Source organism: Gouania willdenowi, chromosome 4 (assembly GCF_900634775.1).
Source record: "Gouania willdenowi chromosome 4, fGouWil2.1, whole genome shotgun sequence".
NCBI lineage: Eukaryota > Metazoa > Chordata > Actinopteri > Blenniiformes > Gobiesocidae > Gouania > Gouania willdenowi.
This window is the reverse complement of record NC_041047.1, coordinates 23593630-23704123: the sequence shown is the minus strand read 5'-3', so window position 1 is coordinate 23704123 and position 110494 is coordinate 23593630. Positions and strand designations below refer to the sequence as shown.

General features: G+C 37.5%; 11 protein-coding genes across 16 annotated transcripts; 5 read left to right on the top strand and 6 right to left on the bottom strand.

The window, feature by feature from the left end:
- The first annotated feature begins 21122 nt into the window (after positions 1 to 21122).
- dhcr24 (24-dehydrocholesterol reductase) lies at positions 21123 to 36535 on the top strand. Of its 2 annotated transcripts, none has more exons than XM_028445690.1 (9): positions 21123 to 21455; positions 23718 to 23873; positions 24884 to 24989; positions 25658 to 25776; positions 30929 to 31192; positions 31287 to 31430; positions 33069 to 33266; positions 34719 to 34897; positions 34980 to 36535. In XM_028445690.1, the coding sequence occupies exons 1-9, from the start codon at positions 21225 to 21227 to the stop codon at positions 35131 to 35133; spliced, it is 1551 nt and encodes a 516-aa protein (XP_028301491.1). In that variant the 5' UTR covers positions 21123 to 21224; the 3' UTR covers positions 35134 to 36535. The 2 variants fall into 2 exon arrangements, with proteins under 2 accessions (XP_028301491.1, XP_028301492.1); XM_028445691.1 differs by lacking the exon at positions 21123 to 21455 and adding an exon at positions 22468 to 22571.
- A 1566-nt stretch (positions 36536 to 38101) lies between these two features.
- Positions 38102 to 48961, top strand: LOC114462570 (transmembrane protein 205). The gene is made up of 4 exons (XM_028445501.1): positions 38102 to 38197; positions 43503 to 43647; positions 44392 to 44555; positions 45374 to 48961. The coding sequence occupies exons 2-4, from the start codon at positions 43548 to 43550 to the stop codon at positions 45674 to 45676; spliced, it is 567 nt and encodes a 188-aa protein (XP_028301302.1). The 5' UTR covers positions 38102 to 38197; positions 43503 to 43547; the 3' UTR covers positions 45677 to 48961.
- A 310-nt stretch (positions 48962 to 49271) lies between these two features.
- On the bottom strand, positions 49272 to 59748 carry slc35d1a (solute carrier family 35 member D1a). The gene is made up of 12 exons (XM_028444807.1): positions 59070 to 59748; positions 58922 to 58955; positions 57400 to 57486; positions 55921 to 55988; positions 55758 to 55829; positions 55594 to 55662; positions 55312 to 55414; positions 54336 to 54428; positions 52477 to 52544; positions 52196 to 52274; positions 52028 to 52110; positions 49272 to 50155 (listed from the first exon to the last, which is right to left on the bottom strand). The coding sequence occupies exons 1-12, from the start codon at positions 59210 to 59212 to the stop codon at positions 50050 to 50052; spliced, it is 1005 nt and encodes a 334-aa protein (XP_028300608.1). The 5' UTR covers positions 59213 to 59748; the 3' UTR covers positions 49272 to 50049.
- On the top strand, positions 59195 to 62397 carry aqp12 (aquaporin 12). Its single transcript, XM_028444808.1, has 5 exons — positions 59195 to 59319; positions 61170 to 61262; positions 61354 to 61985; positions 62066 to 62182; positions 62258 to 62397. The coding sequence occupies exons 3-5, from the start codon at positions 61391 to 61393 to the stop codon at positions 62383 to 62385; spliced, it is 840 nt and encodes a 279-aa protein (XP_028300609.1). The 5' UTR covers positions 59195 to 59319; positions 61170 to 61262; positions 61354 to 61390; the 3' UTR covers positions 62386 to 62397.
- Positions 62398 to 64201: 1804 nt separating this feature from the next.
- Positions 64202 to 67438, bottom strand: rpp21 (ribonuclease P subunit p21). The gene is made up of 5 exons (XM_028445018.1): positions 67285 to 67438; positions 67096 to 67196; positions 64871 to 64953; positions 64633 to 64767; positions 64202 to 64528 (listed from the first exon to the last, which is right to left on the bottom strand). Exons 1-5 carry the CDS (start codon positions 67339 to 67341, stop codon positions 64431 to 64433), a joined length of 474 nt encoding a protein of 157 aa, XP_028300819.1. The 5' UTR covers positions 67342 to 67438; the 3' UTR covers positions 64202 to 64430.
- Positions 67439 to 68640: 1202 nt separating this feature from the next.
- Positions 68641 to 81399, bottom strand: pak2b (p21 protein (Cdc42/Rac)-activated kinase 2b). 3 transcript variants are annotated; one of them, XM_028445040.1, is made up of 15 exons: positions 81279 to 81399; positions 77276 to 77627; positions 77063 to 77169; positions 76847 to 76997; positions 75216 to 75247; positions 75006 to 75125; positions 74738 to 74870; positions 74578 to 74641; positions 74103 to 74151; positions 72145 to 72257; positions 71939 to 72056; positions 71737 to 71836; positions 71463 to 71659; positions 69951 to 70088; positions 68641 to 69842 (listed from the first exon to the last, which is right to left on the bottom strand). In XM_028445040.1, the coding sequence occupies exons 2-15, from the start codon at positions 77463 to 77465 to the stop codon at positions 69756 to 69758; spliced, it is 1599 nt and encodes a 532-aa protein (XP_028300841.1). In that variant the 5' UTR covers positions 77466 to 77627; positions 81279 to 81399; the 3' UTR covers positions 68641 to 69755. The 3 variants fall into 3 exon arrangements, with proteins under 3 accessions (XP_028300841.1, XP_028300839.1, XP_028300842.1); XM_028445038.1 differs by lacking the exon at positions 81279 to 81399 and adding an exon at positions 80725 to 81054; XM_028445041.1 differs by lacking the exon at positions 81279 to 81399 and adding an exon at positions 80725 to 81031 and having other exon boundaries at positions 75012 to 75125.
- A 688-nt stretch (positions 81400 to 82087) lies between these two features.
- On the bottom strand, positions 82088 to 84929 carry pigx (phosphatidylinositol glycan anchor biosynthesis, class X). 2 transcript variants are annotated; one of them, XM_028445110.1, is made up of 6 exons: positions 84799 to 84929; positions 83725 to 83812; positions 83210 to 83345; positions 82861 to 83074; positions 82378 to 82478; positions 82088 to 82292 (listed from the first exon to the last, which is right to left on the bottom strand). In XM_028445110.1, the coding sequence occupies exons 1-6, from the start codon at positions 84857 to 84859 to the stop codon at positions 82149 to 82151; spliced, it is 744 nt and encodes a 247-aa protein (XP_028300911.1). In that variant the 5' UTR covers positions 84860 to 84929; the 3' UTR covers positions 82088 to 82148. The 2 variants fall into 2 exon arrangements, with proteins under 2 accessions (XP_028300911.1, XP_028300912.1); XM_028445111.1 differs by having other exon boundaries at positions 83210 to 83276.
- A 229-nt stretch (positions 84930 to 85158) lies between these two features.
- On the top strand, positions 85159 to 86524 carry cep19 (centrosomal protein 19). Its single transcript, XM_028443479.1, has 2 exons — positions 85159 to 85429; positions 85990 to 86524. The coding sequence occupies exons 1-2, from the start codon at positions 85300 to 85302 to the stop codon at positions 86334 to 86336; spliced, it is 477 nt and encodes a 158-aa protein (XP_028299280.1). The 5' UTR covers positions 85159 to 85299; the 3' UTR covers positions 86337 to 86524.
- Positions 86525 to 86863: 339 nt separating this feature from the next.
- On the bottom strand, positions 86864 to 92931 carry ing5a (inhibitor of growth family, member 5a). The gene is made up of 8 exons (XM_028443476.1): positions 92779 to 92931; positions 91530 to 91601; positions 91130 to 91296; positions 90876 to 90987; positions 90705 to 90804; positions 90471 to 90606; positions 88792 to 88853; positions 86864 to 88700 (listed from the first exon to the last, which is right to left on the bottom strand). Exons 1-8 carry the CDS (start codon positions 92813 to 92815, stop codon positions 88661 to 88663), a joined length of 726 nt encoding a protein of 241 aa, XP_028299277.1. The 5' UTR covers positions 92816 to 92931; the 3' UTR covers positions 86864 to 88660.
- Positions 92932 to 94162: 1231 nt separating this feature from the next.
- Positions 94163 to 99837, top strand: plekhb2 (pleckstrin homology domain containing, family B (evectins) member 2). Of its 2 annotated transcripts, none has more exons than XM_028443478.1 (8): positions 94163 to 94267; positions 95695 to 95732; positions 96709 to 96861; positions 96971 to 97073; positions 97174 to 97213; positions 97420 to 97503; positions 98518 to 98632; positions 98721 to 99837. In XM_028443478.1, the coding sequence occupies exons 2-8, from the start codon at positions 95696 to 95698 to the stop codon at positions 98855 to 98857; spliced, it is 669 nt and encodes a 222-aa protein (XP_028299279.1). In that variant the 5' UTR covers positions 94163 to 94267; position 95695; the 3' UTR covers positions 98858 to 99837. The 2 variants fall into 2 exon arrangements, with proteins under 2 accessions (XP_028299279.1, XP_028299278.1); XM_028443477.1 differs by having other exon boundaries at positions 98515 to 98632.
- A 377-nt stretch (positions 99838 to 100214) lies between these two features.
- LOC114461425 (vacuolar protein sorting-associated protein 4B-like) lies at positions 100215 to 110150 on the bottom strand. The gene is made up of 11 exons (XM_028443475.1): positions 109959 to 110150; positions 106759 to 106870; positions 106496 to 106646; positions 105024 to 105082; positions 104813 to 104932; positions 104570 to 104726; positions 104341 to 104489; positions 104043 to 104124; positions 102273 to 102492; positions 101008 to 101148; positions 100215 to 100930 (listed from the first exon to the last, which is right to left on the bottom strand). Exons 1-11 carry the CDS (start codon positions 109977 to 109979, stop codon positions 100829 to 100831), a joined length of 1314 nt encoding a protein of 437 aa, XP_028299276.1. The 5' UTR covers positions 109980 to 110150; the 3' UTR covers positions 100215 to 100828.
- Between the last annotated feature and the right edge of the window lie 344 nt (positions 110151 to 110494).

Here is a 110494-nt window from a genome sequence, read left to right as displayed (position 1 = left end):
AGGGACGCCAGTCTTTTCACCCATTTTAGCATGGAGGAGAAAATAATCATGGCGGTGTGTGACTACACGGAGCTCTACAACATGACCAGTTTTTTTACCAGGACCGGACCAGGAAGGATTTGGCGCAGCTCCGCTGGTTAACCTGGTGAATCCCGGCTCTTCAGCTTCCACAGAAGGTAAAGAGCAGCGATTTTACTGGGGTCCTCCATAGTCGATAGCGAAAATAAGGGGAGTCTGGTTGGACCCTTTTTTATATTTGGTTCAAACACGCATTTATGAAGCCAATATGGGTAAAACGTTTTTCGATCCGGCGGAAGTATTCGCGCAGGGCCCACGTCACAAAAACTTGCGTCGCGTCCAGTGTGAACGCAGCATTAACGTTAGGGTTAAGGTTAGGCTAACAAACGACACATGACAGCCTTCATGACACCTTATTCTAATGACAGGTGTCATGTCACAATGACAACGTAATGTCAGCCTTATGTATAAAACTTTAAGTAAAGTGTTACCATTCTTTCTTTAATACAGACCATCCACTGCTTACGATTCACGAAAACACGTCCTCAACTGCTCAAATTGAGTTTACAATAACCTTTTGAAACACTGAATAATCTGTAAATGTAAGGACCAACAACACTGCCATGCTATTAATGGTTAAGGCACTGGATTAAGGCAAAGAGAGAAAGGTAAATGTCCGAAGAGGAGCACAAACATTTTAGCAGGCAGGTCTGAGACTCACTCACAACATTTACAGTAAGCCACAGAGTGTTTAGTTTACATAAAGTCTATAACAGGGTATAGCCTGAACAAACATCACAGTTTACTCTGTAGAAATGTTTCCTTTGGCTTGTGGCAGAATCAACGTGGCTGCTTTAAGGCAAAGACAAGGCCCGTCACAGTGACATCACTGATAAGCACCGACTGTTCTCAAATCAACTAGAATCAAAAGGCACCGTCAGGAATGCCTTCAAAAAGTTAAAGAACCTCGAGCTGTTCCTGGTTCTTCATTACAGTGTCGTAGGATGGAGGGGGCTCCATGGTCCATGGTGGAGGGGTGGACGGCAGTGAGATGGGCGGCGGTGGCAGGGCTTCAATCTCAGGCTCTCTGGTGACTGAGTCTGCGGACATTTCCCGCCGTATTCGATCCAATCTCCTGAAAGTCGGGAGAGAAAATGGAGAGTGAAGCAGAAGGACTAAAGTTTAAGAGCAAACAAGCTCTTTTGTATACATAATAATTCCTTTGCATACCCCTGCATTTCCAACAGTCAGATTTAAAAAATATATATTCAGAATTTTATGGAGTCTACTCGAAAGGTTTTTTCAATCTATCTGTGTGTTTTTTAAAGAGTAAGTAAAGTCTAAAACCACTTTTTCCTGCTGAAAGCAAATGTATTTGGTATAAAGTGTTGGTGATTGATTCTTGTGCAACTCTTGACATTTTTGTCAAAGTATTTCAATTTGGTTGTAAAAATGTAAGAGTGACTGCCCTCTATGGTTAAAACCCAGCTATTACAATCAAAGAATGGTGCTTTGTGACGTTTTGGTGGCTTCTTACATCATGAACCACCACAGTTGGCCCCGCCCCTCTTAAAAAACTAGCACTGTTGGTTTGAGAGAATTGTGAATAGAGAGGTATGGTCAGTATTGAGTAGGTAGTTAGCATAGCATAGCATAGCATAGCATAGCATAGCATAGCATAGCATTTCCAGCCTAGAGCATGTCAGCCAAAACTAGGGGTTTAGTTACTCTTTAAAGTGGAAGTACACCCCCTGGTTTTTGCTGAGCTGCCACTATAACTACAGACCATACGCAGTCTGCATGGAGCTGTCAATCAATGCTCATGGAAGACTGAGGGAGGAGGAAACACAAGTCCCTCCTACCAGGTTTTATATGCGGAGGGGCGTGATCAACGGTGAATAGCGACGTCACAGAGAAAAAGGAACGTCACCGAACCCTTTCTCAGCCAACAGCAAAAATCAATTGTAATAGCAGGCGTTCAACTGGTCATTCTGACATTTTACGTCTAAAAACGCTAAATTTAAACACCTGGACTAAAATGTGACAAGTGGCACTAGGATCAATAAACTACATTACTTCATACCTAATAACATGTGTATTCTGGCTTTGGGGTGTACAGTACTTACATTAAGTAAACCTTGAAATTATTGAAATTTCTAATATTTTTTTAATGCATAGCTTTTATGTTGTTTTAGAGATTTGTCAAGGACAGATTATTTTATGCATAGTACTGTAAAAGGAGGGTTGACTTGAATAAGATCTGATTTTGGGTTTGTTTACCTTTGGTTATAGAGAAAGTGTTTCATTAAAAGCAGATTTGTCAAACCTTACAAAGGACAGTTACTTACTTAACCACTGTATGTTTTATTAACTTTTTAAATATAGTGAGGTGTCCTTTTTTTTAGGGAATCAAATTATGTTAAACCTATTATAGACAAATAAAAAGGTATAGGGATAAAAAGTTACTGAAACTTTAGTTGATGAAACCAATATGTTAACATGTTTAAAGTTTGGTCGGAAAAGAAATTAGAGATGAAAAGGTTGAAAGTAACTGAAAATGCTACTAGTAAACAAATGAAGCGAAGGCTTTGTTTCATACAACCTTTTTCTTTCCATGCGTAATACATTTCATCTCTCGCCATCCCTCTTCTTGTTGTAAAATGGACTTTGGGAATCTTGCTGGTAGACAAACCGATGCTAAAAACTGAGCACCTGGCCCTGCTGTTCCAGGCTGCTGGACATTAAGCAGACTAAATCTTGTTTACATTCTCATAGTTGAATAGTTCACTATGACAATGCCCAGAGCAGCCAGTCCATGATATGAACGTGTCCACTGCTCTCTCCATAACCCAATACCATGAATAACTTATAACCACAGAGACTTCACATCATCACACATCTTGTTTCTCCAAAAGTTCAACTGTTTCTGTCTGGTTCCTCTTTTTTCACTGACATCCCTTCAACAAACAGAACATGGTATCGTGTGATCTGGTGTTCGTCAGAAAGTCTGCTGATGTGTGGAATATCTGAAGCACTTTACACTTTAATCCATCGACTGAAAAATGACTTTTCAACACCCATCTTTCTCCTCGTGGAGAGATTCCCTATCTTTTGGATCCGGCTTTGAACCATCTAAAGTTAACTGTAACAGGCACGCATGCTCTCTGCAAGAGGAATACTTCAGCCAATGGTTGTATATATATATACTGTATATATGTATATGTTTCATTCATCACCAGTCTTATCATCAGAGTGATTTTTAATTTTCCCATTCGCTGCTTCACTGAGCTCCCACCATTCTGATCCCAATCCTAATAGTGTGGAACGCTAACTAGCAGATTGTTGCATGCTATCATTGTAATTTAAGATGATGAACATGTTCCTCATCGCTGCTGACGACCAGCACAGCACACAGAGAGGGCTGACATTAGCACTGTTTGCAGCCTTTCTGGGATGTATGGCTGTTTAAAGTTACTCCTGGACATTAGATTTTATTATAGGAACAATGAAAATGGCATTGACATTTTAAGAAGTTTATGCCAAACAATAGTCTCTTCATAAAAATCCAATACGGCCATTCCACCAAACCCAAATGATCTAAATGTGCAGGGAGTTTAAACTTAATGATTCATTACAGGATATATCATGACTTACTTGTTGTAAATTTAACCTTTATACACAAAGAGACGAGTTATTTCCTAAATCATTTTTTTTTACCCCTAATGTTTCAAAAAAGCCTCCTGTCTCACTCACAAATGTCCAGAATGGCAAACATCCCTGGGCTGTATGTGTTGCCTTGAATGTTGAAAATAAAATACACAGACGAGACATGTTTGCATATAAAGTTTGAGAGTTAGAGTACTATGGGAGGATGACCTGAATACCTTCTGTGGACTGTAGAACAAAGCTCAACATTAAATCTGTCATTGGGTTAAGTCGGTGTCACAGTATTGTCAGATTTGGTGGCTTTCCCTAGCTTAGAAACATTTTTTACCAAAAAGTGATTAAAACTGTTGACAGAATGCTTACATTTATTTAGTTTAAAATCATAGTTAGTTATGGGGTGGATTTGTGGCTTTTGAACAGTTTTGTGATGGGAAAGCATTATTATAACTCTGGTCAGGGAGAATTTTATGCTTTTTTTTTTTTTTTTTATCTCCGTCCTCAAGTCATTAGTGCTTTTTGTTGCTACACATTAGCTTCTGTGACTTTCGCATTATTCTGCAGAATAAAGTTACAAAGTACTACTTTACATTGTTGGTGCTTGCAGAACTTTACCTCAAGCTCATGGTCAGCCATGTTTGACTAAAGGTTGGACACATTGGTAGAGAGATAACGCTGTGAGTTCACTCTCAAGTACCATTCATGTTTTTTTTGTCACACCGATGCCGTAGCTACGCGTAGCCCTACGCATCGCAAGCACAAGGATTTATTCTGTCAGCACACGTTTCACCAAGATCTTTTCAGATCTTCTGGACTTAATCCGACTGTACTTGATTACATTATAAAGATCAATACAGTATGTGGATGGACCAGGAAAAACCCGACCTGGAGAAGGAGACGCTGAGAGAGAGCGTTCACTGTGATAAAGCAGAGAAGCTGCTCTTCATCAAAAACTTAAATGCACTTTGTTTTTATGAGAGAATAAATTTATAAATCTATCTTTCAGCAGCACAGTCAGTTATAGGCCTGTACATTATTATTTAATGCACATAAGCGGGGTCCAGTTCAACATTTTATTTAGCATTTTAATTTCTATTGTGCATTGTTGGAATGTCAGTGCTGAATAAACATTTCCATATATTTTCCATTGATTTGTTCCATAAAGCATTAATATAAATTTATTCTGGTTCAGTTTTCGGCCAAGAATTTTCATTTTGCTGAATCCCAAGTATTTATTTTCCATGCATTTAATTTTGAAAGATTCCTACGCTCATCTCTCCTGTGCATCACTAACAGCCTTTAATGCACGCATACACACACACGCACAGTCGAATGTGCGCCAGCTACACGTGCACGCCGAAACGCCCAATAAATAAAGCACTTGGGCTCCTAAGTAAAAATGTGGCAGTTAGGGCCTCAATCAATCTAACACACTTTACTTTAGTAAATGAAAAACCTTCACAGATGCACAAAAAGCACTGGAAGGAAAGGCCAAGATATTCCTGTTTTTTTTAAAGGCAACATTGCTAACCACTATTCCAGCAATTAGCATCTATACACCTACTCATATCTACAGAGCTGACATTTAGGTATCTCTGTAACTGATCCAATGATCACCATGGTGACAAAGCCCATATCTGTTCCAGTTTTATATTTAAATAACAACAACAATAATAATAATAATAATTTGTTATGCAAAGTTCATGCACAGATTACTTTTTTAAGGATAACATAATGATGACATGATTTGCCTTTAATTTTACACTGGCATTAAGGGCCTATAATACGAAGCTAGATTACCTCTTATCGCGCTAATATCCGGGATTTCATCAGTGTGTGCTGTCCTACGAAGCTCGTTAACATCTTAAGGGGCAAAATCACCATGGTAACTTAGGCTGAACGACTAACCTGGTCGGGACCAGTTCTGTAATAAAGTTTACCTGATGAAAGCGCTGTCTGTTTATCATCCAATGGATTAATATCATAAATAATCTCACGCTTTTACGTATTGAACAGTGTCAGCAGCTTTCTGTCTGTGTTCTTTCATTCCTGCCTTTCCTGCAACAACAGTGTTGTTTTTGGTCTAAATTATGGATTTTAATTATTCAGAATTATAAACTTAAGCTGAACACCTAAACCTGTTCGAGACCAGGTAATGAAGTGGATCAGATCTAAGTGAGTATAAAAGCTCCACCTACGAACCAATCGCTCCTGGTGCGCGCTGCACTAACACTGTTGCTCTTCGCTGTCATCATGGTTTTGAATTCATTATATTTGTTCAAGATCATTAGCTGTTCCTCCATTGCAAAAAAAAAAAAAAAACCAAGGTCGCTCTGCCAGGTTTCTCCATTGCAGTGATTTGGCCAGACGCTGCAATCTCCACCCCTTTTATGGGAACGTGCATGTAGGCAGGCTGAAATCACTTGGCTTAAATTAGTTTGTTGTTATCAACCTTTGTAGGACAACTTCTCTCTGACAGGGAATGTTTGGTTAGGTGAAGCCCGCTCACTAAAAGATATCCCAGATATACTAATCTAGCTTCGTAGTATAGGCCCGAATTGTCAGGCTTTTTTGCGTTCTATTTGCAGAGGGACATTTTTTGCACTTTAAAGGTGCAGTCCGCAACTCTCAGATGTAAAGCTGTCCTTACATAGAGACAGCTTTAGTAAATATGACAAAAAGTCACTTTTATAAGAGTTGCAGACTGCTCCGTTCAATAGGGAAAATTGGTCTTATTTGTGTTATTGTTGATTTTATATTTTATATTCACTTGAGTTGAAAAGGTTGTAACCAAGTTGGTCAACTAAAAGCAAGAAAGTGTGGCTATTTTTCAACTGCATTATATTATTATTATTATAAAATATTGTCTTGTCTCATGAACTTTGTTCATCGTCCCACCTCTATTGTATCCACACTGCACTAAACAGCCTAACCCCATATTTAGGAAGTAGCACTGTCAGGAATAAGGTGGTGGGATACAACCACTGAGATGAACAGTGGCTTGTTAAAATGCATGTAAATCTGATATCTACATGCTGTTGGATACCTTTGTATGGAAAGTGCCTGCTGGGGGCTGAAGCGTGTCCCTGTGCGGGGATGCAGGAGGAAATGTCCAGGCACTGACACATCCAGATTCCTCATAGCCTTGCAGAGACCACTGACCAGTAAACCGATGCCTCCCAGTCCAATCGGCAGACCCAGGATACTCCCTGCGACAGAGTGGAACTGCAGTCCGACCAACAAAGCGACGATTCCTCCAGCAGTGGTCAGTAAGCCCAGACACAGCAGCGTGCTCTGGTGGACGGGCATCTCCACAGCTGCAGAGACTGGACATGGAGGAGGAAACACGGCCGTGGTTTCAACTGGGAACAACAACAACAACCACCACACACTGATGCGCAACATGTTAAAGCAACTCTGTAGAAAACATGGATCCTCCTTTTCTCACCAGATGTTCAGCATGAAGCTCCACCATCCCTCTGGTGTGTCCGGTGTCCCGCACCGTGTCTCCGCTTTGCTCCGTGGACTAACCGAGTCCTCTGCGCCCCTGGCATGATGCGCTCCGTAGCGGTGCCTCCGCCGTCTTTAGTTGTGCGTGTTTGTGATCACGACACGGAGAACGTGTTGAATATCAGTGGATGTGGCCTGTGAGCTGATCGCTGTGTGGATGTCATCTGTCCAGGGAAGTAAAGTGAGCCAAAGTGTCTTTGTGTGTGAACAGGGAAGGGTTGGATGACGAGGAAAGCAGGGCAGGGCGTGCGTCATTTGGCCTTAGTTCAAACACAAGCTTTGCACACGAAGAAGCAGCAATGCGCCATACACTTTGCGTAAAAACGAAACCACTGAAACTTTGGGAGAGGAACGATCCCATCTAATCTCAGTCAGAGGTGAAAGTAAAGGATTACAAGTACTTACTGTACGTTACTGTAATTGAATTGCTTTTATGGGTACTTTTACTTTTTTGAGTATATTTCTAATCCAGTAATTTTAGAAGAAGTAAAGTAATTCCTTACATTTCTACACCCAACCATTACTGAGTAAATTATTATTATTTTTTGTTTTAAAATGAAAAAAATTAAATGACCAGACAACAATCAAATGCATTGCACCATAGCCGACCAACCAGATTAAACTGAGTTTTTTTCTCAGTTCATTAATAACCTTAACCCTAACCCAGGTTTTTTTTAATTATTATATTGAATTGAATTCAATTGGTGTTATTTTATTTAAAATATAATTTTACATTTTGACAAACCTTTTATTTTAGGCAGTGGCTATCCATACGGTTGCCATATCAATATACCGACATTCTATCCTTACGCAGCACCCCTCATTGGCCAGTTTAAGACTAAACCTAGCCGTAAACCTACCCCTAATCCTAAAGATTCTTGCGATATAGGGTTATAAGCTAACCCTAACCCTAAAACGCTAATAACGTTTACTTCGGTAAACGTACCAATAGCACCGAGGGTTGTCCTTTTTAAGTTTATACATGAGATGTTTACTGTATGCAAGGTAACGGTGGCAAGATTTATTACCAAAAATAAACCTGCGGGTGGAAAGTAACTAGTAACTTTTACTTTGAGTATCATTTAACTGAGCTACTTTATACTTGTACTTGAGTATTTTATGTAAGCCTTACTTGTACTTGTACTTGAGTATAATTTCAGTCAAGTAACAGTTCTTCTACTTTAGCAGGACATATCGGTACACCTCTGATCTTAGTAATGTCATCCAACCTAAAAATAACTTTAAAACTACTTGGAAAGGCTGCACTGGTTCAAAGTTTTTGTCATAATATTTGTTTTTGTTTTGGGTGTTTGTGTGTTTATTTGTTTGTTTGTCACATAAGCAAGTTGTCGTTTAATACAATGTAAAGATTTTAGTTCACTGCAGCTGTCACGTTATCCCCTTAGACAGTGGTTCCAAAACTTTTTCTGGTGTGACCCCCTGCCTGCCCGCACTTTGAAGAATAAAACAATTTCACATAATATGTAAAACATTTAACCTTTATTATTATTATTATTATTATTATTATTATTATTATTATTATTATTATTATTATTATTATTTATTTTTCATTTTATTTTTATTTTATTTTTTTAAAATGTAGAAATTGTGACTTCTTCTTCTTTAAAACACATAAAAAATCTTTTTTTTTTTTTTAGTTTCCATGGAATGTTGTGGACGTTTGATATCAAGGATCCATATTAAATACTCACTCAGCTTTATTACTCAGCACATTACTCTGCCTCATCTACACACCCTGGCCCCAATGAAGCCATTTTTGAAAATGGCTGCCACAGTTATTAGAATAAAAAAAAATGCAATGACCCAATATCCAGATTTCTTCAACAGGTATTCAGCATTGACTGTGCCAAATTTGGTGCTTTTATCACAAAATGAACAATAGTTTAGCTATGTTGTCTCACTACAATACAATTTTATCAGACTAAAGAAGGTTTCTATTATCAGTTCTTTCCCAGTTCAAAAATAAACCCTATAGGGAAAGAGGAACAAACTCAATGAGTATTTCCAACAGTGTAATCTTGTGACCAGTTTTACTTCCATCAGTGAAGAGTCATACTGTGGATGGAGCAATTGTTTGATTGTTATTTCATCAAAACAACCAGAGGTTTATTTCTAAGAAACACATGTTTTTCTCATAAGTGAAAGAATAAAGTACTGTGACTTTTCATAGGAAATAGAAAATTGCTTCAAAGGTCAAAAAACAGGTTGGATTTTCTTTTCAATAGCTATGGAAAGTTTAAAAAAAGGGAAAAATTGTTCTTTCACCTAAAAGCAAAAATTTTCTTTTGTAAATTGTAAAAAACAACAACAACAAGAAGAAACATTGTAATGTAGCTCTACTTGAATTGGTGACTGGATAAAATGTCAACATTTTATTAGAGAAATGTACAAATTCTTAATCCGATACATATTTAAAATCACTCAAAAGCAATGCATGGGCCAGTATTTGTCACTCAGGGTTCTGTAGACCACATACAGTAGAGGTCAACAGGTAGGTCAGTGTGTGAAAAAGTCTTGGGTTGCAGACAGGCTGTTAAATTCAACGCACATTTTTTGGGGGTAAAAGGGCGAGTAAAAGAAAACATATTCAAAATAATTAAATTTTTAAAATATATCAATAAATTAAAAAAAAAAAAAAAACTCATAAGGGAATAAACATGCACCTTTATGGATTTGTTTAAAAATGACTCCAGGACCCAACCCAGATGAAAAGAGAGCCCATCTGGAGATTCTTATGCTGAAATATAAATAAAACCAATTAAAATTGATCAAAAATTTGTACTATTAGTGTAGGGGGTGGGGGAGAGGTTTAGTGTGGGGTTAGAGGAAGGATTGGGGTTAGGGACGGTTGAAAGTAGGGGTGAAGTTTTGGTTATAGTTAGGTTAGGGGTAAAAGTTGGCCATTAAATAAATAGAGTAAAAAATGAAAACTGGGATTTTATTCGTGATAAAATGAGTGCTTGAGACTTTGTCATGGGTTCACTTGAGCACAGAGCACAAGTCACGACTGCTTTGACTGCAGACAAATCCACAACTGTAAGCTAAAATATTACTTCATTCTATAAAATATATTTTGTTGTTACCCCGACAAGTAGGTACAATTTTTAGTGCCAATTATTTCTTTGTTCATTTTCTCTTAGAGCAGGATTACATCTAAAGTACTTCATGGATTTTGACAAAATTTTGACCAAAGATAGAGGAAAATATTTGAGGTCGTGGACTTTATTTACATTGCATCAATTTCAACAATAAGTCATCTCATAGCACTTACAAAAATGGAAAAATTCCTACCTCTCATTATTGGTGCAATTTTAATTCAGGATTGATTATATCTTTCTGAAATTGAACTCAGTTATTATATGTTAGGTTGGTTATTCCACCGAGTTTCATTCAGGTTGGATTTGGATTGCGCATTGCAATGGTGGCTATACATTTGGATCTACTGTATGGTTATTCAGTGGGACAGACATTTTTTCTAAGCCTTTAAACTGTGAATGATCAGGATCACTGATCCAGATACGAGCCAATGTCTGGTGAAAACAATATATGGCGCTTGGCGTGTGTTTTACGCTCTCTGAGTTCTCTGGTTTTCAAAGAAACAGCCAAACATTTGGTAGTATGTCAACCATTTGTGTTTTAATTACCAAAGTTGAACAAGATTCAAGATAATTCTGTTTGTCACTGGTGGCATTCAGAGAGATTCTGGGATCAAAGGGAATGCTGCATAGATAGTATGACAGAGACAAGTAAACAATGAAAGCAACTCCTCATTTAATTGAAATGCAGATACAACATTACAACTCAATAACTGTGTAACATATCCAGATTAAAAGCATAAATGTACAAAACATGCCATATGGAACATTTTTCAACACTGCTGTCATCTCCTCTCACTGCATTTTATGATTCTACAGCAGTTTTCTTTCTAAAATGAAGGCATAAATCACACAAACATGCATCATCTTCAATTCAACAACGTTAGAGTGGAGTCAAAGTCATCTGTTGTGCTTGTTTAAACCTTTATCACGATTGTCCCATTAATCACATTCAACATCAATGATCGATGAGCTTCATACTTGTTAAACACCTCATTCTCATTAGCAGTAATGGGATTAATGGTTGTTAATTATTAACCACAGCTCATTTTACTTTTGTAACATGGACCAGGTGGAAGATTTGAGGCACTTTAAAAAAAACAAATGTTTATGAGTGAATGAAGGAAGGTTGCTCCCAGTTTGCAGTGGTCAGTCACTTTTCAAATCAGATCATGGAGATAAAAACAGCCAATTGTTGAGCATTAGGTGACCAATGCTCACTAATGCATGTTGAGAGAGAATGCTTGCCTGAGTAACCCAGCCCAAACCTTTAGATAGAAGATAAAAACTATATTATATAATAAAATAGTAGTTTATTGCACCTAAATGTCAGCCAGAGAGATAATTATAAAAACTGATGTGGTATCAGGTGACTTTTATTGTTTGTCTGGTTTTAAGGTTGCAAGGTGAGGAAAATGTTTCAGCGCTGCAGGTTTCTATTGGTAAGACAACATCCATTCATCGTATATTCCCACTTTATCCTGTACAGCAGTGAATGTATATTGCCATTATATATCTACTATCTGTCCCACAGATTCAATCATTACCCAGATTTCTAAAGAGGTGAAAAATGTTCATTCAGTGGATAAGGATATACAAAATGAAATTATAATAGTTATAGCTAGCCTAAGTTCGAGACGATAATCTTTTTTTACCAGACAAAGACAAAGTGTGGCCTCATAGATCAATAAATCAATGAACATTTGCTCGATAAAGGTATAAATAGTTGAAGTTGCAGCTCAAAGGTTGGTTTTGATCTCCAGTGTAAACATTCGCCAACACTGACTTTGGTGAAAAGTTTTTCGCATTGTTTGTATGATTTCTTGTATTTTCCCCCTGTAACGTTGTCATAGTGACTTCCAAATACATTCATGGTGTTTACACAGAATGAAAGTTGCTGCTAAATAACGTTGGATGTTTATTTTGGGGTTTACATGGAATGATCCAAATCTGGCCAATATTGAATGTCTCACAGGTTGAGGTGATATCACGGGGAATACCTGGAACAAACTAGAACAAAAATGCAGTCAAGTGAATCACTGTCCTCCTTGTCTGGTGAAAAAAACACAATAAGTTACTCTAAGAATGAAGTAAAAACACTTCTATGGATTTGTTTCCTGGACTCCATATCCCACAATACAATGTGCAAATGTATTCCAACAACATCAATAAACAGAGTGTTTACAGTGGAGATCAAAACCAACTTTTGAGTGGCAATTTCACCCTTTTAGAGCTTTTTTCTTGCCAATGATTTTTGATTTATTGATCTATGAGGCCTACGCTATGTCGTTATCTGTTTCCAGCAGCTTTAACTGCCTCATGATGGTTTGTTCCCTCTGTGGTATGGAGATGCTTTCACTCAATAGGACAGACTATATGGGGCCTGTACTACGAAGCTGGATTTCCTCTTATCGCACTAACTTCTGGGACGTGTACTGTACTACGAAGCTGTTTAACTTCTTACCAGGATAAATCACCATTGTAACTTAAACTGAATGACTAACGTGGTCGGGACCAGGTCATGATGTGGATCAAATCTGAGCATGTATGAAAGCCCCGCCTCCTGGCCAATCAGTGCTCTTGGAAAATGACTTACCCAAGAATAGGTGGGTGATTCTCTGGACACGTTGCTGCGTGGAAATGATCTGACGCTGACAGGAGAGAAAGAATATTTAGGCATTGATGCAATCCTTTCATTTACCCGATGACATCCTATAGGAACATTACATTACATTTTTATCTGATGGACTGACCTACATTAGTCAGCTGATAAAGCCTGCATGAGTCAGGCACTTTCTGACCAATAACTTCATTAATTCATTCACGTATTCTGTGGAAACGCTGAGAGTTCCAGTCCTGTCAGACACTACAGGCTGTATAAAACACAAACATTGTCCATCGTATGATGTAGAAGCTAAGCTGCATGAACGCAGCATCAGAGCCACAGATGTGGTCTGTGCCTTAATAAAGTGAAACTAATCAAAGTGTCCATTTATTCTTCAATTAATTTTGTATAATCTCACAAATTCCTGATTTTGCTGCAGCAACAGTGCTGTTTCCTTCATGTTTCTAAGTAATTATTCCTCATTTGTGATGTAATTTGCTCTGCATGGTTTCTCTGTGTTTGTGATTGGTCAGACGCTGTAATGACCTGGGTTTAGTGAACGTGTTGATATCCTGCTTTGTAGTACAGCTGCTCTCTGACGGACATTGTTTGGTGAATCCCGCTAACGGAGAGATATCCTAGATATACTTATCCAACTTCATAGTACAGGCTCTATATGATGGGAAAATGGGCTTCAGTGGCAAACAGGAGCTTTTTAACAACGTGGGGAATGTTGGACACCTTGAGCAGGACACTCGTGCAGGATTGACCGTCAGACAGAAAACGTACAGATTAGAGACTTCCAGATTCTGCAAGACATGTTTTTGTTTTTGGACAAAAGCATTAAACTCCTGCCCACTCAGAGAGAACATGCATACCCCTGCACAGGAGATCGGGTACAGAATGGCTTGAACACAGTGGTGCCACTAAGCTGCCTATCATTTGCCATCACCAGGAGAAATCAATATTTGGGTTTTTATTTTCTTACTGGTTATAAAACACTGAATAAAATATTAAACGTAGTTTTAAACTATCCACTCTTAATAGAAGGATCCTTAGTCAAACTCATGCAGGAAAGACAATATTGTCCAATTTTAGTATGTCAGTATAATTTGTTGATGTTGCATCAATGTGGGTATAAAGAACTGTTTGCCATTAAAATACAGAGATGATCTTCAAAGCAGCCACACTCATCATAAATATGTTTTTCTGTGATCAGACAGTTTCCACCACAGATTTGAGTATACATAACCTGGCAGAAAAGGGAAAACATGCCAGGACAATGAGAAAGCATGCTTCACGTTCAAGTTGGTTTGTATCAAAAGACTCCTACTTTTGACAGAACAAACAAACACATGTATTGTCTTTGTGCAATGTGTGTGAAGGAAGCGCATCAGGGATAATGTCACACTTCAAAGCTGATCTCTCTCGACCGTCCGAACAGTGGCTCTGTTGCCAGGTGAGTATCTGAGTACGCACGCCTCAGTTGTGTGGAACTGCATGTGGTCTTGATGGCAACTTCATACGGGGGAGGGGGTCCCAGCCATGGTGGAGGGTGAGGCGTCGGACTGAACCCTCCAGAGTCCATGGGTGGGTAGTCAAAGTCCTCACCACGAGCGCCGTGCCTGTGGCGTTCCACTGTTCTGTGCTCGAGAAAATGAAGAGTTAGGTGGAAACACAAGTGGACTTGCACAAAACAGCTCTGATGTGTGATTAGTTGTAGAGACGGAGTCATGCATTCCTGTGTGGAATGTTTGATATCATATAAAGCAGGGGGTCAGGACCCCATTTGGGGTCACAAGACACTGGGAGGAGTTTGCCATACGTCTTCAAGAAAATAAGAATATTTTTTGAACAATTTGAGGCCATTTTTGTTTATTTTTACCCTTTTTCTGCAGCTACATTAAACTTGCCATATTTGAACTTTTGTTTATAAAATGTTCTTGCCATAATTTTTGCTACTTTTAATTTTGCGACATTACTCCCATTTCTGCCAATTATAAACCCTTTCCACCACTTTTCCCACCTCATGTCGCATATGTTGACCCATTATTGTTACTTTGAACTTTTTTTTCACCATATTTCATGCCTTTTTTTTTTTTTGCCAATTTAACCACATTCATGATTGTGATGCCCATTATTTGCCAATTTAAACTAATTAATCCTACGTTTTTCTGCCACTCTTAAGCCAATATTGACACTTTGAGCCCTTTTTACAACTTTTTCTGTCCATTTTTGGCCACTAATTTAAACTTTTAACCAACTCCTGTGGTTTTTTTCAATCCCATTTTAGCATTTTTTCCTCCACATGACTGTTCTTTAATGTTCATGTCTGTGTTTGTTCCATCTTCATGTACAGTGGAGGTCCCCGGTGTCTGGCACCTTTATTTTAGGGGTCGCGGGCTGAAAAGGTTGAGAACCACTGATATAAAGAACAGGGAATAGTGTCTTGTGCTTAATGTTAATTTTGTGGATGAAGTATTTAGGTACAGTTGTTCTCATTAAGAATCAATAGTGCATTTGTAAATGTCATCAACTAAACTATGACTAAAAATGATTTCATTGACTAAATTAAGACTGGAATGTGTTTTTAAAAACATAATAAAAGTTAATGAAAAATCAAATAAATTGGCAATGGGCACTAACACTATTAATACAATTTTATATTTTTTTTTTATCAGTTAAAGACTATAGACATAGGCCTCATAGATCAATAAATCTAAGATCATTCACTCGAATAAAAGATGTTTGCCCCAAAAGTGACTTCTTAACATATTTCTGGGGTTTTCACAGACTGAAAGTTGTTGCAAAACAAGCGGCTGTTTATTTTCAGGCTTACACAGAAAGATTGGAATCTGTCCGAAATTGAATGTGTCAGAGAGATGATGTCACTGGGAATAAATGGAACAAACTAAAACTAATGTTCTGTCAAGCAAATCCTCTTTGTCTGGTGAATAAACACAAGAAATCGAGGTAAGAAGAAAGTAAAAACACTTCTATGCACTTGTCTGCAGGACTCCACATCTCTCAAAACTTTTTTTTTTTTCAAAAAAGTCAATAAACCTGTTTACAGTTAAAATCAAAACAAACTTTTGAGCAGCAATTTCAAAAAAATCTTTTTGTGCAAATGACTTTCGATTTATTGATTAATGACACCTCTACTATAGATTTATGTGATTAAAAAGGCTGTTGCAGTTGATGAATCCCTTGACTAACGATACATTTTGTCCAAATTTGGTTAATCTCAATGGCACTTTGCAGTCTCCTCTATTTGTGGCCCTATGCCATAAAGGATTAATGAAAATGATTAATAAAACAGCTATTAAAAACTGGTTAGAATTGGGGAAAAGTCTGCCGTTTTTGGATCTGTAAGAATATTTTATTCTTGCGTCTTAGTTTAAGGTCATTTGGTGATAATCGAGCAGTAATTGCATGGTTTGTAGCGGTTGGAACCTCTGGGTACCTCACGATACAATACGTTGCGCAATACAAAGCTCACTATAACGATTATCTCACGATATGACGGTACTGCGATTATCGATATATTGGTCAGAAATCAATCTCCAATAATCTATGACATAAGGAAAAAAAGATTAAGTGAAAGAATACAATTTTTATTTTCTATCTGAAAGACAACAAATTGAAAAAGTGTCCTATGAACAGTGACACTATTTTAGTGCAACATTTCTGTAAATAAGTGTCAACATACCAATGTAAATGAATAAGAAACTCCAATAGTGCTTTCTGTAAAAAAAAAATATGGTCTTTCTTACCAGTGACACCATTATAGTGCAATATTTCAGTCAACAATATATTGGTTCCGTCAACAAACAGTGACAAAATTTATGTGAAGACCTACCTGCACATTTTAGTGAAAAAGCAGAAAAGGTTTTGAAAAATAAAAAAATTGATACTTAGCGGGAGCATATCGATCGTGCAGAAAAATAATGCGATATATCGTCGTATTGAGATATCGTCACACGCCTAATGGTTTGTATCATTTTAATCTAATCTAATCTGAGAGACTTGTCAGCAGTGGTAGTATTTAAATGAAACATTCATCCTGATGGGTTGTGCGGATGTTGTGGTCAGTGTTTAGGCCTCTCAAACATTCATATGAGGGAATGGACAGCTCAGTCCCTCATGGATTCTGATGATTGCAACATGAAACTTTATGAAAAGCACTCCACAGGACAGACTACATAACAAAGCGGATCGTCCTTGGATAAATGTCGGTAATACATTTTGTGATGCTACATATATTTGGAGGCAGATCATTGAGTTATTTCTCAAAGTGCAGGATCAATATCTGGATGACTATTTTAGGATTCCTACAGCGAGTAAATACATAAATAACAAGGATTCACACACTCTAACCATGAACACCCAAACTAAGATTATGATTACCTGGGCAGGAACACTGACTGGGACTCTGGGAAGCGGTTTCCTGGAGGAGTGAAGAGGGCATGATTGGGATAGTTGGTGTAATCATTGTATGGATAATGTGGACAGTCTGGGTCGAAATCCCGGTGGTTGTAGTTCACTACTGTTCTGCTGTTGAGTGCCCAAAAAAGCCCCAGGATGAGCATGACCACCCCCAGTACCACGCAGCAGAGGGAGAACGCCTGAAGGCGGCTCTGGTACGAGGCCAGGAAAGCTGTGGAGCCCCCAGTCACAATGAGGAAGGCTCCGATGAAGATTGCTCCATGATGTAGGGAAGGCATCCTGATACCAGAAGCTGTCAGCTGTCTCCAATGGGTAGTGTCACTCACATATAAACAAATCCACAGTGTGATATTCCCATAAAGATAGTAACCACACGTCCAAGTGATTTACTCCACAGTCGACCTATCTGAAGCTTACTTTTGTCTTTCCAATAGTTCCATCGTCATCCTGTGTAAAAAAAAAAAAAAAAAAAAAATCCAACGCTTTTCTCAGTAGAAGTCCAGACCTGGTACCAAATTATTCAAAGTTGTGATTTTGCTTGAAATGATAAGAAATAGGAACAAGTAGGGTTTGTTTCGCCTCAGGGAGATGTAGACCTTATTGTCAAGGCAGATGGAGAAGAGGACACGAGAAGAGCCCATTAAGAAATCTTTACTGGTGCCCCACCCTCCCTCTGTCTAATGTGTCTGAAGGGTACCACTTTAGCCCTGTGTGTGTGTGTGTGTGTGCGTGTGTGTGTGCGTGTGCGTGTGTGTGTGTGTGTGTGTGTGTGTGTGTGTGTGTGTGTGTGTGTGTCTGTGTGTGTGTGTGTGTGTGTGTGTGAGAGAGAGAGAGAGAGAGGACCAACTGTTCCAGTCTCTGCTTTACAAATCACTGTAACCAATATAAAACAAAACAAAAACAAAAACAGTGACTAAAGGCCATTGATTATCTCTAACCGTGGTATTATGAACAATTAGCGTGATCTGCTTCTATTTCTCTTTTGGTCTCAATGAAAGCCATGACCAACCAGATCACATATTCTTTCTTTAACTGATCATAAATTCTTCATGGAATGCAAGAAGAACAATCTCATTCATCAAAAGATCCATTCAAACAGCAAAGGCTTAAAAAAAAAAAAAAGATAGTCATGATTAATGCAGAAATTTATTCCAAATCCCTTCTGTGACAGTTTAAAGGGTATCGGCTGCTGTAGTATATCAAAGAAATCAGGTCAGGGACCTAATGTAAACACTGCACCGGAATCAACACCTTGGCATCACATCTGACCGAAAATGCTGCTCCCCATGGATTGTATTTTCAGTTATAAATCATTCAAAAAAGTATGTTGTGTGTGTTTGTTTTTTTTTTTTTAAAAAAAGGTGTACATGTTTTGATTATTGGTAATCCATTAAACCCATTTAATGTTACATACATTTTCCACTACAGGAGGAGACACCATAAAGTCCTATCCTCCGTAAATTCACCATCCGTGGGAATAAAACTTTCAAAACTGACTGCAGAACTGCTAAACACTACGCAGTAGATCATTTTGATTCTGAAACATACCCTTTAAACTAAAAATACAACGCATGTCTATAGTTAATGGACTACAGAGTGTTGCTTCTTATTTGTTTGAAGAAAAAAAAGCTAAACAATTCTACCTTTTTAATCTGTTTTTATAAACTTTTTGATTATTGTTATTTTCTGTTGTACATTGTTTTGTTTTGGATTTTTTTTTTGTGTGTGTGCAAAGTGTACAAAGACATGCTTTCCTCTAAAACACATAATTTTCTCATCTGCACACATGACAAGAATAGAAGTGTTTTTCACTGATTGTGGTTTATTTAAAACTGCATTCAAACAAGGCGTATTAGTAGCCCAAAAAAACATAAACATAAAAACAGAAGCAAAATATGAAAAACCCTTCCCATAACAAATGTAGCTTTGCTAAATAACGGTTTGCTCCTGGTATGATGTGTATTCTTTATCCACATTTTAGGTTTAATAAAGCAGATATTTAATCCAAAAAAAAATTTGCTTTGAATTTGACTAAATCTGTCTGCTTGAAGCTGATATCCGGAGTTTCTGAGAAACGTCTCGATGTCCCGCCCTAAACAGCTCCACTTCCTCCCACTGCCTCTGCCAATCTACCAGAAGCCACGCCTCTACTTTTCTGCATGCGCATCGCTGAACACAACAAGGTCTCATCGGGTCGCATTGATATAGGTCTATGGGTCAGGTAAGAACCAATATCATTGGCCTTGTTTCCGTGCACAGTTCCGCATTCACTTTGATTGACAGTCTCAAAAACAGGAAGTCGAAGCCTATTGGCTGGACGCACTCGCTGATTGTTTCCACGTGTATAGGGGTCTATAGGATGAAGGAGGGTCTTATATACATCAATGTATATGAATGACCACCGGCAGTAGACCATAGGAAAAGACTAGTTAGGTATTTTTTAGCATTTCAAAAGAATAATTTTATTTATTTATTACTAGTTCTCACATTACTGTAATTGAGTTGCTTTTATGGCTACTTGTACTTTTTTTGAGTATATTTCTAAATCAGTAATTTTGCTTGTACTTAAGTACGTTTTCAAATAAGTAAAGTCATTCATTACATTTTCACAGAAAACAGTGAGTTAATTATAATTGTTTTGTTTTAAAATGTTAAATGAACAATGTAAAAATACAAAAAAATTAAATGACTAGACATCAAATGCGTCACATCATAGCCGACCAATCAGATTAAACGTTATGGACAGCGCCAAAACAGCAAAGAATGCCTGCTACTTTCTCGATTTTTTGTTATTATATGTAGCTATATTTTAGAATCTGAATTTTAATTTTTTTATTTTAATTAAATTCATCTGTTTTGTTTTATTTTAAAAATAATTGTAGATTTTGACAAACCTTTTTATTTAATACAGATGCCTTTGTGGAAAATAAATAAATTAATCAATTATTGTGCAAGATTTGTTTTCTTCCCTTTTAAGTTTATACATGAGATGTTTACTGTATGTAAGGAAACCATGACAAGATTTATTACCAAAAATAAACATGGGGGGTGAAAGTAACTAATAGCTTTTACTTTGAGTACTATTCAATTGAGCTACTTTTTACTTGTACTTGAGTATTTTATGTATGATTTACGTTTACTTGTACTTGACTATAATTTCCATCAAGTGACAGTACTTCTACTTCATTGGGATATATCCAGGGCCGGCTTTCCAGACAGGCAACACAGGCGGCTGCCAAATTGCACCCCACCATTTTTTATTTATTTATTTTTATATTAATTTAAAAAGGTATAATCACTCTACATGTTTTCTCTTAATTGAATAATAATATTAAAAATCTCTAACTATACCTGCTAATCTTCTGCCTATATATATTTTTATTTTTATTCTTGTTCTATTTTAAATAATTCTATTGTGTTTGCACATTGTGTCCTTTGTTTTGAAGATTTGTGTTACTGACTAGTAAAACCAAACAGGAAAGTAGAAATGTCCTTGTACTGAAACTTTTATATCTTATTTTCTCTGTTGGTTTGACTTGTTGAAGCTCTGTTACATACATCTCAGATCCATGCAGAGCGTGGTGTGACAGGCCGTACACTCTATGATTGGTTAGAGTGCTGAGAGGCTACAAGCCATTAGTCTCTATTTACACCAATAAGATTGCAGATCGGATAGTCTGTCCCGCCCATTTTGAAATATCGACCAATTGGCGTCGAGCATAGGCGGGTCATTCAACATCCTTTTCTTCTTCACCTATCCTGGTGAAGGCGTGATCAGGACTGTTTGGTTTGGGGGTAAAAAAAACTAAACTCAGTCCGTAAACCCAGCGCCGCAGACTGTGTTCTAGACCCGGCCTAGCATCGTCATGGATCTGCTGCTGTGTTTAGGAGCTCTGGCTGTTGTGTTTCTGCTGTGGATCAAATGTAAAGGTGTTGAATACGTGATCGTGCACCAGAGGTGGATCTTTGTGTGTTTGTTCCTGCTGCCGCTCTCTGTCCTATATGACGTGTATTATTACGTCAGAGCGTGGCTCATTTTCAAGCTGTGCTCTGCGCCCAAGCTGCACGACCAGCGCGTGCGGGACATCCAGCGACAGGTGAGCCAATTAACGTCATTACGTCACAGCACGTGCTGTACTGCGAAGAAGCAGCGGTGTCAAATTCTTCATTCAATCGGTTTCAGGGCTCAAATGAATAATTACTTAAAGCGCAGGATTAATAGTATTCAGTTTCATTATAAATGTATTATTGTGTACTTTGAACAAAAGAAAAACTAAGGTGATGTGATTGAAACTGTTCCTCTTAATCTTTTACATGATATGATACATTTTTGCATACACAAGTGTAAAGTCAACAAATCTTTCTTTCCTTTTGTGTAAGCTTTCTGTGTGAATTTAAATAATATATTAAGACTTTGTCCCTCATTCATACACAAAAGCATCAAAACTGTGACAATATACAACAGTTTTATTTATTTTAAATTATGTATGTTTGATTCTTGCTTGCTTGTCCCTTTTCTGTATCATTATATACACTTCTGACTTGTTGTAAATTTGTATTTTTCAAATAAAATTAAAAAAAAAAAAAAAAATCCATAAAAAAAGCATGCGATAGAAAAAAAAAAAAAAAAAAAAAATCAGTTTAGTTCAGGGGCCAAATACGGAGCAGTTTATCATAAGTGGACCGCAGATTTTAGGTGAGAAAATTCGTAATTTAATCGTTATTTATAATAAATTGTGAAATACATACGGCACTGATAATATCAAAGCAATAAGTGACACATATCTGGACACATATCTGGATCTTTACTTTCAATTAGTTTGATTTTATGTAATTTAGGAACATTTTTTGGATTGACTTGGGAAAAATGTAGTTCTTTTAACAATTTCAGATTAAAAAACACTGCCACCATGTGATACGGTATAAGCATGGGGAAAATGTGAGCCCTGCTAATATTGTGGAATTTAATTCAATTTGTGTATTTTTTTTTGGAGATATCTACAACTGAATTAGTTGGTAATTCACACAATAATTTATGGTTTCCTTGACTTGTTTTTTGCTTTCTGCTGCGGGCCGAATTGGATGCTCTAAAGGGCCGGATTTGGTCCCCGGGCCTTGAGTTTGACACGTGGTGGCGACAGATGTGGCTCTGAGTCTGCATCCCTTTAATCGTGTGTATTTTGCAACAAAGCAATGCTGTTATGCAATGAATGGTGAGGTTGCTATTCATATTTCACTAGTTAATTATTCATCAGTGATAAGTGACACACATGTAGGACATGTTATCAAATCCAAGGACAGGTCACCTTAGTGCACGCACCTGCGATTAAAAGATAAGAATGGAAAAAATGTTTAGTTTGGATAGGGTTTCGAGCTTGTGAGTTTTATCTAGGAGTTACAGTTTCAGGAAGTTTCACATTTTGGACAGTTGAATGCTCCTGATTTTGTGGGAACAAGAACTGGGTTGATCTATCCTGTTCCAGATGTTTAGTGTAGGGAAAGTTTGACAATCTAAATCCTATTGCACTCCAATCCCATCGTCCATGAGCCAAGTCCCGCCCTCCAAATCTTCTCTTTCCGGACAGCTTCGCTTAAACTCAAACATCACTCCAGGAGTGTGAAACTCATTCAAGATTCAGATTCAACTCAGTTTGATTTTCATTGAACCTAAAATATACACAGATACAATTAGAACAGTATTGAACATTACTTTGTCATTTATAGATGTGAAAAACTGTTTACAGATTAAAGTGAATCTGCCAAAAAAAAAGTAAAGCATTAACTAAAGCGTTTTCCCAGTAATATGACATTTAGTTTATTATCTGTGCATTATTCATACGTGTATATATAAGCACTATATTGCTCAGTTCAGATATCTTAAACTATAACTTGATTTATTTACAATTGTTTATGAATGGAAGTGCTAGACCTATAGCAGAAATTGTTAAAATTCAAATATTTTGGTTAAACAAAATGCCAGGATTTCTCCAGTTTGGCTCACTTAAGATTAAAATGGGACGTATGTGGCCCTGAAATGAAATTAGTTTGACACCCTGTACCAACACTAAGTCCTGAGATCAGAAATGTGCTACTGACTCAGAATCCGAATCAGCACAAGGAATTTAACTTGGCAGTTGGTGTGAAGAACATGCGCACCGACACACCGAGGCAGCCATCTGCGGCGCCACTGTGGTGTACAAGACTAAGAAAGGAAACGCATAAATACAATAAGTTATACAAATGTATGTATTACACTAGGTTACAATTATTTTTGGCCACATTGTTTTAAGTTGTCATTGTTAGAAGAAATTTCAATAAAAGAAACACAGAGTTATAGTCAACTTCTACCTTCTTTTCAGGTGCGTGAGTGGAGAAATAATGGCGGCAAGACGTACATGTGCACAGGTCGTCCTGGCTGGCTCACTGTCTCTTTAAGAGTTGGAAAATACAAGAAAACCCATAAGAACATCATGATCAACCTGATGGACATTCTGGAGGTGGACACATCAAGGCAGGTGAGGACAAACCTCAACACACACACACATCATGTTGTGTTACAACAGTTTACATGCCTGACGACGAAAACAACAGCCTATTGAATATCAAATACATTTAGCACAAAAACTTAAGTCACAATAGTCAACAATCAGTCCCATTTATTTACCCTGAGCCACCTTATTCCTGGAGCCGCTACTGTAGAGCCCAAATGATTATGAGCACTGTATGATAAATGAATAGTGACAAAGGTTCTTCATAACTTTATTTTTAGATACTGATACATAGAATTTTATAAATCATTGTGTTTGTCGCATTATCTTATTGATATTTCTTTACAAGTTTCAACATTAGGAAGAAATACACTGAAGTTTCAATCTTAGTGATTGGTAATTCATTGATTTCCTTAAATATTAAAATACTGTTTTCACCTGCTGAATACACTTTACTAATTTCCCAAATGTTGGAAAACCTCACATTCTTTTCATGGATAGTGACACAAACAGAGATGGAGACTTTAGCTGTTAAACACACTGAAAGATTTTACAAAAATCATTGTGGATCACAAAATTATTGTTATCTGTAAGGGTTATTTATAGCTATTTTAGATAAATAAATAAAAGTATATATACATGTGTAAAATGTATATATACACTTTTATTTATTTGTATTCATTATCATTATTTTTTAATATTTTTGCACCTTATTTTTCATTGCACATTTTCTTTGTGTAGTCTTGTGTATAATAATAATAATAATAATAATAATTATTATTAATGTTGTTTCTTAATATGCCGTTCTTTGTCGTTCTAATTACCCCTCAGGCATTAAAACAGTTTTTTCTGATTCCTTTTAACAGATCTTTAGTCATTTATTTGCCATTATTGTGTTCTTATATAGGATTGGCTTGATTTTTGATTATGGTTTTTATTGTGTGGCTATGTGAGAATGTGCAACTTTGATGTAAGTCACTCTTGTAAAAGTGAGTCCAGCTTACTTTTGAGATGCTGACTCATTGTTTGTTGTTCAGGTGGTGAGAGTTGAGCCACTGGCCAACATGGGGCAAGTGACGGCTCTCCTTAACTCCATTGGTTGGACGCTGCCTGTGCTGCCGGAGCTGGATGATCTTACTGTAGGTGTGTCTTACGTTAAAAACATCCTCTGTATACATATAATATGTGATATTTTGGTCACAATGATTTATTATTATTATTATTATTATTATCATATGTCTGGATTGTTGAATGAAACCTAGTGAAGATTTAAGCAGAAACACTGCATGAAAAGATATCAGCACAGCTGCTTCAGACTGAGTTAATAGTGTTTTTATATATATATATATATACTGTATATAGTCTTAGTTGTGCTGATTGGGTTCATCTGTGTCCCGCTGGATGCCATAAATAGAGATATGAATTGGTCATTTCCACAGGTTGTTGTTCAGTGATGTAGATCGTGCCTTTCCTCCATCAGTCACTGCATCCTGTTTGGAGCCTCTGCGACTTTGCTAATCCTGTTAGAGGACTGATGTTGTAGCTCAAACGATGGAACTGGGAGGAAATGGCTGCAGCACTGGAAGCACCCCTGGATCAGGTTTCATAATGGATTTCCTGATGCCATAAACTAGGCATCAACTATCTAATGTTTTCCCATCAGGCTGTGGAACATCCATTCATCCTGATGTCTACACGGGCATGGATGCACTACATTTTTAGCTGCATGCTCACTGTTTGTGTGGTGTTGTTTTCACCTGATCAAGAATCAAATCACTCACACAGTGTTGTGTGTTTCTCTCCTCTCTCAGGTGGGTTAGTGATGGGCACAGGCATTGAGTCATCCTCTCATATTTATGGGCTGTTCCAGCACATCTGTGTTGCGTTTGAGCTGGTTCTAGCTGATGGCAGTTTAGTGCGCTGCTCAGAGGTGAGTGTATGTGTGTGTATCCCTGGTGTGTAAGTGGTGTCTCGACCAGTGGTTCCCAAACGGTGTGCCGCGGCGCACTGGTGTACCGTGAGGCAAGTCCAGGTATGCCGGGGGATTTTTGCAACAACTATACTGTTGTGGTGATCTGCCTGCTACGTTCACACCGGATGTGTCATGAAATGTCCGTACGTCCAGATTACATACAAAGTCAATGGATAGATGCGTCCCAGATGTGGAATCTTTCCTGTACGGCGTTGTGGTCCGATCCGCACGTAAAGAGCGTTGGCCATGCGAGCGCACTCCCGATTTTACGCATATCCGCACATCCGCAAAAGTGGAAAATATTGAACTAATGCGACTGTTTCACATGACAAAAGCCAATCAGAGTCCTTGTTGACGATAATGTCAGGCCGTCAACATGGACACTGGTCTGTTCAGCCATTAAACCATGGAGTAGAAGCTGTGTGTGACCACCTGGAGCTGTATGACACGGCCTTTATAACCAGGACCGGACTAGGAAGGATTTGGCGTGGAGGAGAATCAGCGAGGAGGTGGTAGTAGCAGATAAAAGTTCTCTGTTTATTTTTCATCTTTGAAAGTCGGCACTGAGATAGGATAGCATTAGCCGCTAATCACACCGACTTTTTTCACTACTGGTTTATGTTTGAGAGGAGAAAAAGGAGCGCAGCTGCTCGCTTCAACAGGTAGTGAAACTCACTGAGTTTGATGTGTCGCTGGTGGGCGGTGCTTCGCTTCAAACATGCATATGAAGCAAATGGGGACATTTTTTTTGATCCTGCGACACATGCGGAACGTTTTGTGCAGCAGATGCGTCCGGTGTCGCTGAAGACCCGTTCGGTGTGAACGCAGCATGAGTGCTCCGAGCGCGGGGTGCGCGATGACGTAATTTTTGGCGCGTGCACCTCGCAACGTCCCACGCCCGTCAAGCATAAACCTGCTGGGTGCATGTGCCACTCCAAGCGCATGCCGGCGCATGCTCATACTGCTCCGTGTGCAGGCATGATTCTCTGCGGCGCACCTCAACAGGTGAGCGCAATCGCACTGATGAGTAAGTCATCTTATAAACGGCCTATGGCTGTGCACAACAGAGCTGAGAACAGCAGAAACGTGCACTGCACAATACGAATACGCATGGGAAAAGGACTGAAACCAGTTGAAGGGCTACTGGTGAGCTCGTAATGACTGGACTGTTAAAATGTGAAATCATCATTGTATAATTAATTTGCTCAATGCGTTTGCTGAGTTATTTAAGTTGTTTATATGAGAAGAGGAAAATAGTTAAACATTTGCTTAAAACTTTGTGTATTTAAATTCTAAAATAAGTTAGTATTTAAAATATAGCAAATTTCAATTTATTAAAATTCAGAGTGAAAATATTTAATTTATGTATGAAAATAGTGTAATATAAAAGTATTTCTGTTGAGAAATTGTTAAATTAAAATTGAAATTATAATATCTATAATTGATATAAACATAAGGATAATGGTTTCAGGTTATGAAAGTAGACCTAGTTTTCTGTTTGGTTAATGTCTACTTTTACACATTACTTACCTGAATTGATTTAATAAAAAAAAAGTTTAAAATATACTTTATGAATTATGAACTTATTTGCATTGTGTTTCGTGTTCAAAGGTTTTTCACCTTTCTTGTCACTGGAAAGAATAAAAGTAGAACGAGTGAAATCCTGAGTCTGGTTCAGTCCTTCCTTTTTCAAGTGTGGGAAGCAATGACGGTATGAAAACACTTGGCACATACATTATTATTGCAATATACAACTACACAAAAATTATTATATTTTCATTTACTACTTTGTATGCACTCATTTCATAATACAGAGGAAAACTCTATACTAAAAACAATTCTTGAAGAAAAAAAAAAAGAGAGTGAACACAATATTTCGCCGTTCCCACTATTGCGCAGGCGGGATTTATAAGACTGTGTCAAAGGCTGTAGCACAACATTAAAACAGAGAAACAGCGAGAGGGAAAATGGAGCGCTTTATTCTACGGTCGCCTGTGATATTGAACATGATGAGTGATAACGTGTTATAAAGGCTATTTTGCACAGTGTGCCTTCAGATTTTGACTAGTCCTTTGGTGTACGTTAGGCGCAACAAGTTTGGGAACCACTGGTCTTTGACATTGATGGCAAAGTTTTTCGGAAATAGTGCTAAAGAAATGTTTACTATAAAGTTGGATGTTTTTGAGTACAAATTTTCTTTTAATTGATGTTCAAATCTATAGAAATTAATGTAAGGCAAATTTATTCGAACAACATTTCATACACAAGATAATTTATCTACTTTAAATGTTTGAAAAGTGTAATATGAAGATTGAAATCAACAGTAAAAACCTTAAAGCAATGATTAGAAATCTCCCTCTCAATCTGTTGATTGAAAAATCACATGTAGTACGAAATACTGATTAAGATTTATTCAATGATACTGATGATACTGATTGAAAAATGAATATACTGATTGAAATTACTTATGAGGAAAAATCTGATTTTTAAAATCACAAATAATGCAAGAATATACTAATTGTAACCTACTGCTCTCAATTTATACACCTGACTGAAGTCGGTGTTGGCGTAGTTGTAACAGCAAATCGTGGGAGGTTGACAATGACAGGAAGGTTGTGGGAGGAGAGTCAGCGTGTTGACATGTTCGGATAGTGGGAGTTGCGAGTTTCAGCTGTCAGTCTTCTCACAGAGAAGCCACCCATCATGTACTGTACACAATTACTCTAAAGCAGAGATGGGAAACTAGTGACCATGCGGCTGTCAGTTTAATTCTGTACGGCCCTCAAAAACGAATACACAAAATGACTTCAGAAACAGATCAAAGTTATGGAAAAATACAAAAAAAAAGTCAACAGAAATACACAAACTTAATCCAAAGACACAAAACTGTACAAAATCACACTAAAAACAAACAAAACTGCAACAAAAATATAAAAAACCACGACTAACCATTTTTGGCTTTGGTTTTCCAGCATTACTTTAATGATTCAGTAAATGTTTTAAAATGACAGTCTGGAAAGGAAAAATGAGTGCACCATGTTGCCCTTAAGATTCATTGAATTATCATCATTATACTAATTTATAGGGATGTGAATTGTTGGGTGTCTCATGATTCGATGCCGATGCTTAGGGTCACGATTCGATTCAAAATCGATTCTCGATTCAAAAATTGATACAATGCATAGTGTTTTAAGGCAAATTATGCCATTAAAACTATATAGTTTGTGTAAGATATTTTTCAATAAACTGAATCCAATTATGAAATCACACAAAGGCATTTTTGCATATTTACTGTACAAGAAATAACTTAAATAAATAAAATTGCCTAAATAAAAGCTTAGGCTAGCTGCCTTTTTCTACGGAAGCTTATTGCATTCACTTGAATAAAAAAAAAGCTTCTGTTTTCACGAGTAAAATAAATCCTGTTTTGCAACTCCAGCTTGAATGCATTTCAGATGCATCATTTTGTAGCCATGGAGCATACCGGTGTCACGTAGTTTTCCTCCGTACTGAGGTTATTACCCTAACCCAATCCATTAAACAAATAAAACATGTCCATTCACTTTGAAAACGAAGAATAAACAAAAATGAATTACCGTATTTTTCGGACTGTAAGGCGCACTTAAAATCTTTTAATTTTCTCAAAAATTGACAGTGCGCCTTATAATCAGGTGTGCCTTATGTATGAAATTAACTACTGTGCTTCAACATACTGAACTGAAAAAGTGAGTGTATTGTTCTGTATTTTATGTGTTAAACCTGAACAATGTTGAGAGTTATTGTTAATGAGTTGAATAAAGTTTGACTTATCTGACTATTTTATTTCGCTTAATGCGTCTTAATAATAATAATAACAAACCGGTGCGCCTTATAGTCCGGTGCGCCTTATAGTCCGAAAAATACGGTACTATTTTTTTTCTTTTCTTTTTTTTTTTAGCAAAAATTCATTTTCCAGTAGTGCGCATGTGCGCGCATGCACATATACAGGTATGCTCATAATCAATCTCAGTACGAGGTAAACTCAGTTCGTGACACCGTACTGGTTTACTTGGAGAAACACAACAACGTCCAGCGGGTTACACTTCTCTTTACGCCTCAACAAACACATCAACCTGAGATATCTTCTTAAAGTTGACAAACTGATGATTATTTCATCTAAAGTACTCAACGACAGTAAGATTTCCCAATGCCGTAAACCTAAAGTAAAATTAAAGCAGATTAAATTTAATAATCGAGGCGTGGCGCAGCGCTCATCAAGCTGTGATCATACTGTAGAAGGAGGCTGTCATGAAAATAGAAACTTTACTCATATAAACAGGATTTATTTTACTCATAAAAACAAAAACTTCACTCGTAAAAATAGGATTTATTTTACTCGTAAAAACAGAAACTTTACTCATAAAAACAGAAACTTTTTTTATTCACTTGACTGCAATAAGCTTCCGTATTTTTCTCCCAGAAGTTACAAAGAGAAACTCTACACAAATTGGTGTTTTGTGTGATTTTTCAAAATAGAAACTTCTCAAATCTCAGTGACTACAACATTACGTTAAGGCATACAAAAAATAAAGCTTCTGTTAATAAATAAAACTGCCTAAATAAAAGCTTAAGCTGGTGGATTTTTTTTCTCTCTCAAAAGGTGCCCGTTTCAAAATACACAATGTAACTGGTTTTTTCTTTGATATTTCAAAAATAACATTGTACAGTCACAGTCAGTAAAGCACATTTAAGACCTATCTGATCTAAATTTGAGACAAAATTCGATTTTAAAAAAAAAAAAAAAAAAAAATTGTTTTAGGCCTTAAAGTTTATTAATCGATTCAGAATCGTGGATGATTAGAATTCTTATGTGAATAGAATTTTTTTCCACTATCCCAACTAATTTATGGCACTAACTTTCTGTATATATTTTCTATATATAGTTTTGAGCAAGAAGGGGAATTTAATTCATAATTCACATTGGAGAATGTATCCAACAAATGAAAAGCACTTCTATTCTATTTAGTGTGAGCAAGCCGCCTTACGTTTCAAGTACGTTAAATAGATGATACCAGGTTCTTCTGCATACTTACAGTATGTCACCAACCATTGTCTGTTCTTGGTTGATTAGGAAGAGAACTCTGACCTGTTCCATGCTGTGCCATGGTCTTGTGGAACTCTGGGCTTCCTGGTTGCAGCTGAAATTAAAATAGTTCCAGCTAAGCCATGGGTGAAGCTGCACTACGAGCCGGTCAGAGGACTGGAAAACATCTGCAGCCACTTTCATGAGGCTTCCAAAAACAAGCAGAACACATTTGTAGAGGGGATCCAATACACTCTGGACACTGCAGTGATAATGACAGGAACCATGACTGACTACGCAGAGCCTGACAAGGTGAGCTAGGAAGCTCTTTGTTGACGTGGATTTGTTTTTACATTTGATGGCTTTCATTTTTTTTTATTGTACTTTTTTCAAATATCCACACCAGATAAACAGAATTGGCCTCCACTTCAAACCCTGGTTCTTCAAACATGTGGAGAGCTACCTAAAAAGGGACGTTGGTGGGACGGAGTACATCCCCCTTAGACACTACTATCACCGGCACACTCGCAGCATCTTCTGGGAGCTTCAGGTACACACACGCACATACACACACACACTGAGTGGAGCTGTTTGTAGGAGCTCATTGATTATATTTAGGAGCCTAATATATCTAACAGACTTCAGCCTGTCATTATCATATCCTCTTGCTCGCTTACTCCTCTTTATTAAGCACTAATGTGCTGCAACCCTTTCTCACTCCCAAAGCATCAGCCATTACTGAGAAAGGGCTTGGCATCCTCTCTTTTGTTTAGCAGTAAATGCTGTGATTAATTATGCATAGTGTTTGCTTTATATTCAAAGGGGTCACCTCTGCACTGCGTGCTGCTCCAGGATTTTAGGGGGTTACACCCTTTGTTAGAGGAAGCACAGGGGAAGCGCATGGAAATCTGGGTTGAGTAATGTTTGGATTAAATCCAGACAAGACACTTAAGGTTTAAGGGCTTTGATAAATTGGGCATGCCTGTTGATGCAAAGACTGCCCTCTGGTGGTAAAGTAGAGAATTGGAGTGCATTTGGGTTTCTACATTAAACCTGAGGAGATATTTAATTCTGTGTTCGACATGGTGATATATTAGTAGACATAGTAGTTAAGGGTGTCCCTATTGATATCCAACATATTTGCTGATATAGGTCCGACATCAGCAGAAAAACCAAAAGCGGATCGATATCAGGCAAGGTTACTGTCAGAAGTTACAGAATTTCAGCCAGTGATGGCAGTAATGCATCAGAATGCTGGATTCTAACTGCTTTTTAATACAAGATGTAGACGAAGAATTCGGACTTTGTGCAGTAAAATCCACAAATGCACCTATGATTTGGTAAAAAAAGTTTTTATTTACAGTAACCTAACCCCATAGAATGGATTATATCGTCTACATCTATCATCTCCGATATAAGCAGTCCGTTCCAGACTCCGCTCCAGCCCTTCTTTCCATCATCTGACAGAACCAAATGCTGACAGTAAAAAAAAATACTCAGTTGCACTTGAATTCTTATTTTGCTCTTTAAAATTATAATTTTTATTTATTGTTTTTGAGGTTATTTTTCAGGGTCTTCAAATTTGATTTTTATTCATACTATTCAACTGTAGAACACGCTATAGGTTATTTTTCACTTTAAAAATATATATACATTTTTATTATTATTGGATTTATTGATATTGTTTTTAAGGATATTCTAATTATTTTCTTAATTTCTATTATTTAACTGTAAAATATCCATGTTTGAACGAGTGGTTATTTTACAATATTGAAAATATATATTCTTATTGGATTTATTGACGTTATTTTTCAGGATCTTGTTTATTTTTTTATAATTGTAGAATATTCTTATTTTTAAAGTTAAAATGTTTGTAACCCATTGGGTTAGATTTAAACACAAAGGAACAGTCCAACAGTATTTTGCAGATGATTAATGTTGGATACATTGTGAACCATAAAGAGAAGCATGTTGGATTTTAAAACTAGGCTGCTTTGAGGCAGTATGTTTGTACAACTTTTTTTGAGTTTATAATTTCTAATAGTTGTCTTAACTTGTTTAATGTTGCAATTTAATTACTTAACAATAAGGTTTCTTGTGTGTTTAAAAAGAATCACTTTGCTGTTTGTGTCTTCTTGTGTATGAAATGCACTATATAAATATATTTGCCTTGCCTTCATTTCTCCAGGATATTATTCCATTCGGCAACAATCCTTTGTTCCGCTGGCTTTTTGGGTGGATGGTTCCACCTAAGATCTCTCTGCTGAAGCTCACTCAAGGCGAAACAATCCGACGTCTCTACGAACAACACCACGTAGTCCAGGACATGCTGATACCCATGAAGCAGCTGCAGGCCGCCATCACATGCTTCCACCAGAACATTAATGTAATGCTTAGTTTCCTCACACTGATCTTTGCTAACTCTCTTATTATCCTCAAATATTACAAACACATTTTACCATTGGGGTCAGTCTGACCCCAGGGATATTTGCCTCCAGAAAATGATTTTCAGAAAATTGTTGAACAAGTTTTTGTGTCCAGCACTTTGTTTATTAGGCCAAATTTTTTAAGTAGAATTAATTTATCTTTAATAGTTTTCATCCAAATTTTCTCATATTTACTGACAACATTAATGACCACTACAGTACAAACCCTATTGGTTGTGGTGATGTTATGACCTTCCCTGCAGCGCCACCATCAGGTCTAACTTTCAGTTTTAGAGTTGGTGTGTGTTGAAAATCTTTCATCCAAATATTTTCTAATTTAGGGTGGACATTCATGACTCACGGAATTAAGCATATTGATTGATGTTGGTGACCCCTCATCCTCCCCTCCCTTCCTTTCATAAAAATATTTATTTACTTATTTTTAATACCCCGCCCTCGACCGCGCATGAATTATTGGTTCTACTTTGTCATGTATCAACTCTGCACCTGCAGGTGTGGGGATGTAAAGTCACACATGGGTCACAAACTGACCCCAGAGGAACACCAATGTGTGCAATATGCGTTCAGCATAAAAATAATTTACTCATGATTTTATGCTTAATCAATTGTACTTATCAAATTAGGAAAAGTCATGAAATATGAAGCAAATAAAATATAAAAAAATCAACTATTATTTTTTGAATGATAAACATTGAATAGGGTCAAATTGACCACAAGAATAATAGGAGGGTTAATAGCTTGTATTCTGCTGTGTGAATGCAATGAATGCCTTTTTGCAGGGTTGGGGTCAATTGTAATTGTAATCGCACAATTGATAATTAATTATGGTGTAATTATATTGTAATTAAAAAATATATTGTTGTTGTAATTGTAATTGGGTTTAGATGATTGAATTTGTAGTTGTAATTGCCATTAAAATTCTATTAAAAATGTCGATTATAATTTAAATGCAATTACATTTTTTTTAAATGAAATAGAGGGGTTTACAGACACAAAAAAGGCTCAGACACCCACACCAAAAATATTAATAGCAATATTTTTATTGATAAGGAAGCCTAATAAGGTAACCAATAGATCGGAAAGCAATTAGATATTTGTTTTTAGTGTATTTTCCAGCTGATTTAGGACCCGTTATCATAAGAGATGCTAACATGAGAGGAAGGTTTACTTTTATTAGGTTATTTATTTTAAGCTCAGTAATTGTGATTAATTGTAACCGAACTTTAGTAATTGAGAAAGTAGTTGTAATTGAATTTGAGGATAAAAATTTTAATTTAATTGTAATTGGAAAAAATGCTGGTCAATGTAATTGTAATTGAACATGGGCAATTGAAAGGTTAATCAAACTGGAAAATGTAATTAACCCCAGTCCTGCCTTTTTGTTATTTCAGGTTTATCCTCTGTGGCTATGTCCGTTCCTCTTGCCACTGAGCAGAGGGATGGTTCACCCCAAAGGTGAGGAGGAGGAGTTATACGTGGACATTGGGGCTTATGGGGAGCCCAACGTCAAACACTTTGAAGCTACAGCCTCCACACGTCGGCTGGAGAAGTTTGTCAGAGATGTACATGGGTCAGTCTTGTTCTTATAACAAATCAAAGAGGTAAAACATCACTTAATTTGCTAACTCACATGCTGCGATGTTGACCTGCAGGTTTCAGATGCTTTATGCAGACGTCTACATGGACCGTGAGGAGTTCTGGGAGATGTTCGATGGACAACTGTACCACAAACTCAGAGATGAACTGGGCTGTAAGGAAGCCTTCCCGGAGGTTTACGACAAAATCTGTAAATCTGCTCGACACTGAGGCTCCATTCCTCTCTTTCCTGTTTGACTGATAATTTGAGACATCGTCTGCAGCTAGGTGGACACTAGAGGACTTCAAGAGCCTGTACTACAAAGCTGGATATAACCAAACATTCACTGTCAAAGACCAGCTTTACTACAAAGCAGGTTATCAACACTTAACCCAGGCATCGTGCGCGTTGACATTAAAGGAGAAGAAAAAAAAGGTACCGACACTGTCTTTTGCGTAATATCGTGAGATTATACAATATTTATTAATCTGATAATAAATGAACAGCACTCTGATCAGCCAGTTCAACTTTATTACAGCACAGTCATGTTTCTATTCACGTAATCTGCCTCAATTTCTCACATACTGGGATTAGATCACATTTTTTTGACTCAGTGAATCCTGTGAAAGCGACATCTTCCATTTAGTAAATACTGTTCAGTCAGCCTACATCATAGGGTGGACATTAATTTGTATTTTATATAGCTTATATCATGTTACAGGCCATCCCACACTCTGTGTACAGCAGAGTAACTGCTGTATGTTCCTGTTGAGGCTGTCAATATGGCTAACATGTAAGAATGAATGACTTTATCCATTGACGGATACGGAAAGCACTGACACAGGCTTCATCAGCTGACTTTAGATTCGTCCAACAGACAAAAATCTATATCTTTCCTAAAGGATGCCATCAGATTAATGAAAGGATTGCATTTATTTGTTAATATATAATCTTTCTTTCCTAAACACAGCTGTCACATCTGTACACCAACCAAGACCTTTTAATAATGGGCGGGTCATTTTCCATGAGAACTGATTGGTCTGGAGGCGGGACTTTAGTACTCGCTCAGATCTTATCCACTTCTGTAGCTCCTCCCGACCAGATTAGGTGTTCAGCCTGTTACCATGGTGATTTAGCCCAATAAGACGTTAACCAGTGTTGTAGTACAGCACATGCTGAATATATCCGGGAAGTTTGCGCGATAGGAGGAAATCCATCTTTGTAGTACAGGCCCCAGGAGTTGGGAAGAAAACCGAAAAAAAAAACCCACTGTTTTTCAGGGGTTTTTTAAATTTTTTACAGTGGACAATATTTTTGTGAAACTACTGTGAAGAAAACGGACTGTTCCAGTGAATGCATGCTTTTTTCCGAAAAACATATTTTCATATTTAAATCAATCGGTTTAGGACCGATTTTCAAACCAAATGTCTTGTTGATGTTCTTGTTTTTTTGTTTTGGTGCTTTATCTTCAAATTTGTCAAGTGTTTAATTTTATAAATCTATTTTTGTGATCAGATTTTAACATTGCTCTATGTTACCCATATGCAACAACAAATGTTCTTGATATCAAAGTATTTTTAGTGACAATTTATCGTTAACAAATAATCAATAAAAGTAAATTTACAGAAATTACATGTTTACTTGTTAATGGTTACTAACACTTACAGACAAGGCTTTACTATTCTGAATATATACACATAGTAAATACAAGTGGTAGAAAATATTAAATTTGTATAATAGTTTACATTATGAATAGTTCGTGGTAGGGGTGTCCCGATCAGATATTGATATCAGCCAGAAAACAAATATCGGATTTTATCGGACCATCTAAAATCTCAGATATATATTGTATTTATTAAATTGTAGAATACTGTAGATATTATGTTAAAGGTTAAAATGTATGCAACCAATAGGTTAATAAATGGGTCAGTTTTTCTCATACCTACTGTTGCTGACTATTGTTCTCTGTTTGAGTAACATCACTTGATCAAGCCTTTACTAACATTCCACACTACAAAATAAGTAATAAAAGTATGTATGATTTGTGCTGAAATTGCATCGTATCGATACCGTATCGGCCAATACCCAAAGCTGCAATATTGGTATCGTATCGGAAGTGAAAGAAGTTGTATTGGGACATCCCTAAGTTAGTGATTGTAATGTGATTGACCTGAATATACACTTAATAAATAAAAAAAAAAATAGCAGTAAATATTATTATAAAAAAATATTGGAACCTAAGGAAAGTACTAGTTTAATTAAAAAAATAATTGTATAATAGTTTGGTGGTTTGTATTTTATTGTAGGACCTGAATATGCACTTATTAAATAGAAAATAAAAGTAATTATTGTATCTAAGTTATTGGAAAATTCAATGGAAACTGGGGGTGGCCTATCTGTTATTGATAATGGATATTGATTCGATACGAGCAACAAAAAATGACATCAAATCTAAAATCTTTGATAAAAGCAGTCCTTTGCAGACTTGAGCACCTCTAATAAATGTCAGTTTTCTAATACTTACTGTTGGTCAAGCCTTATCTAACATTTCACAGTACAAAATAAGTAATAAAGGGTATGACTCCTGATTATATATTATCCAATCAATACAGAGATATCGGCCAATACACAAGGTGTGTACTATATATTGGTATGGAAAAATAGTAGTTATTATATATTGAACATTAATAAAATTATGAATAGTTAGTGATTTAAAAAAATAATAATTTTTACAAAATTGTTATTATAGAAGATTATTGGAAGCATAAGGGAAATGATTATTATACAAAAATTAATGATGTTAGGGATAGTTTGTGGTTTGTAATTTACTGTAATTTTACTATGGACTTTATTTTTAGTTCAGCGCTTTGAGATGACGTTGTATTTTGCACTATATAGATAAAGTTGAATTGAAAAATTGTAATGCAGTTGACCTGAATATACAAAAAGTGGATAAAATAAAATAAAATAGCCTGTGAAAATGTACACTATATATAGATATGAATAATTACAGATAAGATAAATAACTGAAGGTTCAACATAATGTCCTCGTCTTAACAGGAAGGTCGATGCACAGTGTGTAATGAAGGCCACAGTCAGTAGTAAACTAATAATACAGACAGAAGTGTGTGGAACATGATGTGGGAGGGGTGGGGTGGGGGCACCATAGTCTTCCTCCCTCCTGGCCCCGCCCCTCCAGGACCGAGGCGTGCGGAGCAGCGAAGGCCGGTTAGGTTGGTTTGTCTTCGGCTGAGGAACTTCAAACAAGCTGTCTCTAGTTATCCAGCAACTCAGGTGAGTTTACCTGTTAATGTCGCATTAACCCTGCGTTAGTTTCGCTCCCGGCTGTATAATATACCTCGCTACTAATGTTAATTATCTGCAAAAAATAATAATAATACTAATAGCTGTATTACTTAACCATAGTGTGCTAACTCACTGCTGCTAATAATACAGAGGGAGAACAACTCATTGTTAAAGGTGACTTTGAAACTTTAGTCGCTACTCGGTCACTTCAGGGTTAAACTGTGTTTGTGTGCGCGTGTGTTAGCAATAGTGAGACCGGTCACACGAGCTAATGGCTTAATGGTTTCCTTGGCAACAGTGCAGAAGTGTGTAAAAAGTCTGAGTTTTTTTTTCCTTCCTGAAACTTTGTGTCAACTCGACCTGGTGACGTCATGCCCCAACCTGTCTGATGACGTCACGCTCGAGGGTCCTCACCTTAGGGCAGGGATGGGCAACACTTGTCACAGTGGGTGGGGGCCACACAAATGTTATTATCTGAGCCAAGGGCCACATTTTGAATATTGATGTTAGATTTGAGAATAATTACCATTATGAACATCATTACAGGAAATAATAAAGGGTGTGTAATTGTTGTATTTTGTTTTGTGATTTTTTTAGTCATATTGTGTGTTTTTGGAGTAATTTTTGTGCTACTTTTTTTTTTCTTCTATCATTTGGGTAATATGTGTGTAATTTGTGTATTTTTTCTGTCATCTTCTGAATATTTATTGCCGATTTGTGCATTTTTGGAGTCATTCTCTGTATTTTTATTCTGTGAAATTTTGTTGGTATTTTTCTGTCCTTCTAGTTGTTTAGTAAATGTGTTGTTGTGTTTGCACTTTCTTTTTGTACTTTGGTTGACATATTGTTCATTTCGCATTATTACGTGTGTTTTTATTATTATGTTGGGCTGCAAGTTCCATTAAATTTGAATTACACTTTTTTGAAGATATGTGTTTGGGGGCCACAAAAAAAAGATTGTGGGCCACATGTGGCCCCCCGGGCCACTAGTTGCCTATGTCTGCCTTAGGGTGACATGGCTTTTACCTAAAGGTGTGTTCCTGTGTTTCACTGAGCGTGGCCACACCTCAGAGTTGACACGATGCTATAGATAAACACAGTGTAGAGTGTGAAGGTGTTTATTCATCCAGGTAAACAGCAGTAGATCTGATCTGTTTAGTCAAGGAGTTTCATCACAAACATTAAACCTGTGTGGCCTGGTTGTTACAGAGATATAATGGTTACTATAATTCCAATATTGACCTTTTGTAGATATGTGACATTGTTATACCACATGCCACCTATGTATCACCTGCAATGATAGTCATACTCGTTGATTATGAGTTATGAAACTACCTTTTAAATATGTCTAAAAACCCAAGTAGAACTAAAGAAAATAAGCGTTCACACGAGTAATAATTTTAAATTATTATCATTTTAGATTTTGTAACAATTCACGATACAGTGATATATCGCAATATTTTTCGTTTATCGATATGCTCCCGCTAAGTATCGATTTTTGGAAGATCTATGTCTAAAAAAATGCATTATTTTGCACCATATTTGTTTCATTAACTTTTAAAACTGGGATTACTTTACCCTGTGCGCCGCCATGTTGAAATTACATCATCAGTGACGTGATTAGCCCCTTTTAGTCCATTGAGTTCTATGTGAGTTTAAGCATTTAGGATCATTTAGCAGCTTTTTCAGTCAAAATGACAACTTGTGCTGCTTTGGGTTGCTCTAAAAATCAGTAAAAGTTAAAAAAATTAAATGTGAACCTCTTTTGTTTACTGATAAATGATAAATTAAAACTAGGGGTGTCCCGATACAACTTTTTCACTTCTGATATGATACTGATATTGCAGCCTTGCGTATCGGCCGATGCCGATATTGATCCGATACAATATCAGCAGGAATTGTACAGTATGAACCACAGTCACACATTTTATCAGAGAGCTTACATCGGTGATTTTAGATACAGTCCGATAAAATCCGATATTCAGTTTCTGGCTGATATCGGACCAATATTCAATATCAATATCAGATTGAGACACCTCTAATTAAAACCGTGACTTTACATCACATTTTTTTAACTTTTACTGATTTTTAGAGGAACCCAAAGCAGTTGTCATTTTGACTGAAAAAGCTGCTAAATGATTCTAAATGCTTAAACTCACATAGAACTCAATGGACTAAAATGGGCTAATCACGTAATTTCAACATGGTGGCGCACAGGGTAAAGTAGTCCCAGTTTTAAAAGTTAATAAAACCAATATGGTGGAAAATAATGTGTTTTGTTAGGCATAGATCTTCTAATAAGGACATATCAAAGGCTTTAGGTCACATTTGTAAAAACAGACAGTGGGGGATCCCTTTAAGTAGTTTTAAAGGAGTCATGATGACATGAGGCTTGTAGATCTACTGTACAGTAGCCTCCCTGTACCGAGAGAGGCCACTGGTAAGGTCAAGGCTTCAGAATATTTATTTGAAATTATTTGGAAAATGTTCACAACAAATGTAATGGATCTATACCAGTCTACCAAAGATACACCAGCACATTTCACAGATGAATGATATAGCAGACATGGACCACTGATAGCTTGGGGGCCACATGTGGCAGTGGCCCTCCATTCTAAATGTGTGCGGACTAAAATACAGAAAACGACAACAAAAATACAGAAAATCACTCCAACAAAACCAATTATGACAACAGAAATACACCAAATGATAGAAAAATATACACATTGACAGCAAAAACACTCTTGAATGACTCAAAAAAATAAACACAAAATTAGAGAAAAATGTATAAAATGACTGAAAAATATACAGAACTATAATAGAAAATAAGATATGCAAGTGTTTTTCCCCATCTCTGTGATATATATTGACATTATTGCGTCTCCTTGCACTGGTATGTGTGACCTCAAAGCTCTGTGTGTGTCTTATGTAATAAAATAATGCTTACAGTAATAATATATTGATGAAAGGATAATATAAACATAACATTACTAAGTTCAGCTGTCTTGTCATTATAAGTGACAGTTTTTCCTCTTATTACTGCTGCTCTCTAATCATTTATGGATAGAGGCCTGGGATTGATTTTTCTAGATTTTTTGTTGTTGTTTTTATTACATTTTATTTCAGGAGAGATAAATATATGTATCATTGCTGTTGATCTGAGCAAAGATGGGCTCTGATAATCCTCAAATGCTTTGAATGATCAATAACATTGCATTTTCTGAGGCTAAGAGCTTCATTTATTATTTAATAATTAACGTGCCTCCTCATGTTAACTTCATTTTTTTCTTTACAGTATTAGTTTAAATTAAATCCTATCATAATCCTTAAAGCCGTCTTATTAATTATGCTCCTTGTCCATTAGCGGATCAGGTCTATTTGACACTTGTCAATCTGATAATGCCTGATGTACAATATTGGTTAGAATAGAAAGGTGTTAAAATTCACTATAGGTACCCTTTAAACTATTTTATTTAACTCTTTTAACTTTACACAAAGTATATTTTTGCACTAATTTCAAAGAGTCAAATATGGCTCTTTCAGTTGTAATCATTGCCTTTGTTTAAGGACTTTAAATGAATGTACATGCATGTTTCTTGTTAATAACTAATACATTTAAAAGTAACTATTTCCTTTAGTTGTCATCTTTGTGTTAGAATATTAACATATGTTTTGATGGTATCACATCATTTTCTGTCACGTTTGTTAATGTCACATTGTGAATATTAATTGTACTGAAGCTTGATTTGGAGAAAACAAAGTTGATGCATTTTAGACTTAAATGTTTTTCTGCACTCATAAATGCTGGTTTTACAAATGCCATTACTGAGTGAAACTAGAGGGAAAACTAAATATTTATAATAATTAAAATGAGACTAAAATTCAATAATTTCCATTCAAAGACTAAAACCAAACCCTAAATTGAAAGTTGGAGTTGAAATGATGTTGTGGTGCATATGATGGCAGGAGTGTAGGATTAATCATCTTCTCTGGCCATAAAGGCTTTTATATGTTTCATTTTACAGTGGGATATGTTAATAATATTAGTAATCAGTAGCCTGTGGTGAATTTTATTAATCATATTGGCTCACCTGGGAAGAGACCTTCTTTTCTTTCATAGCATATGGGGATAAGAGAAATAATACTGGCACAAATATAGACAAATGTGATGTAGGTCAGGTTTCTTCCTTAAGTTATACTTTGATCAGAGTAAGTTTGATTTTGACAAGTTGCTCATATTCTAACGTGGATAATAATCACATGCCTAGCTAGGGATGGGAATAGAAAACCGGTTCTTTCTGAGAACCGATTCCCAGGAATAGTTTGTTTGCTTGCCTGTCGATTTCGCTTATCGGTTCCTCTTACATCGCAAATAAGTAGGGATAAACTCCTCCAGGTCCTACATATTGTGTTTATGCTAGCACCAAGTGAAGCTCCTTCCACAATATAGTTGTTTGCTGTCCACCGCGGAGAATCCACCTCCTCCACCCGCATCTGCGCTCCCCTCCTGCTGTTTGTAGCATCTCTGTTGCTAGGCTAGTCACTTCCGGGTTCTGTACAGTCGCACTAAAGTTGCTTCTTGCACTGACTTTTCTTCCAAAAACAACAAACTTCCACAGGAACACACACCTCTGCGCAGTTTATCCTCATAACAAGTAATCAAACACGGGAGACGGACTGGTACTGATCGTTGTCTTTAGTTTGTTCTTTCACACGTTCTCACACACACACGGCTGATGATGTCACATGTAACAACGGGGACGGCGTCTCTGAAGGTCCATTTTATAGAAATGTAAACAAAGGCTAAACTAAAGCTTTACCGTTTAAATACATAATAAGTACAGCTGTACTTTTGGTTAATATGTTTGTTTTTTAACAGAATAATTATTTGTTTTATGTTTGAATTAGTTTTGGATCAAGTTGTTCAAGTTCAAAAGGAGCACTGCAAATATTCTCAAATGTTTGTAGCCAAAATGTGTCATATGTTGTAATAATAATAATAAATCATCAATTTTATACTGTGTAGCACTTTTGTATATATTATTATCCGGTGAAAACAATCTATACCTGGTGGATTAAAATAGAGCTGATATTCCTGCAGGAAATTAAAGAGACAAAGACAATATAATAAATAGTTAAAGCAAACACATCCATTTGTCTTATTAAATTCCCTCACCCAATGAGAATCGATAAGCAGTATCGATAATGGAATCGGATTTGCTAAATTCTTATCAATTCCCATCCCTATGCCTAGCCTACAACAGGAAAGCTAACAACTGTTGTTTCTTTCCAGGTGGGATCTGAACCCAATAGGAGTGAAGGAGACCTCGTAGGAACCATGGCCACGGACCAGGAACCCACGTTCACAGTGAAGCTGCTGCAGCTGCTGCTGCTCTCCACCTACTGGGGAATGCAAGTTTGGGTCACCTTTATTTCAAGTTAGTCTCACTTTATAACTAATGAAGTATACATATGTTTAAAAAGATGATTACTTATCCCTAAAAGCTGTAAAACCAGACCTGAAACTGTTGTTTAAAGAATCCCTGCTTCCATTGAACATTAATCATAAGGTTTACACAAAGTGAAGCTCCTCATTCATTACCTGCTGAGCTGCTCACACATTTCACAACATTCCAAACAGCTCGTAGAGCATGACGTTAAAAGGTGCAACTTTTTTTTTTTTTTTTTAACACACTCTAATGCAGGGGTGTCAAACTCATTTTCAGAGGCCAGATAAGGAGCAGTTTGATCTCAAGTGGGCCATAGATTTCATTGATGTGGGAAAATGTGTCATTTTAACATTATTGTGCCCTAGTTTGCACTTCTACGTATACATAAAATACTAAAATATGTAAGAAACGGACCATATCCGAGCAATAAGTGATAGATATCAGTCCTAACAGGGTCTTCACTTTAAATTTCCTTGATTTTGTGACCTAATTCTATTTAATTAAGGATAATATTATATAATAATGAAGTCAAATTGGCAGATTTTGTAAGAATTTTTAGTTTTTTCAACTGTTTAACATTAAAAATGTCTGCAGTCGTGCAATATAAGCACTGGGAAAACTGTGAGCCCCCTGCAAATTATTGTTGAGTTTCATTTAGAAAATGGTTCATGTTTTCTCTGTCAGTCTGACACGTGTGCTGTAATGGTTTAATGTGTTGTGCTTTCTGCTCAGGCTTTGTGATGAACAACCACCTGAACAGACACACTTATGGGTTCATTCAGAGCCGCCTGGTCCCATTCTACCTCCACCTGGGCTCTGCCTGCGCCTTCTTCAACCTCACTATCTATGCAGTGTACCATCCCTGCGACTTGCTGGATGACCGGGAAGCATTCCAGGTGTCGTCTGCTTTCCGTCACCACTTCTCCCATTTTCCCACCTTTTACTTGCCTTTCATTAGAGAAAAAATATTTTAGTCATAATTGAAATTACGATGTTTGTCAACCAACAAGTTACTTATTTTTTGTACAAAACACAATGTAATATATATTCTTTAAACATAGAATCATTCAAACACTTTTGCACAAAACAAAAAATATTATTTCAATGGCAAGGTGCAAAGTATTAATGAAAATATTATTCAAGTATGGTCCCGTTTGTGCAACTGAACTGCTACACACACTAATAAATTGCCACAGAACTGTAGCACATTTAAATAACAAAAAATATAAAAAAATATATAATTTGAACACTTACGAATAATAAAAGTGCAATTAGGAAAGAAAGTCTGTTCACTTTAGTACAGAAAACAGAAGAGGAAGGACATTTAAACTTTAATTCTTTATTAAAGGTGCAGTATGTAGAATTTTCAACTTTTAAATACGTCTTAAATACCTAAAATTAAAATGTGCATGTTAAGAAACATGTCTTTAGCTGTCATACCTTATGTGTTTTTTTAGATTACATAGTTATATATACATTAATAAATATTGCCGGCCCGGCCAACCTGTACTCGGCCATCTCTGGGAACAACATTCATAAAACAGATTAATGATGCGCTACCTGTGAGGTTTACGTATGCGCACAGGAAGTGCTGGAACCTTAGTCAGGTTTGTCTGAGGTCTGGACCAATAGCAACAGCCTTAAAGCAATGGGTTTTTTTTTCGAATTTCGATTAATTGCACATCCTTCCTTCCGTCTCTTCTTTCCATTCCAGATCTTCATCTTCTTCGTATCAGTGTCGGTGGCGGCTGTGAACGCTCAGTGGTTTGGTCAGATGACTTCGGAGATCATGGCGGACATGCATCTCATCGAGCAAGCGTGCGGACTGGGGCAGGACATCGGTTTGTCGTCGAACCGCGAAGCCTACGCAAAACTGTCCGAGACGGACGTGAAATACAAGCACCTGAGTAAGCGTCTGTGGCTCTACAGACTGCTGTCATCACTGTGTAACCTCTGCTGCGTCGGCTGCAACTTCTACAGCCTGTGTTACATGGCTGAGAACCTGGTGTCTCTGTGACACAGGACTGTTGGATCCCCCCCTCCCCCTCCCCACAGACACGTCTTTATAGTGAAGCTGTAAGTTATGTGTGGTTTGCTGAGGGAGGAATCAGCAGTGACTCATGCCTCACCTTTCACCTAGATACAATGACGGCAGCTGCCACTTCACATTTTTCTCTTTACTCTTCCTTTCGGGACAGCTTTCTTCACAGCTGGGTACTTTTCTACTAACGTGGGGCTTGTTAAGAAGTGTGTCGGAGACTTTTTTACACCGTGTGTGTACAGCTTCCATACGACCTTAGCTGCTTCCATGTTGTTCACTCCTGCTCTCCCAGTTTGTTAACATTGACACAGGTTTGTCTGCCTCTGTCCTGTGTTAGTGAGTGTGTCTCAGGTTTTAAATGGAAAGGCTAGCTTGTGCTATCCTCAGATCATTTTGTACTGTCGCTACTAAAGGTTTCAAATGTTTTACGACCACAAACACTCTGCAGTAAATGTTTCTGAATTAGGTGAGGAACGTTTGAACAGCAGGTTAGTCCTGTTTAGAGCTGTCCCCACTATCACCACATTAAGGAAGAAGTAGAGATCAGTCAGTAAGTGACACTCACTTTTTGTAAACATAAGCTAATACTATTAAAAGTGTCTCAGACTTGTTCTATTCTTTAGTAGTGATTATAAGTCTTTCTGTTCAAAGGATTTAATATATTCTGTTCAGTGTTTAAAGTTCTATCTGCCAGGATTAAGGGCTCATCTTCCAGTTTGATTGAAGATTCTTCAGGTTTTAGTTTGATCACCAAATATAAATAATAAATAAAAGTTCAATAATTAATGTAGAAGTGTAAACTGGAGTGGAAGTATGTGGAACATTCAGAATCAGAAATGTTTTTAATGGCCATGTACAGTTTTAAGGACAGTACAAGGAATTTGTCTTGGTAGTTGGTGCACAAAACAAACAAAATTAAAAAAAACAAAGAACAACCCAGCAACAATAATAATAATAATGATAAATATAAAGGATGAGGGATAAATAAAGGATAGATAGAGAATAAAGGCTAAAGGGCTCTTGTTGTGAAAAGGTTTGATTGGAAGTTGGTGTTGTAGGTTTCCAGGACCTGACTGCATGAATGGCAGTATAGAGTTGAGTCTTCAGCTATTTGTAAATCAGTGTTCTATTAATAATACAGGAAGTTGCATCAACGAAAACGTCCTCTAGATGTCACTGTTTCCCACTCAATCTTTGCTCATGAATTAATTCATTTAAATACTATTCTTTTTTTTCATACTTCTAGGATGGTGGTTGAACTACTTGAAATTGATTGCTGGGCTTGTAATACATATTAATGATCATTGATTATCTACCTTTAGCTCTATGACAGACATCATTAATGTGGATCGAACAGGTAGAAATGATAGATCTGCAGAAATCACAGAACAACATCACATGCACGTGGGTTTTATCTGTGCTATGGATTTTTCATTATTGATGTTATTTCTTATTTGGACAGTAAAGTCTTGGCTATGACTCATGCTTACTACACACCTATGACTGTATTAGCAGAGCCTTCAGACTGTTCTTACTGTAGCATTAACATCATTTTGAGTTGCATCATCACTTGTTCTTTTTTTTTTTGGTCAAAGCACAGCGCTGTGAGCTTTTTCACATTTGACTTTAAATGGAAAGTTTAAAAATGTATTCTGATTATAATATGGGTGAAGAAAGGGTTTAAAAGCCAGGAGAGCAAATTTTCCCACATTAGTTTTCCAACACCTTTGCTATGTTGGTCAGTGCTTTCACACTCGGGGGTGGATTCACTAAAAGTTTAGGGGTGTTAAAACGTGTGCAAACGTCACTCCAAGGGTACAAACCCCAGGGAATCAGGCGTGCGCGGCTGCTGTGCGTCAAATGAACCCTCAATCCATTGAGGGGTGCATTTCACAAGGAGTGCAAAAAAAATGGGAGGAGGAAATGCACATTAATACAGTGGGTGCAATGCAATTCATCAAATCTGCAACTGTTTGCGGAGATTGTAAAAATAGTACGACTGACAAGCAGGTGCAAACACGCACTCAGCGATCAGCTGCAGTAAATATTGAAACAAAACACAGCAGAGATGGAAAAAAAAGACTCCAATTAACCTTTCTAGTATAAGAAAAATATAAAAAAAAACAGCCACTGTGCAGAGTAAAGTGTGTGAGAGAGCGAGAAAAAGCTGGACGTGCACCCGCGGTGGCGTGTGTGGAGTCCAGTGGCTGTGGTGCAGAGGATGTTGTGCGCTGAGATCCAAAAATGTCGCTCCAGAGTCTGGACGCACCGCTTCATGACCTTCTGTGTTTTTCTCTCCATGTTTTGACTGTAAAACTCTCGTGTCGCGTTGATGGCAGGAGCGTCAGGCCAGAATCAGCTGAGCAGCTGCATAATTTACGCAGCAATGGCACAATGTTCACATGAGAAAGTGTGCGTGACTACTCATGAGGTCAGACCTGCTGGCTGATGGTCAGTAGCTCATCTTTAAATGGTGCTGATTGACAGACTCTGTTGCTGCATTAACTCAGATCAATGGCATCAACAGAGCAATAGGACAGTTTCTGTCCAAATCCACCCGTTTTAAGAGCGTAGTGCGAAGCACCCACATAAAATTTGTGTTCCTGTGCACTCACCTCTCTGCATTGAATGAGCAAAATGTTAATTTAAATTGGGCGGTCTCAACCACATCTATATGCGCACCTATTAGTGGCGCAATGTTAGTGAATTCCCCACAGCAGATGAGCAAACAGCGCCACCAAATAAATTAGGAACGCACCTAGTTTAGCACCCTTTATTTCAGATCTTAGTGAATCTGCCCCTCAGTGGTTTGTGGAGCACCCTAAATAAGTTTGCACTGTATTTATGTGCTGGTTATTATGGTGTTACTTTTGGTTTTGTTTGTGTTGATCAGTGACTCAACATTGGGAAGTGCCTTTTTTTCTGTATTAAAGGGATTGTGTTTTTACTTTACAAACTGAACCAAGACATCTATTTAATGCTGTTTTCATGTTCTGCCAGTTTTATGAACCCAAATGTTTGATCATCCCTTAAATGAACATGTGTCAATACTTCTAAACCATGTCTTGAATGCTAAGCATAATGATGGAAATGCAAGTGTTACATAATGTGATAAATTTAAATGAGGAGTCCGAGCGAGGACTAATGACAAACTGAGTTTGTAACAAAGTTACCTCATTGCCTGATTACTTTTTGTATTGAAATTATTTTTACATTGAAGTTATTTGATGTTTGTTACAATAAAAACAAATAAAGATGTCATAGATTTATGGATACACTTCAATAGGGGAAATACAGATGAAACTAATGAAATATTGACCTTGTAGTTTGCATTGATGATACAGAGTTGGTGTATGATTGGGGCTAAATAGCTTTGTGGTGTAAAGTTTAGCTTTACACTAGTGGTGTTAACACTAAATATTACCTACACTTTTCTCAAATTAATCTAGGGTGCAAAATCAAATAAATAATGTAGCGCAGAAACTGTTTAGTTATCAGAATGCTACTTCCGTGGTAATTTATTTAATAACCAAAATATAGGGTGTGAAAAAGAATGATAAGAAGCAAACTCTACAACATATCAAAACAGTTTTTAATGTAAAAATACAGCACTTCTTTAAATACAAGGTCCTGGTTACCATTTGACACTAAATCAGTAATGACAGTTCATAAACCATGCAAAAAAAAAACAGCTTGTCTAAAAGTAATAAATATGAAACTATCTGAATTTTAAAAAAAAAAGTATAATTTCTTTTTTTTTTTTTTTTTTTTTGAAAAGTAAACATTTAAATCTGCTTGTCATGTTTAAATAACCAAGTTTCTCCAGTAATACTTAACTTAAAATTACTTCTCAGAAAAAGGAGATACAGGGAATACTTAAAAGTGCAACTTTGTAACAAACATCGTACACTGGAAAAACAACCAACATTACCAATATGTCCATCCTGCAAAGTGAACCTGTATCTGACCATGCTGTGAAGGCATTTCAAATTACATTCCTTGTAAACAGAAAATGCAGTATAAGAACTTTCTTTCTAACAAATGTTCCATGTCCCCTTGTTGTCAGTACTTACCTGTTTAATATCAAAATGTAAACACAAAGAAAACATCTAAAATCAACTTGCAGTCCCCTTCGGGGGGGGGGGGGGGGGGGGGGGGGGGGGTCGTAACCATGGCAGCAGTAAGACAGGCACGGTGGCAGCGCCGTCTCTACAAAAAGGACATTCCCAAAACAGTGTTTATGGCGTCCCACTAAAATACCCTGCAAATAAAAGTCGTACAAAAAGTACAAACACTAAGTATCCCAACTATGATATCAAAAAAACTAAAAGAATAAAAGCCAGTGTCTGTCATACGACTACTTTCCCCTTGATGTCCAGCTTAGCGTTATCGCTGGCTTTGTTGGACTGCTCCTCTGAGAGGGTGATGTACGAATACACCAAGCTGCCAGCGATGCTATAAAAGAAAAAACAAAGCAACCTTATTTCTACAATTCAGTAAAAACTGCAGCAACACTTTACAAAGTTTCATACATAAGACTGATATTACGCTATCATAATTATGACATGACACCTGTCATTAGCATGAATAAGGTGTAATGAAGGCTGTCATCAAGTGTAGTTCGTTACCCTAACCCCACGAGATCCCTCCACCTAACCCAAAAAATGTCAACATAGCTCCAAAGGTGTCATAATTCAGTGCACGACAATTGTCTCATTGAGTGCCATTCACGTCTACGTTAATTGCACGTCTATAGACGTGAATTGTGTATTTTGGCTGGGGTTGCTAGGAGACAGTGTGACGAAGCTCTCCGGTGAATATCTAACTTGTACCATGATGTAGTGACCAACGGGTGGCAGCAGCGCACCTTTGGATGAGAGATCACCCGTGATGGGCAGAGCTCAGAGGGAGAGGAAAGGAGTTTACGAGACAAAAAATGGTGCTATGAGAGTTGATGCTGAAGTTCCCAGCAGCTCAGAGCAGCGCACACTAGACCAGAGCATGTGTGGAACTAAGTGGTATATTGAGAGTGTCACGATGGTGAGATAAAATGATAGTTAAAAAAAACGGGGCAAGCGGTGACACTCGGCATGTCCGGGAGGAGGAAGTTGCGTATGTGCAAAATGACGGGGGGAGAGACTTGGAGGACAGCTAAAATACAGTAAGAAACCCATTCAACTCTGACATAGAAAACAAAATAATAATAATGTTACCATCAAAAGCCTGGTCTCAGTGTTGTTTTTGTAGTTTTATAGAAGGAAACCAATGTTGAGGTGTCCCTAAACAAAAAAAAATGCTTCAAAGTCACTAACAGATTCTTTCAGAAAAAGACGTTTTTCTCAGCTTTTTGTCACAAACTGGTGATTTGTGTGAAATTTTCCTCTATTCAACTGCTGATTACAGAAGAACAAAACAAGCTTGAAACAAAATTATTTTTTCTGATGAAAGTAGAGTCTAATCTTTTAGATTTAATCAGATTTGAGATATTCAAAGAAAAAATAATTTGTAAGTCTTTAAAAAAAAAAAAAAAAAAAAAAAAAAATCAGTCAAAATGCTGTAAAACGGCTAGCACTGAGGAGGTAAAAATTTTGAAAATGGCTGGCACTGAATGAGTTAATTGCCTTCGACTAAAGTGTTACCAAAACTACTATTAACATTCACTTCATTAAAAGCTGAAAAACTGGTCTTAAATCGCAACAAGTCCCAGCATGCACCCGTGGATAACTGCAGGGCTGTCAGTATATTGTGTATAAAAGGGATTTCAAAATGTTCAGTATGATGAAACTTTACCAATTCATCAGAAATTGATATCCATAATAGTAGATGAGGCGATAGACTGTTGAGACATAGTTGCATCTAGCTTAAAGTTCCTTTAATAGAAATGTTATCAGGTGGCAGAGAATGATATAGCAGTGCTCATTATGTTAGCTTTGATGCTAATAGCCCACCTGTCCACACTACAAACTGAGACAACATGTTGCGTTCCTGTCATGATTCGCTCATATAGAGCCAAAAAAAATCTCATCAGATCACATTAAGCATTTCCTTCTGTTACATCACATGCACTGAAGAAACCCCAGTTGGTTTCTCAGTGTTAAAGGCAGTGTGGGTAAACCTAAACTTTTTAGTTAAACCTCATAAGGTTCACTATTCCTTTCCCATTAGAGTGAACTACTGCATCCCTATTGTGACCAGTGGAGATAAAACACCAGACGAATAGGAAATTATTCTGTTTCCTGAGAAAGTATTAAATCCCGACAGACCAGCCGAACAAAAAAAAAGAGGAAATATGAGTATTAAATATGAATCAGACTTGTTCATTCATACCTGATGTTTAAACCTATGAAGTTGGTCCAGGAGAAAATGTAGTCTCCACTGAAGACCATCCCTATGTACGTCACCAGGACATTCTGGATAAAAAAATAAATAAATAAAAAGAAGTGAATGAAGTGGAGTTTGAGCAGCTCAGTGTGAGACCAATCACACACAGCTTACCTTGATGCAGCCAACAATAGTAGTAGTTAAAGCTGAGTTATACTGAGTGCAGAGCACAATGGAATACATCAGGACAAACCTAAAAAATAAAAAAAATGGTGAAAAAACAAACTGCATCAAGAATGGAAATCCAGTTGAACAATGGTCTCATTGTTAAGTAGGTTTAATTCACAGTGTCAGTTTCCTAAAAGTTGAACAAATATCACAACAAAGCACAAATGTGGTGTTCATACAACACTCCAACAGGATTGTACATACAGTACACTGAGGTCAAACCTTACCCCATGACACAGGACAGGATGAACTGGGCGAGGAAGAGCTTGTCCCACCAACCGTCGTAATTCACAGCCTGACAGGAGACGTAGAACATGGGACACGTCAACTAAATAGTTACATTCATGTGGATTTTTTTATCTTCTTAAACATAGTTTTTCCACTCTGTCGTTTCTAAAAAGACAATCATTTACAAAGTGAAGCCTGAATAGACTAGAGCTGGGCTATATATTGAGATCCAAGATAGATTAAGTTTTCTATTTTGGTGATATAGAAAATACCAATATCGCCTATATCTATATATATATATTTTATAGCTTAATTTGTATCAAAATACTTGTTTTAGGAGTTGCTGTTCTTGCTACTTCTCAGAACAGCATGAAACGTACATAGAGATGGATTTCTGAACGCATTCCTAACCCAAGCCACACGACAGAATTCACTCACACGTGCCGTCGCTTACAATAGAAAAAGCCAAAAGTTTGTTAATAAATGTGCCTGTGCAGCATTTTTTCATCAGCAAATTTAACCCAGAATTGTCTATGCAGTAAGACTTCAAGATATATATTGTGTATCAACATTTTGAGAAAAAAATATCAAGATATGAGTTTTGGTCCATTTCAGCAGTGCTAGAATAGACCATAGACACTAGGCCTGGGCAATATATCGTGATTCAAATAATATTGAGTATCTTATTTTGGCAATATAAAAAATTACAATATTGCCTATATCAATATATATATATATATATATATATATATATATGTTTATTTATACAATCACAGTACAAAATAACATCATACAAGTATTCAATATTATTCATACAGTATGATCAAACAATGTAATGTAATGTTCTAAGATGAATATATTTTTTTACTGTTTATTTTGTATTAAAATACACTTTAGGAGTTGCTGCTTTTGTTGGTTCTCAGAACAGCATGAAAAGCATATTTAAGTACATTTCTGACCTTCCCCTAAACAAGCCACACTACAGAACTCACTCACACATACTGTCCCTTATAGAAGGAAAAGCCAAATGTGTAAAATATCACTGTTTGCTGATGAAATATGTCACACAGGCACATTTATTAACACATTTATCCCAGAATTGTCTTTCTGGTAAGACTTTATTGAGTCAAATAATCAAGATTTATATCGTGTATCGCCATTTTGAGAAAAAACATTGAGAAATGACTTTTGGTCCATATCGCCTAGCCCTAATAAACACAATTCCAGACCTGTACAATTAGATCTATTGTTGAGTAGGTTTGGTCCAGGGTAGGGAGCGTGTTAGCTTAGCATCATCATCATCATTAGTTTTATTGCACAGTTCTTATACAAGATTGGCTATCTACACAAAGGGCAAAACAGCACTTTCACATGTTCTCACTCTGGAACTTGTTATGAGAAAACTAATCTTTTAGGTGTTCTTATTGGGCTGTATCTATGTTGACAAAATGTGGATAAAAAAAATCCTGTATCAACGGGGCCTAAAAGATTAGAATAAAGAATATAAAGTAGTGTGACGTGCACTGTAAAGCATTCAGTAAAGGAAATGAATAGAAGGGAGTCGGCTCCACAGTGGAATTCTAAAGAGGTCACGACAAGGACAGCAACAAAACCAACCCTGACTTTCTACGGTTGGGTCGACCTGCAGGTAGCGCTGCACTCACTGTGCTCACACACATAAAGGCATCTTTGTGCCTCTGGGCTGGAGGGCTCCGGGGCGGGCAACCAAAGGAACGTCTCATATTTAAAGCACACACCCAGGCTTCTGCAGTGCCACTTATTTATGAATAAACATGGTCATAGTGATGGTGTTGTGAGCAGAAGAGAGAGAGAGAGAGAGAGAAAAGAAGAAGCTCACCTTCTCTATATCTCCAGTCAGATGAGCCAGCAGGACAGTGGGTAATATCATAAAAAGTGCATTATAGTACAATAATCCATATTTTCCCAACTCCTGTTAAAAAATAGAAATAAAACCAACATTAAGAAGCCAATAAGGCAGAGAAAGTATGTCCAGATAGACAACCTGCAACTTCTGATTTATGCATTTCTGTCTCCCATGATCCCTCTGAACCTCCCTCACACACACACTAAATCTGGACTCAGTAACATGAGAGCTGAGCTGCTCCTACTGTAACATATACAGACTAGCTGGGTTCTAGGCTTATATGTGTCTTCATACTGCAGGGACGTCAAACTCATTTTAGTTCAGGGGCCAAATACGAACCAGTCTGATCTCAAATGGGTCGCAGATTGTAAGTGGAAAAAAGAACAATTTTAACATCATTGTGACCAAGTTTTTAATATCTGTTCAATTCACCTCAAAAATTATTGATTTTCTCTTTAAGAGGAATTTTGTGGAATTATTTGTGCCAAATTGCAAGACTCGTGTAAATATTGAAAGTGCTTTCCACAATTTGCAATTTAAAATGACTGCATTCATGTGATAAAAACAAAGGAAAAATGCAAGCCCCTAAAAATATTACTGAGTTTCATTAAACTGGTGAATTTGAGATCAAGACAACTGGATTATTTGGTAATTTACACAATAATTAATGTTTTCTGTCATTTTGACTTTCTCCTGCGGCCCAAATTGGATGCCTTAAAGAGCCGAAGTTGGCCCCCAGGCCTTGAGTTTGACACATGTGATCTACTGTCTCACCCCCAACATGGGAATTAAAAAGAGCCAGCTCAAGGACTTGTGCACACTGAGTTCCTTTGAGGCAGACGCTGAAGGACAGTTTGGGGGTCTCTACGTTTACTAACTTGAGCTCAAAGCCAAAAACAGCTCAGAGCCAACAATGGCCGCTATTCATCTGAAAGGAGCTGCCACATACCTTAGCATCTAATTTTTGCTTCACATAGGCTCCGTTGGCTGCAGTCAGAACATCATTGAGGAGGATGAACACGTAGCCTTGCAGGTCAAAGGACAAATCAGCACTGGGAACAAGAAGAAGAAGAAGAAAACTAAACTGTACAGCGCATTACTGCTGGAACCCCTGTGGGTAACTGCCCTAATATGATCAGAATGTGGACATATTTGAGGAAAGAGCAGCCCTTTGTAGTGAAAGTGGGGTGGGGTGTGAATAGCTGGAACACCTGGATGGAGCAGAACTCACCTGGCGGCAACAAATGCCCCGAGGATCATGGTAAACACTGTCAGCTGGACCGGGCGGGAGTATTTCTTCCTGCAGAGGTCAAAGACAGAACAGCACAAAGGTCAGACGCAAACTTCACATCATAAACGACCCGCGAGTGGATATTCTGCAACGTGGTACTTTACTTTAGCAGAAATCCTTCAGCCACCATGGTGAATAAAATGGAAAACCTCCTGAGGACGGTGAACATCGGCAGGCTGGTGGGAGACGACATGATGTCACATGTAAAAAGTTTATTAAGTCCGTTAAACAAGATCTCACAAACTTTGTTCTTCTCATAACACTCACTTTAGTCTTTTGGTTCCAAATAGTCCAGTTATTTGATTTCCCACATAAAGGAGAGGTAGAGGGAATGTCTGGGAAAGGAAACAAACTCCCAGTTAACAGATGGGCTAACAGCTGCAAAATGAGTGCGACTTTAGGCTTTTTCTCCTATAATAGTTGTCTGCTTCAGGTGAGGATGCACTCAGCAAACCATCTGTGCTTTTTATACTGTTCTGAGAAGTAGTGAGTAATAAGCTATATCGACATATCCCAAAAACAGAAATCGCGATAAATCTTGACTCTCGATGTATTGTCCAGTTCTAACTGTATGATATATTAATCAAGTTATGTCCCAATCTAACAAAGACACCCCAACGAGGCATCAGGACGCCTGTATGAGACGTTGAACAACAAGATAATGGGTGTGTTCGAAATGACATACTAACCTACTACTCATAATAAGTCTGATGTTAAAATGAGTATGTAGCGCATTCACATTATAGTATGGAAAGATCGAGTGTGCCAGAAATACCCGGATGTATAGTATATCAAAACAAAAGCCTCTGTTCTTGTCTTCCATTAGTTACTTTTATAAATAAGGCTCTTGTTTTGAAGTTAACTGGAAGCTTAGTCAGTAGCACAATGGCTGGTCTCCGTAAATCTCCAAAATGTCGGCATGAAATGTGTTTCCACGAGTGTAATGGATGAAATGACCACATGTTGATATTCTACTTGGTCACTTTATCGCTTAAAATGTTTTCAGAACTTTCAAAGGTGGCAAATAAATAGATATTTGGCCTCAGTGTGCTTCAGGTTTTTGTCTGTGTAGATTCGAAAAATGCATCTTGGAAGTACACTTCAGTGGGAACGGTCATCATACTAACCACATGTAGTATAGTATAGTAGACAGTATATACTCATTGGCTTTGTAGCGCACAGTACGGTGTATGCCGTTTCAAACTAGGGCCACTCGATTATAGAAAAAATAATAATCGCGATTATTTCAGTCATAATTGAAATCACGATCATTCAAACGATTACTTGTCGACTGTAGCTCTTCATCATAAAACCCAAAGTGTTCCCACAGAAGAGCATTTGACTTTCCACTTGTTTAACAAGCGTTTTTGCTGCGTTTCACCTGCCATGTTTCAAGACCACTAGCAACAGCTTTCCTCGTGCTGGCCTGCAGGCGAGCTTTAGCTTTGAGAGGGGTGGGGCAGAGGGGAGGAGCTTGCATGTGCGTGTAATTAACAACTCCAAGTTAGTATTAATAACATGTGTGTGCCAACCTTTATTATTTGTAGATGTCCGAAATAGTGGGTTTGTTTTATTTAGTGAATAAAACATGTAAAAAAAAAAAAATATATATATATATTTTATTTTTTTTTCTCGATTGTTATTTTTGTAATCGTTGGGTGTAATACTTGGAATCGTAATTGAACTTTGATTAATTGAGCATCCCTATTTCAAACACAGCCAATGATTTCAATCTTAACGTCTCACCTTAACAAATATGCTGTCGTCAAAGTCGGGGAAGCTGATCACCCTCACCGTCTTTCCTACCCATAGTACAACCACTGTGGCAAGCATCTGTATACAAAACACAGAGGGAGAGACAGAAACACAAAGAGTTAGAGATACTGGCAGAGAAATAAGAAGAAAGAGAGATAAACATTGAAAAAAGAAGAGAGACAGAAAGAGAACGATAAAGACATGTGATACAGTGGGAGCGAGAGACGAAAAAAAATGACAAAGAATGAGAAAGTGAGAGTTTCCTGAATGCTTACTGGTACATTACCACATAACCACAATGTGAGACAATACATATAGTCTTCTGTTTGATAAAAAGTCTGTGTGTTATACATAGAGACATATTTGTTCTGTTGTTAAAACTCATTCACTGCCAGCCATTTTCAGAACGGCTACCCCCTTCACTGCCAGCCATTTTACAGCATTTTGACTGATTTTTAAAGACCCAAAGAATATTTTGTACTATGACAATCTGAAATCAGATTCTGAAAGATTAGACTCTCTACTTTAATCAAAAAAATATATATGTTTTTAGCTTTTTTGTTCTTCCATAATCAGCAGTTTGCACAGAGCCTAGTTTCACACAAATTGCCAGTTTCTGACAAAAAGCTGAGAAAACAGCATTTTTCTGAAAAAACCTCTCAGTGACTTTGAAACTTTTTTTCCAAAGTCACTGATAGGCGTCATTTACAGACGTCATTTACCTCCGCCCTGAGATTATAACCCTGACCTAATCCAAAAAACAAAACGTGTCGGTTCACTTTGAAAACAAAAATAAACAAAAATGAATTATTCTTTTTTGAGCAAAAATTCATTTTCGGGTCATGTGCATATACAATCTCAGCACGACACCAGTGAAGTTTACATAACCAAATGACATCTATGGCAGTCAATTGTTTTAATGGATTTGAGAAGAACTTTGCTGAGAAGAGATTAAGTCATGATTACATTTGGTTTGGTTTGTTCCCTCAAAAATATATATCAGTACATTCCGTCATATATTACAAGAGCAGCGTAAGAGACAGATACTACAGCTCACGTCAGCACATCACATTCATAGCTGCCTTCATGTACTTTATTTACTTTCTGTGTCTTTCAGTTATAATTGGGCAAAAAAGTGTAAATATTTAAAAACAAACATTTTCTCAAAGTGTTAAAAATGTGTAAAAAGAATATAAATCCTGTCAGATCTAAACCTGTTCATTTTTCCCAAATTATTGACATTATTCATAGGTGAGCTCTAAATTATTTTGGTCTTAGTGGTTGTTTATCAACGTTACCTTTGTATGAATTTAAATATCACCTTTTTCACAGACACTTATTTTAACAGTTAATCCCTCTTTTAGTCCTGTCTTTTAATATATGTTGTGTTTTATTTTATTTTTTTAATCCTGTAGCACTTTGAGGTTTGGCATCAAATGTAAAGCGCATTACAAATAAAATGTATTATTATTATTATTATTATTATTATTATACAACAGGGTAAATGACTCACCTGGCCTATGCCGACACATATTGAAGAGGGGAAGCTGAAAAAGCAACAGAGAGCCCAGTTAACTGTTGGTCTGCTACTGAAGCCCATTAAAGCCAGTCTGTTCTTCACTGGAGGCTAAAGGCTGGTCTTCACACAGTCTGTTAGTTACCTGTAGTTAGTGAGGACGCTTTTATTCACCACCACGATGAGAAACGAGCTGAGTCCGTAAAAACCTGCGGCCAACAGCTTGGGGAACAGAGACAGAGGTTTGTCCGCCATCCCGGACAACTTCTCACTTCTCCGAAGGCTCATCCACTGCTGCTGCTACTGCTGCCATCTCCGTTCCGGCGACACGCGCACGCAGGAAGGCGCGCGACACACACACACGCGGTGGCACGTCGACGTTTCGCAACTTCCGTGTGAGCATCTCCGGTAGCTTTTAGAATCAAGCTAGCGGCTCGTCCGTGGCCTTCGCTCTCATGTCGGTGTAGAGACGTTACACACCCCACACTTCATACACCGCCACAGACTGATGCCACTTCCTGGGATTTAACATGACGTTTTATTGGTTTAGTCCAATCACATGTAGAGATACATTTCACAACGTAGGGTTTAAAATTTAATTACCGTTTTCTGTGTTTTTTTTTTTAATTTTTTTTATATGACAGTACATTTTGATTAGGTCTTGTTTAAAGTTTTATTCATTTCTATATTTCATTTTATTTTTTGTTTGTTTCAGCCGTGTTAAAACTACATTCCCGCCAGTGAAAAAATAACAACAAAAAACTAGGAATAATAAAACAATAATAATAATATCTTAAGTTATAATGAGAAGTTAAGCCATAATTATAACTTATATATATATATATGTCCGCCAGTAAAAAAATAAAATAAACATCAAAAATCTCATGGGTAGACTTAGTATCTCATAATATCTCGTATCATATTATCTAGTAATAAAACAAGTCATGAAATACTTATATTCAGTATATGAGACTTAGTATTTCATAATTTTAACTTGGTATCTTATAAATATGACTGCTTAACATTAAAAAAAAGTAATATATATATATACTACTTTACTTTTGCTAGTAAAATAATATATTTTACTGGAGGGAATGGGCTTCCATACATTCCTGCCAGTAAAAAAAATAACAAAAAACCTTAGGAAAAGTAAAATAAAAATGAATTTAAAAAATCGAATTTAGATACTATCTCATGATTAGACTTAGTAACTCATAGTTTCTCGTATCTAGTAGTAAAACTAAGTCATAATTAGGAGATAAATGCTAATTATGAGATGCTTAATATACGAGATTAGTATCTCATAATTCTGACTTAATATCTTATAATTACATTTTTTTTCATAATATTACTTTTGCTAGTTTTTTCTTGTTTTTCCAGGCTTCCACATACAAAACAATACAAGCACACATACAGAAGTAAAATAACCGTAAATAAATATAATAATAATGATTTAAAAAATATATAAATAAATAAAAAATAAAAAACAATAGTATAAATAAATATAATACAGATAAATACATCCATGTAAACAGTCTGTTTTTAGGACTAAACAGGGTGGGAAAATCTTCAAAGTTCAGGAGACAAGACGATGTAATACTGGGCTCACGAGAACGATAGGAAATTGTATTTTTGGAAAAGGGAAAAAAAGAGCCAAAAAAATGCTGTTTGAAAAACATCGTGCTTTTACCTAAACCCTGGGAATACTTACATAACTAATACATAACACTAATAACTAGGACCAATTTTTCCTATTTAATGCACATAGACCACAAAAAACAGAGACTGGCATCTCATACCAGTCTAAAATTAAAACCAAATCATGTCATCATGACATTCTTTAAAAAATAATATCTAAAAAAAACATCGAACTAGAACAGCCTATATATATACGTATAATTTTATCAGATAAAGACATAGTGTGTATGCCTCATATACAGTACATATATCTATAAATCAAAGATAATCGTCTCAAGCAGATTAATTTGACTTTTTCATTTACATTGAAAGTGACAGTAAATAGACAACGCTATTGTACACAAAGATGATGACTATTGACTTACCGTCTGTTAGATTTCGATTAAGAAATCAAAGGTTTCAGCCAGAGCCAGGTCATTACTTTTGATGACACTGAGGGTCAAACTACCTACAGACTAAGAGCTCTTGATCCAAATACAGGAAACCCCAAAGTGAAGAAGCATAAGGAGATTTTCACAGGTGTTTCTTATTTTCGTTGTTCCTCCAGATGGCAAAACCATTCCATAAACCCGAGCTGGGAACCTGTAATAACTGACCACTAAGTGAAGGCCAACTCCATGACATGACCATGCAATGGTTGGTGTGTATTTTGGCAGGTGGTTGAGGGATAAAAACCTGACGTGTCTCTGATAAGAATTGTGTCTGTGCATGTGCCACGTTGTCCAACGCAGAGTGCAGTTCATTCAGAGGGGACACCTGAGCTCAACCATGTCAGGACTCAACGCCTCTCTTGGATATTTCCTGGCCGTTGGGATTCTTGCAGCTTCTGTTCGAACACTCCTTCAAAAATGGCCGAAGTTCAGCTTCTTGTTAGAGTTTGCCTCTTCTTTCATGCTGGTTGCATGTTGGCTGGAGGTGCAGACCATCGTAGAGGTTGGTCAGTGGGCTGGGGGGCTCGGACCTGATGTGACTCTAACCATGCTTTTTGCTCTGCTGCTAACCCATGGAGTGATCTGCAGCAATGCATTAGGGAACCCCAACCTTACTCTGCAGAAGTTTCTGCAGCTGGACACCCCCACCATTCCCACTCTGCTTGCAATCGCTGCCCAGTTTGCAGGGGCTCACCTTGCCATTCTAGTGGCCTTGTACTACTGGAGCCTGGAGCTGACCGACATGCACATGATCAAAAACCTGATGTCCAGAGAGTGCAGCACCTCTCTGCTAGTGTCGGTGCATCAGGGGTTTTTCACAGAGACTGTGTGTGCTCTCGTCTTTCATCTCATCTACTTAAACCTGCGGCACAGATCAGCCCTGATCCGGGTTCCCCTGGTTGCTGCCCTCCTCACATTCTTGTCAAACTCAGGTAAGCCTTCACCACAAATTAAACTTCTACAAACATTGAAGAAATTAAAAAAAATCCAAACTATCTGCTTCTCTTTTCAGCCAGTGGCTACACGTCGGCGTACATTAATCCATCGTTGTCGTATGGGCTCACCTTCCACTGTCCTGGATTCAGCTTCCTACAGTATGCAGCCGTCTACTGGCTGGGCCCCTTCATAGGTTAATCCCATAAATGTAAAAAATGTTTGGTTCTTTGATGACAACATTTAAACAGTGTCTGTTTGGTTTTTTTAGGAATGATTCTGGCTCTGCTCTTATACATGGGTCACATTCCAAGGATCTTCGCCAAGAACCTTCTGTATTTCCAGAAGACACGTTTCAAAGTGCGAAAAGGAGACAAAGCCGAAAAGAAGAAGTTATGAAGAAACTCTTTTAATCAGGAAAAATACTTCAATCTTTGTGAAGAATGTAAAATATTTGAAATACAAAAGACTTGACAAAAAAAAAAAGTGTCCAGTTTCTCCACATTCAATCAATCAATCAATCTTTATTTGTATAGCGCCAAATCATAACCAATGGTATCTCAAGGCACTTTACAGTAGAGCAGTCTTAAGGACGGACTCTTCATTTTGTGGATACACACATATGCATATATACGTATATACACATACATATGTATCCCACACCCAACATGAATTCATCATGGCGGCAAGGAAAACCTTCTGTTAAGCAGCAGGAACCTTGTGTGGATCCCATTCCTATGATGAACAGCCATCCACGTTATGCTGTGTTGGGTGTGTGCAGAGGAAAGGGTGGAGACAGAGCCGCTGAGTCTCTGTAACTCCACACTGAGGATCCCACGGACCTGCAAGACAAAAGCCAGAAGGAGTACAGGAGCAAACACACAAGGGAGTAAGCAGACATAGAGGGAGTGTTTGAAAGAGGAATGGGACCCTCTCCGGTCCCTCTCTAACCTAAATGACCTCTCTCTTAACGCCCTCTCCAACCTCTCTCCAACCGAGCATGCCAGACCCCCCCCCCCCGGCAGTCTATGCCTATTGCATCTTAATTATGAGCTATGAGCTGGTTCCTAACTAAAAGCTTTATCAAAGAGGAATGTTTTGAGCCTAACCTTAAAGGTAGAGAGGGTGTCTGCCCCCCGAACCGTGGTTGGTAGATGGTTCCAGAGAAGTGGGGCCTGATAACTGAAAGCTCTTCCTCCTATACTACTTTTAGAGATGAATGGAACAACGAGTAGTCCAGCATTTTGAGAGCGTAGTGTTCTGGGGGGATTGTATGGCACTACAAGCTCCTTGAGATAGACTGGTGCCTGTCCATTTAGGGCTTTATAAGTGAGAAGAAGAATCTTGAATTCTATTCTATATTTTATGGGAAGCCAATGCAGAGAGGCTAATACAGGAGTAATGTGATCTCTTCTCCTAGTTTTAGTCAGTACACGTGCTGCAGCATTTTGAACCAGCTGAAGTGTCTTAAGCGACTTGCTCGGGCAGCCTGCTAAAAGAGAATTACAATAATCCAGTCTAGAGGTAACAAAAGCATGGACTAGTTTTTCGGCGTCGCCCTGAGACAGGATAGATCTGATTTTAGCAATGTTACGGAGATGAAAGAAGGCAGTTCTTGAAGTTTGTTTTATGTGAGAGTTGAAGGATAAATCCTGATCAAATAGAACCCCAAGGTTTCTAACAGTTGTGCTTTGTGCCAGAGTAATGCCATCTAGGGCAGTTAGGCTAGCATAGGTTTCTCTAAGGTGTCGCGGGCCCAGTACAATGACCTCAGTCTTGTCTGAGTTGAGAAGAAGAAAATTTTGGTCCATCCAGGCCCTAATGTCCTTTAGACAGGCCTCAAGTTTAGATAGCTGATTTGTCTCACCTGACTTCATTGATACATACAGTTGGGTATCATCAGCATAGCAGTGGAAGTTAACAGAGTATTTTCTCATAACATTACCAAGGGGGATCATATAGATACAGAAGAGGATTGGACCTAGCACAGAGCCCTGAGGAACCCCGTAGCTTACTTTAGTGTACACAGAAGACTTATTATTCACGTGTACAAACTGGTACCTATCAGATAGGTAGGACTTAAACCAGTTTAGGGCAGTCCCTGTGATTCCAAGTAATTTCTCTAATCTCTCTAGTAGAATATAGTGATCTATAGTGTCAAAAGCTGCACTAAGATCTAATAAAACCAGCACTGAGAGTCGTCCTTCATCTGAAGCCCAGAGTAGATCATTAGTTACTTTAACTAAAGCAGTCTCTGTGCTGTGTTGAGCTCTAAAGCCTGACTGGAAGTCCTCGAACAGGCTGTTGTTTTGAAGAAATTCACAGAGCTGAGCTGCCACATTACTTCATGTTTTTGAATATTAGCACTACAATCACAACTTTGCAGTCTTTTAGTAGCACAAGAAATTAACCCCACAAAAAAACTAAAAAAAAGAACCTAGTTGTTATGTGCTCGGAGCATTCTGACCAGTTCTGGTTTTGGAAGACTGCGATCCGTCCGGGTTTTTGTTTTTTGGCCGATTTTTCGCAGCTGATCCAGGCTCTGGTAAAAAACAACAACATTTAGTTAAAGCTTTACATTAGTCAGGATAGTGTTTCATTACACTGATAGTAATATAAATATATTCATGCACACAGGTTTATCACCTGGTGGTTTTCGCTGCTCCAGCTTCGCCTCAGGTCGGTCGGCCCATAAACAGTAATCTGGATTATTTAGGAAGGACTTGCTCTGTCCACAGCTGAGGCATCGTATCACGGTAAAGCGAGTCCTGCCTTTCTTTTCTGTGAGACGCAGTTACCAAACAAGAGTGTCGAAAAAAAAAAAAAAAAAAAAACAGTACTTATATGGTGAAAGAAATCCAAGGACATCTTAAGACGTTCTTACTTCTTTGTCTGATTGTAGCCGTTACTCCGGGGATCAGTAATGAGCTGCAGTTCTTGCATAAAGTTCTCTTCACAGACGGGTCTCTGCAATAAAACAACACATTAGAAACACTATATTTTCCTAGTGCATCCTTATGTTTCACCCTTTCAACATGGCTTTGGCTTTCGCCCAAACACAGTCTAAACTAGGAATGTAACGATTAATCGTAAGGCAGTTAAAAATCGATTCATAGGTATCAAGGTTCACATCGATGCTGTGAAAATTGCATCGCAGTACCTTTTTTAAACAGCAGAGGGCGCTATCCAGAAGTGTTGGCAGCGGGGGAAAGCTGCTAATACTTTCTTTCTGGCCGCCTTCTACTCTTAAACCTATTCATAAAAGATTCCTTACCCCTTTAGCACCGAAAGAATATCTGTAATATTACGTGAATATCTGTAAAAGTAACGTTTTTCTATTAGCTCTGTGTGCTAGCGTAGCATCTCTTCTTCACTGCAAGATATCTGCATGCCAACCGACCACTGGGTTACCAGCGCCCTCTGCTGGTCCAAACAAATATCTGATGTAAAAAAATAAAAGGAAAATAGTACAGTATTTCCCCCCCCAAAAAAATTGAATATTTTTCAGTCATTTATGTACAGTCCCATTTTGTAAAATAAATCGTTAGAGAATCGTATCGTGAATCGAATCGTATCGGGAGTTGAGTGAATCGTTACATCGCTAGTCTAAACCGCACTAAACATAGTCTAAACTGCCAAAAAAAACTATGCAAATCATCACTGACTCCGAAATCAGAGCCACCAGTGCCCGCTTAACTTTAACATGTCTGTAAAGGTCCGTCCGTTTCTCATGTAGCGCTGCAGCGCTTCGTGAAAACATAATCAGCTTTAATCAGTTTTACCTGCTCAGAGTGTTTTAAACATCTAATCAGAGCTAATGAAGATCTGTGGATAAAGTTGTTCTGTTGTTGTGGACTAGAACATCGATGTTAGGGATTATAGAGTCTGAAACATCGTAGATTAATGATTACTTCTGGTAGTGTCAAATATTCTGACCCCTAGTGGTGAAATAACTGATTCATCCTTGCATCCATTTGGTTTTTTTTAATCATTACAGTCTGGAATAATGTAATCAGGATCATTTAAATTAGGTTAATTTAAATTAAGTTAATCAAAACTTAAACATTAAACCTGCTCATTCAGTAAATTATTGAGGGGAAATTGGGTGACATTAATGCTGCTCTCATACATCTTTATATGACATGAATAATAAAAAAGGAGCAGTCAGCATAATCATTTTTATTATTGACATACATTTTTGTTTAATTATAGTTTTCTTTTTTATTAGTCTTTATTTTGTTTTGTCACAGTACAACTTATATCTACCTTTTAATTGTATCTTACTTTATTTTTGACATACATTTTTGTTTAATTATTATTATTATTTGTTTTGATTCCTCGCAGGAATTAAAAATTAATATTTTCTAGAATTTTTTAATTAATATTAAAAATGATGTGGAAAACAAAGACATTAGAAAAAAAAATAAAACGCATCTGCATTTAAATGTATAAAAATATATATATTTTTAAATTGAATCACAAACCCAATATCTGTCAATTTAAGAAACAATTCATAATAATAAATAACAAAATTGCAATAATTTATTTTTTTTCCACTAGCACTTATACATGTATGTAGGCAGTGGCTATCCATATGGTTGCCGTATCAATATATAGACATTTTATCCGTACACAGCGCCCCTTTTTGGCCAGTTTGGGTCACGTGATTGGTCAGTCATTGGCCAGTTCGGGTCGTGTGACTAAGACTTAATTATGATTCAAATGGTTCAAAATACATAAACAAAAAAACAAAATATTTTCGGTTATATCCTGGGTTAGAGTAGTAACTAAAAATAAATATGAGCTAAAATAAAACTGACGGAATTTTAAGTCACGTGGTACACCTATCACGTCACCTAAACTGGTCAATGAGGGGCGTTACGTATGTATAGACTGAGTATCTATTAATACGTTTTCGTATCAATAGCCACGGCCAATTCTTTTTTAGGGTTAAGTTGCGATATTGGCTTATATAACCTAACCCTAACCGAAGACACTACCAATGGCACCAGGCAACCGTACAAATAGACACTTTCATGTATGTATGTGTGTATTACAAGCACTAAAAACGACATTAAACACTAGTAAAGATAAGAAATAAAGACTCACTGTCTGATAACTAAACGTCTTGCTATTGTCTTCTGTGTGAAGCAGTAAAAACGCGCCAACTCCACATTTTTCGGGTTTTGAGACAAAACACAATGAGCAGCCTGTGAAGAAAGAAGCACACAGAAGTTCAGTGATTATTCATAGCTAGTCACAGTTAGCAAAGGAACAAAGTCAACGACTGTTTCTAACCTGGTAGAGATAGTTCAGTCTCTGGTAAGCTTCTTTGTCTTTTAGAGGTTGCGCCATTTATATTAAGTATTGTATCACGAAGTGTTGATGTTAGCAGTGAGCTACATATGTTATGCTAACGTGATGAAACAAGCTCCGCCTGCGACAGAAACACTTCCGGAGGAAACTTCCACAATAAAGGTTTATCACAGGAAATACGAACTTCACCTCAGAATAAACCACAATAACACCAGTCTTTACTATCATGAATAAAAAATAACACCATTCATACTATGTAATTTCTTGTCCAACTGTCTGTGTTGTTGTGACTTCCTTAGAAATGAATAAAGTCTAATGATTATCAAAATTCTCATATATAATTTAAATTCAAAGTATCAGAGACCAATTTATTGAAGGTCAAACCAGTAAAATGTCTGAAATAAATAGACATAAGCACACTAAATGAAAATGCAGCAAGTAAAATAATTTCATGTAAATAGTGATCAATAGTGGTAGTAAACAATGTTTAGGGATATTTTGATCATTTCAATATGAAGCTAGGAACTTTTAGAAAAGTTAAATTCAGCATGCCATATTAGCATCTATGGGTATATTTCGTAAATACAATAATGAATTTCATCGCAAGAAATTCAATTTCACCTAAAAAACTGAATTTAGGACACACATTAAGGCAAGGCAAACATCAACATTCCCCACCAGATTGGTTCTCATTATAACTCACAATCTTTTCCTAAATGTCCTAAATCTAACTTAGATGTATATATTAGAAAATATTATCACATCAGAATATAAAATTACTATCTTAAACATTTTCTAAGAAAAACTGTCACCTTTGAAGATACCTCGAACAGAGTAAAAAATAAATAAAATAAAAAACAGCACAAGGGCAATAACTCCAGAAAAACTCGGACGGGATGAACGGGGCTCAAACCTACAGTACATCCCCTTCCACATTTTGTGGCAGGGATAATAACCAATATAATTATCCCTGGAACAGGAAGGATCAATGATTGATGGCACTGACTTGCAAAGGCTAAAGTTAATTTTCTTTATCTAAAGTACATGTTTTAGTCATACTGTAGGCCCAGAGAGTCAGTGAAAGCAATATATATGGCACTGAGTTTCTCTGATAGTATCTACTTTTATATATAAATGCAGACAATATTCTATATCTTCTGTTTTGCACTCAACTGGAAACACCAAACAGTAAAACTAGGTTAGCATCTTTAGTTACTTTCTTACTTCTTTCTTCATCTGATGAGAGCCCATTACATTACAGCAGCATGTATTCATATTTCTACAGCTTCAAAAAAGTAGAATATTGGCAACTACACACAAAACACTTTCACGAACAAATTCAAAAAAGCAAAGACAACTGTATTTATTTGAGTGCATGGACATGGTTGTTAGTCATCCAGATGAGACGAGAGAAAGAAGAAAGAGAGGGAAGAAAAAAAAAAGAGACAAAGTTAACAAAGGCTTTTTTAACCAGCCAACTACAGCTAACTGGTATGATATGGTTAGTTATTTTCAAACTAATAAACAAAGTACACAATATACACATGTGAAAAGCGCACTTGCTTTGTCCAGAAAACACAAAAAAAGACAGAGTTCAACAACCAATACTTACTTTAATAATATCGTTGAAAGTAAAGACCCTGTGGAGCTAACATTTAGTTTTGCCTGTAAGGTGCACCTCTGGTATCAGGACTAATGAAAACAGGGGGGACATGTGATACAGTAGGTTTTTCTCTTGTCACAGGAGTGGAAGGACATGATCAAAGCACATTGTCATGACGATAAATGCACTGAAATATTTCCTATTTAAAAGGAAAAAAAAAAAAAAAAATCACTAAAAGAAGAAATGTGCATTAATTGAGTTCTGATGTGGAAATAGCAAGTGTTCGTTGAACAGAACACTGATGAACAAGGAGGGGGGGACAAAGGTGAAATTCAAGTATAAAAATAACTAAGACACTGACAAGCTGAACAGGTCAATTACAAAGGTAGTAAAAATCATGGGAAAAGACATTGACACAATCAACATTACATTAGGCAACGTTTTGCATTTGTTTAAGGCAGTTGATTTAAAAAAAACAAAACAAACAAAGAAAAAACACTACAAAGAACTAGGCATGTTCTTCATTCCACCTTAAATACGAGCCTAGCCCTAACGTGTCACCAGGAGGTTTGACGTGCAAAAGCAACGGTGCCTGCCTCTGAAGGAAAAGCACTTGACTTTGACTTGTCTTCTGACGTCTGAGTGAGAGAGAGTTCACGTGGACAGCGATGGGGTTGTGCTCAACGTTTTTGGTCTTCTTCACAGTGAGGTTTGTCAGGGCTTCTAAGGCTGGTACACCAAGAGTGGCGAGTCACTCTCAGCCTATTGTCTGGCAAAAAAATTTTAATCTAAAATAGTTGGCACGTCATCTGTGCACAGCATGGGTAAGCGGTGGAGCTGGTGTGATCCGCTAACGATTGCCTTTCATGGCGTCCTTGGCTGCCAAGATTAGAGGTGTGAGACTTGAAAGAGGCTTGGCCAGCTTCAGGAATGGATGCTAATGGAGGGGACATAACCACAGAGAAAAGAACATACTTAATACAAGGTTAACTGCTCCAAACAAAGAGCAGGAGGGTTAAACCACAGTTCATTATGAGTTTCTAACCTGCAGGAGCTCTTTGCCTCCGCCTCTTTTCTCAACATCCATCTCCAGGCAACGGTTGAGGAAGTCTCTAAAAACTGGAGAAAGCTTCTCAGGGTTCTGGAGCTCTGGAGTGCCGTTTGTGGCAATCAGGTACAACGCCTGCACGCAACGGAGAGGTGTTAAAGAAAGACGGCTGAAAACTCAAGAATTACAATAAATACATAAAGCAAAAAAACGTCTTAAAATGTTTGCCCCTCTGCTGTTATCTAAACTCTGACCTCATTTAAGGTTCAGGCTTGTGGGGGTTGATCTTATTTTCAGTAACAAGATCACTGATTTTTTTTAACTAAAACACACACACAAAAAATAAATATTTTTTGGTGGTTGAAAATTGGTGATTTTGCACTATTCCGTGATTGTGGGAAAACTGACGGAATAAAAGGGAATTCGCTTTCTGAAACGGTAAATTCTGACCTGGTTTTTTCCCCTTCATGTATACAATCAGGCTCCAATATTACAGGGAAATGCCTCACATGCATGTTTTGGGACAATATCAAGCATTTAAACACTATTTTTTGATGGAATGTTTATAAAGTGTGACCAATATGTCCAACTCCCTGGTAATCCCGTTACGGTTCGTTTGATCGAAAACAAATGCAAAGCTTCATCTGAAGTGTGTTTGGTTATTAGTTAAACTGGTGGTCATTTTACCTAGCGACACGTCATGGCAGAATTATCTACAATCACATGATTATGCAGTGTTTTGTGCAAAACGTGATGGTAATTTGCCAGTTGAGAGTAATTAATGGTTTACAAATAATGTTTTGGGACCATATCACATTTTTATAGTGTTTTTCACATAAATGGGTGGCTGAGTGTGGCCTGGCAGTAGACCTGGGCAATATATCGAGAGTCAAGATATCACAATTTCTGTTTTGCCAATATAGAACATTTAAATATCGTCAATGTCAATATATTTTCATTTTATAGCTTATTTTTTTCTTAAAATGCTCATTTTAGGAGTTGCTGCTTTCACTACCTCTCAGAACAGCATGAAAAGCACAGTTCAATGGATTGCTGAGTGCGTCCTAACCAACCTAACCCTAAACAAACATATTGAAGTGGCACATATTATGCAGCTGTTTGTTAATAAATGTGCCTGTGTGTGCCGTTTTGTATCAGCAAATTTAACCCAGAATTGTCTTTCTGAGAAGACTTTGAGTTAAGATTATTTAGATTTATATTGTATATATCGCAATTTTGAGAAAAATATCAAGAGATGAATTTTGGTCCATATCACCCAGCCCTGCCTGGCAGTATGGCTAATTTGTGCAACGTAATCTTGCGTGACTGTATTGTAAACCATCTCGTCTACGTAAATACACTGAAGCATATAAAATCAGTAACAGTAGTTGACACTATTAGCCCTATGTTTATAAAGTTCAATAGCCAGTATACTAATCTGAATAAGAAAAGACAAAACAAAACGTAAACGTATAAAGAGACCCTGAAACTCAACCTCTGTGTACTCACTCGTAGAGGGTTCTCATTGAGGTATGGAGGCTCTCCTTCCACCATCTCTATGGCCATAATACCCAGTGACCAAATGTCTACTTTGGGCCCATAAGCCTTTCTGGTGACCACTTCAGGAGCCATCCAGTAAGGAGTGCCCACCATGGTGCTACGTTTGCTCTGCTCTGGAGTGATCTGGGCACAGAAGCCAAAGTCGGCTGTCAAAGAAGAAACGAAGAAGAGTGAATACACAGAAGCTATCACTGAGAACTGATGATGGCAGCACAGAACTCACTCAGCTTCACAGAACCGTCCATGCCCAGCAGCACGTTATCACTTTTGATGTCTCTGTGGATGACCTGGTTTGCGTGTAAGAAATCCAGTGCTTGTAAACACTGCATGGTCACAACATAAAACAAGAAGAAAGTGGTCATTAAAAACAGCTAGTTTTTTAGCGTGTACATTAAACGTTACTTTGAGTCGATGTCTTTGATTACCTCTCGACAGACTGCAGCTATCTGGGCTTCATCCATACAGGTCTCCGTCACTACATCTGTCAGTGAGCCACCAGCCAAATACTCCATCACCACAAACAGCTCCTCCCCCATCAGGAAACTAACAGTCAAACACAAATACCTCAATGACATCTTCATTTGCATTAATGCAGACCATTTAAAACCTGCAGGGTCACCTATACACGCACCTGTCTAAAAAGTTAACGATGTTGGGGTTCTTCAGCTCCTTCATGACCAGAATTTCATTGATGATCAGCTCCTTCTTCGGCTGCTTTTGTAGGTTGATCTGTTTTATGGCAACCTGGTGAACAAAAACAATCCATTTATTGTTCAAGTGTCAGTGTGTGCTCAACATTTTATCCCATTCTAAAATATTTAGTAGTTATTAGGAAGCACAGACTTGTTATAATTATTGCCTTTAGGGTCCTGGCTCAGAGAATGTAATAATATGTTTTGGGAATCCCAAATAAGTAGGAAATATTTACCAGGTCTTTTAAAAAAAAAAAAAAAAAAAATCTAATTCTGGCATTGCCATTATAATTCTTAGTCATTGACCTTTTTAATCCCTACACAAGACTCAGAGTTGTATGATTTGATAAAGTGACTCAGTGTGAATAGTCTAATCTATGGTCCAGATAAAATGATCAGCAACAGAAAGCAAATAATTTGTGTCTGATTAACATGATTTGTGTTAGATCAATCATGACCAAAGTTAATATCAGTCTAAATATGAGGTATATAGGAATCCCATGAATATTTTATTGTGGTTATACAATTTTAAATGCCAGGTCATTACTTTAATTTTGAAAAATTGTATCTTGAATCCTTACACTTTTGCATCCAGGGACCCATAAGAGTTAACAAGCCAATGTAACATTTTAGTTGACTCCTTATTACTGTAATTTGCAGGCTATTGAATGTACCACTGTATCGGCCACATTTCAATAATTTACCAATTTTCCAAGAAAAATCCACAGTCAGGCTGCTCCGTAGTATAGGCTACACCCTATTGGCTGATGAGGGTCAACTTCAAACGACTCGGCCAATCAGAACAGGCAGGTAGGCGGGCTGCTGTACTCTCATTAATGGAGGTTTCTGTGTATTTCCACGTATTCTGATCAGTTTCAACAGACAAGTTTCCATCTCCACATAAAGTTTTCTCCTCACTGTCCCATGTGTCTGCATATTAGTACATTTACATCTTCTTATGGTCACTTTTTACTGGAACCAGACTGATAAACCGCTCTCTGTGCAGAGATCACGTCAATCGGACTCTGTTTAGAAGCAATCATGTCCATATTCTGACTCAAACGTAACGTGGTGATTTGGCACCGTTATGTAGTTTGTTTCTATCATTAACCAGCTGATTTTTACTCTACCCGGACTGTTTCAGGGCGCTCTCTCTCTGTGTGTGTGTGTGTGTGTGTGTCAGTTATATCACCATCTGTCCTGTGTGTTCGCTCTTGATAAACGTAACGCAATGATTTGACAACTTTATGCTGTTTATTACATTACATTTTAAACCTTATTGTACTTTTTATACGCTGTTCCCACTGTAAATAAATATGAGCCACCACCGCTCACCGGTCCAGAAACTTATATTTATTAGCGGTATTTTATTTTTATTTAAAAAAATCAGCAATCTTATTTTCTGTATAAATAAAAACAAATATCCAGCAGATGAGACTTCTGCTGTCACTCCCATGCAAATTCCCTCCATGATCAGACACTGTGCTGCACACAGACCATGACGCCTCCGTCCTACGTTATTAAAGCTGTAAGAGCATCACTTCCTACATTATCTGAAAACGTTCAGTTCACCGTTACAGTTCAGTCATTCCACTGTCGGTGTGACTGTCAGTAAGATTCTGCCTCCCAACGCCCACTTTCACTGGACACGTGTGTGACTGAGTGAAAAATCCACACGTACAGCGCACCACCACATTGGCCGCATCCTCAACTTTAAAAGAAAAAATTGCGTCCTGTACGCCACAAAATATTTTCAACATTAGACAAGAACAGTAGAGGTTTTCTTACTTTCTTTGAATGTTTAACTGGTGGGAGTGAGGTACTGTTATAGAATCATTCTTTCTCATGCATCACTGGACTGCAGAAATGTTTGTTTTTTACTAATTTGAGTGTTTACCTCCTGTCCTGTGGCGACGTCGATGGCTGTGAACACTGTTCCTGATGCTCTGTAAAAAGATTGAGATGAGTTTCTTTCATTTGAAATGCAAAAAATACAAATCTGCAGTGACCTAAAGCAGTGATTCTCAACTGGTGGGATCTAACGGGATCAGGCAATGACAGGCTGGTATGGGGGTTGTAATTTAATAACCGGGGCAAAATGTGGGTCCCAGGGTGAGACCAGTTGAGAACCCATGACCTGAAGGACTCAATAAACTAGATAAATTAAGCTAAGCCTGCATAATGAGATCAAAGTTTACAATAAAGAGAAAAATGGTGACATAGGGACAAGTTCAATGTCATTTTAGCTTAACTTGACTAACTATATGCACAAAACCCATTTTGTGTACATCAACTCATTTGTAATTGTTGTTAAAAATCACAAACAAATAACTTCCACCTGTTTTCTAGTAAAAAGTCTAACTGCTACTCACCCCTGGCCAATTTTTTCATATCTCGTGTACTTCTTCTTAGGATCTCCGATGCTGACGATAGTCCCTGAAAAGCAGTAAATGATTACAAAGTTAGAAGATATGGAATAACACTTTAAGAGCAGGTTTTTCAGTAATTTTGCATATTGGAGCAAATATTTACTCAGTTTGTCCATAATCTCCTCATCAGACATCTTGCCCTTCTTCTTCTGTCTGTCTGCAGCTTTAGTGGCAGCATCTCCATCTTGACACGCGCTTGGAGCAGGGATTGGGTCGATAACTGAGCGAGTGTATACCTGTGCAGCACACCACAGCAACCACAGGCAAACAAACAAAAACGTGGAACAATGAACTTAAAGTCAAATCCATTTTAAAGTGAAAATAACAAAGTGAGTCCAAAAGATATTCATTGTGCTGTGTAACCAGCTCACACATACGCTCTTTGTATGTTCTGGTCTTGGTGCAACAACAGGAGGAGGTGCTTCATCATCGTCATCATCATCAATGTCTCTAATGTTAGGAGATGAGGGTTCAGTGCCTTTTTTGACCGGCTGTTTCAAAAAAAATAACAACGGGTTTACAATCACAAAAGGAAAAAAATATAGTGAGAGTTGTGTGTCTAAAGAGTTTGAGTAACTTACAGACTGAGGCCCTGGAGTGAAAGCATCTTTTTCTGATTAGAAGGGGAAAAAAAACACTTCTCAGTAAATGCAGTCAACATCTTTATGTGTTTATTTCAAAGATGACGTAACAATCCGTGGTCTGCCTGAACAAACCTTTGCAACAATCAAAAGGAGTTAAACAACTGGTCCGTGTACAGAAAATATGACTGTCAGTTATTCAGGTTTTTTTCTAAATAGTAAGACATCCAAGTCTGAAACAGTTTTACCATTTTATGGTTATATAGACATATAGTCAATATAAGAGTAAAATCTACATAAATAGACTATATACTGAAGTTTAAAGCAGAACTAAGTAACTCCCCTAAAGGTCCCTTTTGGTTATGTCACTGTAGTAAACACTCCGCACCCCTCGCTGCCTGCCCCACCCCTCACCCACCTTTGCTCTCCAGAGACGGTAGCAACCGATCACTGAAAAATCCTAAAACAACAGTGATACTAAGGGTGCTTTCACACATATAGTCCCATGTGACCAGTATGAGGAAGAGAGACAAGTAAAATAAATGAATGATGTGGAAGTAATACGGAAGGGAGCGTGGAAAAGTGTGTGATGTGTTTGTTTGTGTGCTGATCAGCAGCTCTGAAAATGGATGGATAGGTAGTTAGATAGATATTTGTGTGTGCGCTGCCTGATGGAGCGCTGGGTTGTGAGTGTGTGTGTGTGCCTGCTGCCGTGATGACAGTGTGTGTGATTGCTGTGTGTTGCTGCCGGGCTGTCACTGCATGGAGTTGCTCCGTTCCTCGGACAAAGGTCTTCTCTGCCTTTTTTCTGTTGGCTCAGCCATGATATAAGTTTGAGAAAAGTGAATTTGTAGACCACCGTGTGCAGCCACGGTCATAATCTAGCGTTAGTTTGTATTGGGCTGCCATAAAGCAGTATGTCTTGCTACCGGGTCAGAGGCAGGGAAAGTTGCAAGTGATGTTTTCTGGCCAGAGACAGCGGGGGGGGGGGGGTGAAAGACCTCCCAATCACCCCATAAACACTTGTATTACCCTCACAGGGACTATAAGAAGGGTTTATTATGGTGAAAAAGTTACTTAGTTCTGCTTTAAAATAAGCGTGTTGATTATGGTTGAGGCACATGGGTTCTGTGTGCATATTTAAAGAAGAACCAGACAAACACTGATTGTAATTCTCCTAGGTGTTTCTGTCCTTCACGTTCAGTCTGTATGAAGCTGTAATCAGTTGTCATCAACAGTCTGCTTAACATAAGTTTGTCGTTTGGGTCGTTGCCATAGCCTTGTGTGCAGTCAGTCCTTGTTGGTCAGTCCTTGTTTAAAAGGGACAGCGGGCATTTCTGCGGTCTTGACTCAATTGTGTCGTGGCAGAGATTGTCCGTTACCTGAAGACGAGCCTGTTTAACTAATGGCACACACTTTAAGGTTAAAATGTTTTAAAATGTGTTTGTGTGGTGTTTATTTATATAAAATTTGACTTGCAGTCTGTTTATCACCATACCTTTTATTTAGTCTCAATTAGTAGTTTTGTACTGTAATTTTATGCATTTCGTACATTAATTAATTTTACCCATCTTTGACTTATAATAAAAATGGTTCAAGTGATATCCAATTTGAATTAAAAACAGTCTTACCTGAAGAAGAAAAGCTGAGGTACTTCTGGCGGCCATTGCCCGTCGAATCGTAGAACTTGAGAACATCAAGCACCGCCTGTGGATTTTTCTTCTGCTCTGTCTTGGTGATGTTTGAGGTCTGCAGTAGACGTGCCCATTGCTCTGGCATACCCTGAAAGACAACACAGTGTAGTCAAATACCAGGGTAACACTTCTGTGTTTCATGCAACAACTTACCGTGAACTCTCCTGTTACTGCGTCAAAGCCAACGTGGATGGTGTGCTCAAAGTCCGAAGGAGGAGAGATCTCTGGTCGCTCTTTGTCTCTGTCTTTTTTCCTGCCACCTACAAAGAACCACACATTAAATGAAACTGCCCAGTAAACACTTTGATCTCCTTGAGTAACGGGGCATTCACTGAATCCACCAAAAAGCACCAAACTGTGTCTCACTTTTCTCAGCTCCAGAGAAGATTGAGATGATTTTATTGCGAGGCTTCCTCTCCTCAGGGACAGAGGGCAGTGGTTTGGAGCTGTGGTTCGCTGACAGCGAGTCTTTACTGGAGCCTGTGCTGAAGATGGTGCTACTCATCCTAACAGGGGGGGCAGGAGGTTTATCTTCAGGGTCTCCATTATCACACATGGCGTGGAGGTTGCTGGGAGCCCCACGAGGCTAACCAGGAAGTGGGGCACAGAGGTTGAGGATGAAGAAGAGGGTAAATGCCACTAATGACCCAGTGCTCACAGCAGCATCAGACACAGGTGTGCTCATTAACTGGAAGGGAAAGGAAGCGCCAAGAGGCACCTGGAGGAAAATCAGATAGTCAAAGCAGATTTTAGTGAGATCATACATAACCATGTTGAGCTATGAAAGTTGCACTTGCATCCTGTCATTATGACTTCAACATATGGAAGTGCTGTAAAAGAGACTAAGCACTTATCATACTGCACTGAAGAGATGCAGTATGATGATAATGTAATAGAGACAGTAATAGGAATTTACTTCTGACGGCAACAGCACTCAATGTTATTAAACTATAATCAAGAACAGTGGTTTTATTCAAATGATCCAAAATAGATGCACTAAATATATATAAATATATAAATACCAGATTGATAGATGATGGTTTGTGGTTTGCTTTAAGCGTTTCTTAATTTAAGTGTCTAACATTCTTTTTGTGAGTCTTTAAAATAATCACTCACTGCATACATGCTGAAGAAAAGGGGAAAACATGGCTTATTAGTTACAGGATGTGTTTTTTCCTCTTTAGCAGCGAGTCTTATTCCCTTTCTTTTGTATGATAAAATACAATACTGTCCTTTTGAATATTACTGGCAGAGGACATGCCTCTTCCATTACGATTTAGTTTCTTGTACACTGGTGATTGAAGGTGAACTGGAGGTGCATTGGTGCAGTCCAGGTGAGTCATTAGATGTTGGCACCATCAATATGGCCAACCTCGACTTCACCCATTGATAAGGTGAGCCGCGTCACACAATGTGGCATGTACTAGTTTGCGGTAGTCTAAAAATCACTCTACATACTTCTATAAACAGATAACATTGGTTTCTGGAGGTTCTGTCACAGCTTGCATCACTGCATCGTCTGAGCAGAAAATTGTTGTGTTTAAACAGAGAATTCCATTGGTGGAGAAATATTGGTGAAATATTGAAAGTTGTGGTTTGTGATATTTGTGTTGGCACTTTGTATATCAGTATGCTGATAGTGTACAAGCCTAAATTAGGATTACAAAGGAATAGCCATTTAAAAATAATATGTCTGGCTGTGAGATTCAAGTGATTTATGCTAGAGGTGGGAACCTCTGGGTACCTCACGAAACGATACGCGATACAAAGCTCACGATAACAATTATCTGACAATATGACGATACTGCGATAATCGATATTTTGGTCAGAAATCAATCTAATCTATGACATAACAAGAAAAAAAAGATTAAGTGGAAAAATTTTATTTTTATTTTAAATCTCTGAAAGACAATACATTGAAAAAGTGTCGTATGAACAGGGACACTATTTTAGTGCAACATTTCTGTAAATAAGTGTCAACATACCAATGTAAATGAATAAGTATCTCCAATAGTGCTTTCTGTAAACAAAAAATAGGGTCTTTCTTACCAGTGACACCATTATAGTGCAATATTCCAGTAAACAATATATTGGTTCCTTCAACAAACAGTGACAAAATTTCTGTGAAGACGTACCTGCACATTTTAGTGAAAAAGCATAAAATGTTTTGGAAAAAATAAATAAATAAATAAATTTTAAAAAAAAATTTAAAATTAAAAAAATAAATGTATAAATCCATACTTAGCGGGAGCAAATCGATAAATATTGCGATATATCGTCGTATCGAGATATTGTCACACTCCTAATTTATGCCAAACCATCCAATAGTCTGCTCAACAAGTTAGAAAACATTAACATGGATACAGCTGAGGGTAATTTGATTGCGGTGCAGTCATGTGACCAGTTAAAATACTTCAGAGGGCAAAGTCACTCTGGTCTACACACCTGTCCTCAAACATGTTTACAAACTACATTCAATTAATGAGCTTTTAAAGGGACCTAAGAAATTGATTTTATTGTGGGAATAAAATGTAGGAAGTAGCCCCTGGGACTATGGGTACGTCTTCCGGACCTTTTCTACATAAGCACTGTACATGTGCTTGTATGTCAGGATGGTTGAGTGGTCTAAGGCGCCTGACTCTAGAATTCTTCCTTCTGCTGCCGTGGCTTCAAATCCCACTTTTGTCAAATATATTTTTTTCATTTTAACATATTCAATGCTGCAAATTCCACCTTTAAAAATACATATATAAACATTTTATGGTATTTCCTAAGTTAGGGCTAAAATAAAAGGGTTAGCAGGCTAGCTAAAAATAAATATGAGCTCAAATAATACTGACGGAACTTTAAGTCACGTGGTGCACCTGTCACATCACCTAAACTGGCCAATGAGAGGCGCTGCGTATGAATAGATTGATATTTCTGTATTCATATTGATACGTTTCCGTATCAATAGCCACGGCCTAAAATGTATTACAGTATATATAGAAACATACCAAGATTGTCTAAATGTCTGATAATTCTATGTGAATGGAAAACAAATTCTGCGCACATGAGCAACAAAAGTTAATTTAATATGCATTCTCTTCACAACAATCAATATAGTTGCACTAGTTATCCTAATATTTAGCGACACAACTACGTTTCAAATGCCCATTCAAAATGCCCTTCACAGGAGTATCAACAGGGACGGTGTTCTGGTTCATTTGGTGACCATTTTCATTGGTGACAAAATTCTGTTTTTGATTCTGAGTTCTAGCAATTAATGCCGTTTAATACGATTTCTTTTTTGTGCGTACTTTGTGAGGACTTTAGACGTGTTATCGTCTTACTATACGGGACTTTGTCCAACATCAATGACCAGCAGCAGGATGAATTCAGACACTGGTAAAAAAAAAAAAGTGACGTGGTAATTAACTGGCAGGTCAGTGTCTGTCACGGACACATTTATATGAAATCAATGTCGTTTTCCAGTTTTCTACAACTCTCATTACTACTATCAACGTGTTGGGGTCCACAGTTAAAATGGACACGAGTTGAAGCAGAACAGCAGTTAGCAGGCTAACGCTAAGCTTGCTTTGACCAACAAGTGTGCTAACAAGAAGCTAAGCGTTAGCCTCACAAGCAACAAAATAATACAACAATAGCGTTTAGCTTGGGGCTAAAGTTAACCAGCGAATAATAGCTAGTAAAATGATTTAGTTTGTATTTAGGAACAGAGAGTAGAGGGATATGCTCCATGCTAGCACACAGCCCGGTCTGAATATGTCTTGTTTGTAGGCTAACAGGAGCGACACAGCGGTAAGAGAGCTCACCGGAGATCCCACAGCAGTCAAAGTTGTTCCGAATAAAGGATGAGTCTCGGCGACGAGGTAATTGTCTGTAAATCCGTTAAATTGACTTTCCCGTTAACACGGGGCATTGATGGAACTCCAGGCGCACTGATATTTTAGGTGAAAAGGCCACTTCAATTGTTTACAGTGCAACTTTTGGTCTGAGATGATTCCGCTATGGCTAAGAGGAAGCGGAACTACCGACCCAGCCCTGGCCTGTTCAATCCATGTGTGAATGAATGGTGTGCATAGCTTTCATCACCGTACCGGTGCTAAAGCAGCTCTGCTAACACACAAGACCCATTTAGAAAGCGTGCGAACACACACACGAGTAGCGTTTTATTCCCAAATGTCAGAAAATACAATACTAGAAACTGGAAGTTATAGTTGACTTCTGTCGAAAGGCATTCTGGGTAACTGGCTAGCAAACAACAGCTTGTATCACGTCAGCTGACGTAACGTTCATTATGTTGATGAGGTAGCAAGTGTATTCATAACATGCTAACAACATGGTGAAATAAAACAATAAAACTTACCAGGATGAGTATCAGTGCTCTGTATGACGAGCTCCGTCATGGCTAAAGACCGGTGTTTGCGTCACTACACGGTCCGTACCGCTCGTAACCTCACTCTTACTTTGAAAACTGTAACTTCCGGTATATTTACGTATATAAAATATAAAAAACAGACTCTTTTTATGTTTCTGTCTTCTAACATTTCATGTTTTTGTTTTTAGAAACAAAAATTGAAAATCAACCAGTTTTTTAAGTTTTGATCATCCCTTTTCGACCCCTTTAAAGAAAAAATGCCTTGAATTTCAATTTTAGAATTTTAAAACAAAAATCAAATAACCATTCTTTATTCTACCTGTATGTGCTTTTCTGTCCCTCTGTCTTGTGGTAGACAGGAACTGTTTCTTGCAGTGGCACAAATAATTTGTGGCATTCGATTGTGACGTTTTTTAAAAAGTTCCAAAAAAACACCTACTTATTTTAAAATGACCCTTTCTATTTACATTGTATATTATAAAAAAAAAATAAAAAATGATTTGTTAAACATATTTGTGGTTTTCACAGTAAAAAAATAAATAAAAAAAATGACCTTTTTCTACTCAGATTTGATGTTTGTTGTGTAGCTTTAGGTCCAATGTGTTAATATAGCGTGTCAAAATGGAAATGTAGCTGTAAATTCACACTGCTGAAGTTGAGCTGAAAAATATGATACCAAATATAACAAGGTAAACCTTTTTGATGTTGAGATATAAAGGTAAAATTAATCAAAAAATGGCCAGTAATACCCTGGAACTCAGTCATGATCACAAAATGACAACACTGGAAGAAGTGCACTAGTTGTAAAACATTTTTCTTTTATTATAAAAAATAATAACCTCTTTAATAAAGTTAAGGTTAAGCATCAACTATTCTGTGTTTCCACATGTATTTGGTCAGTGCAACACAGCAAATCAACGTGATAAGAAGAGTCCCTCCACATACAGGCACCACCAACGACCCATCACCAACTGGAATCTGGAAACTTATTGGACCAATCATCTGTAGGGTATGAGATATTTTGATGTGAAAGTAGGGAAGCAGATAGATGTGTAGATTTGTACAATTATCTACTACTGGGACAAACCTGGTTTTGCTGGATTTGAACCCACCCACAGGTAGTCAGGTTGTTGACAGTGCAAGGAGCGTTTACAACAGCATGTGGCTCTAAGCTGCTGAGCCGTGTGCCTTAACAGGAAACATGCTGAATTATCAAGGAGCATGGTCAAATCACTCGTGCAGAAGGTGGAATGGTTATGTACAATGAACGATTGATCAAAAAAAAAAAAAAAAAATCCCACAATTTGAAAACATGGAGGTTGTTTCTGATATTGCCTGTAGGAATAAATGAGTGTTTGAATGAATGTTATTTTGTGTCTATGTGTTACCCTGCTTATATCCTGTGAAGTTTGTCCTTGTAAAAATAATGTTGACTCACTTATTGGCAAATGAAGTGTGAAAATTAACCATTGGCCTGAGTGTTTAGCGTAGATATGATGATCAAAGTAAATTGTCCTATCATAGTCATAATGAGATTAGAATGCCAATAAAATATTCACAATCCACTTACATGTTTCTGTGCGTAACAACAGCTCAGGAGCTTCTATGGTGATGAATGTAAAGGCTTCTCCATCAGAGGACGGCATGTGGTATCGCCCGTGTACTGGGATGGTTACTTTTAGTGGTCCTGAAGTTAATTTACTGAGACCAGGATAAACAAAGGTGACAAATCCTGAAGTCTGATGAGCAGGCAACTCAAGGTCAATTGCAGAATCCAGGAGTATCTTAAAGAAATTAACACACAAAATGAAGATTTGTTCAAGAATTGACTTCGCAGTATTGTTTAAAAACTGAACTGCAGGTTGTGATGTTCTTTTATTGAGTAAAAATGAATGAGTTTTTTTAGTGCTCAACATTACCTGCCAATCACGCTGAGCACTCATGGATGCCAGTTGAAATGGATCAACATAGACGCCTCTAGGCCATCTGTAAACCAGTAAAACTCTGACATTGCTGAATGCATCAGGACTGAGCTCAACAGTGGTCGTTAATTCCCTAAAAACATAAGAAAACACATAACTTTAATGATAATAATGGCTTAGATTTATATGGCGTTTTTTTTTTTGGCAGAGACTCAAAGGACGTTACAGAAACCATTATTCATTCATCACACTAGTCACTCACACAGTCATACCGGTGGTGGTAAGCTAGTAAGAAGCGTGGCTGCCATTTCGTGCCTACGGACCCTCTGACCACCACCAACATTTATGTACAATTCATACCCATTCATAGGCAATGGGGGTAAAGTGCCTTGCCCAAGGACACAATGACTCGGATAGAGTGGGATTCGAACCCGTAGGTTACTGGTTGACCTTTTGCACAGAATATATTTCTCGGTTAAAATCCAAATCTCCAAAGCCAGGAAGCCACATACCTATGATATCCCTCTTTATTCAGATCCACTGACATTGATGAGGTTTCAATCCACTGCCTCAGAAGACCACATGGGTCCTGGTTCTCCTCTGCAAAACAGGAAGAGGTGTGCAAAATTTAGTGAAAGAATGGGAGACTTTTATTGTGAAAATCAATTCCTTAGGTTTTCCATTCCCTAAATATCCCATATTCCTGTATTAACAGCATGATAATCAATTGGAAGCTTTTAGAAAAAAGTACCATCACACTTAGAAAAAAAAATGCAATCCAATACAAGTTAAAAATAAACAACACAGAAGATTTACAGTTTTCAATGACATATAAAATAAATCAAACAATGCAGCTCAAAAAAATCAATGAAATAGTGCCTTATCTGTATGTAACAATTGAGATAATTAAATGTTGAGGAACAAGAATCCATTGAAATATCAGATTTTTCAAAATAAAATACTGAATATGAGTAAAATATCAAAGTGTCCCAATACAATTTGTGCAGAATTAACCTGATATATATATATATATATATTAAAGTATACAGTAAAATCTGATGAGAATTCCCAGGGTAATAGCCAGGGACATGAGGAACAAGAATTCCTTGAAATAATTTGTCACCTGTCAAAGATTTTTCAAAATAAAATATTGAATTTGCGTAAAATATAAATGTGTCCCAATACAATTTGAGCAGAAATAACATTTAATTGTCTCAAAAACTTTTTAGGAAAACTGTCCAGAGTTATAATAATTGTTATAATTCAAATTTTATTTTGTGTTCATGTTTTTTGGGTGCTCCTAGCACCCGTACCGTAAGTCCTAGCATAGACGCGCATCATATTTCGTTCGGCTTCTGGCTTGATCAGGGTTTTGCAAATGACGACTGACCGCAGTTAAATACAGCGCTATCTCACTAGATGTGGTGATGATTTTAGCTCGAGTATCATCTTTCCCTTACTGAGCAATGCTGCTGTGCATTTAAATCATACATTAGCAATTTACAAATCACACTGACACTGAATCAAAGAACAAAACAAAGTAAAGCTCACACAACTGACACAGATCAGCCTGTTTTTAGACGTACCGTTGTTGTCCAAACAATGACATGTCGAGAAGACGAGCAGCGCGAACAGTACGAGATACATATAATACGAATCACTTCTAAAAGTCACTGTAGTTTGTGTTCACCGTGTTTGTTTACGGAAATGGGTTTTTGGAAGACCCGTTTGTAGTATTTAGTAGGCCGTTATAATGCCTGAAAAATAATGAGTAGGAATATTAACCAGACACACAAATAGTATTCCAACATTAAACAAATGCTGTTATTCAAGTTGATTCTGTGAGATATGTGATGCTGGGAAGCAACACAACGCACAGTTTTTGTTTGCTTTAACACATTTCCCTTCAGGCGTCACCAAAGACATGCTTACATTAATGCATACACTGTTCTTCAGTGAATAGCTTTGAAGCTGTAGGTTTTATTTTTGTAAATATTAAATTCTGATGTTACAATGAGAGAGAAAATAGCCAAATGTAACCAGCTAACGCGTTAAAGAACTTTGCCCAGGGGTAAAAGCAGCAGAAAATGCGTTTCCAGGCTAAGCGTTGTGGAGTGCAGTTTAGTCCTCAGTCCATCGTTTTAATTTACGAAGACACTGAAATCAAACAGCTCCGCAAAAGGATCATTCCTGTGCGTAACTTCTTCAAAGATTCCGGTAAGACAGCAAAGCTTCTTGTTACTAACATGGCAACTTTCTTTTAGGATTAACCCTTTTCGGAATCTGCAAAAGCTCAGTGGTTTGGTTCCATCCCAGCCTGGGCGATATGGACCAAAATTCATATCTCGATATTTTTTTTTACTAGTAATGGGCGATGTACGATATAGATCTCAATAAAAGTTTTACCAGAAAGACAATTCTGGGTTGAAGTTGCTGATGCAAAATGCCACACAGGCACTTTTATTAACAAACAGCTGCACAATATGGGATACTTTTGCCTTTTTCTGCTACTTGTTATTTATAAGGGACAGCACATGTGAGTGAGTTCTGTAGTGTGGCGTGTTTAGGAGAAAGTCTGGGTTAGGACTCAGAAATCCATCTACATGTGCTTTTCATGCTGTTCTGAGAACTAGGGATAGTAACGAATCCTAAAACGAGTATTTGAATACAAAATAAGCTTTAAAATACAAATATATATCGCCTTAATAGAAATCATAATATATCTTGAATATCAGCCTATTCCAGTTCAAACTGGTCACTCTCTTGTTTAATTCCAGACCACATCACAGCTGCAGAGAACCTGAAGAACCATCCTCGACACAGAGATTACCTAGAGGCAGTCTCCCAGAGCCAGCTGGAGAAACTCCACATCATCCTACGGGATCATTTGCAGGGCTTCAGCCTGGAGCACAGCCTTTCTTCATTCCACCTGGACCCTGATGAAGACCTGAACAAACTGGATGACGAGAAGCTGGCTCGCAAGAAAGGCCAAATGGAAGAATTGTTTGAGAGAAACCGCACACACAGGGATGACGCCAACTTTGTTTATGACCTGGAAGTGGATTTTACCAAAGCTTCCCAGGAGAAATGTAGCTGGGACGAAGACTCGGATGACGGGTTTTGATTTTTGTTAGGATGGGATGTCATTTAAAGTTGAACATGCTAAATTAAACAGCAAATATTAGCAAAAAAATACGTTTAAAAAAATGTGTTCATTTTTTTTACCTTACTTTTGACCAGATTTAGAGAAACATTTGTGAAATTACTGATTTTTTCGTGTAAAAAATACATCAATGTTAAATCTATTATTAACATTTAGATTCAGGTTTAACATTAAGATTTAAATGGGGTTTGTTGCTAAAAGTTGCCGTTTATTTTACCATGCACAACTTTACAATCGTATACAACCCCATATGTTAGTAATGTTCATGAATGTAGACTAGTAACTTACACGCCTTAACAAAAATATAACATTACTTTGTTTGACTGCAATGACTCAGAGAGGACACCTGATGTTTGGGAGGAAATAGTTATTCTACTGTATATGATGTTCTTGAGAAGTGAGACAATATGAGAAGAAACAATGTCAGATCTCTGTGGGAATAAACAACAAAGCTGTAAAAACAATCACAATGAAGAAAACTACACATATACCAGTAGTTATGGGATATTTATAGATAGAAAATACAGAATTTCTCAAAATACATACTTTGGTTTTCACTCATTTGTGGCTTTCACCTGTAGTGATATTCTCCCTCGAATATCACACAAGACGCTAAAATCCTATTACATAAAATGTAAAGTGTACACAAGCAAGTAAGCAATAAAACACATATGCTTGGAAAAAGGGTCCTTAAAATATACTTTCATATTGTACAAATATATAGATTTCCATAGGTGGTTTGATGTGATAAACATTTTTAAGATAAACTCTTCTTATAAAACTAGGCCTGCATATTAAACCCCCAAAGGGAAAAAAAAAATAAAATCATCATTTAAAGTGCACTAATACCTCACACAGTAGTTATGTCTCTTAACATACTGATCATTAGAAGCACAATACATTCAAAGTTGTCACTTTTTTTTTTTGGATGAAACTCAATATAGACAAAGTCAACACTGGGTTACCGCCAACCAACACCTAATGGCGTTAAATGGTTATCAAATGCAGTCTTCTACACAGTGCTTATATAATCCATTGGGAGGTAGTCGCAGGTAATCTGACATACAATTGTGTTAACCATAACCATTGTGGTAAAACTTTAGGTGTTAGAACTCTCAGCAGGCTGTTACGGTACTTTGATTAAAAATAGTTCTTTAAGGGGATCCTCCAGTTTTTACAAATGACCTAAAACCTTTGAATTGTCCTTTTTAGAAGATCTATGCCTAACGCATTATTTTGGACCATATTCGTTTTATTAACTGGGACTACTTTACCCTATGCGTCACCATGTTGAAATGAGGACACCAATCGCCCTTTCAGTCCATTGAGTTCTATAGAAGTGAAGCATTCAGGATCATTGAGCAACTTGTGCTGCTTTGGGTTGCATGTAAATACAGGCAACCAAATTAAACTGCTGCTTTGAGCTCTTAGCGTTACACCATCATTTATGCTGCTGCTCTGAGCATCTTCTTCATGCTGTCTATGAAACAGCAGAGTTGGAACTGTCGCCCTCTGTGATCAGAAATTTTTTCGGCTAACTGATTTTGTTGTTTTACTGATATTTAAAACAACCCAAAGCAGCACATTTTGTTAGGCAAAGATCTTCTAATAAGGACAAAGATTTTAGGCCACATTTGTAAAAGCTGTGGAGGATCCCTTTAAAAGGAGTTGCTTTTCAAGTACAGTATAACAAAGATATAATCTGGGATGTTTGCATTTGTAATCATATACAAACAGAGCAAGGCCTGTGTAATTCATAAAGGTCTATGGAATCCTACCAACATGACCCATTTGAATAGCCTACACGAGTAATAAAAAGTGAGATTATGTAATAAAATCCAGTAGCACAAAATAAACAGAGGTATTAACTGAGCACAACATGTCTTACACTAACACTCATCACCAAAAGATGAGAATTGTTATTGTTTGGGTTAAAATGATAGAAAACATAACGGGTTTTATATCATAAAACTAATCAGTTTAACAAGGAAGCCAGAACAACTTTTCAGTTTGTAAAAAAAAAAAAAAAAAGCATGTTGAGCTTTGAGTAATAAAACACTAAAGATTGTTTAGGTCCCAAAAATATAGAGATAAACCAATAAAATGTTCTTGTAAAATTTCATTCAAAAGCCAAAGATTCCTAACTTGTAACCAATGTAGATGTAGCTGTATTCCAGATTTAGCAGATTTTTTCATTTAAAACAATATTTCTATGCAGAGCTGTAAGATGGAAAAGCCTGTGATACACTATCACATACAGGAGGTATGTTTCACTGCAGGAAAACTCATTTCTTCTTCTTGTCTTGGGTACATCGTGGGCAAAACCTGTAATTTAGAAAAATGAGGGAGAAAAAAAGATCAACACCACAAAAGACAATTGGTGGATCAAATCCTCTGAGGTGAAAAAGGCTTTTACCATTTTCCTTTGGGCTTTGTGGCGAGGTCGACGCAAGCAAAGTGAAACCACTCGATGGGACACTGAAAACATGTAACAACACTGTCAACACACTAACATCTTCTGTCTTAAAGCACGGGTGTCCAAACGCTGTCCTCGTGGGCCGGTAGTCCACCAGGTTTTCAACGTATCCCGGTGTCGCGTACTGACTTTGTAACCTTACTGAGATTGTAAGACAATCTGAACATGCAGCTGTCATGTACTGCGATTGTACCTGTGCTGGAATTACCATGTGCAAATTGTCCTACTAAGATTACAATGATATCTTAGTTGTAATTCACATTAATATTGTGTATTAAGAAATGTATTTTAAATATTTCAGCAAGTTATTTGTCAGTGAAGTGCATTTAATGGCAAAAATTAACTTTAAAATTGAAGCGAAGTAGCAAAAATTAATTTACTGGTAGTGAGCATGCACATATACAATCTCAGTATGATGCTCAAAACACAGTTGAGAGGCTTGTTAGCAAACTTTCTACACAGCTGCTTCAGGATTTCAGAAGTGTTGGAGCAGGGACACATTGAAGAACTGGTGGATTACCAGCTCTCGAAGTCCGCTTCTTTTTTTTCTTTCTTGGTTATTGGCGTGTTGCAACCAACTTCAACAGGTGCATATCACCAGCTACTGGACATGTTTTATTTCATTACTTTAAAACTCTTCTTGTAGCCCCAAAACACATCCCTTATGTGTCTGGAGATGTGTTGAGGAACACCCCTCCTTAAAAGGATTAGGATCTACTCGGCTATCCACAGAGCTGCATCAGATTCAGGTGTGTTGGTGAAAGGAAACATTTAAACCCTACAGGATTGTGGGCCTCCAGGACTGAGTTTCATTACTCCTGATTCAGGAGGAATAATAATAATGAATCAATCAATATTGCGCTTTTTTGGACACTCATAGTCGCTTAACAGAATTAAGGCATTAGTCTTTCACCCCACACGTAGTGGTGGTAAGCTACTACCACAGCTGCCCTGGGGCAGACTGATGGAAGTGAGGCTGTCATAGTGCGCCATCGCCCTCTCCAACCAACACCAACACTCAGACACACTACATTCATATGAGGCAATGTGGTTGAAGTGTCTTGGCATCTGGAATTCTCAGTGGTCTCCCATCCAACTACTAACCAGGCCCAAACCTGCTTAGCTTCAGAGATCTAACAATGACAGGCTGGTATGGCCAGCTTGGGGAGTGTAGTATATCAGCCATAAACATAGTGTGGCTTGTGAACAAGTTGTAATGTGTGTATATCACACCAAATGCATGAGACTTGAGAGCTTTGGTAGTGTGTGCGTGCGGCTCAGATGCCCCTCCCCCCTCTCATGTTCGTCCGGTCTAAGCTGCGTTGATTGATTTCAAAATAAAATGAAAATAAACAATCACCAAAAAAGTCCAAAAATAATGAATGCACACCCTCGGGCCGTGCGCACGCTTTTAAAAAGTTGTATTTATAGACAAATGTACCTGTGTGGCATTTTACATCAGTATAATTAACCCTGAATTGTATTTCTGGTCAGACTTTATTTGAATTAAAATGATCAAGATTTATATCGTATATTGCCATTTTGACAAAAAAAATATTGAGATATGAGTTTTGGTCCATATCTCCCAGCTCTAGACTTGTACAAAATTGGAAACTTACATCTGGATTATCACATCCAATCATCTCTCCGTATGACACCTGGTGACACAGGCAGTAGGTCGGCTCGTTGGGATCGACTGGCATATCCAGAACATCCGAGGATTGCATTGGCAGGAGGGACTCACTCAAGTCTGGGCTGAAAAGGACAAAAGAAACCCCGTGAAGAAGGTTAAATCATAAAAACCAAGCAGGATTCAGAGGAACATCAAGTAGAATTAATCATTTTACACTAACCTGCTTTTTATCTTTTTCTTTTTGGGGGAATCTTCATCTGAGCCTTTCCTTCCTCGGCCCCTGGAGCCACGTTTCTCTTTCATTCCTCGCACCTCACCCTCTAAGAAGAGAATAAAATATTATACAATGAATACACGTGTACAGAAAAAGTAAGAATTTTAAGGATCTTACTTTTGACTCCTTTTCCTTCGGGGCTTTCATAGCCACTTCCTTCAAGTTTCTCTTTAAGCTCATTCTCAAACCGTGCAAGATCTGCATCGAGCCTGCGAATGTGTTTGTCAACCTACAAAACCAGGATGTGAGGCAGATTACAACCTTAATCAGTGATATTCTGTACAACACCTGGGAAGTATTTCTCATTTGTAATCAAACATTGATGATTCAAAAACAAACAAGTTCACACTGGCAAGAAATGCTTGACTGACCATTTCATACGTCTGCATCGCAAGTTGGACTTTGTCGTCACTGAACTCTTTACACTTGCTGTAGGCATTTTGAATCTTCTGCAGATGTTCGACTCGCTGCTCCGATGCTAGATTCTTCACCTTTGCTTTGTACTCCTCTGCCAGTTTGTCTATCTCCCCTTTTTTTTCTGTGCAAAGAAATAATTATCACAATGAAAACTAAATCACAACAGAAAAAGACACAAATCTGAGTTTGTGGGCCACTTTGATGAAAAATGGTAAGGAACCAACAACCAGCTGATGCAAGGTTTATTACCATTACCACAACCCCCCCCCACAAAGTATTTTCCTCCATTGTTAAACAGATCTTTACATGTGACTGCAGCATTAGGGGTCAAACAGTGGGACACAAGGTATTCACCTTCAGTCCTGTTGTCCAGGTCTCGCATCAAAGTGAAGTTCCTCTGAAGCTCACATGGTAGGTTTTCTATACCTTAACAAAACAAAAGTGTAATGTTTAACATGTCTGGATCCCAAATGGCAGCCTTTCCATGTGTATTAACCATTATTTTTGCTCAATAGGATCAACAAACATGCGAATGATTACAGAGGTCTAATGTCAACCAAAAGAGTAAAAAATAGTTTGAAACCAAAACAAAAAAGAAAAACAATTCATATACACAATTTAACGTAACTCAATCACAGTATGAAATAATGTTACGTATTTATCCAAATCCCACAGAAGTATTTGAAACAACTGACTGTTTACGTACTTTTTAGCTTTTGGAGTATGTAGTCCCAAAAATATACATGAAAATCATAAAATTGCTTGAACCCTTTTTTGACTTTTTATTTATAAATTAAACATTTTCAACAAACATAAAATGTGGGACACAGTTTAGTAAATTTATTATGACTATATATGCATAGTTTTGTGGTGGATAATGGGTTAAAATTATGTTACTATATAAGTATAAATACGACATGGAGTCTTTGCTAAAAAACCTGCCAATGTCTATACTTTTATGTATGTAGAGACAGTTATTGTAAGTGTTCTGTAAAGTGTTGATGTGTATTTATATTCAATTATCTGATAAATATATATATACAGCCCAATAACAACCACCCACTAGATGAGCCACATGTGACGCACTTCCAGCTCCGCCCCGGCGCGTAAACGGTTACTGGAAACGCGGTCAACAACAGGTTGTAACCCACACATCTATCTCCCGCTTAAGCTTTACTGCAGACAGAAATAAACCCCACAACATATTCACAAACTTATGATACAAAAACAAGTGCCTACGCATAATATACAAAGGCTCGTCTTTCATTTTAGATGCACATTTTCTAATACGTTCCATCTACGCAACCACTTACAAGAAGTTATTGCACTCAGCAACACATTCTACATAATAAATACTTTCCTGCTTATTTACAGTCGGGTTTAAATGTGATCTTACAAATGTTATTTTATTCTTTTTTTAAAAAAAAGAGAAGCCTTTAGCAGGCGGACTCATGACCCAATAGTTTAGCAACAACCTGCTAGCCTGGTGCACTACAGAATGGTTATCTACCGACCATATTATTAAATATCACTTCATTGTTCCTAATGTGTGTGGCAAGACTGGAAATGTATCAATAATCCCAGTTTTGAGTTTGATACGTACTGTCAAGATAGTGCTCCAAGTAAATTGCCGTCGCCATCTCTGTTTAGCGTTCAGCTCTGCTTTAGCTTAGCTTAGCTATGGCTAGCACCTCTCAAACGGCGACGCTCAGTTCGATTTGTGAGCCTGCGCTGCCCGCCGCACAGCGGGGTGGATGCGATTCAATGGGGGAGGAGGCGGAGCTTACAAGGAACCCACTTTATCACAGTTTATAATAATGACAAAATCGTTTAATTAATAATTTCATAATTCAAACGAAGATGTAAAAACATGCCATGCTTTTATTTATAGTATGATGACAAAGAAATTGAGACATTTTTATTCACACCTTGCAGAACAATTATGTAGGCTATATCTTATACACCACTGCTAACATTAATTATGTTTTTGTTGTTGTTGTTTAAAGGTTTAATTAAAACCCGTGTTTTATGAACATGCGTGCACACGATCGTCCACGGAAACAAACAAACAAAGCCAGAAATTGTCGAACAGAGCCGAACACGTCCCCGCTCCGTAAGTTCCTTAGTTGTCAGCTGGTGAGTGACGTCACCACAAACAAGTGGCTCACGCTTCAAAGATATTGTCATAAGAAGATGCTTTACATGCAAAGCAAACGGCAGTGAATCACGAGACAGCGAGGGCCTAATGTCAACATTAGAAAAATGACCAATCTGAGCATTAACACAGGAAAGAACTATAGTATTTGTGTATTTTTGTTGTTGTTTTGTTTGTTTTTGGAGTCAGTTTTGTGTATTTGTATATATATATTGACTTTTCATGTGTTCTGTAATTGTCCATGTTTGTCATTCATTACCGCAGTAGGGTAGGTTTTTGCTTTTTATTTTTGTTTGTCCTTTTTGTTCCTTTTTTTTTTTTTGTCATTTTGTTCACTTGCATTTATTTTTATTTTTTGCTATTTTGAAGTAATATATGATTTTAGAGCAATTTTGTGCATGATTTGCTATTGTTTCAGTTATTTTGGGGTATATTTAGGTATCGTGTGCACATTTTGTATTTCTGTTGTCTCTTTTTATATATATTTGTGTCATTCTTTTTTCTGAAATTAGTTTTAGACATCTTGTGTATTTTTGTTGCCATTTTGTAAATTCCTCTGTTATGTATTATCTAAAAATACATTCAGCCATCTTGTCTGTTTATTAATTGATTTTGTGAATTGTATTTTTGTTGTCCTTTTGTGTATCTTTCTGTAATTTTCTATGGTTTTTGTTATTTTGTTTATTGACTTGGGAGTAGGGCTGGGCAACAAGGAACAAAACTCAATATTTTTTTCTAAAAATGGTGATATTCGATATAAATCCCGATATGTTTTTAACTTGATGAAGTATTACCAGAAGAAGAAGGTCTAGTTTTCGCTCTACGGTCACACGTTTCCTGCTCAGAGTGAACCATCGTCGCGTGCGTGCTGATCACTTCCGTGTTTGCTCTTCATCAGCTGAGGTTCCGCTGCTTCCCAAAACACTCAAGAAACACAGTAAGTTGTCAATAAACTGGACATTTACCGACACATAGAGTCTCAAACCGGAATATAAATGCCTTTTTGTCATTATTTATTGAATTAATATCGGGCTAAAAGGTGAGAGATTGTACGTCTAAGAACAACGAAAGCTAAGTATAAATATCTTCTTTTTTTTTTTTTTTTTTTTTTCCCACTCTTGAGAAACCAAACCTAATAAAGCCGATGCAGGATTCCAGTGTTGAATGTTTTTAATGTTTTACCTTCTTCAGTTTACCAACACACTGCGCGAGGGGGCGTCATGAGGCCTGTTTCTATCAGCGCGTGCAAAACATGGCTGACCGGGATAGTTTTCACAATAAAGCCATTATTGTTTGTGAGATTAAAACTACGACAAATCACTCAGAAATAATATATTTTTAAAGTTGACCCAACGAGGCACGATAACACAATGCAGCACATTGTGGTAACAAGATTCATGTAATAATCTATTAAAACAGAAATAAAAGAAGCATTTAAAATACATGGTAAAGTCGTGAAAACAGCTAATTTAAAACCAAAAGGAAATAAAAAAAATAGTCTGCATTACTTTTATATAGAAAATGAATGTAACGTTTGTCCAATCTAACCTTCCAGTTAAGATTTCCCAATTATTTTTCATTTATTTGTTTTTTGTGTTACCTCTGATTCCTTTTGCGTTTAGCTTTTATTTTCTATTTACTTGTTGATCGTCAATGTTGTGTATTTTTTTTTTCTTTCTATCAGTCTGGTTTTTATTTGTTAATAGATGTGTCATGTGTGTAGGCTATGATCATATAATATTATTGTAGAAAGAGTAAAACAATAATATCGACAGTGAAATGCAAACTTAAAGGGGAATCCAATGCAAACGTCAATGACAGTTCAACCCGCAAGACTATTATATGTAACTTTACCTACTAGGAGTGATTTATGCAATAAATACATTTAAAAAAAAGCACTGTAAATGTAAACACACACTTGTTGATGTCGACATGTTTGACAAACTGTGACGTTGTGATTATTCAACTTCCCTATTCACATATAACTCGAGCGAGCCTTGCTCAATGGCATTTCTAAAGTTAAACCCGTCCACTGTAAACTAGAAGTTGCTTGTCTTAGGAATAACGTCGAAGGAAGTGGACGACAGGCATCTATCTAAGCACTAAGACTTTCTATGGGACCGTTAATACAAAGCATGACGAGAACATGATATGAAAATGGTGATGCACACACATAAAGAGATATTACGAGTATACATAGATTATAAGTTAATATAAATGTCCCCAGTGACATTTCTTACACAAATCATGAACAAAGTTCTACTATTTAGCTTCAGAGCTATCATTTAAAGTGCATTCATGTGATGGGTTGCATCTTCTTTAGATGTATCTATGTTGTAATTTACATACCTGTGTTTATTATAGGATGGCGATGGTAAAGAGTGGCTGGCTTCATCGGCAAAGTGAGTAACAGGAATAAAAGTATTGGGTAACACTTTACTTGAAGCTTTATACATAATGCTGACATTACGCTGTTATTAATAAGACATGACACCTGTCATTAGCATGACTAAGGTGTCATGAAGGCGGTTAATAAGTGTCGTCCATTTTCCTAAACCCAAGGGGTCTCCAACCTGTGGCCCTGGAGCCTCATGTGGCTCTTTGACTCTTTTGCAATGGCTTCCTATAGCTTTAGAAAAATATAAAAATGAGTAATTGTTATTTTCTAACAGAGGGTGTTAATGATTAATGACATTGACACCAGATAAAATCACGATATAACAAATTGTTAACCTAAAAATCAATGACATTGTGTAATAACTGTGCCACCCTCCGACTTCACCTTAAGTTTGAAATCCCTGGTAAGATAACTATATCAACTAAAGGACTATTCTGGAAGAAAATACAGATTTTAATTGTGCGGGGGATAGATTTATTTAACTGGCAATGTGCCGGTTAAATACGCATGCTTTATGTGTGTGAGAAATGAACAATTAGCATTATTAGCATGTGCTGACTGACATGATCATGTGTTATCAAGTTGACGTTATTTTTTTGTAGCCCTTCAAATATATGAGCTCCAAAAAACAACCTTCTCGGCATAACATTATTCGATATAATTGTAACTATATATAATTTGATATACTATATTGTCTTCATCGAGAAGGTTTTTTTTTCTGGTCCCGGTAGAACGCTGTTCTAACCCTTCGTTACCCTAAACCCTAACCCCACGAGATCCCTCCACCCAACTTAAAAAATGCCAACATAGCTCCAAAGGTGTCGTCATTTTGTGAACAACACTTAATGACAGCCTTCATGACACCTTATTCATGCTAATGACAGTGTAATATCAGCCTTATGTGTAAAACTTCCTGTAAAGTGTTACCAAATATTGTTGATCAATCTGAAGGTGATGACGCATGCTATCTCGTCCTAAAGGTACCATTCTGCGTTGGTGGAAAAGAAACTGGTTTGATTTGTGGGCCGACGGACGACTGGTGTTCTACAACAATCAGCAACGACGGGACGTGGAAGATGACATCCACATGAAGATCAACTGCATCAATATTCGCAGCTCTGCCACGTGTCAAGGTGTGTGTGTGTATGTGTGTGTGTGTCAGCGTCTCCTGATATCTGTGGTCACACGCTGTAGCTGTAGCTAACCACACTGGGGACCAATGAGCTTTGTGTTTGTGCTCAGAGCTGAGCCCACCAGAAGGGAGGATGCGTGACGCCCTGTTCCAGATCGTGTGCAGAGACGGACGGGTCATCAGCCTGTGTGCAGACAGTGCAGACGACGCTCTGTAAGACACTGCAAACATGCTGAGTCATCACTCTATCACGCAATAGCGAATCTACGTAATTGTTAAAAAAAAAAAAAAACTTTTTTTTTTTTTTTTTCAGAGCATGGACTATGGCACTGCAGGATGCTAGAGTTAATACGGTAATGATTTTACTGAGCAAATAATTGGAAATTGTGGAAAAAATTGTGCAAAATTACTCACTTCATTTTTTTTCTCCTCCGTGTGATGCAATCAATTTTATTTATTATATATATTGTGGGACAGGTGTCACTACTGTATGAGTATTAGTGTGAAGAAATGTGCCTCCTGTTTTAGTTGCTGCTAATGAAGTCTGTGACGTGTTCAGGTGGTTGCTGCTCCACAGATTGGCCTCCCACAGGAAGTAATGGCATCAGCTCCTCCCCCCTACTCAGAATATGCCCCCCCACAGGTACAAGAATCACCTACTGATCACCTGTAATTAGGGGTGTCCCAATTCGATATCGATATCGGTCCGATATTAGCCTGAAAATGGATATCGGATTCAAATTTCAGGATTCTCTGACATTTTTTTCCGCCCCAATTTATTATTTATTTATTTTATTCAATTGTAGAATACTGTAGATATTGTGTTGAAGGTTAACATTTATGTAACCAATTGGTTAATAATAAATGGGTCAGTTTTTCTCATACCTACTGTTACTGACTATTGTTCTCTGTTTGAGTAACATCACGTGATCAAGCCTATTCTAACATTCCACACTACAAAATAACTAATTATTATTTTTTTTATTCAAGGAAAAAAAAAAGTATGTATGATTCATGCTGGTATCGGATCGGTATCGGCCTATATGCAAGGCTGCAATATCGGTATCATGTCGGAAATGAAAAAGTTGTATCGGGACATCCTTAACTATAATATTGCGATTATATGATGTATATGTTGTCATTTTGGTGATATGTGCATATTTATTCAGATGTTTTGTCATTGTGTGTAAACTATGGATGCTATTGATGTGTGTGGGACCGGTGTCTTTTATTAGACATTAATCCTAATTGCTTTGATGACTTTATACTAGTGTGTGCATCTATTCATGGGAAAAAAAGTAAATAATGGCTTATGATCAGGTAATAAGATATATAACTGTAAAACATTATACATTATTAAGACTCACAACAACATCAACACAAATAATTACTGTGCCGTTTTGGAGATGTATGGAAATTGCGTGTTTAGCACCCTCTACAACACCCCTAGTAAACACTATTTATTTATATTTAATACACATTTTTCTGAGTTTGCCCCAATTTGTTCCTTTTTCAAACAACAATACATTTGAAACTTTATTAGTTTAAGACTCAAAATTGTTATTCTTAAGTTTAAAATGTTTTCAAATAAAAAAAAAAAGATCTGTACCTTTATTGTGCATCCTTTGGGAAACTTATGTGTACATTTTTCCAGCAGGTTTATTCTCCAGGCCAGTATGGGGACTATGGTGCTCCTCCTCCATATGCCACACAGGTCGTCTACTCTCCTGATGGGCAGCATTACGCTGTGGCGTATCCATATCAGTACCAAGGTGTCCTGCTACACAATCGTTCATAAAGCAATATAAATATGATCTGATGGTGTGTAGTTATTAATACAAACATTAACCACATCTGTAGGTGGCTACGCGATGCCAGATGTGAACCACGTCATCATTCAGGAACGCAGACGTGACGATGGGGGAGATGTTGCTCTGGGAATGCTCGCTGGAGCAGCTACTGGTTTGGCGCTGGGCTCACTCTTCTCCGTCTTTTAGTCGAGTCAGAACTTCTGCACATCTATCAGCGCACTTTTCTCCCCATATTCAAAGCATAAGGCGACTGTGCCGTCACATGATGGGCTACTACATGTGAAGCATGATTGTGGTGCACAGTGAATACATGTGTCCTATATATCTCAGTTAAAAAGAGTTGCACTATCTCTTATATCAGGGGTTCTCAACCTTGGGCTCAGGAAGTTATTTGGGGCTGCAAGACTGGGAAGGGGTCGTCAGATGCCTTCAAGAAAGTGGGGTACAGTGGGGTTCCCCGGTCTCTGACACCTTTATTTTGGTGTCGCGGGCTGAAAAGGTTGAGAACCACTGTCTTATGTTTTTATTCTAACTAGATGTTTTTCACTGAAAGGGTGGGACTCCTGCACACTTTGGGTTTGTTTCCTTTCAGTGAAGCCCAGTTGTGTTTTATTAGCCTTTGTGTTACATTCCATGTCATGCTTCTCTGTTTGCTTTTCCTCCATTTGAGGAAGTTATTATTTTTGACTTAAATTTGCAGGGAAGGTGATCAGAGATCAATAATGAAGCAATAATCACTTATCGTAGCATTTGTCAAAATCGGGTGATGTGATCTTGACTCAAAGTTAGTGAATGTATAATGAAACTAATGTGTGGATGTTTTGTGTATGTTTAATTTTATTGGCAGCTGTTGAATCACACTTTGTTTGAGCATGAAGTGTAAAACACTCCTTTAGAAATGTAGTCTCAGTAGATTTAGGAAATAAAAATCAACTTTCCATTTCTGCTCATTATTTTCCTTTTTTCAAATAGATATGGTCTCTATTAATCATCACACGGACAGAGAAGTTTAAGCCTGATGTCACTTTAACGAAGGTCTTCAAATATTTATCAATGTGTAATAAAGCTTGCTGCATTTCCTATTACTATGTATTAAATATGTGTGCTGCTTTAAAATAAATGTATATTGAGATTGTTTTTAACTAATAAATATAACCACACAGCAAGCCGTGACTCAATTGTTTATTGACTTTTTATTTTTGTTTCACCCTGAGACATTTGTTCATGGACACGTCTATAGTAAAATAATAAAGTTACAATCCTGGAAAGTGCAAATATAAACAACACACCCACACCAGAACAGTACACAGGCAAGGCACAGTGAGCAGCAAATAAATACCAGGAATCAGGGTCTCAATTACAGCGAGGTGTGTAATAATCATATTACAAACAAGTGTTTCTACGTTACAAAAACTGAATCTAATTTCAAAAAGCATTATTGTAAAGATTTTAGCATTGAAACATAGAAGTCTTTAGTTTAACAGTCACAAACACCTACATAAGCAGTTAAAAAAGTAGTAGGTGAAAAGTTTTTTTTTTTTACAACTTATGAGTCCAATGTCCTTCAAGATAAATATATAAAGCACACTAGAAAGTCTTTTTCTCAGGTTAAACGGCGTTCTGGCAAAAGGCTCTAATCTGTAAAAACAGGCCAGTGCTCACTTCTAGAGTCCTGGAGTCCAGAAACAGGAAAACTCAAACTCCTGTTTCTTTATTACATCATAAAATACCTAATTTTCAAAGAAAACACAAGAAAAGCCCAAATTAAATGTCACTAATTGCTAACTGTTACGTCTTTCACCCCACAGGAATTTCTGCTTATATTTATATATGTTATGTTACTCAATGTAGAGTATTTGTAAGCGTTCATGAATCTAATGAAAACTAAAAAATGTCTGACACTCAAATATTTCTTAAATTAGGTTAGAAAAAGAAATAGTGTCTCTATGATCAACTAATCCACATGTTATGAAATAAGACACTTCCAAGGATGAAAAGAAGGATTTAATGAATTGATTAGCATGTGTGATTAAATGGTACAAATATCAATATTACTGGTGCAACATACATTGAACATTTATAGTCTGCAAATGTCCTTTAAAATTGGAATTATCCAAAAGTAGGAGAAACCTTTGCACTGAGCACTTTAGTGGAGAATCAGCCTTCTTGGCCAAAATCTTCTGTAAACTTCTTCAGTTTCTCCAAGTCGGCCTCGTTCACTGTTGGTTTGGTGTTCCCCAGAGAGCGCAGCATGTCAGCCTGTACAGAGGACGTCAGGCAGGTCAGGACACTAATTACCAACAACACTGACCCACATGAGTTAAGTCTTTTCATACCATGCACACTACAGGCTCTAGAAGCTTCTCCCCTGGAACATCCATCCATGTCATCTCGATGGCGTTGGGATCGCCTGGAGAGCATGGTGTCAGCAGGTCATCTGAGATGACGTCTGGATTGTTCCACGACGAGCCCCGAACCTGCAGTAGAATGTCATCAAAGAGAAAACGTTCCGTGATCTATTCCACAGAATAACCATTTGAAACCATTTTCATTAACAAGAAAGCTAGTGTAATGTTGGTTAAAAGAAAACAGCATCAAGACAACAGTGGATAATGTAGTAAGCTTCAGCTGAAGATAATGTCCCACTGTTTTGGAGATAGTGGACCTCATTTATCAAATGTTCCTATGTTCAGATCTGAGAATAGGACCTCCGTATGGCCCTATTCAAGCAAGCTTTATCAATTCTGACGCGAGTGTACGCTACTATCAGATCTTACGTCAGGTCTGAGCTTGTGTACGTAAATCTCAGTGTGTGGATTTGAGGTGCAGCACGGGAAAATGTGAGTTAGACTGAAAATAAAGTGCTAAGCAAGCCTCAGCTGTCATTTAAGCATAAGCAGACACACATTCAGGACAGATCTAAATAGATTATTAAAACGAACAAAATAAAATTTTTAAAAAAGGCCAATGTTATTACCACTTTTTTGTATTTCCTTTCACAGAATACCATATAACCCCGCTAATGAACTCGTCCGAGCAAGAGCGCATAGGTTCACTCAGTGTACTGTGCACACGCACACAGGACGCTTTGCTATGCTCTGTATTGGAGATGAGGTCCTATTACATCCGTACAGCACATAAACTAGTAACTACGGAGGGAATAGGACCTCAATAATGCATTTAAATGTACATTTTTTGTTTCTGAGAAACGTCTCGATGTCCCACCCTAAACTGCTTCATTTCCTCCCACTGCCTCTGCCAATCTACCAGAAGCCACGCCTCTACTTTTCTGCACACGCATCGCGGAACATAACAAGGTCGCATTAATATATGTCTATGGGTCAGATAAGAGCCAAAATCATATTCACCTGTTTGCTGTTGTGATTTATCAACACTCGACCATTTGTACGCTGGGATTGGTCAAATACGGATGTTTCATAAAACACACGTTGGTCCTGACGTATGACCAAATGTGCACTCAAATTTGCACCTTTTTTTCACCCAAGGTTAATAAATGAGGGCTAGTGAGTCTAACTGCTGATTGATGAAGGTGTTCTAAAAGGAATCCCAAATGAATGTGTGTGCATCACGTGCGTGTCACCTTTTTGAAGTGGGTGGCCGACTGAACCTTCCTGACAGGCTGCATGAGGGCGTCCCTGACGATGATGCTGATGTCGGCTCCAGAGTAGCCCTGTGTCTTTTTGCCTAATTCGTTAAAGTTTGAGTCAGCCAGTTGGTTTGGGGTGGAGCCCAAATGCAGTTTGAACATGAAGGCGCGTGCGTGCTCCTCAGGCAGCGGGATGTAGATCCTCTTCTCAAACCTAAAAAACACAGTCAAAAGGTCAGTTACACACTGACTATTCATATTACTGACTTCGATCCACAAAAGTGGAATAAAACGCAGTTGTTTTGGACACTACAAAAGGCAGGGTTGGGGTGAACCACATTTTTCAATTACCATTCTGTCTTCAATTATCCATGTTCAATTACAATTCAATTATGATTACAGTGACTGGCATTTTTTCCAATTACAAATAAAAAAACAATTATTGTTTTTCCCCCTTAAAGGCACACTGTGTAACTTTTGGCCACTAGGGGCACTAGATCTGTAACTTTCAGGTCAAGTGCCCCTAGTGGCCAGAAACACTGCAGCACTGTCGCAAAAATCAACTAACAGTCAGTCGGGCCAGCCTCCCTTGTCTTTTGATTGTGTATGCAGGCAGTAGTTGACCTGTAACAGGATAAGGATCGGTCAGGCTGGGGTGCGAAGAGGGGCTGGGCTCGCGCCGCGGCTGGAGGAGCAGCAGCCGCCCTCCTCTCCCCGCCGCCGGAGGACTGGCGCTCCCCCCCACTCCCTGGCTTCACTGCCGTCGTCGATCCCTTCGTCGGGGGTCGGGGCGGACGGGGGACCCGGCATGCGCAGGGCCGTGTCCGGCGCCGGGGAGAAGGCGGGTCGGTGGAGGGGGCCAGGTCTCGGCGGTGTCTTTTTAGCCTCCTCAGAAGCAGTTTTAAACTTTGTGTGGAAAAATAGTAGCAAAAGCCTTAGCAAAATGAGTATATCCGAGCCTGTGGTCACGTGACTGCCGTAAAGTGACACGTTCTCCAGGCATTCTCCAGGTCACATGACCTGGTCAAAGACGGTCCATCTCTCCAAACTTACATGGTCGGTATTTAAAGAGGGAAGCCTCGCTCAGAGCATTGATACTGTCAAGTGCTGTATATTGGCCTGAGGAATCATTTAAAATAACTCATATGCGTAAACTCTTGAAGTCAAAAAGTCTGCGGTGTGCCTTTAAGTAAATAACAATCTCAATTACTTAAGTTCAAATTCAATTAATCACAATTACTGAGCATTTAATAATTAACCCCATCAAATGTAACCTTCCTCTCATGTTAACATCTCTTATTAAATTGAGTCGGTTTTGACCCATGTCTTAAATGAGCAATAAAATACACTAAAAAATATAATCTATCATGCTTTTTGTTCTTTACCTCTTGGTTTCCTTGTTATACTTCCTTACCCATGAAAATATTGGTCTTAATATTTTAAGTTGTGGGCATCTGAGTCTTTTTTCTGTCAGTATACCCCTATATATATATATATATATATATATATTTTTTTTTTTTTAATGGTAAATTATCCTCAAGATAACGTAGATTTGCGTTTTAATTAAAATGTAAATTGAGTTTTTATAGAATTTTCATGTCACTAGATTACAATTGAATGGCAATTATAACAGTGACTTTTTCACCATTTAAATTACAGTTATAATTATGTCATAATTTTAAATTATGATCAAATACGCAACAACAATTATAATTGACCACAGCCCTGCTACAAGGTGATAGGAACTCAGTTATAATGGTTAACCTTCTCCTGATGGCTGAGTCCAGTGTCCATGGAATGTTTGTTGCCCCCAGTACCAGAACTCCCTCGTTATTATTTCCGACGCCTGAAAAAAGCAGGAACAAAACAGTCGTGACAGTTATTGTTGTGTTATTCTGACCGTCTGTTTTCAAGCTAATACTTTCAGACATCGACATAGTGGAAAAAAACGTGTGATATCTTTTAGCAGTGGAAATGTAGAGGAGACCTTTTCTGCATACATTAGAAGAATATGCAGAAAAATCAGATAAAAGAAGACCCAGAATCTCGTTTCTTTGCTCACCCTGCATCTGGACGAGAAACTCGGTCTTAATCCTGCGAGCAGCTTCACTCTCATTCTCACTCCTGGAGCCGCAGAGTGAGTCAATCTCATCAATGAAGATGATGGATGGTTTATGTTCTCGTGCTAAACTGAAGAGGTTTTTTACCAACCTGGAAACAGACACAGATGAAGCCATGTCTTCTTGTTTTAAACTTAGGAATACAATGTTGCTCACAACCAAACGCCTTACTTCTCACTTTCTCCAAGCCACTTGGAGACGAGGTCAGAGGAGGAGATAGAGAAGAAGGTGGAGTTGTTGGCTTCCGTTGCCACTGCCTTTGCCAAGTAAGATTTTCCCGTTCCTGGAGGTCCGAAGAGAAGAATTCCACGCCACGGTGTGCGTTTTCCTGCCCAAAAAGATGCCCGATTTTAAACACCACTCACATGTCTGACACCGACTGCAGGTGTCAAATTGGATACTTGTTTTTGACACCTGTGAAAAGATGAGGGAATTTGATGGGCAGGATCACAGCTTCTTTTAGGGCTTCTTTAGCTCCCTCTAGCCCGGCAACATCGTTCCATTTAATGTTGGGCTTTTCCATCACGATTGCCCCTGGGAGAAAAAGACCTGCAGCTTCAGAAACACTTCCAACAGAAAAGTGGTGTAGAAATATGGTGTAGAAATCACAATCCAGATCAGTCACCTGAGAGCTGATTTTGGAATTTCTTTTTCTCTGGATCTTCACCTTCATCACTTTCATTTCTGCAAAAAAAGAAATGCACAATGAAGGGAGATCCGTTTCACTGAGAGCAAACGTTTATAGAACATATTTGGTTTGACACTTTTTAGTGTCAGATTTACAAGTGCTAAAGTTCAGGGGGCGGGTCTAGGGGCCACTGGGAGCACTGGTATTTTACCCCAGCACCAAGTAAAAGAAGTAAAAAAATAAGTTCAGGATCAGAGCATGTGAATTTTATAGTAACTTCTATTAAAATAAGAATAAAAATTAGAGGTTGTCTCAATCCGATATTGATATCGGTCCAATATCAGACTATTGTTCTCTGTTTGAGTAACATCACATGATCGAGCCTTTTCTAACACTCCACACTACAAAATAAGAAATAAAAGTATGTATGATTCCTGCTGATATTGTATCGGATCAATATCGGTATTGGCCAATACACAAGGCTGCAATTTCGGTATCGTATTGGAAGTAAAAAAATGCTGTTTAGAAACACTCTCCAAATAGTTGCTGTTACCATAACAACTTTTTGTTTAAAGGTAGGTTAGGGGATTTTTGAAAGCTAGCATGATTTTGAATGTAGCTTTCCGGTTGGCACCGCCTTCATCCTCCTCCCCCCTCCCCTCTGTGCTCCGTCCTTCACTCACGTGTACCAGCAGGGCTGCTGCTGCGCATCTAAGCTCATCGTTTGTCTTGTGTAGGAACTTTGTCGTCTCATGTCTCATTCAGCAGTAAGTAAACACTAAACTTTCTCATTATATATGTTATAAAACGTGACTAAATACTCTGTTTTAAGTCCGTCACCGATGACGCGCTTTGAGTATGGGCTCGTGCACGCGAGGTGTTGAGAACGAGCAGGGAGACAGGGAGACGTGATTGGTTAAAAAAAAGGGTTCGTTTTTTCCATTGGTTTAAGTTATTACAGGTTTACAGCTGCTACAGTTGATGAATTTTCTTTGTTCCTTTTTCAGAGCACATACGATCTTAATTTCTGTCAGGACATAAAGATAATTTCAACCAAAAACTTAAAAAGTGTTTCTGAAGAAAATTGCCTACCGGAGCTTTAAACATAAACAGGAAGTGAAAATAAACAATTAGTTCAATCCAAATCTAAGCACAAAAAAAACAAATCTCTACTAAGTTCTATTCATACTCTATTTTTGTAACATATTATTTATAGAATCTTGAAAGTAATAAATACAAAATAAAATGTTTTTTATTTGACAGTCACATGCTCAACAGTTCTCCTGCTATTCAAATGAGTGAGTAACTGTGCCCTAGCCAACGTCTTCTTTAAATTACAACACAGTTTGCCTTGATTTACATTCATTGAAAATAATTAAAGACATTTTAAAGTCATTTGTAAAATCCAGCAAGGCCGGGAAAACAGGGGAATTAAGGTAAGATTGTGTCATTTACAGCACTACTCTCACCCTTTTTCACCGGACGGGGACTCTTGCACTGGTTTGGCAGGAGGAAGATTCTCCTTCTTTTTCAGATATTGTTTGAGTTGTTCAGCTCTATCAAGGTAATCCACACATTTGGCTCTAATGCACTGCTTGGCTCGATCCCCCTGAGACTCATCTACAACAGCAACACAACAGCAGACTCAAATCTTAGTAAATGAATTATACAAGGAATAAAAGAGAAGTTAAAAATCAAACACCAGACACAGATACAAGTCTGAGCTTCTTACACTTAACCACATGTAGGAAGTATTCCACTGCTTGCTGATAGCATTTAAGAGCCTCTTCGTAGTTTTTGGCTTTGTCCTCCACTGCTGCTTTGGTGGCCAGATCAATGGCTTTCTGAGAAAAGAATTAACACACACACAACAACAAAAAATTATTGTTTACTGTGAATTACTTGCAGATATTACGTATGTGAATGATTTTCCATTACAGCAAAAAATGAAAAATTGACTGATTAACTGCAGACAAAAATATTTTCAAAAGAATAAAAGTACTTGACAAAACTAAGCAAGTCAGTAAACTATTTAAATAAGAAAACTTTAAATATCCAAGTTTAATTAAAACATCCTTGGATATATTATTATCATTTGTATCAAAGGTTCCCAACTGGTGGATCTGGACCCAAAAGTGGGTTGTGGCTTTGTTTTTATTAGGTCAATGTTTCAGAGATTTACCTGCAATAAAATATATGATTTACACATTAAGTTGCATTTTTTTTCTTTCACCAATTTCTTTGGAGTTTCTGAATGAAACAGATGAGGAACCTTACAGTCAATACCCAGAAAAGTATTTTTATTATTGGAAGTGTCTCCTCGTACGTAATACGTATCCATATACTGGCATTCTATCCGTACAAAAGATGACGTTACCGGAAGTCACGTGACCATTCCGTGCGGTTAGGGTTAATTGATCCGTAACGTATTTTAGGGTTAGTTAGTCTAATTAGTAGAATCAGAATCAGGATCAACTTTATTGGCCATGTAATGTATGTTATACACACGAGGAATTTGACTTGGTGAACTGTGCTCTCTCTAAACATTAAATAAGAACAATCAACTAGAAAAAATATAAATCATAAATATAAACAGTGGTTAGACTAATTAATATGTGCAAAACGAAATAAAATAATATAACAAGAGAGATAATAATAATAATAATAATAATAATAATAATAATATAATAGTGCAGTGATGAGTAGTGCAGGTGAACATTTAAATTAAATAGTATGTACATGAACAGTGACAGCTTGTTCCAGGGTTGTTATGTGTTTAGTTCCAGGGTTATTACACAGCAACAGGTCTGACTCTCTGATTAGCATTGATCAAAGTGACAGCCTGGGGGAAGAAACTGTTTTTAGTAGTTTAGGGTTAGGGTTAGTTAGTCCATAACGTAGTTTAGGATTAGTTAGTCCATAACGTAGTTTAAGGTTAGTTAGTCCATAACGCAGTTTAAGGTTAGTTAGTCCATAACGCAGTTTAAGGTTAGTTAGTCCATAACGCAGTTTACGGTTAGTTAGTCCATAACGTAGTTTAAGGTTAGTTAGTCCATAACGTAGTTTAAGGTTAGTTAGTCCATAACGTAGTTTAAGGTTAGTTAGTCCATAACGTAGTTTAAGGTTAGTTAGTCCATAACGTAGTTTAAGGTTAGTTAGTCCATAACGTAGTTTAAGGTTAGTTAGTCCATAACGTAGTTTAAGGTTAGTTAGTCCATAACGTAGTTTAAGGTTAGTTAGTCCATAACGTCGTTTAGGATTAGTTAGTCCATAACGTAGTTTAAGGTTAGTTAGTCCAAAACGTAGTTTAAGGTTAGTTAGTCCATCACGTAGTTTAGGGTTAGTTAGTCCATAATGTAGTTTAGGGTTAGGGTTAGTTAGTCCATAACATAGTTTAGGGTTAGGGTTAGTTAGTCTATAATGTAGTTTAGGGCTAGGGTTAGTCCATAATGTAGTTTAGGGTTAGGGTTAGTTAGTCCATAACATAGTTTAGGGATAGGGTTAGTTAGTCTATAATGTAATTTAAGGCTAGGGTTAGTCCATAATGTAATTTAGGGTTAGGGTTAGTTAGTCCATAATGTAGTTTAGGGTTAGGGTTAGTTAGTCCATAATGTAGTTTAGGGTTAGGGTTAGTTAGTCCATAATGTAGTTTAGGGTTAGGGTTAGTTAGTCTATAATGTAGTTTCGGGCTAGGGTTAGTTAGTCCATAATGTAGTTTAGGGCTAGGGTTAGTTAGTCCATAACATAGTTTAGGGTTAGGGTTAGTTAGTCTATAATGTAGTTTAGGGCTAGGGTTAGTCCATAATGTAGTTTAGGGTTAGGGTTAGTTAGTCCATAACATAGTTTAGGGATAGGGTTAGTTAGTCTATAATGTAATTTAAGGCTAGGGTTAGTCCATAATGTAATTTAGGGTTAGGGTTAGTTAGTCCATAATGTAGTTTAGGGTTAGGGTTAGTTAGTCCATAATGTAGTTTAGGGTTAGGGTTAGTTAGTCCATAATGTAGTTTAGGGTTAGGGTTAGTTAGTCTATAATGTAGTTTCGGGCTAGGGTTAGTTAGTCCATAATGTAGTTTAGGGCTAGGGTTAGTTAGTCCATAACATAGTTTAGGGTTAGGGTTAGTTAGTCTATAATGTAGTTTAGGGCTAGGGTTAGTTAGTCCATAACATAGTTTAGGGTTAGGGTTAGTTAGTCTATAATGTAGTTTAGGGCTAGGGTTAGTCCATAATGCAGTTTACACGGTGTCAGGATGGCTGAGTGGTCTCAGGCACCTGACTCAAGAATTCTTCCTTCCACTGCCGTGAGTTCAAATCCCGCTTTTGCCATATATATTTTTTCATTTTTACAGATTTAACACAACAAAATTCCACCTTTAAAAATACATATATGGAAAAAAATGTAGGGTATTTCCTGGGTTAGAGTTAAAATAAAAGGGTTAGCAGGGTAGCTAAAAATGAATAAGAGCTAAAATAAAACTGACAGAGCTTTTAGTCACATGGTGCACCTATGACGTGACCTAAACTGGCCAATGAGAGGCGCTGCGTATGAATAAATTGGCCGTCTATTGATATGTTTCTATATCAATAGCCACGGCCATACTTAAAACAAAAAAAAATATTGCTTTCACGAGTTACTGAAAAACTACCAACAAAATAATACCAGCCTTCTGGCCGAACTTTACCATCTGACGGGATGGATTTGGTCCGCGGGTCATATGTTTGACAACCCTGCTCTGGCCTCTCAATAAAACACGAGATGCTGTTTTGTTTAAAAAATAATAATTCAAGTAATATGTCGTTAAATAAGTTTGTAATTCGGCAAACAGAGCAGTTTTTGATGTACTTTCAGAAACAATAGGCGCTGTTAACGCGGCTCATTGTTTAGTTTGCTTGTTGACACAAACTACGGTCGCTTAAAGTTTGTCCGTCACTCACCTGTAAGTTATTAGTCGACATCAGGTGGGCTGGTCAAAGTTCTGGAGTTGAATATTTCAGGTTCGTCCTTTTTCACACCGTCACATGAGTTTTATCCCGAAATATGTTTAGGCCGCTGGTGAAACTGCGTGAATTTACGTCTCACTTCCGCATCAACCTCGACGAATACTTCCGTGTTGTGACGTGACGTCACAGCTGATCTGTCACCGCCCCAGGCTGTAATAATAACTATTGACTGTAGTCCCAAAGTAATGAACACACCTCTATATTTACCAGATGTGTGATATAAATATAAAGGATGACAAGGTGAGGTTTTTATCAAGCTTTTATCCAAATCAACAGCTCAAAACTTTATGATGTTGTGCTGCTAAAAATAACCATAACCATAAACATAAACCATAACTCCCCCCGCTCCAACTTTTTTCTTCTTAAAGGAAAGCTTGAAATTAATTGCTGAAATTGTTTAATAGGAGTTGCATAATATATGAAAGTTAAACACAAACCACAGCCACAATGCTTATGTAAGTATTCAGTGT

Coding starts and splice junctions, on each gene's coding strand:
- dhcr24 (XM_028445690.1), top strand. CDS start 21,225: ATGGATCTGCTGCTGTGTTTAGGAGCTCTGGCTGTTGTGTTTCTGCTG. Junction 23,874..24,883: donor AGGTGGACACATCAAGGCAG/GTGAGGACAAAC, acceptor TTTGTTGTTCAG/GTGGTGAGAGTTGAGCCACT. Junction 31,193..31,286: donor ACTACGCAGAGCCTGACAAG/GTGAGCTAGGAA, acceptor TATCCACACCAG/ATAAACAGAATTGGCCTCCA.
- LOC114462570 (XM_028445501.1), top strand. CDS start 43,548: ATGGCCACGGACCAGGAACCCACGTTCACAGTGAAGCTGCTGCAGCTG. Junction 43,648..44,391: donor TTGGGTCACCTTTATTTCAA/GTTAGTCTCACT, acceptor CTTTCTGCTCAG/GCTTTGTGATGAACAACCAC. Junction 44,556..45,373: donor ATGACCGGGAAGCATTCCAG/GTGTCGTCTGCT, acceptor TTTCCATTCCAG/ATCTTCATCTTCTTCGTATC.
- slc35d1a (XM_028444807.1), bottom strand. CDS start 59,212: ATGAGCCTTCGGAGAAGTGAGAAGTTGTCCGGGATGGCGGACAAACCT. Junction 55,663..55,757: donor GCTGAAGGATTTCTGCTAAA/GTAAAGTACCAC, acceptor TGACCTCTGCAG/GAAGAAATACTCCCGCCCGG. Junction 55,415..55,593: donor GGGGCATTTGTTGCCGCCAG/GTGAGTTCTGCT, acceptor TCTTGTTCCCAG/TGCTGATTTGTCCTTTGACC.
- aqp12 (XM_028444808.1), top strand. CDS start 61,391: ATGTCAGGACTCAACGCCTCTCTTGGATATTTCCTGGCCGTTGGGATT. Junction 61,986..62,065: donor CACATTCTTGTCAAACTCAG/GTAAGCCTTCAC, acceptor TTCTCTTTTCAG/CCAGTGGCTACACGTCGGCG. Junction 62,183..62,257: donor CTGGCTGGGCCCCTTCATAG/GTTAATCCCATA, acceptor TGGTTTTTTTAG/GAATGATTCTGGCTCTGCTC.
- rpp21 (XM_028445018.1), bottom strand. CDS start 67,341: ATGGCGCAACCTCTAAAAGACAAAGAAGCTTACCAGAGACTGAACTAT. Junction 64,954..67,095: donor AGACGTTTAGTTATCAGACA/GTGAGTCTTTAT, acceptor GTTTTATTGCAG/AGACCCGTCTGTGAAGAGAA. Junction 64,768..64,870: donor GGCTACAATCAGACAAAGAA/GTAAGAACGTCT, acceptor TGCGTCTCACAG/AAAAGAAAGGCAGGACTCGC.
- pak2b (XM_028445040.1), bottom strand. CDS start 77,465: ATGTGTGATAATGGAGACCCTGAAGATAAACCTCCTGCCCCCCCTGTT. Junction 77,170..77,275: donor CTTCTCTGGAGCTGAGAAAA/GTGAGACACAGT, acceptor GGTTCTTTGTAG/GTGGCAGGAAAAAAGACAGA. Junction 74,642..74,737: donor GGAGATTATGGACAAACTGA/GTAAATATTTGC, acceptor ACTGCTTTTCAG/GGACTATCGTCAGCATCGGA.
- pigx (XM_028445110.1), bottom strand. CDS start 84,859: ATGTATCTCGTACTGTTCGCGCTGCTCGTCTTCTCGACATGTCATTGT. Junction 83,346..83,724: donor AATAAAGAGGGATATCATAG/GTATGTGGCTTC, acceptor TTATGTTTTTAG/GGAATTAACGACCACTGTTG. Junction 82,293..82,377: donor TTCAAATCCAGCAAAACCAG/GTTTGTCCCAGT, acceptor CATACCCTACAG/ATGATTGGTCCAATAAGTTT.
- cep19 (XM_028443479.1), top strand. CDS start 85,300: ATGCGTTTCCAGGCTAAGCGTTGTGGAGTGCAGTTTAGTCCTCAGTCC. Junction 85,430..85,989: donor TAACTTCTTCAAAGATTCCG/GTAAGACAGCAA, acceptor GTTTAATTCCAG/ACCACATCACAGCTGCAGAG.
- ing5a (XM_028443476.1), bottom strand. CDS start 92,815: ATGGCGACGGCAATTTACTTGGAGCACTATCTTGACA. Junction 88,854..90,470: donor TTGGATGTGATAATCCAGAT/GTAAGTTTCCAA, acceptor ACATGTTTTCAG/TGTCCCATCGAGTGGTTTCA. Junction 88,701..88,791: donor ACAAAGCCCAAAGGAAAATG/GTAAAAGCCTTT, acceptor TCTAAATTACAG/GTTTTGCCCACGATGTACCC.
- plekhb2 (XM_028443477.1), top strand. CDS start 95,696: ATGGCGATGGTAAAGAGTGGCTGGCTTCATCGGCAAA. Junction 95,733..96,708: donor TGGCTGGCTTCATCGGCAAA/GTGAGTAACAGG, acceptor CTCGTCCTAAAG/GTACCATTCTGCGTTGGTGG. Junction 97,504..98,514: donor CAGAATATGCCCCCCCACAG/GTACAAGAATCA, acceptor ACATTTTTCCAG/CAGGTTTATTCTCCAGGCCA.
- LOC114461425 (XM_028443475.1), bottom strand. CDS start 109,979: ATGTCGACTAATAACTTACAG. Junction 106,871..109,958: donor TGTCGACTAATAACTTACAG/GTGAGTGACGGA, acceptor TTCTTTTCTCAG/AAAGCCATTGATCTGGCCAC. Junction 102,493..104,042: donor GACTCAGCCATCAGGAGAAG/GTTAACCATTAT, acceptor TGTGTTTTTTAG/GTTTGAGAAGAGGATCTACA.